Source organism: Apteryx mantelli, chromosome 5 (genome assembly GCF_036417845.1).
Source record: "Apteryx mantelli isolate bAptMan1 chromosome 5, bAptMan1.hap1, whole genome shotgun sequence".
Lineage (NCBI taxonomy): Eukaryota > Metazoa > Chordata > Aves > Apterygiformes > Apterygidae > Apteryx > Apteryx mantelli.
Window position 1 is genome coordinate 60,490,377 of NC_089982.1, and position 144,179 is coordinate 60,634,555.

The 144,179-nt window shown below is 39.0% G+C and overlaps 3 protein-coding genes across 8 annotated transcripts; 1 reads left to right on the forward strand and 2 right to left on the reverse strand.

Annotated features, from left to right (window-relative positions):
- The first annotated feature begins 33,764 nt into the window (after window positions 1-33,764).
- On the forward strand, window positions 33,765-65,125 carry BEND4 (BEN domain containing 4). The gene is made up of 5 exons (XM_067297165.1): window positions 33,765-34,218; window positions 42,894-43,460; window positions 56,996-57,087; window positions 61,214-61,454; window positions 64,673-65,125. Exons 1-5 carry the CDS (start codon window positions 33,819-33,821, stop codon window positions 64,888-64,890), a joined length of 1,518 nt encoding a protein of 505 aa, XP_067153266.1. The 5' UTR covers window positions 33,765-33,818; the 3' UTR covers window positions 64,891-65,125.
- An 11,620-nt stretch (window positions 65,126-76,745) lies between these two features.
- SLC30A9 (solute carrier family 30 member 9) lies at window positions 76,746-119,453 on the reverse strand. 3 transcript variants are annotated; one of them, XM_067298097.1, is made up of 18 exons: window positions 119,313-119,453; window positions 117,103-117,279; window positions 113,433-113,495; window positions 110,515-110,614; window positions 109,366-109,458; window positions 108,888-108,970; window positions 107,252-107,310; window positions 106,375-106,442; window positions 101,656-101,758; window positions 98,755-98,810; window positions 97,350-97,485; window positions 96,887-96,926; window positions 96,366-96,437; window positions 95,785-95,892; window positions 93,858-94,023; window positions 88,015-88,144; window positions 85,428-85,541; window positions 76,746-83,257 (listed from the first exon to the last, which is right to left on the reverse strand). In XM_067298097.1, the coding sequence occupies exons 1-18, from the start codon at window positions 119,407-119,409 to the stop codon at window positions 83,213-83,215; spliced, it is 1,710 nt and encodes a 569-aa protein (XP_067154198.1). In that variant the 5' UTR covers window positions 119,410-119,453; the 3' UTR covers window positions 76,746-83,212. The 3 variants fall into 3 exon arrangements, with proteins under 3 accessions (XP_067154198.1, XP_067154200.1, XP_067154199.1); XM_067298099.1 differs by lacking the exon at window positions 117,103-117,279; XM_067298098.1 differs by lacking the exons at window positions 98,755-98,810; window positions 101,656-101,758.
- Window positions 119,454-126,730: 7,277 nt separating this feature from the next.
- On the reverse strand, window positions 126,731-140,577 carry TMEM33 (transmembrane protein 33). Of its 4 annotated transcripts, none has more exons than XM_067298103.1 (8): window positions 140,560-140,577; window positions 138,816-138,892; window positions 137,594-137,688; window positions 136,982-137,169; window positions 135,929-135,996; window positions 135,296-135,429; window positions 133,152-133,235; window positions 126,731-131,938 (listed from the first exon to the last, which is right to left on the reverse strand). In XM_067298103.1, the coding sequence occupies exons 2-8, from the start codon at window positions 138,867-138,869 to the stop codon at window positions 131,809-131,811; spliced, it is 753 nt and encodes a 250-aa protein (XP_067154204.1). In that variant the 5' UTR covers window positions 138,870-138,892; window positions 140,560-140,577; the 3' UTR covers window positions 126,731-131,808. The 4 variants fall into 4 exon arrangements, with proteins under 4 accessions (XP_067154204.1, XP_067154201.1, XP_067154202.1 ...); XM_067298100.1 differs by lacking the exon at window positions 140,560-140,577 and adding an exon at window positions 139,014-139,057; XM_067298101.1 differs by lacking the exon at window positions 140,560-140,577 and adding an exon at window positions 138,973-138,990.
- Between the last annotated feature and the right edge of the window lie 3,602 nt (window positions 140,578-144,179).

The following is a 144,179-nucleotide window of genomic DNA, read 5'->3' on the forward strand; positions in this document are numbered from 1 at the left end:
TCTAGACTGCTGGGATTCTGACCCAGCAGTCATCCAGAAGGCACTGAAAAATAAATATTTGATAATAGAAGGAAGTTCCTTTAGAGACCTGTGTAGAAATAAGCAAACACTTTATGCAGTTTCTGACAGACACTGCTGTCTGTGCCCAAACCACAAAATCTTTAAAACAGTTCCCAGTAACTGGTACTGCGTCATCACTGTAAGGTAGAAGCATAGGATCTGGATGCAGAAATGACAGACTAATCTCTTTCAAAGAGAGAAATTATGGCAGCTATCAAAACCTCAAAAGCCACAAACCCTTAGCATTTCTTTGTTCAGTTTAACGCTTGCCTTGAAGCACTGACACTCAGAAGGAGAATACTTTGCAGTCTTGGTCTTCCCAAGCCATGCCAAATTTATTATGACCGAATATGTTTATCATTAGCAAAAGCCTGCCTACACCCGAAGGAACACCACTCAGGGCCCAGACAGTCTAGTGAGGAGCACCTCTCCTTGGGCAGCTCTAATAAAGCCTCCAGCTCTGCCTCTGCACAGCACCATCAACGTCTGTCCCGGGCAGAACCTCTTCTGCAAGCACAACCAAAATCCAGAAACTGGTCGCTGTTCTGCCTACATCCCAAAGGTATCCTGTTCACTAGACTCTGGGAATACCTAAAACACAACATCAGGATGAGGCCCTCAGAATAGCTGAGGACACCGGTTTTTAAACCATGGGCAGAGGAGTTTGTATACACTAGCCTTACATTTAGATCAATCTTTTGCTAGACTGGAGCTGTGGATTTAAACTGAATAGGCTTCAGGTCCCAGACCTCCTACTCTTTATGCAATCACTCCAACCACAGACCATTGCTGAAGAGCAGGCAGACCCCCCTCCCTCCCAAACCTTCAGTTGTATTTGCAAGAAAGATTCACTGCATTCAGTTGTTGAACAGTTAGTATCTGAATTTCAAACTTCTGCAACAGTATTACCCAAACTAGTAAATGCTTACAGGAATTTTCCAAAGCCCTGAAATCCTTGCCCCTCAGTCAGGTGTAGCTGTTCCATTACTTTAACAATCTACACAGGGCCCTTGGGATCCTCAAATTATATTTCTGCCTTGGGAATGTGGAGGTATTTGGAATGTTTCTTGTCACCAAACCACTCTTCTCTTTCAAAAGACAGATGCATGAAAGCAGGAAACTTTCTTCCATGGGTAAAAGCAAATGTTCCAAATTGTCTATGAATAGTAAAACTTTCCCAGGAGTTTTCAGCTAGCTGTACCAAAAGCTCCATGTGGGAGGTTAGACCACAAGGAACCTGCGGACACCTCTCCCTTGGGCTTCACATGGACATGGGCTGCAAGTAACACAACTCTGCTGGTCCTCAAGGGCTCAGCGAGAGGCAGGTGGAAGAGCTGCCCTAGCTGAGCCACACTGCAACCTTCAGCATTGACTAATTCAGCTTTTCTCTCTGGTGCTCTTTGAGAAGGTTTTTTTACAGCATTCTCAGCATAAATTAATGAAAGCACTGTAATATATGAGTATTGTATAAAACAAGGCTGGTAGCTTACAAAAGCAATCACTCTTTCAGTGTGAAACAGTAGGAGCATACAGGCCATTTTAAAAATACTTCCTTAATTTACACTGTCCATTATTAGTGAATGATCTCATTACCAAAAAGAGTTTCTTTTGTTTTTATTATTCTTTATTTATTTTTGAAATTATAAAATGCATTAAAAACACTAAAAGCACATGCAAAATTGAAATACATAGAGTGCTTAAAACTTTCTGTCAGAAAATTTTTCCATTAGAAAAATTCCATAAGTTGATATTGAAATGTCTTGCAGGAAAATTTTCAACAAAATTTTGTTTCCATTAATTAAAGCAAATAAAGCATTTTGGAAAAAACTTAAAACATCTGTTGAAACATATTTGGTCTAGAATAATTTGGTTTTAACCTTATTTAGTTTAGAAATTTTATATTAAAAATAAAATTGTAAATGTTCTGTAAATTTAAATCTTGCCAAACAAAACATGAAAACCTTGTTCCATAGGAAACATTGAGATTACGGGTTTTCCACAAAATGGAAATGTTACAGGAATTTCCCACAGAAACAGAAGTTTGTGTACAGCTCTCACTAGAGACAGCAGTCTTAGAGTCCGTTCTGTAGGAATTTGTTGACCTTGACTCCCTAGCTTCACCTCTCTTCTCCCTTCAGTGGCAGTATTAATGATGAAACTTTGTGCCTTCTTGCCTCAAAGGTCAACAGATTGGGACTTAAAGGACCATTTTGTCAAAAGATTGTTTGATGATGGGGAACCAGGTTTCAGACCTTCAGGATGTGATCAGCCCCAAGTTCGACTGGCTCCTGCACTCCAGACAGAGATACTTTAAGGAAGACGTCTTTGGACACCAGCTTAGCTGAGGGTCAGCAGCCTGGCCAAGTGTGACATGTAGACAGATGTAGCAGGGCTGCTAAAGACTCAGCTCCAGCTGAGGCAGAGGCAATATAGATGGACATGAGGAAGCAGTTAAGCCCCAGGAAGCCTGTTACAGTGGCATGCCCAGGCGGGTGCTTTGCCTCTCCTTTGGATCAAAAGCCATGAGTCCTTTCCCACAACAGGATACCTTAAATAAGTCGCTTTCATGAAAAGCAAATGAGCTGTGGACCCACTTGCCTCCTGCCCTCTTCTGACAGTCCCACTGCACAAACCATCTGTCAAACAAGCAGAGGGAAAGACAGACAATGTTATCTGGGTTGGGGCTTTTTTTAAAGGAAAGGGGGCAGAAGTGCATAGCTTAGAGGTAGCTATATCTATATGAAGTCTTACATGTTAAGACACTGGACTGGCAAGTGGGAGGTGTGGGTTTTATTATGGGTCTGCCCGGCCTTGCAGAAATCATTTAGAGTCTGTGCCTCAGTCTCACCATTGTACAACAGATGCCCCAATTTGTCTCTACAGGCATGCTGTGAGGTAAAATCCATCCTGAAGTGCTCAAACTATAAAGATGGGCTCCTCGGCATTATCAGAGTGAGAGCTCCCAGCCTGGGCTTCTCCCCAAGTGCCTGTCACCAAGCGGAAAATCTCAGTCTGGGAGACTAATGTCACTCTGTGCTGTACAGCTCAAGGAAGTTAGTAAACTTGAGACAACAACAGGTTGCTTAGCCCATAAAATGATGTTAAAGATCAAGCAAGCTGGGAAGAGAAGCTGGCTGAGCTCTGAGCAGGAAGGAAACCTGGTGGCTTTTGCTCAGGGGGGACTGGCAGAAATGCTGCCCTCCTGCAAGGAAGCACTGATACTCTTTGTGCACCAGCTTGCTGTAAGGATCACTGGTTTTGGTCACAAGTTTCAGCTCTGAGCTACCTTGACACATCCAGAGCCTCACAGCTTGCCTGCAAATGTCATAGCTTTAAGCTGTTGGTTTCAAATCTACCTATTTCTATGTTAATGCATTAACTGAAAGCTGACATAGGTCACTCTTCAATAACAAAGTCCTATATTTCTTTCCTGGGAATGTAGAAACAGTTGTATACGGGGATACAACAGTTGTAATGAGAATGTGTAAGAAACAGTTAACAAGGAATTGAGAACAAGGAAGAAAATATTATGCCACTGTACAAACTGTACAAATCAATAGTGCTTTGAATATTGTGCAGTTCAAGTCTTAGTAAGGAGATGAATGGAGAGGAAATATGTTAAATGGCTTCATTTATAAACATTCATTGTACATAGTTATCTGTGTGAAGACCCTCAACTTCATTGCTAATGTAAATCTCACAATTAATCATAGTTCTGGCATGTTCTCATGTGATCAGACAATTATTCTCTCTATTTCTTGTAAAACCACAAATCTAGCAAGGACTGGGAAATTACTGCTATCCTGTTTTGTCAGTCCCAACTTTCAATTACTCAGGCCTTCAGTATTGTCTGCACCCACATTTTAGAGTTTAGCCTCACACACCAGATCTGTACGATCAGCTTCATGACTTCCCTTCTCCATTTTAAAAGCCTCATTAATTGGCAGGTACATTCATTTACAATTAAGTAGGTCCAGATTTACACAACAATCAAAGGAAGTACTTTTTCTCACAGTGCATAATTAAATTGTAGCATTTATTACCAGAGGATGTTACAAAGGCCAGAAGCCTAAATGAGCCCAGAAGAGATTAGACAGATTCGTGGAGGATGGGCCCATCAGTGGCTATTAAATACAGGGTTCAGAGGCAACCTCTAGCTTAGAAAGTCCTTTAGTCTCTGAAGGGAAGTATCATGCTGTATGTGCTTTCTACAGGCATCCACTTCTGGGCACTTTCAGATACCAAATACTGGGCTAAATGAAAGTGTGTTTTTCCCAGTATAGAGTCTCTGATATTACTACTTTCTGTGTGGGAGAATAGACACACTGCTCCTCTCCTTGTTTATTAGCAAGCAGACAAAAAAGGTGTAGTTTCCAACCTGTGAACAAACTGGAGACTTGGTTCAAACTTGGAACAGAGCTGCCTTAACAGCACTTCAGGAATCTACAGCACCTGATATCGAAGCCCAGCAAGGTTGCACAAGGCTCTAGTAGGCAACACATCTATTTATTTCTCTGCTCAGAGCAGGTGGAGCACGCAATAGGAGAGGAGGGCTGCAAAATCCAGATAAATGGAAGAAAATCCAGCCAAGCTACCCCCACACACATCCATGGTTTTCATGCCACTAGTCACCAATCCAAACTAGATCCCTAACTGACAATTAGGGAATTAGTCCACACGGATTAGACCCCTGTGCCCATGTAGCACATAACTGCTTTTGAAGAAACCAGAGGACTCAGCTCCACAGAAAAAATTGCAGGATCAGGGCCTGGGGTGGCACCTGCCTCTGGACCTGACCCCGACATCCACATTTCAGCCCAATGCCCTGTATTCCTGTAAGACTTTATCTCACTGCTTGGGAACATACCTAATGCACAACCCAGCCTCTCCCACAGAGTCTCCTGTGAGAGCCAGCCTAGCCTCTCCTTTTCCAGCCATCCATTTGCATTTTGACAGCATTCATCATTCTTCTATGAGAACGTCCCTTCTTGTCAGAAACACGTCACTGTATCACCCTTTCACCTTCAACTTTTTCCACGTTGGGGAAAGCTATGGGCATCAGGCTTAAAATCTTGGTATTTCATCTTAGCAGCTCTGCATGTTTGATCTCAAGCCTTTTATCCCTGGTTGGAGCCCTAAATCCTACTTATAGCAATAAACAATAATAATCAATATATACCATATGCTTTCTTTCATACTGTTGTGTATAAATTGTCCAAGTCCCTTAAGAACTGGTATGGGAAAATATATTCTGTAGTGTTCTTCATAACAAAACAGTTACAGCCTATTCTACATACTAGGAATTCAGTGAGACACAGCAAAAAATCAATAAAAACACAAATTGCTCCATCAATACCTACATTCATTTATACTCTTCAAGGTTATCTTTGCTATGCCAGCACAGAGACACATTTTCTCCATATATAGCCATGCATATTAAACTCAGCAAGAGAGAAAGAAATGGAAACAAAAGCTATCAGTACAAATCTAATCTAGCGAGCATGCACATTCAGAGACTTCAGAGTTGGTTTTCCCCTCTGTTCAGTAAGCAGTCTGAAATCTGGGCACACCAGCTGATCACTGGCTCTACTCCATTCCCTGTAAAATTATCTGCTCTCAAGGCAGAGCCTTGTTTAGTCATATAAAACATCTCCAAATTCATCTCATGTATATATCATTCTGCCCATCAGTATGATATCTATGAACAGGACTCCTTTTGCATCAGTGACAGATGAACTGAGGCAAATGGATTAAATTCTGGTCAGTGGTTATCCACGGCAAAGGAAGCCCAATAACACCTACACAGGTGGTTTTTAGGCACTCCATGTATACAGACTTTCGTTGAAACCCACTGAGTCAAGAAAACTCACAAAGCTTGTGACCTTACTGATATTCAGGTTCATAGATTATGAAGGTGATATTCTCAAAGCAGAACGGGGCTTGTTATGCACAAAACCAGATTCTGCAAATATTGAGCTTTAGGGGTACACAGCTAGCTAGCAGCACAAGATCTCTTTTTTGCTGTCGTAGTCAGTCTTTGCAGAGAAACAGCATTTCAAGAGACTGCACTTGTGAGCACATGCACACACATCCCTGGCCTGAGACATTATTAATATTATGCACAATATGCTATTTAGTTATGGAATTCTTCTTGCATGGTTTATTGCTAAGGAACTTTGTATAGTTTAATCAAAGCTTGACTTGCTAGTCCTGTGTCACTCATAATTTTCCATTCTGTCCAGTCCTGATGCAGTCTCTTGTCTCTTATTTCTATTGCATTTACTATTAAATGAGTATTTTGTGCAAGATCAAGGTGAACATGCACCTTCCATTAGGAGCTGAACACTGTACTGTTTAGGCAGATATTCATTCTTTTGGTAGGTTGTTCTTCATGGGGTGCTCAAGGAGAGAAAATGAGCCTTGAAAAAGTGTGGAAAGAGCTGCTTCCTAGGTGCCGCTTTCCTGATGCTGACTCTACACGTATTATGTATTCTCTTTGCTCTCATTTATCACTAGTGAGAGCCTCAAGGAATAGATGTGAATTTACTTGATATATTCTGGACATCTCAAATCTTAGTGTAGGATCAGCCATGTGTTACTAGAGAGTATGTCTTGTGGACTAGTTCCCCTTTTGTTTCTGTTCAGATCTCCCTGGAAAATTGTAGACATTTTTACATGCAAAAATAAAATTAGTAAAGAATGTCATCTTCTGATGGGCGCTAATGTTCACTTTAGACACTGAAAACTAAAATTCAGATTCTTGGTACTTTACATAGACGCACAGACACAAACACACACATACACTCCTGTTCCTAGAGACACATGAGATTTAGTTAATAAAAACTCCTTTCTGATGCTGGGCATGTGCAGAACTGCCTCAACTCAACAATGTCGAGCAGATTTGTGCCCGTCTCAACCATCAGACCTGGCTGGATTCACCAGCTGGTCCAGCTGGTTTTCTCAGAACTTGCTTATGTTTTAATTCATGTGAATTCAAATCTTCTATGTTTTCCCCAGCAAGTAGAATAAGGTCTTGAGCTTGAGTCTTCCATTTCTCAGATGAAAACCTCATGTATGGCTTCACAGAGGCTGTGTGAGAGAGTTAGATGGAAGTCCATGTTCTTAGAAAGCATCTCACCTCTCTGGAGACACCTAAATACACCTTTTTGGCCATGCAACACTGAGTTCAAATCTGTTTCTTAATCTGGCTCTCCTCTGGCATGTGAGGTGTGTTTTCACAACTACTTGTTTTAAATACATTTATAGGGAAATGCCTTTCCAAACTTTCTGTGCTGAAATCTCAGCAAATCTTGCAGGCAGTAGCAGAAGTCAGTACCCCAGAACTCAGACAGACCGATACCAGAGGAGATGCAGAGTAGCACACTCCCTGAAAACTGTGAAAACTTTGTGTGCTGGAAAAGCTAAGCAGAACAGTAAGCAAACTTGTTTGTTTCCCTCTTCTGAGGCTGAAAGCAAACTTTACAAGTGTTTTCCCCTACATGGGGTATCTCAGCAATGCATGTGTTGTTATGATTTTTGCCCGGTCCATGTTCAATATGGAAATGAGAGTCTTGCAATTTTTGTAATCATCTCACAATCTATCCCTTTGGATTTCAGCATTTAAGCAGACAGAGGTACTGTAATGCCCCATGATTAGCTCTGACTGTGAAACTCCTTCCATAACAAAATGATAAAAGTGATCAATCACCTTAACAATAGTTAATAGCTCTTATCTCAAGCCATAATAATCCCACTCTGCAGTTTGACTGTAGCAAGCTATTACCCTATCAGCTCAGCCTTGTGTCTGAAACAGCACTCTTGTCTAGCTGCCTGAAAGGGTGTGTTATCCCATGGTGCCACTGGCTTCTTTCCACCTTCTTCCACCCCCTGCATAGTAATTCCTGCTCCTTTCTGACTTCCAACCACCACCCTAAAATCTCGCTTACCTCACCTGTGAGATTCTCGTAGAAAGTCCCTTTCTAGTCCTTAGAGTCATCTCTTACTGCCTGAGTGTTGTCTTTACCTCACTGTATGTTGGATCAGTACAGAACTCTTCCTTTTCACACCCATCCTTTTTCCTAGTGGAATGGGAAAACAATGACTCTTGTACACTATCTTTTGGCACTGGCATACCCATAAAGAGCAGGAAAGTTAGCTTTCAGATCTAGTCCCTCCATGCCAGCATATCATAACAAGCATAACTGCAGTCCCCTCTCCAGACCTGAAGGCAGTGGGGCAGACATGGTCTCATCCAGCAAATCTCCTGCAGGTGAAGGGATGCAACAACTCCACTTTTTCCAGCCCAGCTATTGCCCCTCTCAAGGACCAAGCGATAGAGATAATGCTACAGCTTTGGGAAGATGGAAGGTCATTCCACTAAATTGTCTTTGCCTCAAACCCATTTTTGCTCGTTTCTAGTTAAGCCCAATGGAGTACAATGAACATTAAAGGACTTTTCTGTTAGTTAGGGAGTGAGATAAAACTTTCTGAGAAAGTAGAGACAATGTTTGTGGGGTTGGTGGCTAATGAAGAGACCACACATTTCAATCCAGAAGTGAAACTAGATTGGCATGAACACAGGCAGGATGGGTCATTGTCCTTTATGCACTGCAGAAGACTTGCCATCCTTCTGGTGGGTTTAGAGGGCAGCAGGATCTTTAGCATCCTGTGACTGTGCTGATTACTGAAATCTGTCCATGTGCTAAGATTTACTCCTACTTTGACACAGAACTGTAATTTCATTAGTAAATCCAGGGCACTTGAGATGCTGATTTGAGGACAGAAGGACTTTTCAGTTAACTATATTCCTCAATCACTCCTCCGCAATTTTACCACTGTGAGCTAGTCCAGCCTACTAGCCACCTGCAGGGATGAAGTCAGGAAAGAAAATAAAGGTGTTACTTGCTGAAATAAGGCTTCTTCTCTAACTATATCACCTTTGGAGATCCACACAGACCTCTGTCCTGAGCCAAGGAAAAAGCAAAAGGCACCACAGAACGGGACATTTCTGTAACCTAAATGAATTAGGAGCATGCACAGTCTCCCAGGTCTTGAAAAGTAGTAGATCTTCAAAGTATACTCTCATTAAGTGTCTTTTCATTAAGTAATTCATTAAATAATGGCCAGAAAGAGAAGGTAATCAACTCATTGGTACTGAAACATGGGTATAGGACAAAAGACCATGAAAGTGGAGGCCAGTTTCTCACCTGAGACAATGGAAAAGCCAGGTGTGGGAGGCTGGGTGCGTTGCTGAATTCTCCCCAAGAACAGAATTTTGTTCTCTGGCCATATAAGATTTTAGTGCAGCCTGCAGCTCATCGGCTGCTCCTAGAGAGGACACTGTGTGGAGTAAGCAAACACTCACTAAGAGATCTTGTTAGACCGCACTGACACATCACATGCAGAGTATCTTTGGCATGTCCATGTTTCCAGAGATGTCATTCTTTGAGAAGCAAACTTTACCTTTCAAGTCCTTTTTTAACGTATTCATAAGTAAGCACCAGTTCTCTTTTCTCCTACAATGTCCAGCAATTGTATCCACTCTGGAGGCATGCTTTCCTTACTCTGTGATTCAACAGCAAAGATTTAACTAGTTGTTCTTTTGTCTTTTGGTATAGGATGGAGGGAAATTCTGTCTTGGAGGCATTAGATGTGGCATCAGTAAGCTTATCCTTATTTATTCTGGGCTTCTTTGCTCCCTTCCCTCACCTCTAGAAGATATCTTCAAATTCTTACCAAATAGGCTTGGCCTCATTTCACTTTAATAACTGTACTTTTTTATTACATGTTTTTAATCCCAAAATAGATTTTTTCCCCCTTTGGCACATATGTTAATCTTTCTTTTCTTAATTTGTTATTTGCTCATACATTTAGTTCATGCACTCCCTTGGTAGAGATAAGCTTCCCACTATAAGCCCCAACATTTCCAGCTCATTTCCTACTGCCTGTGGCTTTTATCTCCATAATATCTGTGTTTCTGGCCCCACACCAGCTTGTCTACCTGTGTCCAACTTAAAATTCATAAATGTTCCATTTGATTTCAGGCTAATATTCCACTCATCTTCTGCAGCAGCGTCCATTGTTCAAAGAAGGAATTGCTCTGAGCTAGTGATTTTGTTGTCATCTTCTTTGTCCATGCTGTGCACACTCTGCTGGCGTATGCACTCTTGCACAGTAACATAATCCATTGCGGTTTTGCATATCTTCCCAAATGTCAAGCATTATCTTTGCTTGCATTGGTTTTTAGTGCAGCTTTGTATGCTATTTTTGTCAGCCGTGACTTTCTGCCACTCTCTTTTCATTTAATATTTGGGATTGCCCTTACTGGCCACAGTATGAGCTCGTGTAGCCTCCATAAGAAATAGTACGGCTGCAGTGACCACCTTTTAGAAATGTTATTTCCTTTGCAACAGATTAATTCTGGCTTTTCAAGCAATCTCTTCTTTGAGCATTTTGCCCCACATTCCTGTCATGATCTTGTCTCTTGCTAGCAACTCCAGACCCCAGAACTGGCTTGTTGGCCTTAAATGAATTACAGCCAGTTTCTTTTTTTTTTTGATTCTTGGGTTTTTATACGTGTGTGCATGTGTGTGTATACATATATATGTATATTTATGTATGTATATATATGTATGCATGTATATGTGTGTGTATATATACATATGTATTTATACATATGAAATATTAACAATGTGTTTTCCTTCTGGGCAGCACAGTACACCTCACATTTCTGTATACGATTTCCCAGTGACCCCTCCAAGAGGGAGCTAAGTGAAAACCATTAAGCACATGAGCTGTCTCAGATCAAGCTGTTGCCAGAAACAAAATTGCCTTCTGATTATCTTCCTGTTTGCTGGCTTCCATATCTTGTGGATGGTGAAGGGAGATTTAAACTATCTCCAGTTGTCTGGCATATTTTCAGAGAGTTTCAATATTTAACATTCAACATCCAATCTTTTTCTCAGGGTATTTTCTTGGCTGGTTCTCCTCCTACTGCCTTGTGTCATTCAGTAATCACAGAGAGCCAAAAAGCATGACAAATATCTGCTTCATCCAGTGCCTGAGTTTACCTGATCAGCAACAGCCACCACGGGTGCGCAGTGGCTGGTTTGCGGTGGCTCGTGCGGGAGCCACTGTAAGGTACAGTTCCCTGCAATTTGAATGCCCAGTGTTTCTCACTTAAACAAAACAACTGTGATGCTGAAGTGAGAGCTCACGAGGCAGCACTGACTTTCTAAATTGCGGAGCCAGTTGCCATGCGGCATTGCCAGCCACCCTTCTTCGAGGCCAGAGCACCCTGTCCTGGGCTGGTGAATACCCAGTAACCTGGGAGCTCCCACCAGGCCCTTGAGCGCTCACTGTTTCAGGCAATCAGGATATGACACACTGTATAATCCTTTCAGTTCCTCCAGATCAGGTGAACTTATAGCCATTTCTGCCAGAGACACGTGCAGACACAGCAACTTTGGGCCTGGGCTAGTAAAACCAGGGATTAACCCCCCAAACTACCCTCCTGCTTTGTTGCCTGCAGTGAATCAGGTGCATGTCAAGGCAACACCTGGAAGACGGTGGGGTTGCAGCAAGGATGACTGGCCCAGGACTGCTGTGGCCAAGGACTTTTACCTGGAGAAGGGGCTCTGACTCATATAAATCAACAAACAGTTCCTCATTGCTTTTCTTCGGCATCAGACCAGGAACACCACCATTACAGAAGTGCTGATTAACAACCTCAACAGTAGTAGTCAACCTTTAAACCAAGAGCTTTTTTACAATATCTCCCTCACTTCAAGGTCATCTTGCTTTTGTCTGGGCTGGCTTTGGCTGCTGGCTGACTAGCATAGCTAAAAAGTTGAGTTCTGCCATAGATTGTGAAGCCCTGTTCATGTTTGTCATGTCATTGCTGTCAACTTTAATAAAATGAATACTGCATAATAGAATAATCGCTCTAGCTTAGTCTAATGTTTTTAAAACCAAATCATTCAGGAAAATACTAGCAATTCAATTAGATTATAAACAAAGCCAAGAACATTAGAGAAGTCAAGAACTCAATATTTCCAAGCCTATGCAGAAAAGACAATGGAAATATTTGGCCTCTTCAACAAGACTGCAGCTGAAAGAGTCCCTCCAGTGAAAGTTTATGAGATGTAAGAACATATTGAGCATAAAGACAGTGGCCAAGAAAGGGCTGTTGAAGGGAATCTTATACAGACCCTAATCTGAGTCTCATAGTTGGTGAAAGATTCAGAATTACTTGAATACTAGTCTTTGGACTACAGAAATCTCTGAGATCTCATCTTGAACAATCCTGACCATAAATCCACTCTGGCAAGAGCTGCTCTAATATTTAATGTCTCTCCAAAAAATGTTCCATAAGAACAGCTATAAAATTTCATTGTCTCCAGAGGAATTCCCTTTATTGTAGTGGTCCTCCCACTTTTCTTTAAATCCGCCTGTTTATCCTTCCATAAGAAAGACTCAAGACACTGGGCCTTGGATGATTGTGCTGGGACTAATCCTTTTTTTTCATTATTATTAAAAAATATCTGAGATGGTGCATTTTTCAGTCTTCTCTGGACAGATCTTAATCAAACTTTTTAACAATGTCATTCTTAATAATGACAGTCCAGTGGGAACTTGCTGTGTCCTGAATTAAATCCAGTAGTATATAAATATAAATAAGTTATTCTCAAAGTAAATACAACTGACCAGTTTTAAAATGGCAACTGGCTTTCATTTTCTAATTGGGGTGACATTTTGCAAGGCCATTCCTTAGTGAGTTTCACATTCTTCTGTTCTGTTCTGCTTTTCGTATTTGTATAGTGTTACCAAGGTATATATGAAATATGTTTCAAAGTACAGATATCAGCTCATTTACAGCTAATTATAACAGGCAAGTGGTGCAGTAAATGGAACACCCGATTTTCTCCCTTCTTTTTTTTCTTTTGGTTGAAGCTTTTGTGATGTTCTCCAGGTGACTCCCATGCATAATGTAACACTAGCAATGCTGTTTGCATAATAAGCTATTTTCTACCACAGAAGCAGAAACATTTTATCACTATAGAGAAGGCTTGGATTATGAATACATTTTCATATAAGTTGATTTATGTGAAAATTACCAATAAATGCATTCTAGCCATAAGTAAAATGTTTGTTCCTAGTTTAAGGAGTAGTATTATTTGAAACTTAGGGGGAGGGGAAATACATATCCCACTAAAGGAATTTTTTTTATTAATATGATTCAAATGTCAGAGTTTACTCCTGTAGCCACCTTCCAAGGTGCTGAGCCCCCTCAGTTTTCTCCAGTGAAGTCAATGAGAGTGGAAAATGCTCAGCACTAGATAGAAGTACTCTGCATCTTGCCACATCAAACCCCGATTCTATAGTGCTCCACATGGCCCTACACCCATTTTGAAATCAGCGCAGGATCACAGCTCACCTGTGTGGTCACAGATGAAATGTGACCTAGATGCATATAAAGCACTAGCACTAGCCTTGAAAATAGCTCTGTGGAGACTAAGTTGGTGCCCTTTGAAGCTGGCAAAATAGAGGGCTTTGGATCTGGCCATTTGCATTGGAGGGTGTCCCAGAACCAATTACTTGCCATTTCAAGTGTGTTTCTGATGGAATGGGGTAAAGAGACATTCCTCGGGAAATGCTGGGGTTGCTTCCTGCTAGCAATTGGTGAGGAGCAGATCATGCACATGACAGAGGCGAGCAGCACCCGGCTCTCCCGAACCTGCCAGAAAGGAGCTCGGCAGAGCTGCCTGGCATGGCAAGGGTACATCTGCCTGGAGCAGACCACACCGTACCTTTGAAACAGTGAATATATGTGCGCCTCACTTTTTCCAAGCAATACATGGTCCAGATCTCCTGCTACTGTAAATCCAGGTGGGTTTATTGACACTGGAGGAGTTCTGTTGATTAACCTGAGCTGAATGTCTGCTCCAATGCTTATGATCAAGATTATTTCTACTTAATGGAGATGCCTCACAGAAGAAAACTTTGCATACAATATGTGAATGGCCCTCAACTCTACAAAGTTAAAAGGCTGGTGATCTAGTTTGGGGTGTGGGGAGGATTAACTAGTGCAAATGAACAACACTCATAACGTTTTGCTTCAAATATCATTCTACAGTTTTAAACATTTCTTAATGTTATAATTTTCCTGCAGATTTTGTAAACTTCTGCAGAAATACTTTTGGTAGAAACCCACTGATTTCATCTCCATTATACCACACAGGATGGTATCCAGAACAATTTTCATGTGGATTTTTTTCCAAATATATATATTTTTCTAAATGCCTTGCCAGTTTTACCAATTAACTTCCTTCTCTTTTCCCTACAGACTGGCCAGGGTTAGGAAGAGCACTATTTGGCAGACAGCCTTGAGCATTACACAGTGTTCTTTAGTTCAGCCGTTGGGAACATGCCGCGAATCATTAGCAGGTTTCACCAGATTTCAGTGGGGAACCTGGGCCCTCTGCAGCAGGCTCAGCGGTGCGCGGGCCCGTGCTGCTCATTGACAGCAGGATAGACGGTGTGCTCTCTTTGTGTGAGATCTGACAAAATTGCTGCCCTGGGTTGCCTTCAGGCAAAATACACTGTCATTCATTCCCACTCGCTGCTGCCAGGTAGTGTCTTTCCCTGACTCTACTTCTCATTTACATTTGCTATTAGGGTCATCCTATAGAGCCCGACTCACTGCATTTCTCGCCAGAGTGCAGGGTGCTTTGCATGAAAAGATATATTAAACCCTTCTCCAAAGGGAGATATTCCCTGGGCACACCTGCATCTCAGCTTCCCAGCGCGATTGGGGCTGCACTGCTGTGCCCCGACGTCTGCTGCTTCAGTGGGACCTGTGGTCGGGGAGCGAGCCAGCTCCATCCACATCATCAGCCCAGCAGCATGGGTCTACCCAGCTTCTGCTACATGCGGCGTGTGCTGTGTGTCCATTGGGAACACTGCTGTTTTGGCTAAGGGTCCCTTTTTGTGGGCACCACCAGGCCTCCTGGGCCACTGCTGTGTGGTGTCCCCTCCTGCTAGCGCTCCTCCAGTGCTCCCTGCAAGTGGCATCTGCTCTCTCGTCTGCCTGCCAGCTCTTCATGGCCATGAGACTGGCTGGTACCTTTAAAGATGCTTTGGCAAAACTTTTCCCCCTTGAGACTTTAGTCTGCTCCTTGTGTTTTGAAAAGCCTGGTGTTGTTAATGGTCATGTGGCAGACCCTGTGGCCCCTCTTGTTGGTCACTGAGCCAAAAGCTCTGACCCGAAGAAGTAGCAGATGCAGTTACCCAGCCGTAGGCATGCCAGGCATTCCCAGCAGCAGATACCACCAAGAAACCCAGCATGAGCCTGGGGATCCCGGTGTTAGGAGACTGTTTTGATGCCCTGGTCTTACTGCCCTGAATAACACTACTGATGCTAATTCACAAAGTAACATTTGCCCCTAGGTCTTTATATTTTCAATTTTAAAACATTAAAAACTATATTTATTTTACTGCCATTAAATAAATTCTTGTCTCTAAGATTGTAACTAGTACTGGTGTTGGAGAATGGATTCAGAAATTAAAATAATTCATATTCAGATGAGATAGTGTGGAGATTAAAGGTGGGCAGCAAGCTACAGAATAGGAGTGTTAGATCATCCATTCTTAGTTACACATTTACTATATCTATAACAGCTCACTTTTCTATTTTAAACCTTACTAAGTGGAGACTATTTAAATGTACTGCTGTAGTAATAAAGAAAAGGTCAACTCAATGTCTGTCTTGGCCATTAATCAATCTTTCCCGTACTTTCTAATTATCTTGATTGCCTGATTGAATGAAGCATGGGACACAGATCATCTATATGTTCGTTCGTTATCTCTGCTCTTGGCACCTTTTTTGGAGACAAGGATAATTTCATATGGCAACTTTTTTTCAAAGAAGGCCCCCCCCAACTCCTCCCTCTGATAACCAACTTCTTTTCTGCCTCGTCTTTCACCATTTTTAGTAGTAACTTTGCAGACTGTTCCCTATAAAATTTTGAAGTGTCTTTAATCATCTCAGACAGCAATTTTGTGTTGTTTTTTCCTCTCCTTTTCAGTAATCTGGAATTTCCAGCATTATTCTCTCTCTCTGATTATGAATTGTAGCTCTTTATTTTTAGAGGGAGCTTAATGCAATGCAATAACACACAAACACAGGAACAAATTATAGACATGGAAAGATCAGATTTTTTATTGTGATAGTTGTATTTTCCTCTTGGATGTCATGTATCCATAAGGGACCCCAGAACTTCAGCAAGAGCAGCCAGATTATTTGTTACCAAGTCACCCCGGGGCTGCACAGCAAGTCTCCATCCCCAGGCAGGACGGGCCTGGGGGAAAGAGGGTGGCAGGGGACAGGCGGCAGGTTACATGCAGACTGCTTAGATCCAGCCCAGGGACGAGAAACACATGTGATGGATGCAGTACAGAAGGGGGGGACTGCACAGCTCCCATGTGAGCTCTGGGAAGTGGTTATGCCCTAGTTCTGCTGCATGCAAAGCAACCAGGAGACAGGGGACCTACAAGGATGGAAACTTCATCTTAATGCATCTGTACTGAGTTCACTGGGAGATGTTTGAAGAATTCAGAACTGGATCCTTTCTCAGCCCCTTTGATTATTTCTACAGCGTGATTGAATGAGTCATGCAATCCAGTTTATTCAGATATCCATTAATGCCAGACAAACAAAGCCTATTCAGCCAATCACAATTGTTTTTATTTTCCGCTGTTCATAAATAGCTTGTGAACAAGTGTATTCATTGTTTGAAATCTCTGGCCAGTAATTTTTGCAACTTATACAGAGTCTACGACTTTCTCAAGCAACTTATGGTGAACACTGTCTTCCTCCAGCACCACGTAACTGGGCAGGCAGCCCCTGCAGCCTTTTGGGGGCTCTGCAACACTGGCCAACCTAATCCCTAGATAGAAATACCATGCACCAGCAGTGCGAGGCTCAGGCACTCCAGCCACATCCAAAAAGCCTGGATCAGACCGGGTTTCTGTGACATGATATGAAAATGGGACTAGAATATTGCTGGCAACAGGGGCTCTTATTTTTCCTGGTACAAATTCTTTTTTACCAGAGAGATATCCCAAAGTGTTCAGATCTCCATTCTTTACATATGGACACCCTCAAAGTTAGGGCAATTTCCATAGCAATGCTGAAGCTGAGAGAATCGAAGCCCACCACACTCCCAAGTGTGACACACGGATCCCTGAGCTAGCGCTGAGCAAGCTGGGACCTTTCCAAGGCTCAGCATGGGCAGATGTCACCTCAGGTCCTGACAGTGGTCAGCTGAGGTTGCTGCAGTGTCACACATAACTTGGGCTCAGGCACAGCACTGCAGGGTTGATGCAGTTATACTGGTTCCCTTTCCAGAGCCAGCAGAGCCATCGGTAGCTGTGTCCTGATCCATTGCTTAATGTAAACATCCCTAAGACTTCATGTTTAGAAATCTAAACTGTCTGGACAAGACCTGCAGAAACATCAGAGCTAACTGAAGATGGATTTAGGGAGACTGTAAAAGCAATCCAGAAAGTCCCTTAGACAACTAATCATCTTGCACCTACATTTTGGTGCTGAGCTTTCTGATTTGCCTAAATTTAGGTGTGTGCTGTTGTGCAGGAGCTGTGACATAAGAGGCTCTCTGGCTGTCACCAAGATGTGCCTGGCTATCACCTTGCCTCTAAACCTGAAACCAAATTTCCCTGAAAAGCCTATACCAGTGGCCAAGCTCAGCCCAGGCCTCCCACACCAGCAGCCCCAAGCTAAGCCAACTGCACAGCAGTTGCAGCTGGACAAGGAGCTCAGTCCTGTTCTCCAACAGGGATGAAGAGCTAGAAAATAGAAGGTTTTCCATTAAGTGGTTGTTGGATGCAAAACAAGAACAAAACCAAATCAGCCTCTCTAAAGAGACCAAGAAGGGTGACTAGCCTCTATTCAAGCAAAAGGCCTCACCACGAGGCCAGAGAAGGATGTTCACTTTTGTCCACATCAGTAGCTATACAGTTTAATTCCCCTTCACTCCTTTAAGAGATTTTTTTTTTCTTCTCCACTTTTCTGCACCTTAATGGCAGAAACAATTTGCAAAGATGTTTGGATACATCCCCCCTGCTCAGCATACTCTACCAGGTAATTCTTGGCACCTCCCAACTCTGTTTATTAACTGCCCATCAAATATATAGCATCGCATTGAATAACAGGAGAGCCTAGGAATCTGATTTTTTTTTTTTTTGATTGCTTTGCTGGGGCCAGCTATTGATTTTATACATTGGAGAGCCCATGCTGGCAGCACTTGTGGTACCTTGTTGGATCTCAACCCTAGCAAATGCTATATGCTACTAGAAATAAACAATATAGTCAGGTTAACAAGGGTTAAGGGAGATTATTGTTATACGACTTTCTGTCACATTTCCTATTCTTCCAAAGACAATTACATAATGATAAATGAAACGGTACCTCTAATGGAGAATTACTAGGTGCAAAATTATAAACTTTAGTTTCGGTAATAGCATACTCAGGCAATATTTACATGACAAATAAGAAAAACCTCTGACAGAAGAATCCTTCATGTACTTGTCTGGTTTTATCACTCTACTCACAGTTTTATCTTGCATTTAATCATATTGCCCTTCATCTGCCATCCAGTAGCCAAAGTACTAAAATAGCCTTAATCTCTCTGTATCTCATTACAATGTGAGACTGTGGTTTTGCAAAACTTTCTGTTAAGTATGATATATTTCAGCTGCATAAAATATATGCCCAAAATGCATACAGTACATGGAATAGTACTATAAATTCTGGGGCCATCTTAAATGTGAAAGCACTGGGTAAAATGATGCAGAAAATACAGACTGATGGATAAGTAAAGTGTTATTAATAGATCATAAGGACAAATGAAAAATATCAAATGCAATCTCATTTAATGAAGAACACAGAAATACACATCAGTGGGTCTGGTGGCATAAGACTTACTTTGGAGACTGTATTCTTGCTTCCTCAGAGCTTACACCATAAAGGGCTCCATGGCATCTGTTTAGGGCAAACACAACTATGGAGAAAACACTTCATTTTGTTTTTAATCTCTAAATCTGCAGGCAGTATGATACAACATATTTTTAGGCCAGCACAGCATGATACAATAAGTCAACAATATTTATAAAGATCACTATTTACTTGGTTAATTCCTCATCAGCTTGAGGCCATAGGTTTTCAGGACCACGCAGCACTAGATCCTTAATTGGATGTGACTGTTGTCACACTTTTGTGTTAAATTTACTCTTTACCTGCCTGGGATTTACAAGTGGAAAACCCTTTAAGCAAATGTATGTGCGATTAACTAGTTATTCATATTGCTGTTATGTCAGCCTCAACTTGGTGGAGATTTGCACTCTGAAGGGTAGGAAGTGGGCATTGTGGAACTCTCTCGAATGACTGAATTTTGGCTCTAATGTTATAGTGCACATAGTTGGCAATTTATTAGTTACACATTCCATTTGATGGTGCTGGTTTCTGTATATTTTAAGATCTCTGCTTTTAAGCATCTTTAAGACCCCTGTTGTTTCAATTACTTGTCACTGTGGCCTAAGGTATCATTACCATGCTGAGGATAATAAACAACAACTTCAGTTTCTGTTGCTAGTGCTGAAGCCAACTTAGCATGATCAAGAGGCAGCATAGGATGGAAAAATGAGTGCCATAAGATTGGTGGCTGATCCTAAATCACACTCTGCTCTGTCGACTTTGCTGTGTAGTCTTGGGCAAATCTCTTAAACCTTGCTTTTCAGAAGAACCGAGTGCTACATAAGCCTACAACATATACTGACAATGCAAGACTGCACAAGTGTTTTTGAAATTACATCTCCTCTGTAGCTTCTTTGTAGCAATAAGAGCGAGGCATGATGCTAGGAATAACAGAGGTCTATTTAATACAGCAAATTTAAAATCTAGCACAGAAGGAGTAAGTAATAGAGCCACTTCATTTGTATTACAGTCTGTGGCTGGATGTCAGTGCACATTCTGATGGGGACAGCTTTAATACTTAGGGTTTGGGATGTTCATCTCCTCACACAGAGTCTTAATGCTTTCAGGCAGCAGTTTTGATAGCTGTCCCACTACCCTGCAGTTGCCATCAAAGTGTGGGTACAGCTACATCAAGTTCTTTCTGTGAATGTCTTATTAATGCTCTCTCCACAGCTTCCACTTATTTTCTCACAACCAGTACTAACATTTGACCCATTTAACATAGAATATGGGCTATATAACTTCCAGTAATTTATTATAATCAGGTTCATCCTGTTGTTTAAAAAAGTCTTAATCTACAAAAAGCTTGCCAGCCCTGAAGAATGCAGTGGTTCAGAGTTATGTCTCATCTGTGTCAGTTCATCATCTAACTTAAGTTGCTTTTAAGGGCAAGAGTTATGCCATCTTTTATTTACTTCAAGTATACATTTATGATGCCGCAGAAGTTATACATTAAGTGTTCTTTCCTTTACGGAGAAGCAGAAAAAAAAACCTCTGTAAATTGGAAGCTCATGCAGAATCCTGCTGTTATCATTCTTGCAGTCATATCTTTCAGCTAATTTGTTCCCATTAGGTGTAATGTTACAGAGAAAAACTGCTTTGCAAACATTTAATGGCTTCTATCAGTCTGAAAAAAATGAATCCATACATTCCTGCCTCTTTAAATATTAGTTCTGGTTTTGATATTCAAAATAAGCAGTCTCTAGTTATCCTTACCTGCAGGCGCAAGATTTTACAGTCTCAGGCATTTCAATACTACTTTTTTTTCTGCTGTTTTGTAGACAGAGCAACCAGCAGGCTCAGGCTGTGAACTATTCAGCCACATTGCAGACCATATTCCTTCTTTGCTGTGCCTGTAGAAGGCACAATAACTCTGGTGGTGGGGCCAGGCAGAGCGCTGAGATCATGTGAGTCTTAAAATGGTCTGTGGGATTTATTAAAAGACACTAGTTGGTGTCCAAAATCTTTGACCTTGCCTTCCTCCATGAACTTTGCAATTCCAGATTGTTTGCTGGGAGGGGTGAAGGGAGAGACCACCAATAAGTGAAATATCACAAATATAGGGGAAAAGCAGGAAATGTAAGAAGGCAGAGGAGGGAAATGGAAATATCTGTAGGTTCAGCTTGTTTTTCATTCTGGAATAAGGATTGGTCTAGGCTATGTAAGGAATTTAGCTAGTACTAAGTTAGGATTTGTAACACAGTAACTAACTCCACACAAACTGCACAAACAGTGCTAGTGGATGTCAAGCACAAAGCAGGATTACACTTTCAAAGAGCAGCAAGCTGCCTTGGACAGAGCCAGCCGCCTGTGTGAAACACATCACGCTGGGCATCAGTGCCAAACAGCCAGTTAGCAATAAATCCCTACTGTAGCACACCACGATTAACATGCACAATCCTCCCACCATAGACAATACCATGGTACGTGGTACTCTTTCTAACACTAGGCTGAAGAGGTAGGTAGTGTTTTCTGAGAGCCCCCCATCCAATTCAGTAGAGAGGATTTTTAGTGAACAATAGCATGCATAGGAACGCAAGTGAGAGGGGACATTAGAATAATACCTGGCACCAAGTGGGGTTTCAAATGCAATTTAAAATGTTCAAAGCTTCAGCCTTGTTTGCTGGCCAGGAACCTTGATTCAGCATTTCACCCACACGCTAACTAGGGGAATGCATTCTGGAGTCTGTGCACACACCCGTATTTCTGGTGAATTAAGCAGAACTCATGATACCAGGTTTATGCTGGCTGAGATAGGACATATGACATGTGATTAGGCATAAGCTCTATGAGAACAAAACTTTCTTCTTCAGTGTGTTTTAGTACATTACTTAGCAGAGTAGCCGTACTGGCTCAGTGCTTTTCAATGCATGCTGTGAAATTTTTGATTCTGGTCTAGCTGACCTAAAACTGGATTTCCCATCCTGATATGCTGCAACTTCAATAGGAAGAAGGTTCAAAACTCTGCCTCAGTGCTCCACCCATGGATATCACCAGTGCAGCAACTATTCCAGCACAAATGTCTTAGTGCTTTGTTCCAGTGAGGTTGTCACCTGCAATATGGGTGCCGAAGACAGCACTCAGGCATATCTGTAATGCCACTGAGTAGGAGACAGGTGCTGGAGCCACATCATCTTGAGAGAGAGAGAGAGCTGCTTCCAGCTATGTCCACCCTGCAGGGCAGGTGTGCTTCGCAGCCCTGGCCCTGGAGGAAATAGCAGCCACCAGAGCTGGGTTGAGCAAGACTGGAGTCCTTCTTTTAGAAGGAAATTCAGATATACAAGATGGAAAGATGGAAAGAGTCCACAGAGGACTCACACAGGTCCCCTGGGTGGATGGTGAGGATACCAAGGCTGCTGTGCCCTCCAGGGACAGCTCTTGGCCCTGCTATATTGCCTGAGCCAGCAAGCTGGTAGCTGGGTCTCTTACAGAGAGACTGGCAGCCTCGTCTAGCTTTTATGGGAATGCTTAGGCTCTAATTTGGGAGAAAAAAGGAAATATTGTTGATAAATCAAACAGACAGACAAAAGGGATGTTTGTGATCTCCACATTAAAGACAAGCAATGGGACGCAGAGACAGATTCCCCAGTGCTAAGTGTTGTGCAGTGATTTACTCCAGTGCAAAGTGTTTCTAAGGGGCGTATACTTTACACCCTACCTAAGTGGCAGAACAGAAGGGAATCAACCCCAAATTATTAATAGCCTCATTTGTACCACACAGGAAAGCAATGGGAGAGCTGCTTGCAGTCAGAACTTCGAGTCTGTGTCCTCACCACAAGATTGTCCTTCCTTTCACATTTACTTTCCCCCTCCCTGCTTGAAAACCCTATTGAGCCAGTGTAGCATAGCGGATGTAAGCATCAAGCTCATTCTTCCCCATGTACAGAAAATTAACTCCTCCCCTGATAAAGATAGACTGGCTTTTATTTGATACCTCACCCAGATGTAATCCTGAGATGTTACAGATAGATCAGCATTACAGATGGTTACAGACATTTTACAGAATACAAAATTCAGAATTCAGGCTTTTTAAAATGAAAATTGACACTTTTTATATTCCTCTATCTGCAAAGGCACAAAGCATCACAGACTTCTGAGGAAGATAAAAATTATCATTAATGTATTTTACCAAATATCCTTATTTCCCCAAATAACCTTTGTATATACATAATCTTTTAATTATAGATTGTTTGGTGGTAATTATACATAATACCTTGCTATCTGTCAAGACTTTTCACAAAAACTAATGCCCCTGAATTAATAGTTCGTGATCTTTTACTATATAAAATACTGACCTTAGATCCAATGAAGAGCGAAATAACAGACCTTAAAACTGCCAGTGGAACAACACTGTCATTTTAGGCCTGTCAGTGAATGAAGGAAGGACTATTCTGCATTTTGGAAAAAGAAAGGACCATTTCTCTACCAACTCAGATTTTAGCAGCAATTGTTTAAAGAACTTCATTAGCATGAGAAAAAGACTCTTGGTAGAAATGAATTAATAGTCACACTGCAGGTGAAGCTGGCATATAATATATGCGAGGCAAATGGAAGTTATCGTAAATATGGTCTACCACATGGCTGCCATCTCCACATGCTTTTCTTCTGACATACACTCCCATGTTATATGAAAATGGCCCCACTTAAGCTTCCAGCCTTTCCCCATGCCTGAGGCAGTGCTATGACATGTAAACTGCCTGTTGGCACATGTTCACATGGGCACACAGCGGGCATCTGGGCAGTGTGTCATCTCCTACTTATTATTATTATTAGTCACTATTTTTATTATTGTTTTGTATGGAAATATTGATAACTACTACCCTTTATTCAAACAGTGGTCAGCAATGACCAAATTCTTCAAATTCATTTGGAAACAGAAGAGAAGAAATAAGAAATGAGCCTTTTCCAGGTAGATCCTCCCAGCTCTTGGCCATCCAAAGTTTAGTGACTTCTTGCCATGGACTTTGTAGCCACACCTCACACTTAATAGTCATCAATGGCTCTGTCCTCTGTAAATTTTTCTAATGTCTTTTGGATACATTATACTTTTGACCTCCTCAATAGTCTAAGGCAGTGAGTTCTACAAAGTTTGTTTTAAAATGGCTAGTTGACTAAATGTCCCCTAGCTTTTCCAATGGAAGGAATAGTGAATAATCATTCTTTATTCATCCTCTCCATACCACTCATGGTTTTATAACCCCCTGTCAGATCCCTCTCATTTATCCTTTTTCCGAGCTGAGGAGTCCATGTTTATTTAGAATCTTCATATGGAGATTTATAGATAGCTAGCTGAGCCCTGCCTAATTCACTTTGCACTTTGCAAGATGAAAAAATGTAGACATTATACTGAATAATCTGAGAAATAATATTTGATCATGTAATTAGACTGTATCATAGGAAATGCACTAGGGAACAGAGTTAATGTTGCGTGTACAACCTTAATTTTATTTCCTGACTTTTAAATGCCAAATTAGGCAACTTTAACATTTTCTTAAAGTAATTTTTGTATGGAATATTATATAGCCCATTACATATGCATGCATATTGAAATATGGAATACATTAGGCTGTAGCACACAGATTGTGGCACACAGGTCTGAGCACTGGATGTTGGCATTAGTCTTGGCTGGCAATGGCACAAAGTTACACAGGTCATTACAGAGTTGTGCTGTCAGTGCTTTTGTGTGTTATTCCCTGTTGTCTTTAGAGCAGTTTTACAGAGAATTTGCTTGAAAAAATTTTTTTTATAAATTTGTGCTGCTTTTTACAACCTCCTTCCTAAATAGCTAGCCTTATTCAAGTATTTAGGCTTGAGTAACTTAAGAGAAAAAGTACATCCTCAAAAGCTTTTAAAATTATGCAAATGTTAAATAATACTATAAAGATATAAAATCATTTTGCAAACATAACGATATCATGGCTTAACATCCTGATCTCCTAAGACCTCCCTGGGTACGAAGACAGTACAATAGAAAGCTAGGAATCTCCCTTTTCAAGCGGTAAGTGTAAGAAGTCCTTTTCCAGCTACAAAGGGCTACAAGATGATTGACTTCAAGGCTGACTTGTAAAGGATTAAACACTGTCCTTTCTGCATCTTGTTCTGCACTGTAATGTCAGGGTTTCTCTCTGAAGCTACACAACAATTTTAGGGGTTAGAAGAAACCCTTTGCAGAGGTGTATTACTGAACAATGTGCAGGAAAGACACATCAACCAGAATGTAGGATTGATTGATGTAGCTAATCAAAATATTAGATTATCTGATATTCAGTCATCAAATAAAAAATAGAGTACATCATACACATGTTGTCACGAATGTGTGACACACAAGGGTGCTGTTGGACATGGGGTTTTATTTCCTTGGTCAAAGAAATCTAATATGTATCATGTTTACAAAAGGTTAATATTATATGACAGGAGCAAGAAATCTACTGTCTTCAGACGTTACTCCAGAAGAATGTCACCATGGACTGGATGGGAAACGCCACTAATAAATCACAGCAGTGTTCTTCCAATAAACTAAATGATTTTTGAAAAGGGCAAAAAATATCAAATAGCATATTCTGCTAATAGGATTTGATCAGCGGATCATCTAGTGAATATTAAAAAAAAGCTGATCTGATGAATAAATTATTCAATGAAAACAGGAAAAAATAACAAATTATGTATTTGCTGAACAACAGCTAAACCATTCAGCATATATGTAATTTAAATTTTATTCATACATATTTATATAGTCCTTACACATTTTTTTGTTTCATCAAGGTAAATAAAATGTCCCAACTCTTCTTTCTGTCTTCCGAGGAAAGTGGAAATAGCCTGTCTTCAGAAAGCTCGATCTCAGGTCAGCATCTCACAGCAACCAGCCTCATTTACATTTTTAATCAGATGCTGATGTTAGTGAACCTGCAAAATCTTAACATTGCAAGTTTCAGATTTTATTATTTAGTTTTCCGATTTCCTTGATGCTTGTGTGTCTGCAAGATAGTGTAAAGAAAGAAAACATATGTCTGTGTTCATACTTTGGCCAGATGTATCTGTGAAATGTATTTTATTTCAAATCTGGACAGCTATCTTCCTTGGTAGCTGTGTTTTCCAGGAGCCACAATCTCTTGCTTTCGTACATATGTATGGTCTGAAATCAACAATTAGTTAAGGTACATGTCCATCATTGGATTTCACATTTTGCATGATTTCCTCCATTGTTAAAAGAGCTGATCAGGAAGGATTTTTATCTCACCAAAATAAAATGACCAAAAAAAACAGCACTGAAAAGTCTAAGGGGTTGGAGAATGGCACAGAGCCAAAAAAAAATAAAAAAAATCAACCCTTCTTTTTCTTAACAAGCTAAATCCTGTATAAGTGAAAAGAATCTTTATGGAGGGAGAGCAAGAAATACCGTCTTCCTTGAAGAGCCACTTTCTTACCAGCTGTAAGGAAGTTTTTCATAAATCTTTGAATGCTGGTCCAGATTAAAATAATGTAAAAGACCTAAATTCTGATCTCCTTTACTTTTACTAAAAGTGGCAGAATCTGCACCAAAAACAGCAGATATTTCCAGAGATGGTAGACAATGTAAGATTTCCTGAATTAAAACTTAAGTTATTCTGGGTCTGCGCATTAGCTAATATTAACTGTCACCTCTCTGTTGAACAAGTATCTCTCCTGTTTTAAGACTTAAACCAGTTGTCACACAGCAAAGAAATGAATATTACAGAATAAGTAGGATGCTGAATAATGGCCAAGACATAAAGAGATTCTAATGATAGAGCAATCACAAAAGTGAAGCTGATGTATGCTTGGGATATTATCATTATATTATCTGGGACAACCACAGGCTCATACTATCACTTTTATGTTATGTTCTTCGCATTTAAACAAGTAAAAGCACACATTTTTATTGCATGCCATTTATTCATCGTGCTGCTCTGAGATCATCTTTGTACACCTTTTGGGTGAAATTCATCTGTGTGCAGAGGGCCAGATGTGAGTGATGCACCAGGTGAAGTTCAGCCTCTGCAAACACAACGTCTATATGTTTACCATCAAGCAAACAGGATTTTGCCTTTTTTTTCTAAGCAGATGCAGCCTGTGATGAACACGTTCCCAGGCACACAAGCACTTGCAGGGTGACAGAATTTCTTCTCACTTGAAACTACAGCAGTCTCCTGGTCCTGCTCCCACACAGTTTTGCATTTTTGTCCTGTTAGTCTTTTTTTCCCCCTTTTCTTTTAATATAGCATTTGGTTCCATTTGTGTTCTAAAGATTTTAGCACCTCTCCCGACTGAGTCATTTTGTGCTGCGCTACTCTGCGCGCAATCAAGGTCTTGGGAGATTTAAATTTTTGTCCATTGCTCTTCTCCTTTCTGGAGCAATGCGCAGGCAATTATTTTGCCCCTGAGGATAGCTTTTTGGGGTTTCCCACAGGATTACCAGTGTTACTTCTACAGGATTATTAATGTAGAGGAAGTCCTTTATTTCAGCTCTGTGAAATGTTTGAACTGTGCATTTAAGAATGAGCTGTTAAGTTGTCATGATTTAATGTAAGGTTTAGGGGCTGCTTGAGAATGGAAGAGTGATGAAGGCAAAGGCAGGGAAGATTTTACACCCTTGAATTCCTAATATGCCCTGTTTAAAGCTGGGAAAGGCACCCATTCTCAGGTGAAGTGTATCTTCAGCAAAGAACCAGGTGTCCTCCTCGCACTTCCAGCACCAGTGGTATCTTCAGGCATCTGTCAAGCCTATGTTTTTCACTAAATTAAGCCTAGTTGACTCTCTCCTTTGTAAGCTCTGCATGGCTGATCATGTATATTCTGTAATGTTTGAACCACAGTCAAATTCACCAGCTAGATGAGTTTAAGTAAGCTTCTGCTTCCAGCTGCTTTCCCCAAGCCGTCCCATCTGTGTTTTAACTACTACTGGTATGCACAACCTGCTTGACAAAATCTGACGGTATTTCTGTACAGCCATTCTGCCTAAGTGCCAGGCCCTAATGTAACTCTTCAGTACGAAATATCAGTAACACCTCTACTTGGGGAAACCAACATTTGTTTTCTCCGCTGAGTTTCAGTTCTACGTGACCTCTCCTGTTCTACACGGACCACCCTTCCGTAATCCTGAATAACAGACGTTGAAAAGACCATGAAGGGCAGGGAAGAGCAGAGCCGGCTGGAGCCACGTGGACCAACGGAGCAGCCGGATCGGATCGCACCCTGCAACGCGGCAGCTCTCCCCGCCGGCACGCGGCAAGCACCCCGCTCCGGGCGCCGCTCTCTGAATGCCAAACGGCACGAGAGGAGGCCTGAATGTTGCAAAGAGAAGGCCCTTCACACAGAGCTGGCCAGTGTGAGAGCACCAAACCAGCAACCCACGCAAGAGCTCATGTTGCAGGAGGGTGAAGCTATTCAAAACCACCTCAACACCAACCATGAAGCATTTTTAGAGCAATCTGAAGTTCTGAGTATGTTATGTCAACTGCTTTATCCATGATATATTTCTAAAAAATTCTCCACAACAAGTACACTATACTACTGCTCCCTTCTTCAAACTGCTTTATGTAAGCTATCTTTAATTAAAATGAGCTTTTCCGTGTGTCCACAATTGATTCCTTAAAATATTAATTTTTCCTACATCGGGTATCTAAGCCATTACTTTTTCCTGTGTGTCCTTTAAATATATTTAAATAATTCATTTATCCATTCTCAGGGAGACCAGTTCTTCTCTTTTACACAATATGATCCCATTTAAAACATAGGATATTTCCTCTTCCTAAACATATAGGTTGTTTTCTTTCTTACCATTATTTACTCAGCACAAGAATTCAGTTAGCTACCATTTTATTAAGATACAGATGTAGCATGGAAATATATATCTGCCTGTGTATAAATGCCCTTTCCACTGCTCATCAATCTTGAACTAAATAGAAAGACAAAAACATTTTAAATTCAATTAATGTCATTGAGAAATATTCCAGTTATTCTCAAAATACAGTGCAACTGTGATAGATATATTTCAATTATTTCCTAGCATTTCCACAAAGAACTGAATAAGCATAAATGAAACCCAGGAACTAAAAGCCCATCATTTGGCTGATGGATCTCTGACATAGGATGTGGATTAAGGTTTAAGTGAGACCAGCAGTTCATGCTCTCCCTCAGAAAGCTCCTGAGTCACCTGATTAGAGTGCAACCTTGACAAATATGCACAGCGTTGTCTCTCACAGTTGGAATCACCAAAGAGGCTAAAAACAGAACCATGCACTGCATAATCTCTAACCTCAGGGGACAACAAAAACAGAGAATTGCTGTGTCAATCTCATTTCCTTGTTAGGCTCATTATCATAAATTCAGGCCTTTGGTTTTGAATGCCACACTTCAATAACATTTACCTATCAACAGCTGCTGAAATATTGAATTCCACAGTCATCTTTTCCTTCTGATGCTCTCTCTTTTGTTTCTTTATCCATAAACATGAGCAACTGAGCAAAGCTTAAACTAACTAGCTGGGGTTAAATGTTTAGGGCAGCAAATTATGGCTAGCCTGCTTGCAGAGTGGTTTAGATTACAGGGGAGAGTTGCCAATCTTAGCTCTCATCATACACTCCAAATGTGCAGAGCGATATTGGCAGTTCATGGCCGAATCCTGCTTGCTTTAGTTATTAGAGTAGCACTGCTCCCATGAATAAGTGGAACAAGATTTAGCCCCTGCTCCGAAGATGGAGATGAATCACGCTTTTGTTCTTTGAGTATCTCACGGTACCTTCAGCACAGGCATGTTCAATGATTGATAGCCTGTGTCTAGATTGGGTATTTTTCTATATACTGACAAATATTGTCTTTGCAGTGATATCTAGGAGCAGGAGAATATGTATTGTAGCAATGTTGGGTTTCTTCTTTTTTGATGTGCTCTTTGTTTTGATTCTTTTTTATTTTTCTGTGGGTCAGTTACTTCCCTGTGGTCCATCCTTTTCCCACTCAGAGTACTCTGAAATCATCCTGTTACAGATCCCAAGTCCATGATGTCAGTAGCACAGCACAAACTTGCATCAGTAAGCTGGTAGTAAAAGACACAACCTTCACTTCAGGGTCAAACCCCAAGTGGTGGCACAGACTAGGAGAAATGAAGGGGTTTGACTTACTTGAAATGAGGTGCAGGTGTCAGCTAGGGCTCTTCTTTTTTAGACTATAAAATGATCAAGGCAAAAACCATGTGTTACTTGTTTTAATCCAGTGCGTAACCAAAATGGGACTGTAATCAGAAGTAAATATTTGATCAATAGTAATCATTTAAGGACTACATGCTGTTGCTCATGAGACCACTCAGGCGCAGCAAGATGTGGTGCAGGGAGAGGCCCTCGTGCAGAGCAAGGGGGCAGCCCACGACTGCTCTGAGCCAGGACCGAAGCACCACCCCTACTTCAGTACCATCATTTGTCCCCAGCCTGCTTCTTTTGCCAGTTCAGGTCCTTCGTCCTGAGTTTCAAAGCCAGCTTAGTCCACCTGTAAGAGTGACTGCGTACCTGTAGGTAGTTTATGAGTAAAATGGTGTTCTCCTAGAATGGGCAGCCTGCAAAGGTGTCACCGCCGGAGTTAAATGCTTCTGTTGCAAGAGCTTCAGCTGCGGGAGGGCTTCCCGAGGCTCCCCATCTGGACGCCACATGCAGCCTTTGGGTCACGGTGCCAGACTCCCTTCTTTATGGCTCGGGTAAAGAGCCATGACAGAAAAAAAAAGGATGAAAAAAAAGAAAAACCCCACAGTTGATAGGTCTACATACCCATAGGAATCACAGAGAACAGAGCAGAGGAAAAGCAAAGACTTCATAAGGACTGTGAAGGCAAACACCATGAGTGTCTGCATTACTGGAGTGAAACTCCAGTCCTTTTGAGAGTCCAGTGGTGGGCACTTGTCAAAAAACTCAACAGAAAGAAATTCAGTGCATAAAGTATGTATTCCCTTTTCATCCTGGCTGAGCTCCCTGCCTCATTTAAGTGGTTTTAGACCCCGTTACTCAAAAATCTGCTTTTCTCCTCGTGCCCACACAGTCCCAGCATCTGCCAGGAGTCAGCTGGCTTGCAAGGACTCTGGGTAGATAGAAGAAGACAGCAAACAGCTTTGAGGATGTGACATGTCAACCTGTATTTTCTCTCTTGGTTCATAAGAGTCTTGTGGTAAGGGCGGGTCCTTTCCTTCATCAGGAATGGAGCAGGAGGTGTTAAAGCAGAAGAATAATGAGGTCCTAGGAATATAGTTGACACCTAAGCAGCTAATTTTGGGCCATTCATTTGAATTCATTTGTATCCAGCTATTAAGAACTTAATATTAACTTTATACAATTTCATTACCATACTGACCTCATATAGCTGCAGATCAATATTAATTTGTAAAATTAACTAAGTAGATTAAACTGAAACATAACTAGCACTAATTGACACCTCTGTTTATCATTATCAGGGGAGAGCAGTTTGAATGGGCATGGAAAGGGAATGGCTCAGAAAACCCTCAGCCAGGGAGAAAAGCAGAGCTGACGCCGATCCGAGGATGCTGACACAGGTCTCTGGTGCTGTATCTTCTTCTGGGTTAGAGTAAATATGAACATTGTCTCCCAAAGTTCCCAGGCCAGCACTGTTCAAAAGCACACTAAATTAACACACAGAACTGGCCAAGTTGCTATCAGGGTGGGAAAAAAAAAAAAAAAACTGAGCTGCTAACCAAGCACGATGCCCCAGGAAGGCAAGAAACAGTGCAATAAAGGAGATCCTGCGAGAGAGTCAGCAGGGCCGTACTGCTGCGTGGCACCTAAGCGTGTTGCTGAGGGCAACTCATTCAGCTGCAGGGAGAAGGGAGCGAGAGGGAATGCGGGAACGCGTCCCGCAGACGGCTGACGGAAACACTGGCTCCATGGTGGAAGCTGGATCCCTGGAAAGTCTGTGTATGAAAGAAGAGGGAAGCTGCCCACGAGGAGGTAACTGCCTTCGCCTCTCCGCTGACTCACCAAGGGCCCGAGTGGCTCCCATGAACCCAGGGACGCGGCTGTGCTGGCCCCCAGGAGGTGGAGCGGGGCCCTCCGGTGACGGGGCGCTCCTTCGGTTGCCGCTGCGGCAGAGGAGCCAAAGGAGGACGACGTGGACCGGGCCAGCTCTTTGACCACATTTGTGCCTGTTTTCAGCAGCTTGCCAACACTAAAATACTGAAGCTTGTCATCAAAGCGCCTCACTTCTAAATGGAAGCACAGTTTCTATCACACTAATTTCCATTCTCTCTTTTGCATTACACCAGTATTTTTTAAAGCACAGGGGATCAAAGAGTCAGTCAGAAAACAAAGACGATTGATTTTGCTTAAGTAAAATAGTGATTTCTACTACAGTAGCCTTTATTTAGAAGCTTTTGGCCACTACAAAGAATTGATTTATTCTACTTTTCAAAAAATCAAAATCAGAAACAGCCCTGCTCCTAGTACACCCTGCATGAAATAAATGTCCAGCTTGCAGAAGTTATCTGCATTTTGCAGGAGAAGGGCTGAAGACTGTAGGAGTTAATTACATCAGTGGAGAAGGGTCGCTTTTCCTTTCTAGTGAGCCCAAGTCCAACTAAATAAATAAAACTGAAAAGGGAGAGCAATGACCACAATAAGTAGCCAAAACTCCACGTGATGACAGAGAAATGATTTCCCACCGCCACCGCTTAAATATAACTAAGGTGTTCTGTAATTTTACTTCCAAAAGCCAGAGGGCTTATTGTAATCCTGATAAATTATAGCAGCAAAAGCAGGAGAGAAGTGGGACAGAAGAAGGGAAATGTTAATGCAAAATATAAAATTGCCTCACAGAAAAGAATGGGGAGAGTGAGCGGTTTGTTATCGTTTATTTTTCTTCAACATATCATTCAGTTTCAGCTGTCGCCCATCTCACCCAGATCTCCACCATTTCTCAGAAACGTCTCTCGATGGCATCTCATTCTCTTCCTGTCTTTCACCAGCATTTCATTATTTCTTAACTGTCCCTGTAAGGGTCTGGGCTGGCGGCGCAGGGAGGGGGACAGCGGCGGCCCACATGTCCAGCTCATTTAAGCAGTTTGCAAAAAGTGGACGGAGGGCGGAGTGGGGGGGACGTTGCAAATAATGTTAAATGTGATTAATTTCCCACATTCCTGGAAATCTGACATGCATGAGCTACAGTGAAACCTCTTTTATTTCGCCATGAAATGCTTTTGCATAAGGAGAAAGAAAATGTCCTCTGTGCCCTAACCAACTCTGACAGGTCCTGGACTCCCAAATACTTTTATTTATGGCATTACTTACTGCATCCCTAGTAAACGGGGCAGAGTGGGGGGGGGGGCACCCACCGCGGGGGCTCCGCGCCCGGCGGAGGGCGGCGGCGGGCGCCAAAGTTTGGCGGCGGCTCCGCGGCCGGCGCGGGGCGGCTCCCGCGGGCCGGGCCGGGCAGGGGCGATGGTGCCGGGCCGGGGCGCCCCGCGCTCACCTGCCGGCGGCGGGGGGGCCGGGGCGCCGGCAGCGCCCGCCTCCCCGCGCCGCTCCCATTAGCAGAGATCACCCCCAGCGCTCGGCGGCTGCCGCCCGGCTCCCTCCAGGCATTGGCGCGGCCGCCTGTCAATCAGGCCGGCGCCCCGCCGCGCCGGGGCTCCGCGGAGCCACGGAGACGAGCCGCGGCGGCGGCGGCGGCAGACACAGCCCCGGAGCGGGGCCGGGGGAGGATGATGATGATGATGGAGGAGGAGATGCAGGCGGCAGAGGAGGGGCCCAGCATCCCCAAAATCTACAAGCAGCGGAGCCCCTACAGCGTCCTCAAGACCTTCCCGGGGAAGCGGGCGGCGCTGGCCAAGCGCTACGAGAGACCCACCATGGTGGAGGCTCCCCGCGGGCGCGGAGCGGGGCAGCCCTTCGCGCACGCCGCCGCCGAGCAGCTCCCCTACGCGCCGCACGGCCCCTTCCCCGGCGGGGCCGCCCGCGCCGCCGCCCCCGGCGCTGCCCAGGGGCCCCCCCGGCCGCCGCCGCCGCCGCCGGCCCCCAGCTCCGCGGGCCGCTACGGCCCCTGCCCGCCGGCGGCGGGGGGCGGCGGCACCAGCAGCGGGAGCGGCGCGGAGCTGAGCGCAGGTACCCGCAACTCCTCTCCCTCTCCGCCGCCGCGCAACTTCGCGGGGCACTTTGCAGGAGGCGCCGCGGGATGGGGGCTGCGGGGCCCCCGCGCGCCCCGCCGGCGGGGGAGGCCCGGGGCGCCCGGCTCGGCCTCCCGCGGGGCGCCGCGCACCCCCGCCGCGCCCCGGCCCGGCCGCGGGGCTGTGCGCGGGGAGGGCGCGGCGAGCGGGGCGCCCGCCCATCGGTCGGTCGGTGCTCGTCTCGGGCGCGATAACTAAAGTTCCCGCGGGCGCCCCGGGCGGCACGGCGGGGGCGGGCAGCCCCGCCGTCGGGGCCGCGGCCGGGCGGCGCGGAGGCAGGGCGGGGCCGGGCCGCCCCCCCGGGCCGCTCCCGCGGGGCGCGCTGCCCTGCGCCGCCGACCCGCGCCGCCGCGGCCAGCGCCGGGGCCGCCTCGCCCCGTCGGGGCTGCGCTGGAAGCGCCCGCCGGGCGTCTGACCCCACCGAAATGCCGCCGCCGTGCGGGGGGGCGCCGGGAGCCCCGGGCCCGCCGTGGCGAGCCGCGCCGCGCCGCCGGGGAAGGCGGCTCGGCTCGGGCCGGCTGCAGCAGAAAGCTGCTGGTAATGGAGAGGCTGCTGTTCAAGAGGTGGTGATTTTAACAGAAAGAAAATAGATCGTCTGCTTCCTTGCACTGTTTTCATAAAATGCAGTGAGGAACGAGAGATCAAAATATATCTTCTTTTTCTTCTTTAAAGGTGTAAGATACTGAGATGCTGAACACATATCTTTCTTCTGGTGATGGCTTGGAGTTAAAACCCACGTAGATCTTGATATGCAACCTAAATTTGGCATCAGGAAATGGGAAATTGCATCTTTAAGCAGAGTACAATCAAAAATGAATTACAATAAATCCTATATAATTGCATAGGTCATTCTCTTTAATGAGATTTTATTAACCTGACTGTCAAGCTTTTGAGTCAGGCAGATATTTTATCTTCTTCAACTGATAAAAGTGTCAGCTATAAACCACCATATAAATATTCATAAATCTACACATCTGTGGCAGCCTATCAGCATCATTCTTTTGGACATTAAAAGCATTCTAATTACTTTCTGTCTAGCAGAGCTGAAATGCTGCCTGTTATAGTATGTGCTTGGCAGGCATGATTGCTTTTGTTTGCCATCACAAATAGCAGCATCCTATTTTATATACTGATGGTCCAGAATATATTCAGGGTTTGACTGAACAGGATGAATATTATGAAGCACCATCTGGTTTTGATAACATCGGGTATATTAACTCATCTGTTAATTTTTGACACATCATTGATTTATTTATTTAGAAAAATTGGATCCTGTTTTGGTATGTTGCTGTTTGCCTTTGTAACAAATGTGATGACACTTCTTTACTAAGCAGGGAGATATGCTAGTTAATAGGATATATGGCTATGTTTTAATGCATGTTTTCCCTCAGAAGCAGCCATATACTGAATGAATTTATCATGTCTTGTTACAAATAATTCACGTACTTTACCAAAAAAGTTTAATTCTTGAATAGATCAGTCTGAAAATTCACTGCTCTGATAGATAGCTCCATGACCATGGCAGTAGATCATATTTTCTTTTTCTTGAAACTACTTTTAAATGCCTAAATGGTGTTACCTCAGGATTTTGCAGCCCGCAATCAAAACACTACTGATAAATGTGACACCTGCATTTCTTCACAGAAGTGGATTATGCCATGGAAGACATTCAGCTGCCTGTAGATGATGTACAAGGCCCTGTTCACAGCAAAGCCCTCTGTGCTTTGATGAGCAAAAGTTTGGACTTCCTCCTACTAACTAGTAGCTAGAGCAGGCTTCAAAGTTTGTCATTGATTTCAGTTGTTTGCTAAAAAAGATAGTGAAGGAGCTACTACTTGTGCACTGAAGTACACAAGCCAAGTTCCTGCCCCGTCTGCTGCATATCCATGCTGTCCTTTACTTTACATTTACTTTAGGTTCCTAAGTGGGTTCCAACATACCCTTCTGTCAGCTAGTGCTTAGCTACCAAGCAAAACAAACAAAACAGAAGACAACAAACCAAAAACCAGCTACAGTGTACTTATGCAGAAGTGGAATTTTGTTCAAGTCATAAGCAGAGCCTGATAAAGTAATAGGCAAGGTCTAGACCTTCCTGGTTACTGTAACCTCTGAAGTGTAGCTGCCTTACCTGACTAGGAAGTTAAAATAGTCTAAGCTAGCCTTCCTGCCCAGTGACAGGGAAACCTCAGCTGCCTTGTCCTGGGGTGAGCCAGAATGCCAGTATGCTGAGTAGGGAGCTGTCCAGGGCTAGCTGGTGGGGAAGGCAAGGCTGCATGTGAAGTACTTCCATCCAGCGCCCTGAAGTCCTGTTGCCGAGGTATAAGCCAACTTAATGATTCAGACTGGCGAAGCAGAAGTGGGGTCTTGTTGCTGGGGAGTAGCAACATTTGTGCGTGCGCCATCCGTGGGTAAAGCGCAGAGCGCTCGCAGTGTGCCCAACTGGCTCCTGTATTCCTGCGTTGTGGCCCCACACCAGCAAGAGGCACGGGTTGTGCCCCTTGCAGAGTGCCTCCTTGCCAGAGGATTGTCTCCCAAGTTGTGGGTGTTGTAGGAAGGGAAGGATCCTTTTCTTGTCAGAAATTCAGGGCCGGGTCCACTGAGCTGTTCTGCAAAAGGCAGGTATGGTCACTATCTATAACTTAAGCAGTGGTCCCACCTGGCTCACCCCTAGCACTTGGTAGGTGCTTACTTGAAGGAAGGAGTGGAGGGCTGTAGATCCCAATTTTATAGGGGTACCTGTTTCACACTTTCAGTTTCAGAGGCTCCCCTCTTTTTGATGATACCTCTTTGCTTGTGTAGGCGACTATTAGCTCAGCAAGCTGGCTGGTACAAACACCATTCTGGGATGCCTAACTCTGTATTAGTAACTTAAATGCTTAATGCAGGTTTGATCCTTAATCTTTAGGCATGGCAGTGTTAAGCCTGACAGCAGAAGTCCATTTAGGGTCAGACTCCTGAAGCAGGGCTATGTGGGGCATTTATGACCCCTTGGCATTCAGAGCACTGAGTTTGCTTTTGAGAGTGGGCACCTAAAACACAGCCACGAGGGAGGGAATAAGGATGCTTCCATATTTTGAACAGTTTTCTAACAATTAGAGCTCTTGCCAGGAATGAATGGTTTCTTCCTCAGTCGCACTCCAGGAGAATGCTCTGACCACCACAATCCCGGATGACTGCAGGAAGAGGGGCTGTGGGAAGGAAGAAGAGTAGGTGTTTTCCACCCTACCTTTGAAGCTATAATAGAACAAGAACCAACAAGAGGAAGCCTGGCCACAGCATAGCATAGTGGAGGTCAGATTATTTACCTCTTCTGGCTACCTGAATTTTAAGGTGCAAACTGTCCGGAGAGCAAAGGCCAGCATCCCCAGTCTGTTCTCACCGTTGGAGTGTGGAACGAGGCTTTCTCCTGCCTGCTCGCTGTCTGACTTCATGCCTTTTTCATTCCTGGCCTGCTTCCACCCCCAAAGCTGTAACTTGGACCATTTGAATCAGTGTGGCTGGAAGTCTCTAAGACATTTCTCCTTGACTAGGCTTCCCTTACCAGCTTTCAACATTCCTGCTGCATGTGTCTCAGCTATATTCCAAAGGAGTTGTTACTAGCTGCACCAGGGTAAGAAAGAGAGGGAAAGAAGCCTGTAGCCTTTCTCTAGTCTGAGAAATTTCATCCTACAAGGAGGAGGTATCATACAACACTATGAAGTATTAGAAATTGGGAGCTGCACTAGAAACAACCTTCCCCTCTTCATTAGTGAATAGAGTTACTGTGCCCACTCTTGCTGCAGAGTAATGGATACATACCCAGAATCAGAAGATACTTGTTTTCTCATTGAGAGTATTAATCCTTTATTAGTCTATTGAGATTATTTTCCTGGTATGAAAACAATGCATATTGTTTTCTTTGGTTGTGTGTACATTAAACAGTATCATAGTCCACAAAAGGAGCTCCTTCCGCTTCTGGCAAGCATGATTGATTATGTAGGCCTTACAGTGTGCTTTGAAATTTAAGAAGGGCTCTCTTGGAAAGCAGAGAAAGAAGAGCAGAGCTGTCTTAGAGGAGGCTGCACTGTTCTTATTGTAATGCTAAGAACCTGACATGTCTAACAAGACTAGTCAAGCAAGTTATATCATTTCCAGACAGAAAAAAAGTTTTTAAGTAGTCAGAGATAGGGAAGAATCATCATTTTGGCCTTAATCAAGAATCTGGAAGCCCCCATGTGGAAGCAGACACACAAGACCAGTACTGAAATAGCCAAATGTTTGGAATCTTCATCTGCTGGAGTATCTGGTCTTCATGCAAAATGCCCAAGAAAACATCCCTTAAAACAAGATGTCAAATGCTCTCAATTTTGTGACTCAGGCATAGATTAGTTGCAGCATTGTCCTAAAAGTTTGTATACATGAACATAGCCATTTGGGGGGTATAGAGCTACCTCAGGATCTAAAGTAGTGGTAATAATAAGAAGATAATAACAATCTAACAAATCAAGAAATAAAAATCATCTTACAGTTTGTCTGTGAGAGGACTGAAACACTGCAATGTGAAGAGTGAGGTTACTGAAATTGCCAAGGAATGCAGACCTTCAATTCTTGCTGAAAATTAAATACAAATGAATACATTCCCCTCAGGAGAGAATGTATGGTATTCAGACCCTCTCAATAGTTTTCAAGATTTTTTTTATACCATCTGCCCAAGTTCACAAAGGAAACTACAGAAGAGCCAAGACCTGAATCCAGATCCATTGAGACCCAACAGAGTGCTTTATTAATAAAACTGTCTAGTCTTGGTATTGAAAAGAAATCCCAGGTGTAGAAAAAGTTAATGTTATACCTAACAACCCTTTCAGTTTTCTGATGTATCAGCATAACTTGTCTAGTTGAGTTTTAGACATTTGCTCTTAATGAAACCCTGTTTTCAGTCTGGCAGTCAAATAGCTGAGAAACCACATAGTTCAGCATCAGCGAGAAAAAGTTGTAAAGATGAATGCTACATCCAGCAATCGGTATGTGATTTGCCACATGATATTCTCCTTCTGGTTGCTTGCATTCTCAAGAGAAATAATCTAGTTAGTAATACTCATACTTTTAGTAATTTAGTCATGATCTGTTAGCACTTTATGGGCCTAATCTGGCAAGTCCACCTTCAGGCAAAAGTCTAGTTAAAGTCAATAGAAGTCTTGTAAGACTAAAGACTGCAGGGTCTGACACATTAGAATTACATGGTTGGTGATCATTGTAATAGGGAGAAGGGGTATCACAAAAAGATTTTGATAAACTGTTTACACTATTTTAGTCCATCACAGTCATTTCAATAAAATCTTCCATTCTTAGAAAATATATACATTACATTAAATCAATTAAGAATCATAGATCAGTGATTATTCAGTAGTGTTCACATAAAAACAACTTTTCCCCATCTCTTAGTGATTAGACATTGCACAGTGCTTGCATTTCTAATTACAGTCAGTTGGTAAAAGCTGAAATCCTGATTACCACAATATGTGCTAAATGGGCAACATTTGTTTTTATTTTTTTTCCATCACAAGAAATAACTGCAGTTATCATTCTCATTTAGGGTAGTTCAGACTGTGGGTATGTATACTGCTACCGGTGTACAAGTCACTTCAAAGCAGTACGTGCTTCAGCACAGAGCTAGATGTTTCCAGAGCCAGTGTTGAGAGCATCCCCCACTGTTGCTGCCCAGCAGTACCCACGAAAAAGCATTCGTGAATCTTTGTGCTAGCATTTCAAAAGAAACCCTGCTCTGTCATGAGTTTCATTTCTTTATCTTTGAGTGTGGGTTAAAATTAAGAAAAAAATCAATAATCGCTGTTACTGTGTCTTTGTAGTAGATCTGATACAGAACTGAAGATTAAATCAATACTGTCATTTCTGTGTAAAATTTCAGTTATATTTTAAGCTGTTATCACAGTGAATGTGCCTAATGCATTCAATTGTATAACAAAACTAATCCTTAATTTTATCTTTACTGATGGAATGTGTCTTATAATATTCTTCAGAACTGGTGTTTGAAACATCTGGTTACTTTTTGCCATATTTTAGGAGAAACCATAGTATTGGTATAATATCTCTTATACTAATCTAATCCCATTTCAGCTTTTCCATTCATATTTTGTCCCTTTGCAACAAGGATATGCAAAGAATGAGTAACTGTTTTGTCAACAGGGACCATAATGATTAAAATGCAAACAGTAAATACGACTTCAGGTCTAGAATCGGATTATAGGATTAAAATGAATGAAAAACTGCTCTGTAGTAGGATTGCAAAGTTCCAATCAATATCAACCTTTCATATTTTTTAAAAGGAAAATGTGGGAAGTAAAGAAATAAGGCAAAGGAAGTGCAACTTGAGGTTGTTAGAGATGCTTTAGTTTCTTGATTTCATTTTGTTTTATCCGTAGGTCCCATTCAGAAAGCTGCAGTGTCACCAGGGTTCCATGCTTTTAGTTTACATTACAGCTGTTGTGCCGCACTATATTATTTTGCACTTGCATTTTAAGGGTTAAGAACAGCTGTCCTTAGGTTAATACAGTAAAAGGGAAGAAGTAACAACAGGTAGGAGGATACCGAACAGCTGCGCGTGAGTGAGTGTCGGGCTGCCATGGAGCCCAGCCCTTCACTGCAGGGTGCCTTTACCCACTTGAGAAGGAGGGCGGCTGTGCCTGTTGCATTTCTGTGCTTTTGATTTTCTGATGTGGATGGAGTGCATCATTTACCTTTTTTGATCAAAGAAGGATGTGTTGGAGAAGTCTTTCCTGGTTAGTCTGACTACAAAGGCAAGATCAGGAGTATGACTCATGGACGCAGGAGGAATGGGTAGTGAAGCTGCTTTAACTGGTCTTAGTGCTCTCCCAGTACTTCACTGCTGGTGGGCTCTTCCTGCTGCCCTTGGCCTGTTCCTTCCTCCTCTCCCCACTGCTGCTGCCAGTACAGCTCCCATGCCCAGGTTTATGTTTGAGTCCTCAGACGATCACATCTTCAGGGGCATGCGAGGGGCCTTCTCCCCCAGCTGTGTTCAAGACTTAAGTATTTATATGCTGCTTCAGCCTTTTCCCCCATTGTAGATGGCTGGAGGATGGTAAAAAACTGAGTCAGTGTTATTTCAAATATTGTTCAGGACAGCTGTACTTCTTACTTCAGTAAGAAGTAGATTTTCCAGCAGAAGGCATATCTCCTGGATCCATGAGAAGTGCCACCTCATAAGGAACTGGATTCTGAAAGCCTCTGTTCTTTACATATTATCTGTGTGATGAGGCCATGTTTTCATCTTGAACAATCAAGCTAAGATAAGTGAAGGTTTGGGATGCATCTGTAGTTGTTTGCCTTTTCAGGAATAAAGGTGCTTGTCACTTTCTAAAAGTCAAGCCTGCCTGAGAAGATCTCTCCAAAATTGGCAGCACTTTAACCAGTCTGTTTGTTGTTGTTTTTTTTAATCTTACACAAAATGTTCGTTACATCTTTTTAGACACCTAGAGGAATTCAGCTATAAATAGGTTGTAAGTAAGTTTTTTGAAGAAGTTATTGTTATCAGGAAGTCTAATGTGTCTTAGCATAAATCAGAAGTGTTTTGGTCATTTTACGTGCTGGGTCGACTGTTATGGCAGTTTGACTCTACATACATAGACACTGCGAAAATAAACAGTCCTGCTATTTACATTTAGATTGTAGTTACAGTTGCTGTTGTTCCCTGATATTTGGCACCTCCTATCCTTAAAGGCAAGTCTGACTGGGTGCTGCGTCACATGCTTATAGTGCTTCCAGAACTGAGCAGCTACTTCCAGAAGCTGCTGTGTAGCACCATGTATAGTTCCTGATTATCTTACAGTAGCTTGAAGAACTTTGCACTGCACTCCACTCTGTGGTATTGGCCTGTCCACAAATTCACAGGAAGTCAACAGCACGGATAAAATTGCTTCTCTCACCAGAAAAGCTTCATGCTGTACATTTGATGCCTTTCCTTGGTTTAAGAAGAGGGTCCTGCAGTCATTCTTCTTGAATCAGTGAAACCTAGGCATATTCAGAAGCTAGAGCAAATGGAAGAGAGGTAAAGTCCACAAAATTGGGTTCATGTGGAGTGGCCCAGGCACAATATCAAGCACAGGGCAAAGATGAAAGGCAAGAAAACCAAAGCTTGGGAGCTTTGTTGGAGAGAAGTAGGAAATAGGGCATAGGAAGACAATAAAGCATAAAGTCCTGCAAACATGCACAGGCAATGCCCGCAAGCAGCTTGAAACTGGCTTCAAAAGCAATACTTATTTGAACTTTCACTTGCAGCAAATTGAAGGGAATTTGTATTTTCTTCCCCATTTTCCTGTCTTAATCCCACTGAAAGAACATGGCACTAAGCAGTGACTATCATCACAATGCATTTCTGATTAACAGCAAGGGCACAAGGGCACTCTCAAAATAGAAGCAAAGTCAGAATTGTTTTAAATCACAGTGTTGCAGAAGTATTAAAGCAGAAGCCATAATTTTAATGTGTTCAAAAATAAAATACATGCTACTGTAAATGGTTGTGTACATTCATCTAGCTGCTACTGCCTGCCATGACCTTTTGCATTAGGTTTCTGTGATTCATCTTTTCTTTTGTTTCAGAGAGTCGTATGATTCTGGATGCCTTTGCCCAACAGTGCAGCCGGGTTCTAAGTCTTTTAAATTGTGGTGGAAAACTACTGGACAACAATCACTCTCAGTCCATGATTTCTTGTATAAAGCAGGAAAATCCAAATTATAGCGAAAGACAAGAGCAATGTCAGCTTGGGAAAATGGTCCATAGTCAGACGTCAGACATTTTAGACATAGAGATGCAGTATATGCAAAAGAAACAACAAACCTCAGCCTTTCTGAGAGTTTTTACTGATTCCCTTCAGAACTATTTGCTTTCTGGGAGCTTCCCTTCTCAGAACACCTCCTCAGTAAATGATTTTAGCCATTTGGCAGATGTGGATCCTCTTTCAACCTCTCCAGTACACACTTTAGGTGGATGGACATCTCCAGCAACTTCTGAATCTCATGGTCACCCGTCATCTTCTACACTTCCAGAGGAGGAAGAGGAGGAAGAGGAAGAAGGTTACTGCCCTCGATGTCAAGAGCTAGAGCAGGAGGTAATTTCATTGCAACAAGAAAATGAGGAACTTCGTAGAAAATTGGAGAGCATTCCAGGTAAATAATCCCCTGTCATATAATATTTTCAGTCAGTGATAAACATAATTTGGGTAATAGATTGTTGTAAGTTCTAGTCATTTGATTAAAGGTTGCAGTCATGGTTATCAAACACTGGAATTTGTCTTCAACCAAAATTCCTATAACTGTGCCCACCAGAAAATTACCTGCTGTTACTCATCCATATGAATTGTGGGTCCTAGGCTAATGAGCTGTGTTCAGGACGTATGTGTACTTGCAATCCCAAATCCCAAACTATCAGTCGGTTTATCATGGTAATCTGAAACTTAAACTTTTCTACTTAACTATCTGTATTGTAGTTTAAGTGTTGTTGCAGCTTATAAGCCTAATTCCTTTTTGGAGGTCCTTTTTGGTTTCTTAAAGAAACTATTCAAAGTTATGTCCATACTTCTAACAAAATGCATTCAGTTTTTATCTTGAACAGTGTTTCTTAAACCTCTCTTAGCTCAGTGAAAACCATAAATCTCCTCCCATTCATCTTCAAATAAAATCTGAAAAAGGCTCCACAACAACTTCTCCAGTTCAACAGTATCTACCAGTCACTTTAAGGGGGAGAAAGAAGCAGAATACCATATCCAGTAGAAAACCCCTCTATAAAAAATCCTTCCATGCCCCTTTAAACACAGGACTTCTGCTGTTAAGAGGCACCAAGATATTCAAAGAGCGGTATCAGATGAGAACAGTGTCTTGACCCCACATCCTCTTGATTTTAAGCACAAGCAAAAATGCACTTCAAATAATAATACTAAAAGCAATTGGAAATTAGTAAAGATAAAATAAACAAGTATAAAACGCACTTCTTTTCTGACACATCTATACACAATAGGGAGTTGCAACATTGCTAGCTAAAATTTGAAATGCTTAGGTCAACACTATGCAAAGTTCATTGAACTAATCCCTAGATGAGAGGAAAGCATAGATAACTTAGCTGGACTGCAAGTGAGAGAAAATATTCCAAAGCTGCTAGCTATGTGGAGAGGAAAAAGACAGCAACAAACTGCTGTCAGAAAATGCAGGTGCAGTTTCAAAATCCGAGCAAAAAGGAATCAGGAGAGGGAGAGTAGTTTTCACCATTCTTCTCCCCAGCTATTGATGTTCTATTATTACTTATTTGTATTACATGGGGTTGTTCTTTTGTGTACTGGTCCATAGCTGCTACCAGCAAATCTTGTAACCGACATTGTCCAGGGCAGAGAAAACCCCAAATTTTGAATACTGCCTCCAAAAATCTCGAGTCCCCATAACTTGTACACAGTGGACACTTATTGGATTCAGTGATTCATGCACCACATGGAAGCACTATGTGACAAAGGGAATCCTTTGGACTTCATCTCCTGTTGAGGCATAGTTTCAGAAATATAAGACCAAAAATGATCATTAGGGTCTATAATCTGACCTACAGCTTTCATCCAGTGATCTATATAGAGTCCAATAACTTCTCTCTGACATTGTCTAAAGCATAACTTACATTCAACTAAAATAATATCCCAGATAGTCTCCAGTCCTGAGCTGAAGACTCCGAGAAGCAGTGGATCTATGGTTTTCCCTGACAGTTGATTCCAGTGGTTAATCACATTGTTAAAAATGTGTGCCTAATTCCCTGCCTGAATATCTGACATCAGCTTTTATCCATTGATTTTTATGCAGTGCTCCACTAAATGGAGGGCTATTTAGTACCAGGTACTCTTTTCAGATAAAGGTACTTTCATACTGAAAGCTGACTTAATTTCCATCTTTAGATAAACTAAGCAAACGGAGCTGTTTAAACCTCCCAAAATGAGATGAATTCTTCTTTATTAGTCTTTTCTCCTCTCTGCTCATTTCTTTAAAATTTGGACATTGGCAGTACATGTAATATGTTCATGTCTGCCTGAGTGAAAGTGAATAGTCTCTTTGTTCCTACTCGCTGTTGCCCTGTTTATTTGGCCCTAGGTTGTGTGACTGAGCACAACAAGCGCCCAAACAGCTCCCAGAAGACAGCTTCTCATTCTGTGTGCATTTTTTCCTGGACAAGTAACTTTGTATTTGTCTGTATTAAGTTACTAACTGATCCAGATTGCTTTGACTGCCCTGTTTTCCCCTTATTTGCTGGTTCACCAATTTTTGAATCATCCAGAATTTTTTTGATTGTTTTTACATTAATTTCCAGGTCCTGGTTAGAAATGTTGAATGGTTTTGAGGCTGCTATCAGTCCTCGTAGACTCCTGCTAGAAACTCTTCTGCTCATGATGATCCCCCATTGACAAATACTTGAGATGTCAGTAGCAAGTTCTTAATCAATGGATGTTATAGTCTACTGAGGTTGTATATTGCTGCTTTTACAATCAGAATGACACAGTCATAGTAAATTAAATGCCTTTTAGGAGTCTAGGTATGTTACATCTATTCAACTAAACTTTATCAGTCAAACCTGTAATCTCATCAAAGAGTGACCTGTAATCTCATCAGGTTAGTTTGACAAGATCAGCTTTCCATAAAACCATTTTGACTGGCATTAATTATATTCATATTCTTTAGTTCTTATTCAGCTGAATCCCATGTGTGATTTCCTGTATTTTGCCAGGATTAATGCCAGGCTAAGCAGACAGTATTTACCTGGGTCATTACAATTAAACTTCATCTCACTTTAAAAGAGGGTAAAGTCACATAAATATAGTCCTTTTTCACTATCCAGGAATAATGAAACACCTTGTCAGTGGCATATCAATGGAAACAGAAAAATCTAAAATAAATATGCAAGGATATATGACTTCATTAGCTATCATAACATTATCGTGAAATGCATCCATTGCTGTCTGGGTGATATATATATACGTATAGGACTAGAATGAACCAAGTGTTTGAGGAAACATTAAGGACCACAGAAGCTACCATTCTGGTATTGCTACATGCTAGCACATGGTCTGAGCTCCCCAGTTAGTCCCCACAGCCACCACTGAGCAAGTTTAATCAAAAATCAGGTAAAGGAGTAAAATGTATGATTTTTTTTGTCTCAAAAGCTGATTGTACTCTGGTGAGGTTCCGCTACCAGAGAAGCTGCCACAAATTTCCTTATGACTTGAAACACCCAACTCTGTATGTGAAGAGGGGCAATGCTGATTCTTTGCCCAGAGCACTTTTGCTGATCAAGGCAACTTTTGCAGGCCTCATGAGGGACACAAAAAGGCCTCCTCAGAGGATTTCGGTATTGTTTGTCCCCATCAGTCACGTAAGAGTAGTCTCAGTGAATGCACAAACTACCTTCCCTGCTTGCTCATACGTCTCAGGCTGGGTGAGATTAATGCAGAGGAAAAGTGACTTTAAAGGCCACCAGATTAGCATGGAGGCTGTTATACTGTCCTTTCAAGTTGCTGAAGGAGGGGTTTGTTGACTTAGTGTTTTTTGCCTTTCACCTTGAGAGAGCAGGTCTGTTAGGCTTGTCAGGGAGAGCCCAGTGGGGACCTGGTAGGAAATGCACACAGTGCCCTCGACCCAAGAGCCGGAGGCTGCCAGCAGCAACTCCATAAACATGATAAAAGCATCAGCCCATCCCTTCTGTTCTATAACTGTCTCTGAATCATTTTTTCTTTTCTTCCTGAAATACTTAGCATTTTTTCACTTTCCATATGCAAAGGCCCATTTAAAATCCATGAGAGTTTGCATTCTAAAAATAGCTGCCACAGTACTGCTCTAACTGTAGCCTTGCAAAACACCATTTGCATTGCTCACAAAAAGAATGCCAGGAAGAAGTGTTTTCTGACAAAATGTAAAGGCAATGACATTTTTTGTAACAAATATTACAGAGGAAAAATAGATACTCCTACATCTTTTGGACATGGAAAATAAGATTTTTCTGTCATCAGCACTCTTCCCTGTGGCCCTCAATGCGGTTATAGAAGCCCTCCAGTGTTGTAATATCTTTTTGGCTATAGCCTACCACTCTCTGGCAGATCACCACTGGAGATTGTGGGTGAAATACTGCATATGTTTTGTTTCTTGTTTTATTTTTCTCAAAAAATACCCATTTGATTTGATGGAAACGATGAATAAATTTGTGTGAAATCACAATTGTTTCAGATATGGAATAAATGAAGAAAAAATCATATTGCAGTGCTTTTGTTTTGGAGCAAAGTAACACTTTGGAATTTGTGCAGTTTTCCCAGTTATTTTTTTAGGTAAATACATTAACTAAACATTTTCAGTTTCCATTTCAACTGAAAAAAGAGAAACATTTTCGTTCAGTGTGTTATTTTCTTTTGTTTTGATACATAAAATCAGATAATTCCTGGAAGGAGTTTGGCTCTTTAAAGTTTTGAGACCTTAAAGAACAGAGTAAAGTAATCCCATCTATAGGAGGAGAAAAATGTGACCTAATCTCTTTCCTCTGTACAAAAATTATTAGGGCTCTGGGACATTCCCAATAGTAAAATTAAAGAGTTATTTGTGAAACTGCATGTAAGACTTGGATCTAGACCAGACAATATGTAAGAACCTTGTGCAGTGCTCCTCTGATTCTGCCACTATGATTTTCTCACAGGTTTAGGCCTAAAAGGGAGAAAATATTTCCAAGTGGTTAAAGTAAAGGCCTGGAGTCATGAGTGAGGGTTCACCTCCTGGTGCTCTATGCTTTGCTGCCTGATTTCAGGCAAACCAGCCTGAGAATACCAAACAGGTGCAAAAAAGTAAGAGACGGCAATGGGTGGTTAACACAGTAATTGTAGTGGCCTTATGGGCCCAGCAGCAAAAAATATCCCAGCAAGAGAAAAGATGGCAGTGAAGAAAAAAATGAAATCTAGAGAGGTGATAACATAAAGAGAAGAAGTGCATGGTGGCTAGAAGTAGCTAAAGCAAAGCAGGATTTGCAGGTAGAGTTAATATCAATGTAATTGAAAAAGTCAAAGTTTTCCAGAAGGGCTTGTGTGCCCAAGGCTTGACTCTTTTTTTTCCTGACTATGTCAGACAAGCTAATAAAAGATATTACTTTCCCCTACAAATCCTGTCCTTTATATTTTTGGAGCATCTCATTTCCAAAGATTCTGCTCCAGCAACAGCGTAGATAAAGCAGCCATCAAGGGTTACGACAAAGATTTTTTTCCTGTCTTTTTTTTTTCCTTTTTCTTGATGTTCACATTTAACTGGTTCTTTGGTTTCCCTTGATGTTCTGGATGTTTTGGTCTGATCTCTGGCCTTGTTCTGCTGTTCAGCTTCAAAGTGTGAAGTTACGGTAGTAAGCGAGCCTGTGCAGTCACCAAGCGCTTTACAACAACTGTTCTGCAAGACAACCCCTCTGAATTTGAGTGTTGTAGCACAGCTTTGCTTTCAGCTTCAGCGTGCCAGTTTAGTTTCCTAAAGCACTCTCTTCTGAGTACAAAAACACTTACTGAAACACATAACTGCAGCAGAACATGACTTTATTAATCTGTTTTCTCTGTTCTTTAGTATTAGATTTGGCCTTGTAAAAATCTGCAAGAATTTGTGTGGGAAAGTTTTGGTTAAATACCTTGGGGAACAAAAGCTATTGGGAATTTTGTGGAAAATTCTGATTCACCCTAGCTAGACTGAAGAAGCCCTGGAGAAATCTGTCTCAAGTTCAGTTTGTGTTTTACAGGTCAGCAGTTATCGTTTTAGTGACACAAACTACTGCCCCTACTCATCATAGGCTCCTTCGTTTCATTATTATTTATTCGGAATATAAATGTACGTAGAGTTTTGTAGGCGAGGTCCCTGTCCTGAAGGCTTTACAATGAAAGTGAGGCTTAAAGGACAAGAAGAGGCAGCTTCCACTAAGCAGGAGGAATGTGACGAAACATGGACAGAAACAAAAGCCACAGAAGCATGTGGCAGCATACCTTAAATGACAGAAATGCACAGCTGCCTTCTTTTGTCTTTTTTTTCTTCTATTATTGTTTAGGCAGGGGTTTATATCCCGGGGCATACAGAAGGGGCACATTCTTCTTCCTGGAAGAAAAGCTTTACACAAGGAAATTAAGGGAAAAGAAAGAAAAGGGTTTTCAGGTACAGATTTACAAAAGTAAAAAGGTTTTGCATTCCACCTGGAAAGCACAACTGAGACAGACATTTTAAAAATAAAGGGATATTTTGCTATTTTTTTCCCCCTCCCTGCTTTTGGCAGCCATGGTAGGTCATTTTAGCCAATTTTTAACGCACTTTTGCATGTAGTGTTGATTCCTCTGCTCTCAGCTTTCTGCTGGCTGCTCTCCCTAAAAATGTGTGCTGTTTTTGTTTTACCATCAAATTACAAAAATCCAGATTTGTCAGGTCTTGAACACTCAGATCAGTTATTCTTTACTAACCCTCATCTCTCCTTGCTCCTCTCTTTTTTCCACCTCACCACACCCCAACAACTTCCCTTCACAGGCTGTCCATGAAGCTTTAGCTAGCTTTCAACTCACTATTGAAATAAATGAGTGCATGAGCTCAAATGATACAAGCTGTGCTATTCTGCACACTTGTCCAAATCTCAGGCGGAGCAGGGTCTCAGTTTATATCGTAAGAAATTCTCACTACCATCTCGTTCATCAGCAGGTTCTGTATTATTTGTTACATCTTTTTGACAGTCAAGCATCAGTTTAGAATGGCCCTAAAATGAACTTGAGTGAAGAATTGCTCAAGGTCAAGCAAAGGAGGACACAGAGCAGTGCTGGGCAAGTCTTAACTAACAGCTGTCAGTCTGGGTGGGATGGGTATATATGCACACACTTTCCACTTCTCCTCCTCGCTAACCATTCAGAAGTAAATGGTCTTGAATGCTGAGAGATTCACGCTCAGACAGGTGAAACACGAGAAGGAATACTAGTTATTCTCAGTTATGAGCACAAAATCTCATTCGTGAACAGGATAACCAGCTTCCTCACTGGCTAGTTCTCGGGGGGCTGTGGTGGGAGGCCGCCCTGCAGGGACACCAGCCAGGCCGCGAGCGAGCGAGCCCATCTCACGAGGGCTGCCCAGTGCCCGAGGAGCACTGCCGAGGGTTAATGCAGTTTCATGGAGCAGCCGGGTACCTTCTTTAGAGCAAGCTCAAGTATCTCTTTGTAGCACTCTGTTACGCCAGCATAAACAGACCTTGAGTGTACTACACTGAAGGCCTTATTTTGGGGGGGATAAGTAAGAGTCCTCATTTTGACAGATATCAGTACAAGTGATCATGACTCTGTTACATTTATAATGAGCAAAAAGAGTTCAGCCCAACCAGTAATACAAATATTCTTGGTACTTTATAAAAAGTTGGTTTCATAAAATCAAAAACAATTATCAGAGCTGAAAGTAATAAAGAAAATAAGAGTGGATGATAATTGAGAAACATTCAAAAACATTTTATTGAAGGCCCAAAAAGGATGTCTAGGAGAAAAGGAACCATGCTGATTATAAAAACAATGAGCTTAGAGGGAAAGTGAAGAGCAATTACAAATATACCGAGTGGAGGAAAGGGGAAGTTGGTAGAATCAATAAAAAGCAGAAGTTAGGAGCAGTAAAAAATTAATATGGAAGCAAAAAAACATCTGGAGCATTCTGTGGGCAGCAGCGTTAGGATTGATTGGGGGCATTCTTTCCCAGGCAAATTAAAGAAAATAAAAGGAGTCCTAATAATGGTATTGGTTCATTACCAGGTGGAAATGGTAGGTTTTGTCCGTAATATGGAATTGTTCAGTAAATACTTCTTTTCTCATACCTAAGAAGAGTCAAATGATGCAGTTGTGCCACCATATGACGATGATGGTAATCAGGAAGAAATATTTCAACTTCCACAGTAACTCTGGGTGTTAGCACACGCTGAATAGCAGCTTCAGCCGGGACTGCAACCCCAGCTGTCTGCTGCAACCTCCGCCCCGACAATCCAATGCAGAGGGACAGCTAAAGAGCTTGTGAGTCAGCACCAAAATTGCCGCCGTTTTTAGAAATGGTGAACAGATGCTGATTTCAGTTCAGGCCAGGACAGTTCAGGTTGTAAGACAAAACGGTTGAAGAGCCACTTCATGGGCAGTCGCTCTTGCAGAGGCTGCCGGCTCCCAGAGAGCTGCAGGGCAGGCCGCGGGGCGTAGGCACTGCGTAGGCACACCGGCTCTGCATTGCTGAGTGCGCAGCAACATCTTACCAACAACACTGGGCAACTGCTACCAACGCTTGGTGTTTTATAGATCACGAGATTTGGACAACTCACTTCAGGAGCTAAAACAAAAATGGAAGTAGAGGGAGAGGGACCTAACTATGATATTCATTAAGTTTTGGAATATTTGGGATGATCCAGAAGCCTGAAAGATGCAAATACTGTATCAGTTTTTTTAAAAGCATACATGAGATGGCCGAGACAATTGTAGGCCTGTTGACATAATACTGATCCCAGAAAAATAACTGCACGGCTTATCCAGGATTCAATAATAGAGTATTAAAAGAAAATAATGGAGTTAGTACCAGTCAACATCTTGCCAAATTATGGTTTTGATGAGATGAAAAGTTTGGTTGATGAAAGTATTGTGGAGGTATTCAAGGTATTGTATAACATTATGAACAGGAACAGAGATTGATAAAAATGAAAAAACAATTGTAAATAGGGAATTGTCATGAGGCAGCTGAATTTCTAGAGGGATCTTTTGTGGAGCTGTTTGTAGCCTATGTTTTTAATATTTTCATCTGCGTCCTGGAAGAAAATATAAAATCATTACTAAGAGTTTAGAGATGCTAGAGCTAGCAGTGAGTGAGGAAGATGACAGGTTATAGACTCAAACACTGTGCACTTAATACAACCCAGTGTAATACCATATATTTAGGCACAAAGACCGTAGGCTTTACTTCGTTTCAGCCACTAGGAAGCAGAGAAAGATTTGGAAGATGTGGTGGATGTCTGGCTGAATATTGCTGCACAATGTGGCCAAAAGGGCTGGTATGACATTTGGATCTACAAACCCATCAGTGGGTATAGGGACTCTGCTTTTAGCACTGACAGGCCTGTTACTGGATACAGATGCCCATGCATGAGCCCAGCAACTCAGGAGGGTTAATGTTCAACTTGGAAATGTTCAGCCGAGAGCCACAGAAAGTGTCAATGGACTGGGAAACTTGCCTAGAAAGAGAGAGGAATTAAATTGTTTGGCATAACAAAGAGAAGTCTAAGATGATTTGACCACTGGCTATAAGTATGTAACAGGCCTTTTTGTATTTGTCATCCAGGAAGATACACATGCAAAGTGCAAATGAGGCTTACATTTTTAAGGGAGGAATAGTACACACTAAAACAACTAGCTAAGGGTAGAGCCTGTGTCACTGGAAAATGATGACTTGAGTTTTACTGGTTGAGAGTCTGGTGCAAGGAGGATTTAATCTGGGGGGTTTCGGTGCTGTACAATGCAGGAGGACAGTCTAGCAGATCACACCCTGGCTTTATTAATCAGCACAGTTTGTAGGCAACGCACCGTTCAACTATTTATTAGAAATTATGATATTCCACAGAGAAAACTATGACAAGCTATGCCAAAGAAACACTTGTTACAGCATATGGTAACAAAGTTTACTGCCTAGAAAAACAGTGAAGTCTTATAACTCTGATCAATAAGCGATGAAGACCTACCACCTCTTATGCATGTCCTGTTTATTCACTGCTTAGCATCTGTGCATGACCAGCTTTCCCCCAGCATACAAAATGTTCTGTATCGCTTTGTCCTCTCCACTTAGCTTACTCAAAGATCCCTTTTTTTTCCACTTCTCACGGGCCAGATGACTTTGCCACTTTCAGTGCCTTCTCCAAGTCACTGACATTTACAGTTTCAATTAGAAAATAAAGACCATGAAAACTTCTTCATAATGGGCAGGAAAATTACTACCTGCCCTCAGGGTTTCTGTTAAATCATAGCAAGCAACTGTTATTTCTACATTAGCATCTTTTCCATTGGTTACAGCAAGCAGGGATCCTTGTTCTTAGTGTCACTGATAGTGGATAGATGCATAAGCATGCAGAGAATCAACTCTCTAGGTTATGATCTTCTTAACTCTCTAGCGATCACATCAAAGCAAAATAAATAAGCAAGTAGGTTTAAATTATTATTCCCACTCCCATTTGGGAGCCATAGGCTCTTAAAAAGTTGTATCTGCTACAGGCTTTGGAGGAAACAGTTCCTCTTATGTCTCAGTGAAGAGAACATTTGCAGAACCATAAGACAGACACAGATGCAAAACTAAAGCTTTGGCTCTCAGGCCTTGGGCTGCCTTTTTGGTGATTTCCTTTAGGGTTCTGTTGATATGGCAATCCAAGAAGCCTAACTTTGCAAATCGCATCTGTTCTTTGAAAGGCTGAGGTTATTTGTACCCAATAGCTTGTATGATGTGTGCGGGTTTTTTGGGTTAAGAGTCCTTAAAATGTGCTCCAAAGATTAGAATGCTATCAAAATCATACATTTTTGTGCCTGAAACATTATTGCTTTTGTAAAGAGGAAGTGTTAATAAGCTTCAGCTCCCTTTTAGTACCTTCATCTTTCTGGCTAGTAATGAGAAAGCACCAGCTTTTTATCATCTGGATACAGTTAAAGTAGAGCTGTGCTTCTTCATGTGCTGGGGACACAAGAGGCTAAGTAGTTTCTTGTTGTCTTCTTGCTTGTGCCTCTTCCCTTTGGAAGAACATAGGTAAATAGACTTTTGAAAAGTCCATGGTGAAATTACCTATAGGGGGTAAAAGAACACCCTGCTGTAAGATCAGATCCTAAAATTGGAAATTTGTGACACATTATATTCTGTGCTCTTTCAGGGCCTCACATTGCTCCACATAATTACAGGTAATGGTACCAAAGATGGCTGACAGCTATCAGATCATCAGCAGGTACTTTTGTAATAGAGATAACTAGAAAAGCAAATGCAAACTTCACAAACTGTTTTGAACCCAGGTTCATGAGGACCAAAGAACTCCCAGGCTTCCAGATGTTGCTGATGCTTCAGCAACTACATGCTCAATAAACCTGCTAAATAAAAGTGACACATTTAGACAGGGCAGTGATTTCCAACAGCAGGAAAGGGATGCTTGAGAAGCACTCAACTATCCTCCATGTGCAAGTATCAGGCATCTTTTCTTTCAGGCAATAGTATGGTCACCTGTCATGGCCCCTTCCATCATTACTTTCACCTCCGAGAAGGTACCAGGAGATCTGGGTTGCCTGCACTAACTTCCACCTGACCAGGAGTTTATCCAAACCTCAGCACAGGGACTCTGAAGTTGCCCAGGACAGTGAGCCTTGGTCATCCATGAGCCTCTTCCCTGGCAAGCAGATTAATAGCAGAGTAACCTGTGCATGGACGTTCCCAGTTTAAGCTTATGTTGGCCATGGCAGACAGCAAACGCATACAAAATTGGTATATTTTGTGTAGGGCACAATTTCCACTTGCGCTCACATAACTTCTACTGGGACACTGCACCTCCGACTTGATGCTAATCAGCAGGGTCATTGAACAGAGCTTTTCCCTGCTGCCCAGTCTATGCCCTCAGTCAGCATTTTATTTTCAGTAGGGGCTTGGATAGCACTGGTTTAGTTCATCCCTATCATCATCATTATGATGAGCACCATGTGCTGAAGAAAATCAGCCTTTGTCAGCTGAATCCCTGACCTTCTCAGACGAGGTTCTCCAGGCAAGTTCATCCAATCCCCTGTGACAGTCACAGTGCAGGATAATGACCACAGAGATTTGGTTGTGCTGAACAAAGTGTAAGAAAAAGTTCCCAAAATATGATCTCATCCTTCAGATCATCCACCTGGAAAAAAATTTTTTTCTTCTTCCCCCATGACCTTTCCTGTATATAAAATTGGAAAAAAGGCCATATCCTTTCATGACACACACGTCCTCCAAATGTCCAGTGCACTAAAACATTTTCTGAGATTATCACATTTTTCTCCTTTATTCCACCTAGGAACTTGTTGTATTGATTGAATGTTCTGATTTCTGCTATATGTAAATACACAGTTCTTATTACAAGAAGGTTATAGGATATGTTGGCGAGATTATTAAGCTTGACTGCCCTTCTGACTTTTTCAGAATTGAAACATTTTCTAAAACCATCTGATAACACTTAAAAGTGCTCTTTTTCTGCAAAAAAATCATCCACACTCCCCTGCTCATGTACTTCAGCAATGTCACTGTGTAGCAAATACTGAGGCGCTGCGCTGGCCTAGCAATAAGCAGTGAAGTCATTGGAGAAATTAAGCGGGTACCAGTTACTTGAAATGCTAACTTTTAACTAACTCACAACCTTATAACCTCATATGGCAAAGTATATATCAAATGAAGCAGGAGCAAATACACTGATGGTCTTTACAGAAAAGTCAGCATGTGGAGAAATGACATATGAATTTCTCCATATCAGGCCCTTTGCACTGTCTTCCCTATCTGGACTACTAAACATAACATCACTTAGTCCACATGCAAAACAGAGTAAAGTGCTTGGACAGGGTCATGGTTACTGCACAGTATGAATGCCCAGGAAACAGTGCAAATATCTGGGGAAGAGCACTGCAAATTAATATCCTACCTTAATACATTTTCAGTGATTTGAGTGCTTCCTTTTTGATTGCCAGCTTAAGACAAAAACAGCCCAAAAATACTAAATTTTTACAGCTGTAAAGGCTGAATACCAAAAAGTAAAAAAGAAGGAACACTGAAATATTTTTTCTGGACTTTAGCTGAAGCTTGGAAGATCTCTAATGTTTTACAAAAACAACCCATAGAAACTGAGACTGACAAGGTACCTTAAAAATTATGCTTATTTAGTCAAATGTCAGTCTTAATGTTGGGTTAATATCTGTTTAATTCTCCTGCTATGTCTCAGGCTCAGGAGAAAAGTACTATATCTCAGAAATACTCTGGAGTTAATCAGGGATGTGGCAGCATCTGCTTAAGAGAGACCCATAATTGAATCAGACCTAATTAACCTATCACCTCAGCAGAAGGGAATAGGATGTTGGTGCCACTACTGAAAAGGAGGAGAGGGATGGGAATGGAAGAGGGGAGGAAAAAAACAAGAGAAATAAAACAATTTGCCTAACACCTAGTTTTGTAACAAATTTGGGAGGAGGGAGGGAAAAGATATTAAAGTATATGAATCATTAAATCTATTCAGTGTAGTTAATCAGTCTATAGTTTCAAAAACATTTGAGCTTATTTACATGTTAATCAGTGCATGATTTAGGTCTAAGAAATGTTTTCTCCTGTGTATGGTTTGGGCTGTTTACAGTATTTACAGATTTTTTTAATTATCATTACTGCTGACCTAATTTATATTTGTAATCATTATAATTTCAAACTAGAAAAACCTTTGAAAACTAGTGGGCAGAAAATAAAAGCCTCAACATAGGAACTACAACATCTGTTGTACGTTTATTGTATGAAATGGCTGCACAAAACAAAATGAGGAATATTTCCTATTTGAAATAAATCTCAGAGAAGTACCAGACAGATTCTGAAGAACACTGCTTGATTTAATATTGTTGTTCTATTTTGTGCTAGATAGCTAATATACAGTAATTGCAATTTGTTTCATGCAGTGCCCTGCCAGACTGTTTTAGATTATTTGAAGACTGTGCTTCAGCATCACAACCAACTTATGATACCACAGCCAACAGACCATCCGACTGAGGTAGTATACAGTGAAGACAAGCTACATATCTTTATGTTTAAAAAGTCATTGAAAACATGTAGGCAAATAAATCAGTAGGTGCTGGAAGAATATATTTAGTAAAATGACGTAAAATCTATATGAAACTGTCATTTTTAGGTACAGTAACGCTCCAAATGGAAGAGAATCATCACTAACTTAATCTAAGATGACTTTATTGAGCAATGCATAATGCCCTCCAACTGTACCAACTGCAGTCGTGTTGCTCTGTATAATTTTTCACTCCTCTTTCCTCAGAAACATCACTTTTACAGGTGGCCTTTAGACTAGGGCTGGTCTGGTGAAAACCCTGCGTGGGGCTGGGAGATGAGCTCGCCTGTGGGCGCTGCTGAGCGCCCTCCCGGTCCCCGCTGCCCGGTTAGCTCGGTCGCGGTAGCTGCATGCTGGCCGGCCGGCTGCGAGCGGGGCAGGAATGGCCAGGGGCCGAGGGCTGCGAATGCGGGGCACGAAGGAGAGAGGGAGCACGGCGTTAAGGGTCAGGCTGGGGCAGCACAGCGACAAGGGACAGTCGCCTGGGAGAGGAAAAAGCAGGGCCTGCCTCTAACTCTGCGTGGAGCCTCATATTGTCTAATTCAGGCTCATATCGCCTACTGCAGTGGTTTGAACTGGAATACACATTGCCTTCATTTTATGGGCAGACCCATAATACAGACTTCTGATAGTATTTGGAAGGGTGTTGACAGTTATATGCTTGATAAAGAATTTGGGGGTTTTGCAATTATGTTACTTTTGAAAGTGCTGCAGTGAAAAAGCTGGAAATTTAAGTCCTCCTCTTGTCTAGAAGATAGATATATAGATTTAGATAGCAGCTGTAGTGCAACTCATGTTAATTTTGCTCCAGTGTGTTTCTATCCAGGCCTGTAAAAATGCCCCAAATGAAGTGGCTTTCAGCATTGAGACTTTTCTTGCTTAGACTGTCCGTATTTGAGGCACTTACCATGCATGTTTTCAGATGTTTAGTGTGTACATGTCACTGGCCATTATTCACGCAAACAAAATCATAAGAGGGAAGACATAGGTCTAGTCTAACCTTGCATCACTCTTCACCTAAATTGTAGGTAGTACAAGTCTCACACAGCCCAGCTTACTAGAGCTTCACTGAAGACACTTTGCAGCAGTTTAGGATTTGCATCACTTTGCTTCTCCATTCAGTTTTATCCTGTGCAGATTAATATATATATAAATATAACATATATATATCATTAGCTGTTATCACTCAAATGTATTCCAAGCTTTCATTTTCCTTTTTTATGCTCTTTTGCTTAACTAAAATTTTCAAGCACTACAGAAATGAGGCTGTTCTGTAAGGTCCCACATGGAATAGCTTGTCATGATGTGACAACATTTTTTATTCAATTAAACACATACTAAGATGCTAATCTTTTATTCATAAGCTTAATCATATACAAATATAAGCATGAACACATTTGTACTTCAGTTCTTCCTTCAGGATCATCTTATTTCCTTTCCGGAAGGTTTTTTTGTTTGTTTTAGTTTAATGACTGCTGGACGCACCAAACGGCATCAGATATTTGCTAAGAATCTTTTGCCCAGAAGTGCTTTACTTTCACAGGGAGCAATGAAAGCATATCTGCAGCAGAAACGCAGTAATTGTTTAACAGAGCATAATAAAACTATATCATGCCTTTGGAGAAGAACAAGGGAAAATATCCTAAATTTCGATGGGAGTAAGAGAGAAGTATAATAAAGTTTGGGCTGAGGAAATTACACAAAATTTATTATTCTCTTCCCAATTAATAGTAATGAGAGCCCTCATGAATTTGCATGTGGGGCCTTCTACACTAGATTTAAAAGACCGTATCTCCCTTAATACAATACACTTAAACACAAGGGCAGCTTTTTAGGATAGCTTGCTACTTAGCAAAGCCATATATGAACACCCATCCCTAACACACATAAACAAGCCTGGAGCCTTACACTGTGCAATTACAAACTAGCGTTGCATTGCACAAGAGAAGTCCAGTCCCGCCTAGCAGGGCTCAAGAGCAGGATGAGGAGTCTCAAGAGTTAACCAGAGTTTGTACCTTGCATTGGTGTCCATAAAAAAGGTTCTTGCTTTGCTCGTTTTTTTTTTTTTAATAGAGGAAAAGAAGTAGGCTTCAGAAATCTATAGTGGGAAAATTATTAGCTTTAGGTAGAAGTGATGCTGAGCAAGCTGCTGAAAAAAATAAATGACAACATGGGGATCATGTGTATTACCACTTTGATGGAGCAAGTCAAGGAAATATTGCTTCAGCATAAGAGCGTAATACTACCAAAGAGCTTTCTATAGCACCCCTTTCCCCACATTCACAGAGGAAAAAGAGTTGAGCTGGATGAAGGAGAATGTCCTTTCCACAGCAGAGCTCCTCAGCTGCATTATTGGCTTCCCAGTACTTACCTGGCATAAATTAAAGCAGCTTGTTGTGTTGTGATTGCAAAGGGAGGAACTGACCCTGTCCCTTAGACAGCAGTGAGAGCTGACAAATGAAGTGCAAAGACGAACTCTTAAATCATAACAGGGTTCAGGTGTAGGTAAAGGGTCTTTCCCTTAGAGATTACAATGCTTGGACTTAAAAGCAACAGGGGGAATGAAGGGTTGAGAGACTTTGAGTGGAGGAGAGGAGCCCATCAGATGAACACAGCCCATCTCATCCTTTATATTTTGGCTACCTTGGCAGAGTTTGGGCTTTGTTTACAGCTGCCTTTGCCAGCAATTTAAACCAAGCCAGCTAGCTTTGCACTGAGGCAAAAAAGAAGCACATGATCACGGTGATGCTAATGCCCTAAGGGAGAGGTGGTGACATCTTAAGTCATATGAGCTGATTCTCTAACAGCCCCCTCATCACATCCTTGGCTAAATTCAGCCTTCCATGTATTTATTAAACTTGCAAAAAATTAAAAGCAAATACCTGAGGAAAAACTTCATCAATGATGCTCCTAAGCTGTCTCCCAGAATGCTTTTATAAACGTATGAAAAGAGGCAAGGGTATTCCTTAAAACAGTTTTCAGATATTGAAGGTCTGAAAACAAAGAGGGTAACTGGAGCAGCTGACCACAAGCACAGCGTGCAGCTGCCTGCCTCGCCTGGACATCAGGCGATGTTCGCTCCACCTGCTCGTGGTGAACTCCTCTCTGAGCTGTTCACTGTATGAAGCTTTTACTAATCGGGCCTCCAGATTCATGTTTCGATAAACATGTAGCTGTAAAAGTAAATGAGTCTCTAGGAGGGTGTGGGCTTTTTTTTTGGTATTCTTTAATTACTTGAGAATAAGAATATTAACACTACCATCTTAGGTTAATTGACTTATCCTGAGCTGCAGTATTTTATCAGCAGCAAGAAATAAAGTAATACTGTTTAGGTACAGTTGACTAAGGAGGGCTTATAAATGTGTGTGGGTTACAGGAATCCCCATAATTAGTCCCACAGCACTCATTTAATGTTGGAATATTGAAGCACACAAATTATGAAGGTTAAAAGTAAAATTTGTTTCCAGCTGACATAGTGGCATTTGTGTAAAGCTATAACTTGAGTTAATATGGCATTCATTAATAGTAATGAAGCTTTTAGTTTTCATAGTTGCTTTATTTATTTTCTTTATATTTTTCACAGTAACATAACTGCTGTCAAGTTTCAGGTGTATTCTACAGAAGTAATAAATTTATAATAAAACTAGAGCAAAAAAGTCACCTCTGAAGTAAACCATCAGCTGCCATGAAATGATCTGTTTGATCACTCTCTTCAAAGACCTCTTTTATACATTTTAATACATTAAGAAGAAAGGTTATATTTAAACAGTATCTCTAGCCACTAGTTCTTAACACTTTTTAACCTACCTGTTAAAGTGCAAAGTATAAATAACCACTCTCTCAAAATGCCTTCCTTGTACCTCACCAAATTCTGGTATAGAAAATGGAAATGTAATTTAAAAAGTACTCATTCTCCATAAGAGCAATTGCTTATTTGCTACAGTGTGTGTTTCAATGTCAGTATCTCAGCTAGTTAAAAAGCATACTTTTTATTACAACTGACATCTTTTCTTATTTGCCTTGTAAAATATGCAATGGAAATATTTCACTTTTTCAGGGGAGCAAGCAGTTGCTGAACAACTATCCTGTCTACATCACTAGTAAACAGTGGGATGAGGCTGTAAATTCTTCAAAGAAAGATGGAAGACGGCTACTTCGCTATCTCATCAGATTTGTTTTCACAACCGATGAGCTTAAGTACTCATGCGGCCTTGGAAAAAGGAAAAGGTCAGTGCAGTCAGGAGAGACAGGTCCTGAAAGACGTCCTCTGGATCCAGTAAAAGTAACATGTCTCAGAGGTACTGCATCTTTTCGCTCAGTGTCCACCATATGTGATCTCATTTCACCACATTGGCTCTGGCTCAGTAGAGGCGTTTGGCTGACAGTTACAGAACTAGGAGGGGTTTCAGAGGCAAATGGCAAGCAGCCAGAAACCTTCCACACACACACATATATATGTGTGTGTGTGTGTGTGTGTGTATGTGTGTGTATACATATGTATATATTTATATAAGGACAGGAAAAAAACACGGCTGCTTATTTAAGAGAGGGGACAAATACAGGAGCACATGATACTAGTAGACATGAAACACCCAGAAGGTAAATCAGGATCTTGATTACTCTTTTTTTATAAGAAAACAACAGGGTAACATTCTTTGATACTGATATGCAACAAAATGAACCCAAGAAATATTTTTAGCCTAAAGTATAGTTAGTATATGACATCAAGGCCATGATGTATCATTGGAGCCAAAAGCATACCAAGTTTCAAAATAGGTTTGAACATTTATTATGGCCAAGAACATCTACAGGTTAATTAGATAGAAAGTGTATACAAGTACATTGACAAGGATGTAACTTCTTTTCTGGAGCACTGATGCAACATTAAATGAGAAAAATAGTGAACAACTTCCCTGCATGTTTATCAACAAAAGGAGGGGGAGTTTGCAAGCAGTTCACAGTGACAAAGAATGAGGATGCTGGACAAAAGAGAGAAAGGGTCTTGTCTATTATGGCAGTTCACACTTTGGCTTCCTAAAATTCTTAGAAAGGCTTATTATTGGCCTTTATAATGGGACATACAAAATATTACTTTTCAAAGCCCAGCTAAAAACGTGCTCTTTGTATCAGTGTCTGCATTTCATAAATGCATATGGTTAGCATTTCTTTAATTAACTCAAAACTCATAGTATTTTTATAAGCATAATGCAGTTTAGGTTAAACTGACTTCAAGTTTGTTTTTACTAAGCAAAGTAATGAAAAACCTAAATTTTGGTCAGTTGGTGATAAAAGCATTTGTATTCATCTAACTGAAGTCCAAAAGGGTTACACATAAGGCTGAGCCTCTGCCCATTTGGATTAGAAGTATTCAGCAAAGCCATGTAGCTTAGACTTTTAGTTGTGGTATATTGATGCAATCAGGCAATGACTCAGTTTTTACATACAGACAAATTAAGGCAAGATTTTTTTGTTTTGTTTTGTTTTTTGTTTTACTACACAGGAACCTCAACAGCTGTTAACCTGTTATATGATACTCTATCAGAGCTTAATAGAAGGGAAGGTACATTGCACACAACATACTGCACAGAGGTCTGGAGCAAGATTCAGGGTCTCAGAGGTTCTCCTGGAAACTGAAGGCTAATACAAGTGTATTAACCATTTACTAAATGGCTTTACATTTCTTCTAATAATTTATGCACAAGCACAGAGTTAATACTCTTTCCTTCCCCTTTCTTCCCCCTGCCTCCCACCAAGATTAACAGTAAAGCCACCTGTAGATGATCTTTTGCTTACTGCTGCTCTCCTTTTTGAGGTACTAAACGTAATGAATGTGTGGAGCACTCTGTGGGGAGAAAGGGAAAGGCCAATTTCCTTAATTTTTGGAAGCTCAAACAGGAAGCCAAAATGTTCAGTGTCTATGGACCAGTTAAGAGAGCAAAATAGGTAGCTATCCCTTTGGGCTTTTGTGTCTGGGTGGGAACACTACACTTTCTGCAATGCCAAGAGTCTGACACCAGCTCCTACCCATTTGCAAGCAAAGGTAACTAGCATCTGACTAATTCCCAGCACATCCAATTATGCCTTCACACCATAGCAGGAAGCACAAACTGCTCCTCTCTGCACGCTCAGAGTAGATTAAACTTCTATAAACATTTTAAATTTATTCCTGCAACTGACTGATGTCTGGAACTGCTTTAAAACAGCCTGGTACGCCTAAATTACAGCAATGCTCCTTTACACAGTAACCTCATGTGAACATACAAGCTAGGAATTACCACTGCCTGTGCAGATTTACAGGGAAATGAATCTGAAACCAAGATAGCTATCACTTTTGCAGATACACTGCTAGAGGAGCTATGCAGCAGATGAGATACCTTGCAGGCATGGTAACTCATGTTAAAGCACAGTATTCCCTGGTCTCAAGATGTTGTGACAGCAGTGAAGTTACCTTACACTACTTATTGTGCTGTTGGCTTGTCAACAGTAGAAAATAGAATTCAAAGATATCCTGGGAGACCCAATACCACGTGAGGGAATAAATAATGTTGTAGAATAAATAAGAAGCTCAGGTTCCATATAAGATACAGTGTATCCGATATATTTAATAAGATGCCCTCTCATTTAAAATCGTATTTGGAAATTTCAAAGTCCAAATATGCCTATTTTTGAGATATGACTAGCATTTATATCTCCAGAATTGGTAAGGCGCCTTCTGCAAGTTTAGCATATTGCATGTCAAAAATCTGAAAAGAAATTATAAAAAATGTAATCATCTCATACAAATAGCTATACATGCAAGCAGTAGCTACTTAAATAGCCAAATTAAATGTAGTACAATTCATTTTCTTATGCATTGAAAACTACTGCTTGGCTCCAAAAGGACAAATTAGCCCTCTCATCTCATTTAGCTATTTCTAAGGCCAATTTAGTCTTTGAAAAATAGGTGTCATATTCAGAAAGATGAAAAGAGTAGGGCTTAAAATGAAAGATATTCCAAATAGAAAAGAGCACCAAACTGAAATAATGGTAGTGACATTTTCAGGCACATTGTAAGGCTACTGCAGTCTGCAGATGTTCAAGTAACCAGCAGAGGGAGACTGTAAAGATCCAGGAAAGTAATCACAATAAGGTACAAACACACTGCAGGTTTCAAATGAAATACATCCCCTGTTTCATATTAACTTCCCCATGTATTGCACACCCTGAATTGTAGCTATCACCTAGAATTATTTCTTTTTATTTCCACAAGAAGGGATTTTATCTCCTGGTCCTGTGCATCACATAATTAGCTCAGTTACAGCAAAATTGCATGTGGAGAAATACACTTGCACAGAAATAAAATAGATCCAACTAGCATTATCATGGCATTTCCCATAAGGCTTTACTTCTGCTTAAGTAGAACAATAATGGCCCGTTTTTTATTTCCCATAAACTTTTGATATCCGGGTAACAACAGGTGCTGCAAAGACAAGCTGTTGTGTTTTTTTTTTTTTTATCCTTGCATGTTTTCCTGCAGAGTTCATTAGGATGCACTGTACTTCCAACCCTGACTGGTGGATGCCGTCCGAAGAACAAATAAACAAGGTATTCAGTGATGCAGTAGGACACGCTCGTCAAGGGCGTGCAGTGGGGACTTTCCTTCACAATGGGAACTCATATTACGAAGGGACTGACCATCCGGGATCGCAGGACGAAGTCTTCAATAGAGGTATGCAAGACGGATCTGGTGATTGATGGCAGTGAGAGGAAACTCATACAACAGTAGCAACCAGTTAATTTAGACTATTTGTTGAACGTACCCTGAAGTCATTTAAGAGTCCAAAGCATGTCTGAACACACACAGCACACATTCCAGCTTCTCCATCCTATCATGTCCCAGTTAACAGAAAGAAACCCATTTCAAGACCTACCCTATGAGACTTCTTAGTGCCTATTATTTGCAAATCCTTCATAATCACCTTAACGGGAAACTGCAATTTCACTTCATACAGTTCTAGAGGAAAGGTGATTTTAAAAAAATTACAAAAATTTCTAAAGAAGCAACAGCCACCCTTATGTCTGCCTACTGATAACAAGCCCAGATCTGGACTCTTGGACAGAAAAAACAGATGCTATTTGCTTTCCCCGAGTACAGGATATAAGAACAAGTCTGCATGCTTGTGACAAAAAAGAAATGGTCTCCCATTTCATGACAGAAAGTAGCATAATTATAAATGTTACCTTAAAATACCACACAAGATGGAAAATTCAGGGAATTCCTTTAGCCAACTATGCCAGGAAATTAAGCTTCCTGCCTAAAACAGCAGTGCTCATCAACAGCAAAATCCTTCAAAGACTCAGAACAATAACAGGCCCTTCTAACAGAAAAAAATTGCTTTGTATATCGGATAGACACTATATTTATCTAGTTTTCTAGAAGATTAGAGTTGATCATGACAGTTTTCATTAAAAAAAGATTGCTAAAAACAAATTGCTATTTCAGAATACAGGTTCTGCTTTGTCTGTTCCTATTCTGCAGCTATACTACTTCGCTTTAGAGGTTTTAAATTGCCTTTTCTTGTTCTTGCTTTCATTTGTGTTTTGTACCCATTCCTTGAAATAAGAGATCATGCAATGTGCTGGTCCTAATAGTCAGATGCTCCATGCTGCACTCAGGGAGGGGTTGTGTAAGAAGAGCCTAATTTAGCCTTTTGGTTGTAGGGCAGGGGAACATAGGATACAGACTGACCGAGAGCTGTAAAAAACAGAAAAAAATTCTGTGCTAGAACTGAAGCCAATTCTCAACAGAATAGAGTATTGGAAGCAGATACCAACTTTAAAAAAAAATCAGTCCACATAAAATTTTTAACTTCAAAGGCTTAAGAGCCCATCGTCATTCTAAAAGTTTGAAAAAATTGATACACTCTAGAAACACGCAAAGCCAAAGAAACAATACCCTTTCTTTTCAGTGTCAGGATGTTTCAATATTTTTACCTTCATCAGGTCACTCAGGCCAGTGCTGGCATACTTCAAAGCCTGAATCAGCTCTTTTTGAGGCAGCATTTTCTGACTGACAAATACAGGGAACTGGTTTTGAGAAAGAAAATTCACTCTACGTTTGATCATCTTTAGTGCTACCTCATCAATGTTGATTCTCCTGACTGTGTATCTCATATGCCCCAGCTCTCCTGACCACCTTGTGCCAACCATTAGGAAAGCTACTAATTACTCCTTTTTACCATTCTCCTCTCCTTCCCGACCTTCTCCCCTCGTGCTGGGCAGGGAAAGGTACACCCAACCCTTTCCTTAAAGATCAGGAGGGCCCTTCTGGCCTGAAGTGCTGCTGTAACTCCTGCCTGACCCTGGGGGAAGGACTGAGGCAGTCTCTCAAATGCCGGCTCACCCACACGATACTTTCTTCCTGCCATCTGTCTCCTCTTTGCCTGCTGTTGTGGATGGTCTCTCGCTGCCAGTGGGCGCGGGGCACAGCCTCCAGCGGGCTTCGGCATGCTGCCCCTGCAGAGCCGGGCCGGGCCGGGCCGTCCCTCCCGCATCCGCCAGCCAGGACCTGCAGGGAGCTTCAGGACACGGGCTCCAGCAGGCACCACCGCAGCTGTGATCTAACCAAGCCAATATGTGCTTTAGGCCCTTAAATGCCCAATACCTCTTAATTCAGTGGGTGTTTTTTTTATTTTATTTTTTAAAAGAGTTTTGAAAGGCTCTCATTTACTTCCTAAAAATGAATACGCAATTTAGTCACATTGGACCTTACCAGGCCAACAGGTTTTGAACAGAGCCCCTCACTGCACTCAGGAGGCGATTTCATCTAAAAGGTCAATGGCATGTAGTGGCCTACTGGGAAGAAACTCAGTGTATAAAAATGTCACAGTACAGATATCCTATAGTAGCTTTTCAGTGTTGAACTTACACTTTTTTAAAAGAACTATAATAGAAGATGTTACATTGCTCAGATGGTTTAAGTCTTACTGGTGTATGTTTAATGTGGTGACACTTGCCAGAACTACTTGGTAAAACATGTCAGAATGTGTGAGTCAACATTATACTGTAAATTTGTCCACAACCGTATGTATCATGCTGTATTTTTGTAAACATTGTGATGGTTTCTTTCAAATATTTAATCATATGAGATTAAAAATAAAAACACTTCATTTTAAATAGTCACAGAGCAGAATTACTGGACCTCTCTCAATAATCTAAAGATTTTGCTGAAATAACTAGTAAGTCTAGCTTTATTTTTAGTGTAAAAAGGTGTAGCCAGCCTTCTGGTACCACTCACAATTCTGTGCTCTCATATTGTGCAAAATAACCAAATGTATATTTTGATCCTGAAAGCCACTTTAGCACTAAAAATGGCTTCGCAGGTTTGGACCTTTCTTTATAAACAAAATTTTGCCCTCAGCTACTTGTGTGCAATCGCCAGTGACATGAATAGCAGTCACAGACAGGCATTAGAAGACAGGAACTCATCTTTTTTGTTCATGTTTGCTTAGAGTGCAACAACATTTCTTGTTTTGTTTTGAACTGCCACCATGGCCTCTTGACCTAAGCCATTTTGTTTATAACACTTTTCACAACTGCTTTTTCTGATTAGTTTGCACATGAGGCATCGTAAAACCATACACATTGAAGTGTTGGTATGTCCACAAGAGGTTAGGTATAATACAATGGGACCTGAAGTAGTAGATAGCTTGTAAGCCCTTGCACAGCGAGATACCTGGATTTAAGCACGGCGCTTTGTAAATCACCATGTGCATTCATGCTGCTGTATGTGCATGGCAGGCCTGGAACAGAAGGAAGCTGCTATCTATCATGTCACTCCAGAAGGTCCCGGGAGGATAGATTCTTGTCTTATCCTTCCATACTCTTTAATCTTACTGTCATTTATGTATCTGCCTTCTCTCAAACTTTGTGTAGCAGTACCACATGCCCATCTGTGCCAACATGCCTTCGCTATATTTTCTATGACAAATATTTGTGGAGAAACTGTGATTAAAAAACCATTAATCCTGATATTTTTATTGTTATGGTGTAGTTAATTCTATGAATACTTTCTAATGATGATTGTACTGTGTAGAGTAAATACAGGTTAGGGATAGACCTATACCAGATATTGTACAAAAAAAGTGCATAGTGTAATATAGACTAGTAAGGTTTTTGTGACAATTTCTATAGGATGTGTGAATTGTTTTCTATGTGGCAACACACATTTCTTTTAAAAATATAAAATCTTAGAGAATTTTTTAAACAGTCAATATTTTTTAATTAAAGACATTTGTTACCAACAGTTTACTATTTCAGGTGTTAATTCTAATTTGAATATTGGTTTTATTACTGCATACCTCCAATTCCATTTGTTCTGTTGCATAACAATGCACAATAAAAGTTAGTCTCTGGTTAAAGCTGTGTCTCTTCTTCTCTATACACATCATTGTGCCAGTATGATAATGATCACAATTTGCAGTAAATATAAATGTATTTAGACTTAGATTCATATAAAAGGCTGGAGCATTGTCTTTTTCATTAAATGCTTTTTTGCTATGAATTACTGGCAAGTACAGTGAAAGATTATGAGAATTCAAGTGTAAATATAATATATATCATTTTTACCTCAACATATAACAACATTTGTGTATTTGTACACTTGTTAGATAGAAAGAACACTCAGAAAAAGTACCCATCTGCAATCTTAAGACCTGGATTTTCAGGTGGTGAAATTTAAATCCCATTTTAATTCAAAATTCAGTGATAACAATGTCTCCCATTCCCTTAAATGCTTTAGAAAATCCTGACTCCAAATAGTTTGTAAAGGAATTATGGCCTCTACAGTGACAAATGTTCACTGCTGTAAACCACTCCTCCTGAGCTGGGAAGCAAGACAGGCCTGACTGCATGCTAATACCATCCATTATAAAAGGTTGCCAAATACTTCCTGGTTGCCTGCGACATTGTGAAACTATAACTGGTTGAGCTGAGATTTGCTAGATCAGGGCTTTCAGCCCCCCCCCCCCTTTTTTTTTTTTTTTTTTTTGAGTGAAAGCATCACCCAAATAATTTCAGCAGATTTGGAGAGGCTGAGGTTAAAAAAAAAAAATTAATCCCTTTAAAAATATATAATGAACTTTTCTTTGAAAAGCTCTGATTTCCCATACTTTTGGGCAATAACTTAAAAATTCAGAAAGGGGTGGATTCAGAGACAGGAGCAAGCCTTTTTTACCCAGGTGAAAAACTTTCTTTACTCAACCAGAGTAAACACCTTTGGAGAAAGAAGAAAAAATAATAACTCACAGTCATTTTGTAGTGACTGCAGTTTTAGCATCTCTACTTTGGCCTCATTAATATCTTTCTGTCTCTAACAGCCTCTGCATGCTATCCCCCAGGACAGAGAGAGAGGAGGGAGCTTAGGTGTAGAAGGAACTAGAAGCAGGAATTGGTTTTGTGAAGCCTGGAAAGGTTCAGTGATCCCCAGAGAGATTAGGTCTAATGGCTGAGTCTGCTGAGAGGCTGGATCACTAGCTGTGAGCTCTTAACCTCCTAGCCACTTCACCAGGGGCCCCACAGACAGATCTTCAGACACGGCGAGCACTTCACTAACCAAAGTCAATGGAAAAAGGAGCTTCAGACTAGGACATGCTTTAACCATGCCAAGGAAACTGAAATGTCAGAGTCCCAAAAAAGTGGTACTCAATGTCACATTTTAATCTTCAGCTCCCTGTGCCCAAGTTCTTCACCTGTGCGACAGGGATAATTCCACTTCTTTCCTCGAAGGGGTTTTGTGAAGATTAATGCTGGTGCATAACTCAGTGCTATAGTGATAAGCACAAGAGAAAAGCCCATGAAAAGGATAACAATCCTGGCTGCAGAGTAGTTTGAGTACTGTGCAGCATGCAAAGCCAGACCACGTGTTGAACGATGAGGATAAAACATCTAATGACTGCTCAGCAAGGAGCACCATCCCCTGCAGGAGGCTGGGCATCAGGCAGCAACAGCACGGGATAGGAGAAGGGGGGATCTCAGGCACGAGGAGACCGAGGTACGTTCACAGAGCAGCCCCTGCTTGCTCTCTGCTCCCTGAGGAGTCCTTACTTTCCTGCCTCTTTTCATAGCTTTGCAGTTCCTGTATCGCATGGCATGCACAGTGACACAAAATCACCACTGACCTGGGAGGTTTCACAGGCAAACCACCACATTTCTGCTTGACAGTGGTGATACTGTGCTGCTGCTGTCAAAGCCAAGGCTCAGCTCCTTAAAAAAGAGAGAAAAAAATGCTTCCATTTAAACTTGCGGATTCTCTCCTGGAAAGGAACATAAATATGGGCTGAACCGGGACTGGGCCTCCCCGGCCCTGCCCAGGCCCAGGCGCCCATCTCGGCCCAGCCTGGGGCCCTCAGTGCTGCCCCACCACACCGCAGCGGTGCCGGCTGCAGCCCCGCCACGGCCCGGCCCCACCGACCCAGCCCCGAACCGCGGGCGACTGCCCCGCCTGGCCTCAGCCCGGTGGCCCTGCCCAGCCATCACTGGGCGCGATCCTGACCTGCAGACCAGCTTCCCGGCATGCGCACAGACCTGCCTTATCCCAACGATCCAGACCCTGCTGAACCTGCCCAGCTCCCTTGGGGGCGGTGGGACAGAACCTGGCTGGTGAGGCCCTGCCGGGAGGCGTTATCCCAGTGTTATCCCTGTTCCTCAGGGAGCAGCCAGTCCTCGCTGCTCCAGCACGCCTCACCCCAGGCAGGCAAGCACACCAGAAACAGCATTCTTGCTCAGAGAGGCATAACATTTGAGGTAAAACAAAAATGGGTTGCTTACCTGCTTAAGCTACCACATCTGTGTGCACTCGTGCTGCGGGTGTTACCTATGCATCGTTAGGGCTCTTCTCTACTCTCAGAGGATTCACAGGTGCCCCAAACCCCTCTTGCTCTAGAGCCTTGGGTGGCCATGAAAGGGGGAGGCAAGCCTGTCCTTGCAAAATGGCAAATGCCAAGTGATGGGGCTCGGCAGAAAACATGCAGGAAGAAGATTTGTGAACGTAACACGTGGATGATATCTCTAAAAGGAACACGGAAAGAACTCATCATTCCTTGCCTGGTGCTTACTTTATGTTCATTTACACTGTGGGTGACTGTAAACAGTCCCCAAGTGCTTCAGCAGGAGGAAAGTGTGAACACAGATCCAGAAGACAATCTTATAAATCTCAGTTATTGATACAGCAAAGCAACACCAGTGATGGTGCTTGACTGCTCCTAGAGCAGAGCCTAGTTAAATCAAAGGCTCTGTCTTGGTTATTTCCTAGTAAGTTCATATATGAACAGCTCTCCAGGGAGAAATTCTGTTTGTTGCAGCATGAAGTCCCTTGGAAAACTGCAGGTCTTTCTATATAACCTTGCTCTGTGAACACAAAAACCCTCCTCCAAGGATGCTTCAACATGTGAAGTGTATAAAAGCAGCTTCTGGTGCAGATGTAGGAAGTTGAGGGGAAAAAAACCAAACACGCACACACACACCAGCAGATTAATTACCTGACACAAGAGAAAAATCTGACATGAACTTACATCACAATGTTGGGGAAGTCCTAAAAAACCCTTTGCCCTTAAAAACTCTCCCACTCATCTAGCAGATATAATTGCCACTCCAGGCACAAGGCAGTCTGTAGAAAAATGAAAAAGGGAAACAGGTTTCCTAGTGTTTCAAAGGGTTTTCCTATTAGAAAAGTTAATACTAAATTTAGTTCCCATTTAGGAACAGGGTCAATGATACAGCAGAAAAACTGTTAAAAACCTTGCAGTAATGTGAATGAAAAACTAAAGTCTTCTTGCAAAGGATGTAAAACCAAAGTAGCTAACTACTGAAATATTTATTGAACTTATGGAAAGAGGGATTTTTTTCTAAAGGATAATCCAAAATTAGAAGCAGAGAAGCAAGCAATTTTAATATACTCTCCTGACAGAAGAAAACTGAAGAAAACACACAGGATAGCTTTCCAATCCATAGCATCAGGAAGATGGTTCCTGGGAGAGACTAGCTTCCTGACCTTCAAGAAAAAAGGATTAATCTTAACACGTTCCAAAACCCACCAAATGCTAGCCAGAACATCACTGGTGCTCCAGAAAGGACTGCCAAGTCTACAGAACTCTTGGAAGCTGCTGTACTTTTGGAATGAATTTCCATCTACCCCAAACCCACTGTATTGAACCAATTGGAGACCGAAGTTATATACTGGTTAATACCAAGGAAATCAGTCCCAGGAACTGAGGGAAGGAACAGAACGGGTGGTGTGTCAAAGTGCGCAAGCACCGAGCAGGCCTAACCAGAAGAAGCAGTGAGGCCCTTTGCTAAGCACCCTGTGGGCAGTATATTGCTCTGATCAAACCAAGCCTAAGACTAACTGAAAGGGAAGGTTAAGCACCACCTCTTCCATTAACCCTTTACACGCAGACAGAGCAGGAGCAGTTTAGGACACAACTATAATGCTAAGCTCAAACAACCCCCCCCCCCCAAAAAAGGGGGGGTTCTAACACTAGGTACACATCAGTCATGACTCTTGGTTTGCTGAGCCATTATCTTGAAATATAGTGAAGGAGGTATTTGCACATCCTGAATGTTAGCACTTATACAGAGGGCCTAATCAGAGGAGACACAAGAGTCCAAGTACCACAACAAGAGTTCAAGTACCTAATTTGTACTGCCTTACAGACGGCTCCCTCTTTAAAATGTAAATTAAAGATTTCTCTCATTTCCTTTTTCTTTGTCCTTACAACATGTGAAAAGTTAGACTTGGTTTATATCTTCAAAAGTGATATAGCAGTTTGTAATAACATTTGTTTCATTCAAGCATTGCTTAATATTTACTACCAAAGGGAAAGGGAACATCTGCAAGGCAGCATAGGAAAAGACAGCAAACAAAAGGGTATTTTCTTGCAATGTGATGTTTTATCCTAGGACAGCCTTTCAGTAGTAATCCTTCCTCTTAAGACAGAGGAATTCTGATCCCTCATTCCTTTTTGCAGGTACTAAATTTGCATTTCATGAATTTCATGCAGAATCAAAAAGTGAAATTTTGGTTCCAAGTTAATGCAGATACTGATCCTTTCAAAGGCTTCATCCCATTCTCTATCTCATATTTCAAGAGTCTTACCTCAAATTTCCAAGGCAACATTTAACCATCTTCAAAACTGATGGAAGCATGCTGTTGCATATGAGCACCATATCCTTTTCTTTAGCTTTGTTAACACAGCTAGGCAAGGCTACGGAAGCTAGACAACACCTCCCTGAAAACTGATGTTTGATCCTCCCATTCCCTTAGTACAAGCAACCTCTTATCTTTGTGAATCAAGATGATACGAGTATTCACCTATCTTCTATGATCAAAATCAAAGCTCCTTTTCTCTCACTCCTCTTACATTTTTCTCTCCTGCATTTAATAGTTTCTTTCAACAGGTATTGGTCTAAAGGCTGCAAGAGGAATTCTCCCCTGAGGAGCCCTTCCTCAGGGCTGGCCTGGTGTGCTGTGCCCATGCCTGGGCTTCAACTTAGGACTAGGGTTGAGAGACTGAGAAAGACACATGAGATGGAGGGATATGATTTTCACTGTTCTCTGCTCACTTTTACTCTCCTAGGGTTACATAATTTTGACCTCTCTTGCAGCAGAGTAGGGCTGGAAAAGGGCTGCCAGGGGAAACTGAGGGCTGCCAAAAGAATTTTTCCCCTGAAGAATGCTTCTTCTGAACTAGGCTCGGGACTTCTTGCCTAAGCATCAGCTTTTGATAAGGATTAGTGTTGACACACCTCAGATTTATCCTGAGCATACAGAGGTCAAAATTATGTACCTCAAGCAGATGAAAGGTGGGTAGAGAACAATGCAAAAAAAAAAAAAAAAAAAAAAACACATATATCCCCATCTCTACCCAAGTCACTTAAAAACTTTCTTTTATGTACATTGGAGATAGAGGAATTGCTTTAGTATCCTCAATCTTATAAAACTATTCAAGCTTCTCCCTGTTGTGAACTGCACATCTTCCATTTCTGTTAGCTTCTTTAAACTGTGCTGTAATGCACTCTGTGGCTCATATAACCACTTGCAGGGCTCTGCTCTTCTTTAATAATATACTCATGAGGGTTAGAGGTTTTTTGCTCAGTTTTCCTTTCTTTCCTCTAGTGTCAGTCAGTCAAAATAGCTAAAAAAATAAGAGCCATAGAGGGTTCAGCCAAGGTCTGGTCAACCTTTCTCTGTGCTGCCTCTGACTGCAGCCAGCAGAAAATGTAGGGCAGAACGACACAGACTTGGTCTTCTCAAATGCACAGACTACTGAAACTACTCCCTTTCATTAACATTTCCTTCTTTATGTCCATGTTCATTAGAATCTTCTCCCACAGTATTTAGATTTTTATTTTTGCTAAGCTATCAGTTCTCTCATGCAAAACGCAATCAGTGAAGAGGTGGAAATCCACACCCAAAGATATCTAAGCATAATTAGAACATACAGAGACACAAGTTCACATATGAATATATTTGTATGTGGTGCATCAAATTCAAGATAAATTTTCTTTATTACTGTAGCTTGTTTTGGAAAAACATTTTGATCCTAAATGCTTTGTATATTCAGAGTGGCCTGATTTATTCCAATAGCAAACTGCTGTAAAATCAGTATTTTTGAAGAATAATTTTTTAAAGCACTAAAGATCATCCTACATTAACCAAATTTTTTGAAAACATAGAACTCTGAATAACATTTTCCTAGGAATCAGGTGGTTTAAAAGCACCTAGATAAGATCCTAAGTATTGAAAGCTACTAAGCCTCAGTGCAGCAAAACTGAGATAAATAAATAAATAGAAACTATCCCAACACTTAACAAAGTTAATACGAATAACTTCTTAGAGGCCAAGTAGTCATGTAGTCATGACTTCTGTGAAGGCAGAAATCATGACCCTCTCCTCTGGTTTTCAAAAAATTTAACTGAAATTGATAGAAAGGAAAGCTTACTTTTCTGAATCTTTTGCTTAAGACAAAAATTTATTCTTCAACTTGAAATCTGTTATGGTTTTCTCCAACCAACCCGCTGTGAGGTCCAGATTTAACCTGTCACCAAACATTTTATGAATGTCTCTTCAATGAATGCCACAAACAGATCAAAATAAACAAGAATTTTAAGATATTCCAGTTTACATCACAAGAGAAGACAGAGCACTAATGCGCCCTCTCTTGCATTGCTTCGCATGGGAGATGAGTTTGTGACATGCAGTCTTTATCAGTCTGAACACCACACCTTAATGTATAGTCTCACTGCAAGAAAATCCTTTGAGAGAAGGCTTTCCTAAAAGTGAAATTCCTGCAAAAAAAAGCATCTTTAGCACTCAAGATAGATGTTGTGTGCTCTCCAAGACCTGGTTATTGATTTCTTCATCTTTCAGAGAACATACCTGAAGTGGGCGCATATGTACACGTGCTGTGATTTAAATGCAGGCTACATTACAAGCCAGGATAGCCAAATGCCTGACCCACTGTTGCAATGAGGATATCTAACAATCCTCACAACCAAAAGGCCTCTGCAGAAGATATGATTGTGCAGTAAGCACTCAGGAACACTCCCAATAATGATCTATGCCAGAGTGACAAAGTCATATCCCCATTTACCTTTGGATCCAAAAACCTGGTATCCAAAGCATCATCTCCATGTGTTGAAGAATCTGAACTTCTTGTGACAATCAACTTGATTATCAAGGTTCATATGAAGGCCAACGTTCTTACCTCTCCTGAAATACATTGCTTGTCTACCTTATTTTTGAAATCAGATATCACAGGGAGAAAAATTCCACCTTTTTTTCCTGTTCCTCCACTTTATTGCCAAGACTTCTTGCATTTGTATATGTTTCCTCTTTATGACCACATCCAGATTTCTTTAGCCCAATTTGAAATAGTTCTTTCCCTAACTGGATAAATCTACCAAACAGCTTTCATCAGTATTAGAGGCACTTTAATGAATCAGTATGTTAAATCCTTTCTAAGCAGACTCCTAGTTTTTTCTTAAGAAGCTGGGACAGCTCTGCTGGGATTGTCAAATTAGTTATTCTGTAAGTATACTATATAAACTCCACCTCTCCAAGAAATTCTCCACATACTTGACTATAAAAAGACATGCAAGCCATCTCTTTTACTGCCTGTCCTTCACCTCATCCTGAGATCTAAATCAGGACTAGTAGTCCAAACTGAAGACAATACCAGTGAGCATCTGACCCAGGCAGAAAGATCTGTTTAGTCTGTATTGGGGAAGAAATTTCACTATTTGGGGTTAGGGGAGAATAGGATTAAAAGCACAGTTGCCAATAAAGTACACTACTGTGTACAAGTATTTATAAGTACAGCTTGGCTATCCTAGATGCTCAAGTATCTAGTGCATGCTATTTAATATACTGATATCGCAAAGGCACTAGTAACCAGTACAAATGGATGGATGCAACCTTTGTCATGCATCCGTAATATATTGTAATATACACTTTGAATTCAGAACTGTAACAAATCTTCATCAACTGTGTAAATTCAGTGCTATTGTTTACCTTTAAAATATAAAAATGCTGAAATTAACAGACCACAACCTTTACCAGCTATGTAACATTTTACTGAATAATTACAACTTCCAAAGGTCTTTACAGGATGTACCACTGTCAATTACAATTACAAAAGAAAACATATGCAAACAAATACTTAAATGTCTACACTTCACAAATTAAAATGATTTCTTCACACTAATATGTAATAACCTAGACATAGAATGAAAAAGCAATACACAAAAGCATGAGAATGGGGGGAGAATACATTTGATTAAAAGGCTGCATGGGAAAGCATATTTCAATTTTGAGATTACTCACTGAAAATTCTACTACCAGTGAAAATCCTCACTGTTGGCTTTCAGATTTAATACAATTTTGGTAACAGCCTAAATGCTTGTCAAATGCTTTAGACATTTTTTCAGACAGTTTTCATATCCCTCTTCAGTGTCTTTACTTTGACGAGAAACTTACCAAAAAAACTTAAATTATGTCATTTCTGCAACACTGTACATTTTTCTTCTGTCTTCAGATCTGAAGCAGCTGATCACAACTTCCAGGTGCTTTTACATGAAATAATTCTCTTAATAAATGCAGTCTAAATTTAGGTTACAAAAATCAAACTTATCTTAGGCTAAAGAGTGTGGAGCTATATTCCACTATTTTAGGAAAGACACCTTCCCATAACAGTACTACGAATGCTGGAAATACAAAAATTTGTCCAGGCTTATTGTTAGTGTAAGACTTGTAAGAAGTAACTAAGATTTTATATTTTAATTGGTGGTTCTGATTTACACACAAAAAAGAAATTGTCTTTGAGAGCCTACTGTAATATAGGTTAGGAGAAAAGTTGTTTTTCTATCTACCACGATCTATTTTTTATTTTCTGTGGGTTTTGTTTTTAAGTACATCCTTTTTACATTATGCTTTGAATGTTCTCTTTAACTTTTTTGCAGAACATGATGATTTAACTAGAAAACTTGCTTATCCACAGACATTTAAGCAACCCAAAAATATGGACTAACATATTCAACAACGCTTGCAAGTCCACTGCAACAATTCTGCAGTCCTTAGAATGCTGCACTTTTTTTCCAGAACACCTTCTGAATGGTGCTTCAGTTGTTGTTTTTTTGCTGAAAGAAGCAATTCATTATTTCTCTTTAATTCACTCCAACTCCCTTTTCCAGAATTAAAATCACTCAGCCTCCACCCACCAAATACACAATTCATAAACAAATCTCCAGACTGAGATTATACCATCACTCTTGGATAGGACTAAGTTTTCTGAGGGAAAACAGGTTTAAATCTGTAAGACTGAACACCATATTAGGAAACAGTTAAACTGAGGCATTGATCTTAATTTGATTAGAGAGAGAAAAAAAAAATCAGCTTGGGGGGGGGAATCTCGCAGCTATCTTAACATTGCTAAAAGACAGAGATTTATACTACATTGTTTGATGCATCCTAATCAAATGCCATTTCTTATTGTTAACATTTTCCTCTTTAATCATCCTCTCATTTCTGGCCACATTTTCTAGATTGTGTTGATCTTTTCCTATTCCCAGATGTTCAACATCCTGTTTTTTCTTCCTTGTATTCTTTCTTTTTTCTTTTTGCTTCAGCAAAGCATGATTGACTGCAGCTTCTACAATTCACTTAACTATTCAGAGCTCCTGGCACATTTTATTTTCCTCAAAGAGCACACATTTCAGAAATCGGTCTATTTTGCATGGATTCTTATTTCTTTTTACCTGTAATAAAGCTATAGTCTACTTTTGATATTAATTATTTCTGTGTTTCACAAATAAGAAAGGAAAAATTACTTCTTTAAGCTACCCAACCCCTCTACAAAATAATCTTTTTGGTACATCTCAACTTCTCATTTACATTAAGCAGGTGAACTGCAAAAGAGATGTTAGTTGTACTCTCTATTCAGGACTAACAATAAGAACAGAAGCAGCACAATACTTGGGGGGGGGGGGGAAGCATTTTCATTTTATATTAACTCCTGCAATGTAAGCCTTTAGGCAAGCACAGAACTTCAATTTTAGTACAGGAGTCAATACTAATCAATCATTCTACTCTGCCAAGCCAGAATGCCTTAAGAACATATGACCACAAAATGAATACTTTTCTTTCAAGTCTTAGACAATATGCTTCTGTGGATTCTTTTGTAAGACAGACATCTAAATCAACTTTAGAAAAAGGATTGAGAATTTTAAAAAATCACAGCATTTCTTGCAAAACATAAGAGCCTAAAAGCTCTTTGCATGTAACCTGTAAGTATTTAATGCACTCATCATTAATAGAGGTACTTCCATAATGGGTAATTTTTCTTTGTTAAGGAAAAAACAGAAGTCAGCTAAAATGGTAACAAATAAGGAGAACAGAGCTGCAATCAGCGTATTACCTAGACAAACCATACCCAAAATTCTTTCATGTCCCCCAACCGCCCCTCAGGATGGACCATGATGGAGAGTAAAAATCTCCGTAAAAGAAATTAATTTTTTGTGATATAGCTTAAACAACCTGCACCTAGCAGAAGCATAAAAAACTGGTAATTTTGGCCAACATGATTTGGAGCTTTCAAAACAGCAATCATGCTGTAATAAATAATCAATAAACAAGCAGTTAGTATAAAATCCAGGATCCAAGAGCAGTATATAGCCCTGCTATTAAAATATAAGGTGCCCACGATGGCTTCCTCCTCTCAAAGTAAGGATATTACTCTTACTCAAGTAAGAGTAAGAGTTATTAAAAGAAATCTGCATGGGAATTCAAGAAAGGAGAAAAGCAGAGCCTAAAAATACCTTCAGCTTGAGCATGAGCCACAGAGGATAAAGGATGCAACTTGTCATTAAAAATGTTTTCCTGTTCCCTCAGTACCTGCTGCTATTAGACCAGGACACACAGCAAACAGTGCCTCTGCAATACAGTAGTTCGCTAAAGGATTTACTAGTACACCATGCTTAATAAATCCTTAGGTAATTGTGGAGAATGTTTTACATAGTTGTTTGCAATTGCAGTCTGTAATACATACACCCACACATATATTTATGTTTAGTAAAATTACTTTAGAAAGGGGAAAAGCAGCACATGTTGAATGTTGAATTTCACAGTGTATAAAGGAGACAATTTAGACCTGAAATTGATTCATGGGGGCAAAGAATTCAGAATTTTATCTTTTATAGAAAATCATCATATAGGAAAATATGTATTATTAGCATCCAGCAAAAATATATTAAGATCACTCAGTATATTGAAATACTAAGACTCTTTTTTTTTCTTTTCTTTTTTAAACAGCAAAAGTTTTATGGAATTATGAGACATTATGCAACAAATAAGCAATCTTTCACAAAGCAGAGGACAATAGTACTTTGAACACAATTTGAAAAAATAAACTTAAGGTCAAAACAGTCTACAAAAATAAATTTTAAAATACTAAAGCTTTACTGAAAAATAGCCTAGAATATAAATGTTAGCTGTCACTCCCTTTCCTTAATCAATCCTTCAAATGAATTTAAAAGGAAAATTAAGTAATTGTATTTGTGATAAAGAAAAACTCTACTCCTTCACACTTTGCAAGTTTTCTTTAATTCAGTGGATTCTGTCATGTAAATGGACTATCTACAAATCTTCCTCCAAAAAACTAAAAGAAAAGTAAATTAAGTACTGGATCCACACCACCTCAAGTTTTAGACCATAAAGACCACTGTGGTTAAAAAAAAAAAAAAAAAAAGTCAAATCTGTTAAAAGGCAATCTGCAAATTATAATATATATTAAACTCTAGCGATTTGAAATTACCTTTCCTTTCCAAACAAACTGACAGGCTCAATGAATCAATATTTTCACCCAAGTGCAAGATATGCAAACCCATAAGGGACTGCCAAAACCAGTCAGCCTGCCTCTTTTTCTAACACACCACCATCCAGGTCAGTTTTAAGAACGAAAGGAGGTTCTGAAACTATGCAATTGCAACATTACCGAAAACATTCAAGCTGTAGGTTCTTAAACTTAACCTATTGTGATGATATAATCAATAATGAAAATGGGAGAGAAAGAACTGAATTTTATCTGAGAATACTAACAAAAAGTGTGTGGATGGGTATGCTTCTGACTCAGATAAGTAAATTAAGATCAGAATTCATACAAATTACATCTCTGATGAATAAGAAAATATCATTTTTAAGGCTTTGGAGTAGACATCCTGCAAGAACATATGCTCATGTCTCTTCTTAAATAAGATATGGGAACATTTCAGCATTTAGAGTGAAACTTCTGCCCTGCAAAGTGCAGACTAACTCTACTCATTCATCACTAATGCCAGCATACAAACCATTTACATCAAATTTCCTCTCTCCACTAATCCCCCACAGTAAGAACGTTTGCCCATTTTCACCCCTTTTATTCGTGCTTTTAACATTTCTGGAATAACGATTTTTAAGTGTCTATTCAAATTCAAAATCCATTTAAATATTCAAGGGAGAAGGAAAAAGGATATGCATTATCAGATTTCAGTGCTCTTCATGAATGAGACTATAGCAGAGTGCATACCAAGATGAGCTGAAGCTCACACGGGGTGAGGGGAAGAGGGGAGCAGGTAAATGATTTATAGCATGCTAAAATATCTCTTACTTATTTGAGACAGTACATTTGCAAATTACCTTTAAACTCTTTCACTAAGCGCATTTCAGATCATCAGGCTTAAGTATACTAACTAGTTCTACAACAGGAGAAAATCAGACAAATGCAGCTTTCTTTTGGATTAACCATAATAAGTTAATATGCTACAAAGAAGTCACTAGTGAAAAGGAATTATGGACAAGGGTACTAAAGAGACCTTTCGCCCACAATTACAGTATGTGAAGTCTCATTTTTAAAAAAACAAAAGACTGGAATGTTATTCTACTTAAAATGACCAGCATGCAAAGTGCTTTGCAATTGTCAAAAGGCATGCTATTTTAAATTCTCATAATTCACTGGTGACATTTTATATGAAAAATATTACAAAGCTTTTAATCAAATCCTGACATATTGGTCTCCACAATTACTATTTGCTGCAATGTTTATAATTTAAGATTAACAAATTGATTTTTGAAAACTTGTATTTCATATCAATATTTCTTCTCTCAGCAAGTCAGTCATTAAATTACTCAGCAACTGAGTCACTAGGAGGCTCTAATTGCCACCTCTCACCCATAAGCAATTTTCATTTTACTGAAATATTTCAAAGTGCATAAAGAATTTTCCTCATTTATCTGTACTTATTTCATTTATATTCCAATTAACAGATTTGCATGATCTGTACTCATAGACTTTATTAAAAGACTGATTTTCAAAGAATCTGCTATGACTTGGGTGCCTATTGCAGAAAGCCTTATTCTAGAAGCCTATTTTATAGTGCTAGAATTGCACATTTCAAACTTATAAACTCTAGGCACTTCATCTCAGGATTGTTGAGAACTACTGGTTTCACTCTCCCAGACAAGCAAGGTTGATTCTTAAAAAAACACAAAGCAAGCAGTTCAGAATTCAGACTACAGATAATGCCTATAGGTAAATAAATTAAAAATACAATGTATTCATTTCTGTTTAATTATAAATATTTCTGATACATTTTTTACTATTATAACTTCCAAATACGTCTCTAGCAAAGACCATTTTTGGCAATACAGCCTATTAAAAGTCTAAAAAGCCAAAAATGCCAGGTAAATTTTAATAAGCACTGTCATAAATATCTCCCAGATTACATCTGAAGATATTTACAAATAAGAGAAAAAGTATACAATTAGGGGAAAAAGAACAAAATCTAAACAGAGGAAGTCACAAAAATCTCTACACAGTAATTTCTTCACAGTAACTCAACATACTCTGGCTAACCACACAAAGTTGACTCCATTGAGGGGAAAAAAACCTGATTTTCTGAAGTGCTGTTGTGAACTGCAACAGTGGCAAAAAGCAGATTTCCAGGTTGTGGTACTTGAGAGAAGACCAGTGCCTGTTAGAAAGAACTCATCTCATAGAAAAGAAAAACTGTGAAACAATTACACAGTTGGAAAATAACAACTAGTTTATGGTTGGCAGGTTCCACTGGAACAAAGTCTTCTTAGCTAATCTTAATATCTCCCAAGAACCTTGAATGATATCTTGAAAGAAACTAACGAAGTGCAAACTGATTGCAAAGGGACACAACAGAAAACTAAGCATGTTTTATATTTTCAGGCAGTAATATTTGCCTAACTGAACATCACCTCTAGTTCTGAATTGCAGCAAATTCACTCAGACAGATTCTCTTGTGGAAATCAAGTAAAGTAGCTTTTTGAAATTGATTTTGCCATAGAAATTCTTGCCTGCAAGTCTAATGTTCTTCCAGAAACAGCGCTAACAGTCCAGGAAGCCTACAGCAAAAGTAAGTGAGGTATGGTACTGAGGTCACTGCAGTTTCAGAAGCTTTTCATTCCTTTATACAACTTTTTTCCAAAATGGTAGCAACCTAAAGACTTCTTCTGTCAAGTCTATAATATTTCCAAATCCACATGACGAACATCAGGATTTCGTTGCTGGGGAAAAAAAGCAAAACAAAAAATATTTTTATTAAAAATATTCAAACACGTATTTGCGCATGGATACAAATGATGGATTTCTGGTATGATGTTATCACCTGGATAACAAATCCCTATTTCTGGCAACATAGGGACTATTTTAAAATGAAGAATAACTTCAATAAATATATCCTATACTATAAGCAATTTTGAAGATTAAGTCTCTTTTTATTTGACAAATATTTTTCAACTTCACAGCTAAATTAGTTCTTATGCATTAAAAAGTATGAAGCAGCTCTTTTGATTTAAAAAGGCAATTAGTTTTTATATAAAACTGTCCACATAAAACTTTCTTAAAATGACACACACGTTTAACAGGCACTTTCCTGAATACCAGATAATTACTGAAATAATTTGTTCCATGCCACTGAAGCTATTTACAAAGATTCAAAATACCGTTTCTGTTAAGAAATATGCATCTTCTGATACTGTAGAAATGTTATGGTCATTACATGGGTTGTACAATCTATGTGAGGTTTAAAATCACTGACTTCAAAGTCATCCGGCATGTAAATCTGACTAGCATATTTAGTAAAGCATACTCAATAGCAACACAACCACTGAAATCCCTGTATACACCAAAAAATAGTATTCATGTTTAAAATAGCCTGCTGCTCAAAAACCATGAAGAACTAGATCTCCTGATGCAATTATACTCAAAAATAATAATTTTAAACAGCATCACTCTGGGGAGATGAAACTAAAAGCAGAATATTTCTCAAAAATTCTACACTACAGCCAAGGTCACACTCTTGAGCGGTGTCTCCTGATGAAGGCAAAAGGCAGTCATGGAAGGGCTGTATTTGTCTAGCAATCAGTATACTTATAGTTCTATATTCACTCTAGAAAATACTCCAGAACTGACCTCAACCTGTGAAAACATTTGTCAGGCCACATGCCTTGCAACTCCAGGCAAGGAAAATGCTTAACCATAAAAGAACAAGGAAGTGAACTCTGCATTTTGTAAAGAAATATAAAATTGGAATGCCTACTATGGAAATGTATAGAATAGGTACTATACAAAAGTTCTCACCAACAACTTTTTGTGAGATATACCATCCTTAGATGATTCAGTATTATTCCCTCTGCTGGTCAAACACAAGAGGGCATGAACATGCAAAATATCCATCTTTTCCACCTACACAGGACACACACACCTGTTTGTTCAGGCCCAAACTTTATTCCAGGTTTGGTTTGGCATTTGTTTGGGGATCTAAAAATGCTTTAAAAATTACACTCAGAAGTAGAGAATACTAAAAATCTCATACTTCTCCAATTCTGTTCAGAGCTAGTAGTCAGGTACCAGCACAGGCCTAGAGTCACATACAACCACAGATAGGTCTCCATCCATAGCAGTGATGTAACACAAGACTTTCCAAGGACTGAGACAAATAATGTGTTAAATATGATAAAAAAAAATATGAACTTTTGTCATAAGACTACTCAGAACAAAACTGCTTCTATTTACAGTGTACAAAGAACATACAAAGAGAAAATGAAAGTAAGCAAGCCATTCTAATTACCCACAGCTAGTTCTTGGGTTAAGATTTTAATGGCCATATAATAATTAGAAATTAAAAATGGTAACAATCCTCTGTTGATCAGCCAAAGGATTTTTAAAACTCAGAATGAAAAAAGGATTATGAATTTTTATGTAATGATTAAAAAGTTATGACAGATCTATAAAGCAATAAACATTGTACTGCTTTACCAAAGACAGAAAAGGAAACGTAATTAGAGCCCTCATCACACAGTGATATCAGTTCTGATACAGTGCTAACTGGTAGATTAAAAATCATTTGAAATTTGCTTCTTTATAACTAAAACAGAATTCAAAAGCCTGTAAATAACCTGACATTCTGAGACTACCCTAGCACTGATAAAAACACAATCAGGTATCATTTCATGAAAAATGTGTTCCACAATGGTATAAAACTCTGACCAAAATATATAGCAAACAGATCAAAGGCAAAGTAAGGGCTTGCTGCTGGCCAGAATATAGTTAATAAAACCATAGCAAAAAGTTTGGCGTTAGGATTATCAACCAAAGACAATCCTCAAAAGTAGAAGCAGTGATATTGTTTAAAATGTATTACAGAATAAACATTCCCTAACAGCTAAATCTTACCTTTAGGTCCTTCTCAAGTCTGTCTACTTCAGCTCCCAGTGTGTCAATGATATTCTCACCATGCTTAAGCATGAAGGCTTCTAGTTCTTCAAGAGTCTTCACTTGTTGAATTTCCTAGCAAGACAGAAAATTTAAAAGGTTGAGATGGAGAAGAAAGGAAAAAACGCTAGAAAGGATCCTGACATGTTTCCTGGGCCTGCAAACACCAAAAAAAAAAAAAAAAAAAAAAGTTATCAGCCTTTGCCATTTTCTTTCATAACAACATCTAGTCTGATGTTTCAAAGACATAGAAAAATGGTATTTATCTGGTGAAAATGACTGCCCTATCATTACACTTGCATCTGATATAAAACATCCCTTTATTTTTAATGGATTTCCTCCTTTATTTGTAGACTAAGTTTATAGAATTTTATTCATTTTCTAGAAGTATCCAGGGTATCACTTGCTCACAGCAAGGTAAAGCAGCTTACCCCTTGGTATTCCTTCCTCATTTCCATATCTTGTTGCTATTCCATTGTACTGCTTACTGTGGGCATCACACTACCAACTTAACTCAAAATCCACAGGGAATACTGTGAAGCCTGCTGTAAATACTACCGCACTGTGATATCCAAAAACCAGAAGACTGCTGATGTGAACTCAGCCTTGGAGACCAAGAGCATACCAAACTGCAGGAATCAGGTTAAGGAAGACAGGATGCTACACTCCCTCTAATATTAGGCAGATTTCCACTACAGGTGAGAATTCCTCTCTCTAGAAAACAGATATTAGAAACACCAAAGAAAGTATGACAACAGTATTACTAGTTTCTCTTAGAGGTCCCACACTCAAGAACCAAGTTGGCCAGAAGCCGTTTACACTACAGTATCTCGGCCATAGGGTTAGGTGGTAAGGTTGCAGTATGTTTGAGACAAATAGGTTACTGCTGACAGACAGAGCAAGTATTAAATAATCAGTTCTTCTTGCATATACAACTACAAAACAACATAAAGTTCATTTTTCCCATTACTCTAACAGTGAAAAGAAGAAGAGTATAATTGAGTGAGCTTAAAAAATACTCCAACCACACTAAGTTGTAACTATGATCAGGCAAGTCTAACAAGCAAAAGAAACAAGATGAATCTGAATGAGAGCATTCCAACAAACATTTCACAACTTTGGAAAGAGCAATGTTGATATCGCTACAGGATGATCTATTTAAAAATATATATAGTCCAAAAGGCAAGTATTAGGTCTGTTTTGACTACAGATGGATGCATCCTGATGACTATCCTTCAGAAATGGTCTCATAGCAGACAGATGCTTAGCAGATGGAACTATGTAACTTGTATAAAAAACAGTTGCCAACCTAGAAACATTAAGGAAGAACTTTCCCAACAATACCAGTTGGAAGAACCCATGAAGGTTGCATGTAAAACACCAAAAGGAATAGCAGGTAAGGAACAAAAGTTAATAAAGCCTTTCTAAAGAAAAGCAGTATACTGAACAGCTGCAACAGCAAAGCAAAACAACTGAGACTTGGCGATATAAAACCAAGAAAATCTGCTGTATCTCTGTTGTACAAAGTTGATAGCACTCTTCCTTCTAAGAAAAAAAATGTATTAAATTAAAATCCAGTTAAAAAAAAAGATCATTTACTGCACTTTTTTTAAGACAATGCACCCTCTTGATATTAAGGGGTGGTACTTATTAAAAACGGGACATCAGCTAATGGCTTAAATTTAAGTTAACTTATATGTAAACTCAGATACCTGGTAAGTCACATTTAACAGATAAACATAAAATTAAGATACCATCTGACATCTACTTTTCATTTTGAAGGAGTATATAAGGCATAACAAAATAAAAAAAACTTGTAGCTACAAAAGAAAATGTATATAAGCCATAGTTATTGGTGAAATTGCATGACTATAGTTGCTTATCTAAAATACAAGGAGATTTTAAAGTAAATTATTCTTTACTTTATACTCCATGTTTTGTAGCTTTGCCAGGTAAAATTCATCCAAGAGTGGTTTTGCATTTCTTTATTGAAGCATGGGATTAAAAAAAAGCTGAATTACTTAAAATCAGAGTCAGACACTCACTTAAGGATGGTTAATTGTTAACTGTTGCTAAGTTACATGACACAAGCAATCCATATTCAAGCTTAGTTTGAATGGCAGGATCTGTAAACCATAACACTGCATCTTCAACATGCAAGGAGATTGCCTCTGCCAAAACAGAGGTGACAGGCTTCTAATTTTGACTAGAGAGCATATAAATTAATAAATATTTCTTGGAAAAATTATGTTCCTATCAAAATGATTTCAGACAAACCTGTATTTTCTAAGAAAAAGTTGAATTAAAACCTGCCCTCCTCCCTACCCAGGCCTTACTCAACCCAGAAATGGCTCTATTTCAGCAGCAAATAATATGATTCTGTGTAGAGATATTTAACACGCTGACAGAAAGTAAAAACATCTGCAATCTTTCAAAATGAAGAAGTGGAATATATCCCATCTGTTTGAAAAACTTGCTTTGAACATACTTGAAATTGGGAAAGTAAAATCAAATGCTGGAAATTACAAAAACACTTTTTAAAACATACTTGTAGCAGCTGTTCAATGTCTTGTTTTTCCAGGTAAGAACGAGTAACAACCCGTCCATCAAAGTCTACTTCTGCCTTGAATCTCACTTTGCTCATTCCCATGTCTGTGGCTTTAACATCATGAATTGCTCTGAAACACACAATTTTTAAAGAAAATGTAGAACAACATACAGCAAACAACTAGCTAGTTTGACTTTTGGTGTTCATAACATTGTCACAGTAAAACAATCGTGTAATTTTAGAAGTCCATGGCCTTTGACTAACAAATCCTCATTACGTCACCACACTCTCCTATTAAATACTGACTTGTATTTAACTAGTTATATCTTTTCCACAGGTAACTTGCTCAGCCAACACAAGCATCCCACCCACATCTATATATAGCTGAATTTAGTAAGAAAACAAACTACAAAGAGCATGGTAGATTTTGAACTAGACTAATAGTAAAAAACAACAAAAACAAACAAAAACAAAAACACACACACAAATACATCCCACAATAAAAAGTGAAAACTTCCCTAAATCTGAGTCAAACTCAAAATTCAACTTATTTGCTATTGCACACAAGTTTTTATGCTTTCTCCTACTCTAGGACATAATGATAATTTCTTCTGGAATAAGAAATATACATATGCAATTATTTTAAAATCTAATAATGACACCGATTTCGAGGAAAGGAAGAACGATCTGTTGCCAAATACTGAAAGGACACGCTACAATTATAGAGACTTCCTTTCCAAAATAAGTACAATTTGTAAAGGTATGACTTTCTTGAGAATTTTCTATTCCAAGTTACATTTGATATGAGAGAAAGTTGGAGATAATGTGTTTGGAACTCACTTTGATTGCACTGAATTATTAAATCATTCTTAGTCACAATATAGCTGTTTGTAACTGGTGAAAATGTTTCACTTATGGATTCCTAATACATTACAGAATGTGAACATTGCAATATGTTTACATTTTTGACCTTTGAAGATTTCTGTTTTTCTATTCATACAGTTTTGCTCCTGTTTGTGAATAAGCTCCAAGATTTCTGAATATAGGCAATAACAAAAAGCCCTCCATTTTTCAGGGGTAATAAGGTATGAAGTAAACTTACATATTAGAGGATCTAGACATATTGTAATGCATTTCAAAAATGTAAAACTTTGTAAAATTTATTTTTTTCTAATTAGATGAACACAAACTTCACTTATCTTTAAAAACCGAGTAGAATTTTAAATTGCCATTGCAGAATAGGTTTCCACATTTTTTCCATCAAAACCAGGAAGACTAAAATATGGGGCATAAATCACAGAGAAGTTTTGAAATGCTTTATTTTGACATTCCCAAAGCAAAACAAATATCTGAGGTCAACTAAAAACCCCAAAGTATTTCAAAGATTTTGGTTTTATTGACAGAAAAATCCAATCCTGACAAATTTAAAATTCCAGCATAAAATCTAGATTCAACAATAAAGTTCACCTGATGGAAAGTACAAATTTTTTTTCACTAATTTTACTAAGTTGTGCAATTTCATAGCACCTTTAAAATTAGGATGCACTGTTCCTTAACCACTTCATTTGCTCTGCCCAGCTAGAAATGTTCCTTCACATCTGAACGCTCATAAATTAGAAGAAATTTCACAGGGGGTAGTGGGTGGAAGTGGAAGGCATATTTCTGAAGTAGCCTGCTAAAATGAACAGCCTGCAGAGAACAGGAGGAATTTATTGTAATGCTCAGTGGAAGAGAGTAGCGTTAAGCACATTAAAAAAAGAAATAGAACAAACTAAATATCGAGACACCAAAAATACATCTTAGTAAACATGTAGGCAGATTAGAAGAACTAGCAGCTTACTAGTAGCTATAAAGAATTTCCAGCTCCAGTCAAGTTTACATAGTAAACTTGTGGGAAGCTACCAAATCAAAACAATATTGACTCGAGTAGCCAAAATGGCATCAAACTATCTCCTCACACAGAAGGGTATTTAAGATATCAGATGTGGTTCAGTGAAGATTATTGACGAGATTTTGAATTCATGTGCATGATTCAAAAATGTAGAACTATCAAGTGCCGATATACCAGAGAGAGGAGAGAGGATAATAAAAGAAATTTGAGATGTTTCATTAGGCAGTAATTTGATATCAGAACTCATTGGGATGATTCATTTATTGTATATATAAAGAAAAAAAAAAAAAAACTTACTGTTTATAACCTGTCCAGAAAAGATAAGACAGCAAATCAGGAGGAGAAAGTCACTAGTAATTCAGAAGCACAAATATGCATGCTAAAACTTATGTTACAAAGCTTGTGCATGGAAGCTTCTGAGCTGCTAGTGCAGACCACCAATTCAAACTAACGAACAGAGTAAGTTTGACATTAAAGCAAAATTTGTCATAGAGGACTTTAAGTTATGAATTGTGAGTCATCAGTAGATTTTTATTTTATTTTTTTTTTAAACTAGAATGATATATTTTCCAACACAACAGTAGTACGATTACCAAATATCTGTTATAAGTAAAAAATAAAGATGAAACAGTCACTAAAAATTAGTGGGTACCTGAGCACCAGTCATAACATTCCACAGGAACAAGATCAGAACAGTCTGTACCAAATAAAATATTTCATTTCAGTTTCAAAAGCTTATTTTCCTAAGTTTGAATTAAGCTGAATACAAGAAAAACTTAGGGAGCAAAATGTGTGAATGAGAGTTAAGAATGGAATGTTTATATGGCAAAACACAGAATCAAATAATTTTCCAACTGAGAGAACAACTTCGACTGAAAACCCCTTCTAGTTCATTGATAAAATAAGGGCTAAAACTAGAAATTACACAGCAAAATATAAAGAAAGAGTAAGTAAATAGCCATCAGTATAAAAAGAAATTGTGAAGTCCAGGAAACTGATAGAAATGAAATAAAGGCATTACTAGAAGTGTGAAGTGGGGTTTTGTTTTTTTGTTTGTTTGTTTTAAGTATAGTTAGAAACAAAGCATAACCTAGAAACAAACCTGCTACTAGATGGAAATGGTAAAATTTTTTACTAATGATACAGAATAGGTAGAAACATGCAACAAATATTGTATTCTTGATCTGATAAAAGCAAAACAATGCGCTAGCACAACAAAGCAGTCTATTAGTAACAAAAAGGTATATTGCATAGTTAAAAGAAATAAAATATTTCTAATTCAGCAGGCTCCATAACCTGCATTCAAGAGCCCAAAAAACTGAGAGTAACTGTGAAGGCCAATCAATTTTTCATCTTGCAGTACCGATGAAACTGAAAAAAGTATTAACGACACTGTGCCAAAATTTCAAAATGGCAAATAAGACAATCCAGTTAACTAAAAAGCACTTCACCTGTAAACCTAAGGCAAAATTGTGGAAAAGCTGAAAAAATTATATACGAAGCGGATTAATTCCAGTCAACAAAGTTTTAGGGAATGTAGGCATTGTCAAACAAATCCCACCAAAAAAAAATAAATTAAAAAAAAAAAAATCAAGATTTAGTTGATAAAAAGACTAGTAACACAGAGATCATTTATTTTAGTAGTATATCAGTTAGTATTGTCCAATAACGCAAATACTTTGCAATTATCACTAGATAACTCAAATACTTTATAATTATCACTAGAACATGATGTTCAGGTGACCTACTGAGAGAGCAATAAATTGCGGGGAAGAGGGGAAATCAGAGCCTCTGGGTTCTTTAGTCAAATTGAACCCAAAACACATTCTGATGAATGTCAAATTATTCTCAGATATACCCCCTTCATATTTCACTGAACACATCTGAAAATAAAGATCACAAACCCTCCCTGAAAGAAAAAGATTCTATTCTAGGATGCAAACTACTACAGAAAGATTGCATTGGGAACTTGTTTACAGTTTGATAGCTAAAGACCCTGAAAGGCTGAAAAAGAAAGTGTCAATACTAGTCACAGCTGTATAAGCAGCCCAGTACTCAGGAGCTGTTTTTTCTTTGCATATGGTGTCAGTAGGACAAATGCTAAAATAGTATATACAGTTGCCGTGTCCATATTTTAAAAAAAATGAGAGAGCCGGTAGGTTTGAGAAAATGCCTGAAGTCTTACAAGTCCAAAGCTAAGTTGATCAAAATGTACAAGTAGTCTTCGGGAGAAACACTTGATGCTAAAAGGATTTCCTCATTTCATAAGTTAAACAAACAAACAAACAAACAAACAACCCACCCACAACAGAAACAAAAAAAACCCACCCACAGCCCGAGGTTGGAGTAAGGAGGAAAAAAAAAAAAAAATAGAAGGAATTTTTTTCCCCTGAAGTATTCCTAATCACAAGCAAAGGTAATATACAGCTGTACACCATAAAGAATTCTGAGATCAAGACCAAATGTCTTATTAGAAGATGTAATTTAACCAAGCACAAGGTATTAGGGTTACTACAAGAGGAGCTGGGAGAAGCACAAGTTGTGCAATTCAAAGGAATCAAGCCAAATAATGTGATGGATCATACATAGAGACCACTCGAGACAGAGTGAATACAGAAAGCAGACAGAGTTACGGAAAGTACCTGAACAGGCTTCAGCTTCTAGCGTTAAGAGAAATATGCATCTAAGCAGTGTACCACCACAAGAAATTTTATCTTCATGCTTTTTTAAAATTAAATTACATTTCATTTTAAAAAATGTTTTTGGCCAGAAGGAGATGAGATAGATCTACTCTGTTGAGAAATTATGGCTGTCGACAGAGTGGAATATAACACTAAATGTTTTGGGGGGATAGAAGAAATTAAATTGTAGGATTCTAGGATTCCAATACTTTGGACAAAACAGCTACCAAAGTCACATGTAAATAACCCTGTGAACTCCATTACTTTAAAACAACACTGTTAGCATATGTTCCACCATTCAAACTAATGCATGGCCAGCACAGTACTTTAACAGAGCTTAGTTACTGACAAGTGAAAATTTTAACACAGCTCTATTCCAAAACAGGAATCTTGTTTATAACAACACGCCTAGCTTCTAGAACGAAGGGCATGTCATTCATCTGTTGTTTGCAGTTGAGATGATGCAGCACTTACTTAACAAAGGAACACGTGAAACCAAAACTAATGGGCTCGTTCTTTTGTCCGCAGCTCAGCAATGACCACAAATAAAAAAGCCCTAACATACTCCAGCCGATTGACACCAAAATAAAGGTTAAGAAGAAAACAAAAAGGGTTTTGCTTTTAAATCAAGGTTAATAGGGCTAAAGTTAGCTAAAATAGCTCCTTAAAAAGCATTTTAAACAAGATTTCAGAAATACAATGGCCTATAAGTTTCTTATTTCGCTGCAAATTGTAAATTTCCAAAGAAATCGGGGAAACTAGCACTGATTTCATTCTGTAAGCATCTAATATGCAGAATCCGTTACATCATAACACTACTGCAGCACTTCACTGGCAAGTGTTACAGAATTCCAGAGACTGAATATTAACAATAAAATAGAATTTAAACATTTAAGTATTAATAAACTATAAAAGCAACATTACAGTATCATTTCTGTGCTTGCACTTCAGGCATTTAGACATACTTTTAAAGTTGCGATGGCATTCTCATTAAGTCATATGTCAATTCCTGTAATTAATAACTGTGAGAATGTATTTGAAATTTTATTTCAGCTGTGGAAGAACTGACAGACAGAAGTATTCACTTATTAAATTTCTAGCATGTAATAACTAAACTAAGTTTCTAAAATCTTAATCCAGAAGATTCCCTCTTCAAAAAGAAAAAAGAAAAAATATTTCTTTCATTTAAAGTTCTTGAACTATTCTTTTCAAATGTTATTTTCTTGCTTTTTGTTGGGCTATTAGAGATTTTGAGTTGCCCAGATTCTCACCTTACAACAGGATCACTCTCCAGTAACTCGGTAAGTCCCTGCAGTTGTTCAGGTTGAATGGATCTTCCCAGCAGGGCTTCTGTGTTAGTGTAGATTAGAAATGCTGACACAGTTCCTAACAAAGTTCCAACACCTAGAGACCCCAAACTGTCATAATAGGGGTTTCCTAAAAACAAACACACACACACAATCAAATTAGTTTCACAGAGTATCTCTAAAACATAGCAGATAATTCAAATTTCACACTGAAAGAAGTACATAGGGTTCTTCTTTTTAATTCATGTGTTGGCAGTTCTGTACTTTACTATTGATGAACAAGATGAAGTTGGAAGAAAACAAATCCTTAAAATAAAGTCTCATATCCCTCTCTCCCTCTCTTAAAAATATCACACTCTCCTGTTTCCTCTAGAACTAATAAATTAGTTAATTCTTCTGTCAGCTACTTGGGTTCTGGGATATAATTTAATTTTATGAATATAAAATGATATACACCTAAAAATAGGTAGTAGCATGATCAAAAGTCTGTTCTTTCATCAGTAAGGCAACATTGTCTTATAAAGACAATTATATATATACATCATTTTGATCAATGTATAGGAAGAATCATATAAGACTGTCCTATCAACTTAAAACCTTGCAAGTATTAACCACTTCTGGAACGCAGAACTTGCATAATGGATGTGCTAACCATGTATTCACTCATATTCAAATTTGTTAGGAAACTAGAGATGGAATAAAAAAATTTTAATTTGACGTCTATATAAAGAATGAAACTTGCAAGTAACTCATTAAAAACCTACAGAGAAACAAAAATTACCACATTTATTTTTCTAAACAACTAAAAAACTAAAGCCAATACCTACAAAGGTACAAATAAATACTCTTCTCCCTTTAGAAAACTTAACTGTGCAGCTAAAGGCAGACTTTTGCAGCTCTGAATCATTTGCCATATAGATCATCATATTTGCATGAGTTAGGTTTGCCACATTACCTTCAGATTAAAATAACTGCTCCTGAACAACACTAACACCATTCTGTATCTGAAGGGAGAATAGAACTGCTTCCTTAAACCCTCCCCACATGCACATGGAGATGCATAGAGCTGAATAAGGAAGCTCAAATTATGTAATCACATTAAGACAGGAAGTGATTTACATAATTGATGATAATAAACATACTTTTAATAAAAGAATACCTTAGCCTGCCTAACAAAACAGGTCAAAAGGAAGTTAGACCCATTGGCATGCAAATACTCTTTCAAGCTTAATCCCACCAATAACAGACACATCAAAAAAACACATCAACTTTATTTTCTAATTTTAAATATCTTCAACTCAATCTATTGGAAATCAGAGTAGAAAACAGTATAAAACCTCCAGAAGCTAACACAGTAGGAGAAACAGAAAAGAGCAGAGATATATTTTCATCAAAATTTACTTTTAGAAATTCACTAAATTCATCAGCTCTGAATGGCAGATTGTAACACAAGGGTGGGGGTTTTTTTAAACACAATAAGCTGTAATTGAATGCCACCAGACACAGTGTTACTGCATGAAGCAACTAAACAGCAAAAGCATGTACAGTCTTAGTGGAAGAATTCTGCACAAACTGAAGCCTGTGTAAGTAGTAAATTATCCACTGGCTGTAAATCATACAGCAATACACTTTATAAAAAGTGTGCAACAAACAAATGGTCTACTTAAAAACTGAAGAATAGCTGTTGTCAATCTTCAATCATTTTGCTAACAAAACTGACATTCTGGGCAGGGTGAGGTGGAAATAAAGTCATACTATGACAATAAGCCTAAAGAAGAATAGCCATATATTTAAATCGACTGGTATAAGCCAAATAAAACATGTTTTGTGTTCATATCATGCACAGGAGAAAATTCACATCCAGCCTGTCTCATTTTGAGGTAGAATTTACCTGTTAAAGAAGTGAGACCCATACAGGTAGCAGCTACGGCCACACTCAGAACTGCAGCAGCATCCTCCAGTAACACCACATTTGTACTAGGATCACGACTCTGCACAACTGTATTCAACAAAAATTGCACTGCTGTAGAAATCTTAGTCTTACTATATTATGCATAGTACTTTATAAACCACATCCACATCAGCAAGTTAAGAGGAAAAATTTCTATAAGCATATAATTGTAAAGTGTGAATTTTTACATATGTGCACACTTTAAAGCATTCATAAATATATAGAGCAAGCCTTGCACCGCTTATGGAAGTGTCTCCAAAATATCTGAAAATCTAACGGGCAGTTTATCCTGAAGAATGCAAAACTACTTTAGTACAAGTATCTAAGCAGTGCTACTTAAAATCAACAGGTTTTTATCTATTGAGTAAAATGTGTTTGTTACTAGAATAGAAAACACATCGATTAAGCAGGTCGGGGGGGGGGGAAGGGAAGAGAGACAAAGCTTTCTATAATTATGCAAATACAGGTAAATAGATTCTGTTTTAAATAATCACATACCTTATTACTATAACGACACATACCATATTGATAAAATGAGAGACCCTTGGCTCGAGCACTCCTCCGAATTTCATTTATAGCAACAAGAAGGGTAGCTGAAACAACAGCAGAGTAGTTGCTGAAAATGGTTAGAGGCAAAATAATTTATGTTTCAATTTTGAAAAGAGAAAACCTTTCCTTAGCAATAGGTCATCTAGAAAGCTCTGGCTATCAATTCTTTGAATACTTTGATTAATGGCAAAGCACAAAGCTATATACTTTTATCTACATGCATACCTCCCCACACAAATCAAAATAGTTTATTCATCGATAGTTTAATATAAAAAAACGACATTCTACATATGCTCTCAAATTATGTGTTCAACTTTTTATTACATAGGCATATGAGGAAAGGAAAAAAGTTTTCCCAAATACAACACAACTATCAGCAGAGCTCAAAACTTTTCTGTGGTGTAAGCAAAGATCAATTATTATTATAATTACTCAGATTGTACTGTCAGAGATTAAGAATACACAAATAGAAATATTTCTTAATACTGCATACCTCCTTCAGATACCAATGATCCTGCTAAAATGCAGTATGCCTATATGAAAACAAAAAAAATTATGTCTCTTAATTATCACATTATATACATACTTGTACAGATTCCTTGCAGCATTCAAGAACCTCACTCTGAATTCCCCACTCTGCCATGCAGGTATCCATAACTACAAGAAAATGACCTGACAACCAAAACATCCAAACTGTACAATATATATTGCAAAATGGGAAAGGATCTTGGGAGGTGAGAAGGGAAATTTCAGGTTTTAAAGGACAACCTCATTTTGCTGCAAGATCAACTACAGTTCAACATGATTTTTTCTTGAAACATTCTCAGTAAAGCTGATTGGAATTAATTCTTTTGGGATTCAAACTGACTCAAGAAGTGTATTTCATAGTATGCTATTACTTTTTATTAAGCCACCAGTACTACCTACAGGTACAATACCAAACAAGATTTGCTTACCCAGAGAAGAGATTCTATAGGATGAGGATGGAGTAAACCCATGATCCCATGATACCAAGAAAGTCCTGCACCCATCATGAAAATTCCCACCCCGCTAATCAGGGAGGCAATATAGCGCATGTTTGTGAAACCATACCTAGATAAAAACAAAGAAAGTGATTTAAGAAAATAAGATTCTAGCTCTTAGTAAATATATCTACAAGTTTTTCCATGAAGTTTTTCCATGTCTTGAAAACTAGCACCACATGACTGGGCATTTACTTAAAATACAGCTGCTAAATCCAACCTAATCAAAAAAAAAAAAAAAAAAAAAGGCCATCTGAAAAAGGATATTTAGTATACACAAAGATATTTTTCTAATTCCTTTTTAAACAGCTATTTAAATAGCTGTACTAGCTCTTGTGCAGAGACTGAGGTATTTATTAATGTAAAAAAATCATTCTAGTGTTTAATGAGTATGTTGCATTTACATTTTATTGAAATGTTATTTCTAAATGAAAACTCTGGCCATTATAGGCAGCTAGTCTACATACTTTACTCCCTTTAAATTAACATTATAAAACACGTGACATCTTTAGGCAGCGCAGCTAACTGCAAACTTTCAACACATGCAGTTTTATGAGCAGGGAGAAAGGCTAAAGCAATATTAAAATGTGCATTTATTCATTTTTTTGTATTAACTGCTACCAACAACCATATATTTCTTTAGGGACATTTAAAAAGCAACAGTACAGAAGACTATTAAGGAAGAAGGAAAAAAAGTGAGAGAGGAAGGAGATGCAAAGCATGTTTAGACAAATTTAAGATTAAAACATTTTTTGTAATACCTGATGCTCTTAATGAAGAAAAGCTTATCTAATTCTGTAAATCAGACATGCTTTAACCTATTGCTTATAGTCTGAATGACTTGTCCAACCGAGAATTTGAAGGGTAAAGCACATTATCTCCAAGAAAATATCACAAAGACAATAGCTTCAACTTTCCATGAAACTGCAAGAACATATCATTAAAAATCTCTATTACTCAGACAAAAAAAAAAAGAGTCGTTTCTGTCAAATACATCTCCTTACTTGTATTAAACGATACAAGTGGTTTCCTTGCAGAAAAGGGAAAGAGGACAGTAATCTTTTATTTAGAATAACTTTAAGGAATAATGCCAATGCACACTAAAAAGCATAACAGAACAAAATCACAAAATATAACACGCATCAAGACACTGAAGCTAAAACTCCTGCAGTTTGGTAGATATCCCTTTTCTTATTATTTCTATTGTAAAAATAGAAAAAAATACACTTTAGAAATTATACAAAACAGCAAATTAAAAAGAACAGGGGGATGCACAAGAAAGAACTGATCTTACTCCTATATATAATTACTGAAACCATTATTTACTCCAAAAGCTTACGGATGACTAGGGTCAGGTGTCCTTGCAGACTGACTGATGCCCAAAGCTAGTAATGCCTATTTAGGACAAAAGGAAAAACCATCAGTTGAAAAATATAAAAAACTGACTGAGCTTGAAAGATAAATAAAATCAGATGCAATTTGCTTATCTGCACGTGCCTTGTTTCTGATGTTATATTACAACTGGAATATTGTCCTCAATATCTGTCTTCCAATACCTACCTGCCATAAAATTATTAATTGTAACTGTAAGACATTTGTAAACCACAATTTAAAGAGAATGTTAAGTGTGATTGCAAGTTTTGCCTCACTAATATAAAGGGATGTAGTTCTTCAGGAAACAAAGCTGGTTTATCTTCAAGAAGTGTTTATTAAAATATTCTCAGACTATGGTGACAGCATTCTCAATTTAGTGTAATTATTTTACATTGCAGCTTCCTTCATTAGTAAACTTAACAATTTCCCAAACTGAATGAAAAAAATATTTTTTTATAGGTGGTAGCTAATATCACTATCAAACTTGATTCACCTGTAAATTGACATCCTCTGACAAGTTCCTCTCACATACCTTAACTTTAAGGCTGCCTCCCCACAAATCCCCCACAAATCTCTAAGTATTATCAGCTGAATTAGTAGCATCCCTCTCTCCACTATATAGCTGGAACCGCAAAAAAATGTATAAGATCACTACAAAAAAACGGAAACAAAGCAAAACACTAGCTCTCAACTCAGTCTTTCAGACAGACAAGCATACCAGGTAAAACCAAAATAAAAAGGGTGGCAAAAATAATGTTAAAATACTTAAAATCTGCTCTGAGGGTCAGAACATTCCTCAAAGTTAAAGAAGCATAAGACTGTTCTTTTTTTATAGCAGCCTCATATCACAGTGTATCCATAGACTCTTTCTGGTTTGCCAGTGGGTTCCAGTCACTCACTTTTATTATTTCCCAAGTCTTGCTACATCAAAAACTGCAGAAAAAGAAGGATTTTTTTCTACACTGGAAAAACGGAGCTTGCCAGGTCTCCCAATGTATGGCTCAGGCACCCCAGGGAAATAGTGGAAAAGTCAACACTAATTTGGTCCTTTCACTCTAATAATAACACGCCCAACCCTGAGTCTGTCATGCCACCCATCAAAGTGAACATGCCATATGTGTGGCTAGTTGTGCTACAGCTGGCCACCAGACAATCTAGAAGTAGAAAAAGAAACCATGATGCTCACATTCTCAATGTTCTTCTACCAAGAGATGATTAAACAACAAAGTCTGTCATTCTTTGCCTGACAGGGAAGGTGTTTCAAGTTAACATTTAACCAAAATAATAAAGATATATACTTTGCAGATCTTAGTTTCATGTCCCATTGATGATCCATCAAATAGCTCAGTATGGTTCTACTTACTACAACTGCTGCCTTTTGATTTAATTCTAAAAAGCCTTAAAAATCTACATTCTGACTTGTCTCATTCTGACATTAACATGAATTTAAAAAAAAAAAAACACCACAGAATTTTAATTTTAGAAGCGTCAGGACACACACTCAATAATACTTCCAGATGAGCTATACCTCATTCTTGTCTGTTAGGGCAGTGAGTGAGGCTGACTACTATGAGCAGAGAGCGCGTAGCTTGACTAACATGGATTTGGCACTGCCACTGCTCTTCTAAGGATAAAATTGGTAACATTGCATGTATGCATTGTGACAAACAAAATTAAGCCTGTCCTGGAAATTATTTCCTAATGATTGTATATTTGACTAATATTTTAACCCTTTTAAACCTTTTTTGGATGCAGTTTCATCTTATTCATTTAATGAAAGGGAAAAATAAGTCACAGCTGAAGTATGGAATGCTCTATTATATGAAACACCAGGAGTTTAGAAAGGAATAGAGAAATAATTGAGGTGAGGTTGAAATAATGTAGATGTTTTACAAATAGTATTACATGAGCAGAAATACTAGTCCAAACATTATTAAAATAGACTTTACTTATGATTATGGGTGAATCTTTCTAGACTCTATATGTAATGCTTCTAGACTAGATCAATAATTCTGCTGTTAGTTTATGAATTCTCCACCAAAATACTGACATCAATTTAAAAGGCAAATAAAAGAGCAGCTGGATAACCTAATACCTGTAAAAAACACTAGTTTTAGAAAGTAAATGTGCAACAGAATAACAGCAGCTTTGTACTCACAAAAGAGAACAAAGCTCTTTCTTAGCAATGTTTCTGTAAGTAGTGTGAATTCCTAATAAAACATGTCTTCATCTGTCCGCAGTTTGATAAAAAATGTAAATAACAATAACATTACTTTGTAACTGAAACTCACTTTTGTCCCCAGGAAAATAAATATATACATACATATTACATGTACACAGAAAAGAGTACATTTCCTACTGCAAGCACACACAGCTTGTCACACTGTAGGCAAGCTTTGTAATTTGAGTGACTAAACCCAGAAATTATTCAATAACTAAATTTAAAAAAAAAACACTCTCCCAGATGTAATGGTTTAGTTAAAAAAAAAAAGTTTTGCTTTGACATTATTTAAATGGCCATTAGATTAAGTACTAGCCTTTTCTTTCTAAAGTATATTACTAATAAGCATGTAGACCATACAAGCTAGTGCAAAAATGAACACACGAGTACTAAACAGGAAGACCACTGTAAATACACATCACAGCATAACCTGAAAGTCATTTTTAATAGAAGTTGCTGCTGACAAACTTGGAATTTCTAGGCTTTTCTCTTCAACACCAATATCCTTTACAAAGTATGCTCATAAATGACAACAAAGAATTCTGTCATGCACCCGAGACTCACTAAATAAAACACAAAAATGCTGAATTATTGCTTTCAACTGTAACACAATTACTGTAAGTATCTATCTTTAAAAACACTCACCTGGTTGCAAGTGTCTGCTAAAGAATGTATGGCTTCTGAAAACATACTTGCAGAACCCGTGTAAACCCAAGCAAGTAGTTTAAAGAAAAAATTCAACCCATTTCTGAAAATAAAGAAAAGAAATAAGCTAAACAACAGAATATGTGGCCTTTAATATTTTCAGCAAAACCAGAAGCATTGTATAATCATGCATTACCTGCCAGCAAGTGATGAAACCAAATATCAGTTCATTAGAGACCTGTACAGGCAGATAAGGCATACATATTTTCTGCATGTTTACTATGTTAAAAAAAAACCTTCAGCTAAACTTGATATGTAAAATATGCATTTTATTTTCCTGAAACAGTTAACTTGTAAGCAATGCCAGACAGATTACACTTCCTGAAAACTACCATCACATTCAGAACTCAGCACAACTAATTGCCTATCTATATACTCATCAAGCTTTTCCCATCAGTGGAGGAATACAGGCCTTAATTAACCTCTTTTGTCTTACTTCAATTCTTCTGCCTCCTATAGATCCCCTCATAATAAGGTTCCCCACTCCAATCTCAGCTAGGGCAATTCCTAATCGGATACGAATGTAAAATGACAGACATGAAGACAAGACAGGGAATAACCAATAGATTATGCTGTAAAAATTTTCTAAGGTAATTTCCATCAAGATGTCCAGTGTGACTTGTCAAGTCCCTTTTAGATTACAAGATCACAAGAGCAAGCATTGTGTTATGTTGTATGGAGCAGAGTAACTATTAGTACTAAAATTAGAGTCTCTACTCTCACAAATATGACATGTTCCACTTCAACCATTTGTTATCGTAATCAGTAGGTTAATTGTTACAATTGTACTACAAAAGAAATCAGACTAAAGGATTACATAACTCACCTCTATCTTTTTAAAGATATTTAAGTTTATCACATTGGCAATTTTGAAGAGTATTCAAATGACATTTAGTTTTGTAAACAAGCATTAACAACATGTTGTAGTTGCACTTTTAAACAACCACATGACAAGACAGTACATATAAGCTGAGGAAGCACAAATTCAGCCCGTTGCCACACACAGAATTATACAGTGTACTGAACAGTGTTCATTTTAAGGCCAGCCTTAAAGAATTTCTAACAGAATATATCAACTTCTTGATGCAGGAGGTAGCAATTCCTTCTATACTGCTTTCCACCCAACGACCTGAATGTTATTTAAAATTTTTTATTCAGTCTCTATCTCCCAAGATGGAAAGCATTATCATAATTTATAGGTGGGGAGAAAAAAAAAAATCATAAGTTAATGAATAACCCAGGCAGAAAGGAAGTCTGTTATAACACTAACCCACAATTGAATCTTCCTGTTTTAATAACAATTTCTTCCAACTCACAGCATAGTACAGCTTTAGCACAGAAAGAAAATGAAATAAATTACAGTGAGATTCATGAATACATTCTTGACTTTTGTATTCTTCTTCTCAATGTTGTATTAATGGAGTTGACAGCTTATTTGAAGGTGCAACGCACTTTTAGGGCCCCCACCTGTTCAGAGGACACAATAGGGACTCAGCTGATAAATTTTATTTCACCCATACAAATTACGTATTTGTGGGGGGATCTGACATCCCAGAACTCTAAAGAAGAAACCACACTAAGATTTTCAAGTTTCAGGTCCAGCAACATTATTAATTCATTAATGATGCCCAGTGGGTTGGAGGTAGAAAGATCAAGAGTACTATATAATAAATAATAATTAAAAAAAAAAAAAATAGCGAGGCTACAGAGCTGTCAAAAACTATTTGGTGTTTCCTGTCTAACTAGATGTTCACATCAATGTTAGACAATAGACAAAAGTCAGTTTTGGAAAAAAAAATCAGATTTTTACTGCAATTAAAATATATTTCACTTAAAAAACACGAAAAAACAAAACAAAAACAAATTCACCACTGCATTTGAAAATAATACACATCCTATGAAAGCCTAAATTCTGTTCAGGAAATATTACAAGGATTTTAAACAGCAGAGGAAAAAATAACCCAAACCCAGCAAACTCTGAGAAGTCATCCAAAATACTTTGAATCAGTTTGATATAACAAAGTCAGCTTTTAACACAACAATTGATGATACAGAGACTATTTTCTCTATTGTACTGAAATGAGCTAGACTGAATGAATTAATTACGTCATTTCAAAACTGCCTGGACCTGAAAGAGTAGGAAATCTTACTGAAACCTAAACCAAAACTAGGCAAAATCTGAAAAATACTTGTTCTAGTGTTTTGAAAATCATGTCAAAAACCAAAAAAGTTTGATTCATAAATTAGATTATAAATCTCTTGCTTATTAAATCAAACTTTTAATATATACAACATGTCCTAATAAGCCTCTCTTCTGCATTCAGAAAATAAGTAGTTTCATTCAACACAACCGTGCTTCTAACTGTATTCCAAAGTCCATAGAGGCCAACAAAATTAAAAAAAATAAAATTTTAAAAATTAAAATTTAAAAAATTTTAAAAAAATAAAATTTAAAAAATTGAAAGTTTCATTCTCGGACACAGAATTCTGTTAACACCGTGGATTCTACCAGTGCAGCTAATTATATCTTCACAGTGGATCCACAGGCAAGAACTCTACTTTTGTTTGAACTCCATTTCACCCGCACTGAGGAGAACTGAAGTTTGCAAACAGCCTACCAAATCATTGCAACTGGAGAAGTTTTAAGAAAGATTAGCCTCTCTTGACGCAAAACCAGTCTCCAAAAAAGCCCATACTGATGTCAATGAGATCAGGGCCATGAACAAACAAGTCTTGTACGTCTGCACTGATGGTGGCCCTTGAAAATCCATTTAAATCTCTGAAAAATCATCAGGTATTTCAGGGCCACAGTAGATCCCATAACTTCTAAAAAAATTTCACATAAGTAGTGACTGAGCAACACAACAGGCCCTACAACCTTCTGCTGGCCTGGCTGTCATATATTCATCTTTACAGGCCCTAATCATCTGAGAGGTATTTACGAAGGCAAGGCTGCAGCAGAGAAAGTGCAACATTTATAGCAATGTCCAATTTAAAAAACGGGAGGCAAGGCCTATATATGTAGATCACTGTAGAAGAAAATGAAGGAGGTAGAGGAAAAGGGAAGCTATCACCACACAATTTTTTTTAAACAATACAAACATCTATACTAGCAGTTCTCAGATGTTTTTAACACAGAAAGCTCTGAACAGTTACTAATAAAATAAAGAAATAAAGAAGAATAAAGAAAGAGGGAAGTTTTCAGTCAAACCAGCTTTGTGTTCTTTTCCCAAGCAAAAAGCATATAGTCTTGCAGGAAAATTCAGAGCTGTTTCCTTCTCAAAATGTTTCTTGTGCCAAAAAAGCATTTCTAGCCAAAAAAGCATTTTCCCCAACCTACATATTTGTTTTGCTCCCTTATGTTGATAGTGCCTTAGAAAATAAATACTTTATTTAAAAAAATATATACATATCAAATTGATTTTTAAAAAGTGCAGCTATTTTGACATGCAAATTTTAGACATAATTTCCTCAGAAATACTTAACACATTTATGTGTTTTTCATACCAGATAGACTCCATGTTTATTTGCTTTAAATTAGGATTATTATGGTTTCATTTTGCTTCATCCAAACTTGTAAGAAACATGAAAGACAAAAAGTTCCTAAAATATCCCATCAGTTGAAAAAGGGCTAAATAGCACTAAAAACAGAAAAGAGAATTATTTTCTGTTATTTATATGGAAGATTGCTTAAAATATATAAAAAGCTTCCTCTTGTAAAGGAGCAAGAGAAAGAGCAATTTTAAAAGCTGGCCTGCAAGCATCCTTCAAAATTTTTGTTATTTTAACTAACTGTTTAGCCTGACCATCTTTAAAAACTTGTTTTTCTCTGATCAGACATAAAATACATATCACACTGACCTCTAAATTTCGATGGATGCCTCTTTCTGCCAATACTGAATAAATAAATCTATTAACTTCAATTAAGACTTGAGTTTGCAGACTATATTCAAATATTCAGATATGCTCCTAATGTTTTTATTAGGGGATTAATATTTTTGCAGAAATGTGCTAATTCATACCAAGAAAGGAGTTGTTACAGATTACATGCAACAAAAAACACTATAAAAGAAAAATGAGCTCTGTAATGCAGGCATTTTGTGATGTGGTGTCCTTGATTTTTTTAATATTGCACAAAATATTAAGCATACTATAGCTTATTTATATCTGTTATGTAGTTTACATTGTGTATTTACACCTGCCAAGCATAAGTAAATTTTAGAAGCCCGAGTTGCAGTACTGTGGGGGATTTTTTTGTTTCTTTATTTTAATAAAGAGGAGTGATGCCTACATGTTAACAGTTTCTTCATTTTTTCTCGCTCATTTCATTGGTTTGTTTATTAAATTAGCAGAAATCATTTGAAAAGAGCTGTTTGGTTCTCAGAATTTTTCTGATCAGTCATTTATACAGAGGTTCAAGTATGGATTTAATGGTCCACTTTTAGGCAATCCAACTTTTTATATTACATACAAATAGTTTTAAGAGTCTCTGATCTTCTAGGAGTAGTTCTAGAACCTTCTTAGGCTTTTAGAAACTTCAGATTTGTAAGAAACACAGGTATCTTTAGCTTGAAAACACACACTGTTCCCATTTTTAGGATAATAAAAATGAATGTTTTTGTACTTGCACATATGAAATATTAACTTTTTTACACTTACATGCAAATAGCTACCATTACCACCTTTCCTGGTCCCTTGAGAAACATAGCTGCTGTACTGGAGCGTGGCTATATAAAGAAATAAGAGATTATGAAAACAGGTCACTAAGCTAAACCACCAAATCTTGACCTCATGATGAATCTACTGTACAAATTATTGTAATAAAAACTTTGCATTACACCCTATTGAAATGTGAAGTTACAGTCCAGTCTACTAATTTACTACTGAATGCTCTTCCCAGTCTGCAGTTGGATCTTATATGTTACTATGAATGGATGGCTATAAAAAAGGATAAACAACCAAAACAGCCTCCAGCAGGGGCCACTGCAACCACAAGGACAATAGCAAGCTGCGCAGCAGAAAGATGAAGAAATCAGTCTGCCATGACAAAACACTTGGATCCAAGGAATGGGTCTGCTTAAGGGAAGAGGAAGGGCCAATAATAATGTAGGGCATATAGAAAATTGTTAACACTTTGCTCTAAGAGAACTATTTTAGTTTTTCTTAATTAACAATATATTTATTATACTTTATGTTAAGGTATAATAACATTATAGTAAAGTATTTATTTACACCTTAATTATATATTATGGGCTATGGGTAGACTCACACATACAGCTGTAATTTTGCTAAAGGCGGCAGTTGACAAAAACTTACCAGTGGATTGCACTCCCACAGTTGAAACCCATTTAAACTGGGCTAATAACATTAACCACTGGTTTACAGAGATGGATCTAGTGTATTACAGTAACAATAAACTTTACAAGAATTTCCAGTTACTTATGCTTATGAAAACAGTTTCACTTCTTTCCTTCGAAAAGTATCACAGTGCATCTTGTGGTATTTTTCTAGCCAAAAACTTTAAAACAACTCTTACCTTAGTATTTCCAAAAAACTCCTTGTACTCCTTCAACAGCCTTTGGTTTCTAAATAGATCTGCAGTACAAAATTATTATCATGAATACTTACTAGCAATTGCAGTAGTTTAAGGAATTCAAGTTGATTTTCTTTATACAGCAGCTAACAATCTGCTTATGTTAAAGCTAGATGGTCCTATCAAATTAAAATCTCTTGAAAGGATCTCTGTCTGTGAAAAAAACCTCTCCTATTGTTAATCAGAAATATACATTTTTTGGTATTTTGTGTAAACACATAATACTCTCTGTTATGATCTTACACATCATCAGCATTTCTCCCAAAAAAGGATGACATACAGAGGAAAAAACTCAAAACACACCATTATGGCAATCCTTCAATGTCCATGCACCAACAAAACAAAACAAAACAAAACCACAACCTGTATAACCAAATCCTGAGATTCCCTCCCCCTGCCCCCCAGTCCCTTTGTGCCATAGTGTGGGGCGGAGGTAGGGAGGGGGCGAAGTTGTTTCAGTGCAAGTCTCTTATCTGCAATAGTTTTTCCATTCACTACTTATGCCCAGTAACTAGCATATATACATTGGTATACTACAGTATCTAGACACTGTAGTGCTAGATCCTCTTCTACAATGTTATACAAACATAACACCTGTGTTATACAAAACACAACATACACATAAATAGATTAAAACACATAATACATACACATAAATAGATTAAAAAAGACAGTGGAGTACAAGGATAAAGGCAATACTAGTCTGTATGAAGGGAAGTTACCACTTCAAATATACAACATTTCACTATGCCCTTACCATGAGCAGTAATTTTTTATTCTTGCTTTTTGGCTTGAGGTCTGAGAATTATTTTGTTAGTCACTAAAAACTTAAAAGCTACTGGCTGTGCAATCAGTACAAATATTTATAGGCACCCTCACAGGTGCCTGCAGCTCTAGCCTTCTTACTAATGGGGGGTTTTTTTTAGAGGCAGAATTGTCCCCACAAATGAAAAGACCTCTAATTTTAAGATGAATAATTGAAATAAGTACCTTGAAGCAATATTGCTTCTCCTGAAATTTTAACTGTCCCAGCTGACTAAAATCCATTATAAACTACTGATTTGATAGCTTTTATTGATAATGCCAGCACAAATGACAACAATAATTTTATTTTAAGCAAAAAGCTGATTCCCCCCCCCCGCCTTTCAAAGCACAAAAGTAAGCTGAACTCATTCAGAGGAAAAATAAATGCGTGAAGATACGGTATCAAGATTTGGGTTGGTTTTAAGTGTTTTGAAAATTCTCAGTAAAAAAAAAAAAAAAAAAATCCAAAAAGCAATGATGCTGTTTATTATCACCTAAACATTACAAGCCCAAAAATACAGAATATGACTGTGGAGCTCCACTGGATATATTTTCTGACTATATCACAAAGATAATAAATGTAAGATAGTAATAGACTGTATCTGCACAGATAGGAATGTATTATGCTAACCTTGTGCTATAAAATCTTATCAGTGATTGATAATTCCAAATTTGTGTGTTCTCAATGAAATACCACGTGCTCACCATCTCATGGATTTTTAACCATCATATTTTGTTGTTTACATTTGAAATTATTTGAAAACTCTATACTCACTTTCTCTGTACTCAATCTCTGCCTCTTTACGCCGTTTTCTTTCTCTAGCAAGAGCTTCTGGACTACCCCAAACTTCAAGAGACCTGCGCAGAGTAAAAATAACTTAACAATGGTTCTATTTATACAAGTTAAAACTGATAAAACAACACACCTGTAACTTCTTTTGAGTTTGACTACATAATCAAAAGCTTTCCTAAAAACAGAGCATAATTCTTTCCAATAAGAAACCTCGCAGACTATTTTGCAGAATAAAAAGCTTAGGGAGGAGAAGTGTTTCATCTTTAGACACATAAAACATACCCTTCAGTTTTGTATACACCATGTAATTATTATAATAATGGGGATAAAAAGTGTGTTCAGATAGAAAACTGAAAATACTATTACCCTTTTACATTGTAAACCTAACTTTTAAAAATTCTCTCTCTCATATAACCCATTTAGATGATGCAACTATTTTTCTTCATAAAAATGTTCTTACTTTGCCTCTACGTCCGATCTCAAGTACACAGTGAAAGTCTCAGTGTCATCATGGGGGCTTCGTCGTTTAATTTTCCTCAGCTGGTCTAAATCACTAAGGAAAGTGGACAGTTTAGTGAAAGAAAAAATTCACATTATAATAATCTTATTTTTGTGTCTGGGTGATCTTCCACAATTCTAGTATAATTGGCAGTACAGAAAATTGAAGTTGCCTACTTCAGCCAAACAGAATGGATATGCAACATGAAGTAAGTTATCTCTAGGATGCTCTTGAAGATCATTGTTTTCCTACACTCAAAAATCCAAATCATGTCTTCACACTATGAAATATTATATACAAAAGACAGAAAGTAATAAAGCATTTCCAGCGAACAATCTGCAGGTAACTGATGATATGCACCAGTGATAAACAACAGGGCCCATGGTTTACCATCGCTAAATGGAAATCAGAAGTCACATGGCACTAAAAGTTAACAAAGTTATCCTCAAAACCTATACATCCAGCTTCACCTACTCATTTCTGCAAAAGGTCAGAGATAACAAAACAAAAATGATTCACAGTAAGACCTGCTGGCAGGAATGGCACACAGTAAGAGACAGTAAGCATGAATCAGGTGACAGTATTCAGGCTACAATGAAACAGATTATATTTTTTTCAAAATTACAGCCCTCAGCCTAACGTACAATCCAGTAAAGGATGTAAGAGTTCAGTAAAACACAACATTCTAGAGAATTCAATTGTACCATGAAATTTCCAGTGCTCTTTCAGGGACGTTCTGCACATCAGACCATCAGGACCTCAGAACACTGCAACAGGAGTTATTTGCCATTCCCCTCCATAGCTACCTGCTCTAGAGGCAGACTCCCTCCCCTTCCCTGCTCCAGCCCCCAAGCTACACATGTGGTCATATTCATACAAATAAGTTGCTTTAAGAAGTCACTGAAGAGACATGCAGACTAAGTGCAATTTCCTAATCCACTGCAATACCAAGGAAGCAGAGCTAACTTTAACCACTTCTGACCATGTATACTGCAAAAGTGTTTAGAAGAGTTACTGTGTTAAACCACTCTACAATAGTTACTACTTTTAAAGCACATACAAGCAAATACAAGCATTCACAATTTAAATTTCACCTCAAACCCACCATACCTGGATTTAAGACAAAACTCATTTATTGCTCTGACTCCAGTGATGAAGTTATTCTGTGTATATTTTGGTCCATACTCTCTCTTTTTAAGGACTGCTTTCACTTAAAAATAGAAATAGATAAGCAGTTAAGTCATTCACGGAGACTACAGTAGAAACTTGAAAAGGTAATTCAATCTAATATCAAATCATGGCACCTCTAAGTGGAGACCTGGGATAGAAAATTTACAATGAAGAAAAAGGAATGTTCTTGATGGTGGAAATAAATAAGAGTAGAAGGACTCCACCTCCAGCTGTGCAAAGAATGCTATTTTGAATCTGAAAACGTTGCTTGCAAACAAAGTTTTAGTTCAAGGTCCTGAAACATCCCACACACCTACTGCTGCTGTCAGCTACATTTCCAGCCAAATGTCAGAGATGGTGTTTGGCTACTAAGATAGCATTCATGTACGGCAGTTTGGAAACGCTTGTTCTAGCAAGTACAATGGCATCTTAGAACTCTAGATTTTTTTTTTTCAGTACTTAACCAATTTCTGAATTCTTCTGCAGAACAGGCTTTTTGATTTGCAGACCATATGAAAAACTGAGATAGGCTGCATACATGGTTTTTCCTCAACTATTACTTTCAAAAAAGTCACATTTAATATTGAACATTCATAACAATTAAAATACACATTCTTTATTTATAATCCTATGTACATCTAGAAAACTTACTCTTATCACATCAGATTTTAATGTACAAGAAATAAAAGAATACCAGACCTATTTAGAAACTGGATAAGTGGAATTTCAAACTCATGCCATTGTTGCCTGCTTGTCTATACATACATAACTTGAATTCATTTTCAAATTTAACTCATCATAAACTTACTTCTGTTAAAAATGTTAGGGTAGATTGAAAAAAGATTTACGATTGCTGAAGAATATAATATTAAAGAACTGAAAATATCCGAAAATAGAAAGCTCAAATTCTGCAGACAAGACTTATGAACACAGACTTTAACTTCTTATCCCAGGAGCTCACACAACTCTTTCTGTATTTAGTTCAAAACTTCTCCTTGAGTCATAACATACTTACAGAAAAATTTTGCATTTAAAGATCTCAAGAACAATTTTTCAGAGTCCTGCATTTTCTTATTTCTGAGTTTTGAGAGCTTCAAGGCAAAATGCATTGCTTGACATTCAACACTTCACAAACACTACAAATAGCAATATTTACCAAGATAATTTGATTTCTGTCATTCAGTATGAACTTAAACAATTATTTTTGAAGTATTTGAGTAATCACATTCATCCTACAATACCCTTAAGCAAAAGTGTGAAAAAAAAACAGATATTTCATAAAAATAGTTCATCACTCGCTAAGATTAAAACTGTATGAGCATTTTTTAAATAGGAAGAACACTCCTATCCTTTTGTTACTTAAAATATGCATATATATCCAAAGTGTCTTAATCTTAACAAAAAAAACCTTGTTGATTTATCAAACACTTTCTAATCCATCTTTCAGAAATATAGGTAAATTTCACTGAATGAAAATACTATAACTATTTTAACATAGTAGCAGATCTCAACAATCCTACTCCAAAGTTCAAGTACCTGCATAAAATTGATGAAATAGATATATTTCCATCATATAGACAAACGCAAACATAAGATGATGTAAATACAACTCCTTAAATAGCACAGATTAATATTAGCGTTCCTTTAAAATTATTATTTTAGGAATATTTGGAGCAATAAGTGTCTAAGTCACAGTGGTCTGTGAAGACCAGAATCCCACTTTCTAGATACTATAAAATTTTTTAACACATGCTTGTATGTCTATAATCTAGAAAGAGACAAAAAGTCCTTTTCACTAGGAAGATGTATGTATTTTTACAATTACTTCACAGTCTTACTGTATCTAATTTCTCTTATCTGCCTTGTATGTTCCCCCAAGATGCATATACTTTAAGTGACAATAGACCCAAAGAAATTAACGTAAAGGATGCAGACAAAAATATATGAAAAAATAAAAACAGGGAGATATTGACATCAGCTTGTTAGTTACATGCATTATTATTTGATGTTTCTTTTAAATTGGGAAAAAGGCAGGAAAGAATTCTGACACAATTTATAGCCTGCTGAATTGTAAACAGAGACTCAATTTTGAAACCATTGCAGAGAATTTTTTTTAAAAGGGAATTTAATAGAAAATGATAACTTTTATTCTGGTGATTTTTTTTCCACACACATGATGCTAGGAGCAATCAAAGTGCAGGAGTTTCTAAAGGATTATTCTCACAATAAGATAATAGAAACTAAAAATATAGATGGAAGGAAACCAAGTCATAATAAATTGAGAAACACAAAGTTATCCTTTTATTTTATCCGTTTATGTTTTTAAATAATGTAGCTAAAGACAAAAGCCTGAATGGAAATATTACAGGACTCCGATTAGGCAGTTCATGCGGTCAGAATATATTTAGAAGCAACACTGATTAGATTAACTCAGCAATAAGAAGGAAGACAGAAAGACTTAGAACAAGGAGTAGCAGAAGATCAAGTATTCAGTTTAGCCATATTAGTCTGAGATGGTGAACGGACATGGCTAAAAAGGTGCAAGGAGGATGGGCTATGATAACAGATGAGAAAACAGATTAGTCTTTCCCTGATAAACTAATCAGCTTAATGAAGTAATTAAAAAATAAGCATTGTAAGGTGAACAATTAGGAGAACTAATGCTATACTTGATTTTTCAGGAGACATTTTCAAACAACTGGGCACCAAACAAAACTGACACACAAGTGTTTTTTAAAATGATATTCATGTAACTTTTTATTTAATCATAGTAACAGAATGCATAGTTACACTACCCCTATCTTACCTGACTAATAGCAGACAGCAGTAAAGTTATGATACAGGAAGTACTACTTTACCTTTCACTTGAATTGGCTCTTTCAGAAAAGATTGCTTTTGACCTACACTGTTGGCATCTTGCCCTGTAAAATAAAAATAAAATTTGTTGCATATATGCAAATACTTTCTTTTAGTAAAGAGTTTGGCTGACAAGACAAAAATCACAATATAACTTAATATAGCTTTCCATCATGACAATTAACAATTTTTTTACTAGATCTCCAACATTTAAAACACTCAAAATATGAGAGCTAGATAATAAGACACTAAACTTAGCATTGATTAGTAAATTCCTAACAGCTTGCAAAACAGTGCAAGCTTGCAACATATTACAGAAAGACCCAGAAATTAAATAAAACAACAACAGAACAAAACCGTGCATTTATAGTTTGGGGGAATATTTATGCAAAATTTTAGATGAATAAATATAATGAATTCTGTGCAGTTTATGACAGGTCATCACCACAATTTCATACAGCTTTCAATATGTAATTCAATTATAAGAGGCTGAAGTGTTTTCACACAGAAAAAAAACTAGTTTTTTTAAAATACAGAATGTTTAAATCAAAATCCACAACTCATATCACAAATTGGAATTATAATTAAACCAAAGTATTTTAACTGTTTCTTTAAATTTGAGGGCATGATGCAATAGAAAGTCATTAAAATATGTATATTAATATTTATCTTTTCTGTAAAATATAATTTACAATACCATGAATTGAATCTTAATATTTGGAAATTCTTAAATTCCAGCAATTTAACTGAGATTTCTTATCACAAACTAGAAATGCCACTGAAAAACTCAGACAAATATTGCATGCTGTTTTCATACATCTCACCATAGCTTTCGGGACAGAAACCTTACAATTCTAATACCTAGAACCAACATACCCCTTCTTTTGTGCTCCACCACTAACACTGGAGGTTTGCCAGGCATCTGCAGTCATTACAAAACTAACCTTGCTGAAAGCGATACTCAAAATTTGAAGATTCTTCAAGTACGTTTGTGTTGTTTAATGAGATACACTTAGCTTAACAGGTGACATGATTTACTCAACAGCCGGATAGTCTCGAAAGCTTTGGCTACATAACTGTATTTTTCATTAGGCAATTAGTTATGGCTTTAAAAGCAGCTGAGAAGTAAGAGTAATGATAATCCAAGTGTACATTCTTGGCAAAATAACAGTAACAAAAACACTTATAAATTTATGAAATGGATTTTACCACATAACAAAAAAGGCTGGACAACTTGTCTTCCTAAAACAGTCATCCTTATCAGTTATTGTTTGACTTAAACAACAATAAAAAAATTCCTTTTCTTTTCTATTCATTTCTTATCAGGCTTAAAATATTTGGCAGCCACTCTATCATTCTTCATGATAACAGACCTCATCCAAGATTGCTTAGAAAAAAAATGAGTGAAAATGTGACAAGACATTCTCTAGCATTTCAGAAACTCTTCATGCAAACTTTTATCTCACAAACATATCAGACCAACTCTATTTAACAAAAGGTTAAGTCATAAAGTTTCAGAGAAAAAAAAAAAATCACACATCAAATATCAAGATTTATATCTAAGCACTGAGATCACATTAAGTACCCTTTTAAATTTTACTTCCTCGGCCTAGAGGCTGGACAAAAAAAAAAAAAAAAAAAAAAAAGACAACCTCTCCCCCCCCCCCCCAAAAAAAAACCCCAAAAAACAGTGCATCAGTGAGAAAAAATATAGAATATTTCAGTTCAGGACTACTGTTCTTCAGACGAGCAAAGGTTGAAGATAACAGTACTTTCAAGATGAATACATTAATATTTTCAGTACTCCATGAACAGGAAAAGCATTCTCCAAGTTTACTGATAGAGGAATGGAGGCTCAAGAAAGATCTACAATATGCTAAAGATTAAAGTTACTGGAAAAAACATGGCAATTGTTACAAGAAGTACATAACCTTTTCAGAATCCTATCAAAATATCGTGCTTTTTAAAGATAAACAGCAGTAATATGTCTGTAACGGATACGAATGTTGTATCCACTAGCCCTCAGAAAACACCCCCTATATGAAGTGTGAACACAACAAAATTCATTCCAAAATAAACCTCAAAGCAACTGTTCATCAGTGCCTAATATCTCAGGGCTGCAGTTTCATGTACATTGGCAAATGCCACCCACTGTCAAGAAAATGCAAGTCTTATGGTGGCCGTATGGCGCAGTTCCACTGGTGGCCTAGTATGATCCAAAGCTGCACTGCCACAAAGGGCAGTGTCTCTCCTCCCACCATTTTAGAGACAGCAAGTAGAATCAGCTTGTTGATCCAACTGAACACTAACTCCGCAAAACAAGAAAAAAATTTCAGGCTCAACAAATCTAAACAATCATTAATGCCAGCACAGGGGAGTATAATCAGATAGGGATGGGAAAAGGCGGGAACACCCTTTTAATGACAGTTAACAATTACATAAGTTTAAGGAAATCATGAAAGCAATAGTGCTAAACTCTGTTTTCATATGTCCAGTTTTTAAGAGCACTGGCACCTGTACATTAAGAACCTAGGAAATATCAACAATTTCAAGTTACTCTGCAGTCTTTAGATGTATTTGGCAGACATCTCTGCAAGATTCTCCATCTAGCAACCATTGTCAACTCAAGACTTTCTAAGAAACATAAATGGTCTCAATGAATATGCTCTTCTAAAATCCAATTACATCCCAGATTCTAGAAACAATATCTTCTGGGACTACAACAACATTTAATATCTATCTTTGTACTTCCAAACATAAGAAAATTAATACTCTCAAATGATTACTTTTACTAGCTTTTAAAGACTGCTGGAAACCTCAGGAATTTACAAGTTACAAAAGCAAGAACTAATACCTGCTAACCTACCTAATAACAAAGAGAAGAAATTTTTCTTTAGTAAACCATTCAGTTTTAGAGAAAAGCACTCAAAAAGAGAACTCTTATTTTTAAAATCTTTACCATCTCTTAAGCACACTAGTCTTTCAAACACATATCTGTGCAGTGTTACATTTAATAAGCTGAAAAGATAGATAACACAGGGATTGAGCAAAGATGAGACAGCTCTGAATTTCTCAAGCCCCTAACTAGCACAAGATTGACAAGCAAATCAAGGAGCAAGGACAGTCAGGTTATCCTCATTTTATCAAGCATTTATTGTGAATGTTGCAGGTGTAACCACCACCACATTAGAGAGTTCTAGCAGACGAAACAGCTCAACCTTCTTCATCAGTCATCTCTAGACTAATCTGAAGTAGTCACAATGCTCAGTATTAATACTCATTTAATCTTTAGCACCAGTTCATTTCACATAACAAATCTGCAATACTACAAAAACAGTTCAGTTAAGCAAAGTGGTAAAAGACAAGTGATATATTCCATTTCTTATCTCTTGACTTATCTAATCCCTTCAGACATGCACATTTTATCATCGTCACCAAGTTCCATTAGCCTAAAATTAAATCCTTTATTTAAAGGAATGTCATTCCTCCCTGCTTATACATTTGAAATTTATATATGGCATGCCCAGAAGCCACAAATATTAAGAGTTCTGCAACTGCAAGTATAACAGTGAAAAATGCATCAATTGTTACTTACATTAGGTTTTTACACTTACATAAATAAATACTCTTTACTTTAGTCTTAGCACTATGAAAATAGAAACAAAGAAAGACCTGTTCCAACTTTGGGCACAGTTTCTTCAGGCATTGATACATTTGTATCCTGTGATCCAAGATCTTTTTTCTGACCATTAGAGGTATAAACTCTCACTTGACTCATCAGCTGCACAGGCAGACGATTGCAAGGTATAATATAAGAAAGACTCCCACTTTTCATTGAAGCCTGCCATCCTAAGAGAGAGGAAGGGAAAAAGATGTTTCAGACAAATCATTTTCAAAGGAAAAAGAGGGGAAAGCGAGTCCAAAAATATCAACATGGACGATGAAAAGTTAGCTTTTAATAATGAACTGTGCCTATTTTATCCATTCTTAGGATTTACAAAAATGGGAATATACAGCATGCTTTCACCGTGTCCATTCAAACATCCATTTTTAAAAGTCATTCTAACGTGCTGGGTTCTTCCACACAGTCTGGTATTCACTTTTTTCAAAGATATCTAGATGATCTTAAGGAAAAAAATAAAAAAATAAAAAGCAATTTGATAAGATTGGCTTATTGATACTTTAACTTGTGTTCTAGTCATACTACATCAAAACCCTAAAAAAAGCAAACTTTTGATTTAAAAGAACAAACACAAACTACTACAAAACTATCAGCCAGGGCTACCACTTCATTTCACTCTTCATATGCTCTGTACCAACCGTAACTCACCAATTAATTGTTTAATGTAGAGTGCAATTTAAGATCAACTTGCTAAAGCAGTAACCTATGAAAATACACTACATTTTATAAAATGCTTTATACAGAATAATCTCAAATCTTTATATCGTCTTTACAAGTTACAATATAAATATGTAAAAAGCCAATCCAGAAGTCAGCCTTGGTAGGCAGTCTCCAATCTTAAAAGACTAGCCAAGAAGAGAGTTGTATGCAGATCTGGCCAACCGGTGTTAACAAGCAGTTTCTTTCAGGCAGCACACACGTACACTTCTACAGACATGGCTTATAACTCCTCAAACCTGAAATGCAACAAGCAAACTGGCTGCTCTGAAAAGCACATATTAAAAGAATAAGTAAATTTTAAAAGTCAAACAATGCTGGTAAATCAAGTCATACAAAGTAGGTTTGATAAAACAGTGTATTCCATAAAAGTCCCAATAGCCTTCCTTTCATTTTAGTCCTCTAAAATAGAAGCAACCACATGGGTGTGAGCACACTGATTTGGACCTTATTAATGAATGATTTCACAAAAGGAACAGTCAGCTAAGCTCTTGTGGACTATTAGTTGCTGCTAATGTGACAAAAGCCCAGAAGATCAACCCAGCACAGCTCAGTGACCTTACAGATTATAACTCATGAAAGACAGCAATAAGTACATGACATAAAATGGTCAGTGGTGATTCCCGAGCTTTGGTGGTACTGGAGCAATTGAAAATGAAAACTTAATCAGCACATTCAGTTGAATTAGTTTTTCCTACTAATTCATGTATATATACACACACACACACACAAAAAGAAAAAAGTATTTACTGTAATTCAACCATAAGCAACTGTATGAAGAGGAACAAAAGTGGTCAAAATTTTAATTTCATGGGATCTGTGGCTTAAAGGAAAGACCAGTACTCACTTTCCAAACCAACACAAATCCTAGAAGCCTGCATTTTATTTTATAATTATTGCAAACTTCAACTCTAAAACATACATTATAAAACAATATTATGTAAGAGGACTGGAACTGATAGGGTTAGAGGCCTATGAAGTGCACGTTAAAAAAGCCTGCAATAAGCTGTTTCACTCTCCTTGTCTGCCAAGGCAGTTATTACTTGAGTATCCTCATTTTTTTAAAAAGTCAAAATACTCAAAATGCAGCCGCAAACCGGAACGCTGCTTGCAGCGTCTTAAAACACTGCAGGAGCGATGAGCAGCGTCACCCGCCGCCGCAGCACGACGCTGCTCCCGCGCGACGCTCAGCGACTGCCTAAGGCCGGTTGAAACCGCGAGCCGCCGCGCGCCGGCCGTTGCGGGGTCGCTCCTCCGCCCGCTCCCTCGCTGTCACGCGAGCGCGACGGCTCGGAGGTTTTGCGAGCAAGGGCGCAAAGCAAAACCTCTCCGGGGCAGCAAGTCAGACAAGTACAAAGCCCGCAGCTCAACTGCGGCTCTCCCAGCGCCCCCAGGCGCTGCCGAGGGCGCAGCGCGGCAGGCGGGGGCCTGCCTCCGCCCGCTCCCCGCGGGCCTCCAGCCCCGCCGGGCAGCAGGGACTCACCGTGGCAGGCGTGGCGGAGCGGCGCCGCCTGGCACCGCACGTACAGCCGGTAGAGGCTGCGGCAGCCCCGCCGCTGGGCGGCCAGGGCCGGCAGCATGGCGGCGACCTCGCGCAGAGCCCGGCCGCTGCCCGCCGCGCGCGCCTGGGGCCGGTTGGCGGGCGGGCGCCGAGTCTCATGGGAGAAGCCGGCGCCGGCGGCGCGGCTGCGGCGCGGCCCCCTGGCCCCAGGCGCGGCGGCGGCTGCAGGCGGGAGCCCGGCGGTGGGCGGCGCCGCAGCACCCGGATGTGGAGAGGGGCGCGCGCCGCCTAACGGCCGCCGCTGCTGACTCACGAGCCGCTGGCTGCGCCTGTGTAGAGCGCCGCACCGCCCCCGCGTGACGTCACGTCGCCGCAGAGCCGCCTCAGCGCCAGGCCCGGGGGGCGGCGGGGCGCGCTGGCTGCCGCGGGCACGTCCCACGCAGCAACCGACAGCCCTTCCCTCGCCCCGGCGTTACATCGAGGCGGCGACCGCGGCAGCGCCGCCCCCCTCGGGGCAGGAGCAGGCGCAGGGGACAGAGCTGACACTCGGCGCTAGTTTTACATTACTTCTTGCAATGAACCAGTGGTCGCATGCGCAGCTAAGTCAGTCCTTAACTAAAATATATACATATGCCTACCTCCAGAACATCATATGTGTGTGTATAGATATATAGGCTGATAATGGTAAAGAGATTGTGTATATATATATACATATATACACACACACACGCTAAATCTCAGAGCACAGATAGAAGTGTGTAACAACATCTGTTATATAGATTATAGCAAACATTAAAACCTGCATTCTAAATCCATTTGGCAGCTCTCATCTTTATGAGAAAGGAATCTTCCCCCTCTTCAGGTCCCTCCGAAAATATACTTCCCTCGGTCAGTGTTAATAAAACAAAAACAACAAAATCAAAAACTTATTTCTTTCTCCCGAGATAGGGCACCCCGAGCATAATCCTGTCAGCAAATGATTGTGATGTCTTCCCCTCTCCCTCCAGCTGTTGTGAAACCTCCTTCTGTTCCTCTCAGCTAGATTTTTGGCCCAGGACCTGTGGATGTGCTTAATGTAAGCATATAATTGGTCCCACTGGCATCAGATCACACACTTTAAAAAACAACAACAAAAAAAAAACATTTTGGCAATTTGGAGTTTTTCCAGGATATCTTAGATATTAATTTACATGACTCTGACAAACCATCTCCAGCTTCCTTGTCTTCATTTGCATGCAGTGATGAACATGCGAACTCACCAGAATTTAGCTTGGCAGGGAATTCGGGTAATTGATGCATCTGATAATTCCCTTAAGTGAATTAAGTGAATAATTCCCTTAAGCATTGTGGATTATTATGGTGCTCGTCCTTAACGTACCCAATTAGATTTTGAACAAGGTTTATTGGCACATAACTTCTTTAACAGTCAGCTAGTGATTAGTTTTACCAGTATAAGTTTTCTGTAAGCCTGATGGAGGCAGTTTGAAGTAAAATACTTGCACAAAATAATTAACACTTATCTTCCCAATAGTCCAATCACAGCTATACCAGGTGAACCGGTAGTATTGCAACAGATGCTGCATCATTAAGTACCAGATGTACAGCTATGGAGTTAAATACTAAATTAACTGCAAGTTGTAAAGTAGCAAAGGCAGAGTCAATTCACCCATTGGAGTGGAGGAGTGTAACATGCAACTGATGTATGTTTTGCTGACTGTTAGTTATTTTGGCAAGAGCCTAGCAATAAAGTGAGGTTAACAAAGTTTTTCTTTAAAGTTCCGTAAGTTTCTCTTCTGTATGTAAAGATATCTGAAACAATACCAATAGACAGAAAATCTTAAAACATTTGTAATTCGTGAAGAGTCCCTGCTATACTCTAGAAGAGATGCAAACTGTTGCATTATTTCTAAAATATTTTTCTTTGGGTCTATCATTTCCTACCCAAAACCAGATGGAATCACTGAATTATTTCATATTTATATACAAGTGAATTCCAATAAATATGGATAAGGAAGAAAATCAGTAAAGCTGGAATAATACAATCATTAACAGATATTACCAGCACGGAGGTCAACCAGGATTTACATCAAGGGCTCTGCATGAACCTTTCTGTTGATAAACACTGAAACCTGTGGAAGGAGACAAAGAAAAAGCAATAGGATCTCAAATGGCCTCTATTCAGCATGGGATAGGCAAGTACATGAAGCAATCAATAATGAATTGCCATGCTTTGTGGTGCGCATCTGCAGTTTCCTTTAAGACAGAAATCCCAAATCTTTATTTATCAGCATCGCAATCATTAGTTTAATCAATCACTAGCAGTGAACAGAGCAACCTTCCAAACGGTAGGGAACTTTCTATATAACAACACATACCAACTATACTAAACTTTTCTGCTTACAGCAGAGGAAACTATATAGCCATAGTGAAGGGGTGAACTCTTTTTTTCCTTGTTAATAATAATAAATCATTAAAAATAAAGCAACATTATAATTCAGTATATTCAGAATTGCATCCTAACATTTTATTGTAAATAACCATTATCCAAGTAGCCAAGTCTTTTTTTTTTTTTTTAAGATGTTTCATGAGATACAAACACACTTATTCACATTCAAGTTGTACACTCTCACCTGATAACAAATTATTAAAAAAAAAAAAAAAACTTCCACACACTACTGTAGAGGTCTTCTCTGTTAGAAGCAGGGAAAGCGGAAAGAAGACTGTTTCCCCTAACATACAGGATTTCCCATTCTTTGACTGATACTACAGAATAACTGCAATACGTTATATTAATAAAATCTGACCAAGGCTCCTGAGTAGTTTGACCACAACTCCCATGCCACAGTTGTATGCTATATGAAGAGCACCAGTGCTGTGCTTGTGCAAGGGCTTCTGCACAATCTGAACCCAGGCTGCATCACAGGACTGCCTGGAGCTACCTGCATAGACAGGCTGGGCAATCCCACCTAGCAGCACCATCAGTGAGGAGACTTACCCTTCCCTTTGCTGGCGTATCTATCATAGTTCTCAGTCACATGAAGATTTTAGTTTATTGCTCATAAGTGGGGTGTCCACCCCATCAGGCAGGAGTCATTGCCTCAGGCTTCCTTTTGCAAAAAAGGCTTGTAAAACCTTGCTGTTGTATGAAGGATAGTACCTTGTCAGTAAAAACTTAAAAGGTTATTAAGTTGCTTTATCTGTGTTGCAAAAATCTTCAGGAAGTACAGGGACTGTGCAACTATAACCTTTCAAGATTTGGAACCTGCTTTATGGAGAAGTTTGAAAAAATTATCAATGTATAAGCAGTTCTAAGTAAAAGCAGGTGTCTGAATTGAAAGACAAAATATAGACCTTCGGAAAGTCAATCTAATTTTTCTCATTCTTGTTCATTTTAAAGAAATGGGTAACTGACTGGATTACTCGAACTACAGCAGAACCCATGGTGACTTTTCCAAGGTTACTGCCCAGTATGAAATTTATGATGCATATGTAAAGAATAATATACAGCGAGACATTTTAGTGTGACTTATTTGAGAACTGATACAATGTAAAAATATTCAAATTGGCTTTAAATCTCAAAATGCATTAAAGATTTCAAGTTCATACAGTGGAGGAGACTTGCATGTCCTCACGACACCCACAAGAGTTGAGTTAATGACTTAAAATAGTTTTAAAAATTGCTGTTTGCAATTCCCAGAACATCCTGTGGTGCGCACCTTGCATTCAGCATGTCAACTTTTTTTTTTTAAGGGAGAGTCTATCCGGGTTTTGTGCCTTTTATGATCCTGTACATAGTGTTAACATCACATAAATACTTACCAATAGTTAAAAAACCACACAAATGCATAAGGTGTCCAATAATCCCAGACAACCTTTACATTTTGCAAGCAAAATATTTAAGTTAACAGAAGAAGAAAAATACTTTGTGAGGGAGTGCACATAAGCACAAAATTAAGTCTGCATAATCACGTACTACTTGAGGTCTGCAAGTATTTCACAGGCCACAGGGTCAAAGATCAAGATAAGCTAGAAATAAGAATCATGTTATCCTCAGGAAGACTGTGCTTTTCATTATTCACAAGGAGTTCATTCACATGAACACCAGCTGTTTTGTGCAGCATAGCCATCTCCAGCTTCTTGAACAGTGGGCAGCACTGATCAGTCCTTCTGAAGCCAGCTGCAGTCACGGGATTAGCAACATCCTGACGCTGCTGCCAGGTCACCCTGCTGCTGGAGATGCTTTCAGCTCTCTCACAGCACAGCTTGACAACAATGTCACTTCCTCAGGAACCCAGGTGACACCACATCAGATCTTCTGCAAGGCTAAAGTCGGCATTGCTATTGCAGGATCAGGTGAAAAGGGAGTACAGTAAAGGGGGGGGGGGGCTACAGAAGAGGCAAAGGGTTTAGTGACAGCAGACAGTATCAGAAAATCGACAGGTAAAGAAGGGAAAGAATGTCAAAATAGGAGAAAGATTGGATAGACTGAGGGCTGGAGATTGACAGGAAACATGGAAGCAGAGATATCATTTCGCCCTTTATTTAGTACCAGAAACACTTCAGGAACCACATGTGTCTCCATAGTTTGAGAGTCTGCACCCCTATTAGGGATTGAAGCACATTACGAGCATGCCTGGGGCACATCTTTCAGTTTGGTTTCATGGTAAATGAGAACGATCAAGGGATTCACTTGAAGAACACAGTATAGCCCTGATCAACACACCAGTGCAGGCGCTCCTGATAAGTACCTGATAGTTTGTTTTTCCTGAAGTGAGGCATTACAGTTTTAAGGAATTTGCTCTCTCAGTGGGGGATGGAAGGTCACCTACACATCTCTCAACAAAATTAATGGGATATCTCCTCAGACATATGCAGCTACAATCAACACATAGAAAAGGGAAAGATATATGCAGCTGTGCACCTCTAGTCATACCACAAGTATCCACAACTCTGCACTTCGGTTAGTGCTTAGGTAGGGAAAAGGGAAGGGAATGAAAAGGTTACAGCTCCCTTATTAAAAAAAAAAAAAAAAAAAAAAAAAAGAAAAAAAGAAAAATCCCACACCTCGACATCCAGGAAGGATTTCAAATGTAAAGTAGCAATATCCTAAGCAAAAAAGGGATGAGGATTCTGCTAACATAATTATAGTGCTTTATAATTGCAAGGACTTGACAATAAAGGTCTCAGGACCTTTATTACAGGATGCTCTCACAGATGATAGAATCTTTTAGTTTCCCCACTAAACAAAGATAGAAAGTATTTTGGCTTGTAGCTAATTATTTCTTTAAAGAAAACCTAACCATAAATCTGGTTTTCCTTTCATCTCCTTTTCTGTAAAGATCAATGCATAAACCAGATGCTTGTGAAGCCAAAGTACAATAAATCACAAAGAGGTGTTATTCTCTTGAAAAGGGTAAAAGAGAAGATGTTCTACTGTAGCTAACAGACATATGAGGTGCACATTACATTACTGAAGTGTCTTGTTTCATAGTTGCAAGCCAGCCACTAGAGGTCAGCGGTTTGGAATAAAATTAGAACACTGACCAAAAACTCCCCTTTATTTCAACTGATCAAGTTTCCACAATTTCCAACCTTTGGATAATGAAAAAATTCTTAGGGATAGTAGCACTTACCTCCATCCTCATGAAAAAAGAAGCTTACAATTCTTAAAACAATAAGTATATAATGCATATTCTATTGAAACAACTACTCTTTTACCTGAACACTAACGTGGAGAGATGTATATGAACTTGAGACTGGAGGAGGCTTCCTGTATCAAGTCTATTCTGCTGCTACTGCAGCTTTGTTATACAGTCTTTCATGAACAAATCAAACACCAGCTTAAAAGCAGCTTGATTCTTTTGCCTGCACTACTTTATAAGAATATGAAATAAGGTTCTCTCAAATCAGTTTCACTAGTACTTTTTAAGTGTAAAATGGCAAGAGATTAGAAAAACCTCTTACAGTGCAGGATTTTTTTTTTTTTTTTAAACTATTTCCTTCACAAATGTGTTCCATGTTCTGAGAAGTGAGAGGGCTGGCAGAGATAAGAAAGAGGCAAACAACAAAATATATGAAAGAAATATTCAAATGGAAAAAATAGGGCCCAACAAAATATTGTTTTATTAGTAATCATTTATCTGCTGCTCTAAGCATATACAGCATTGATCCTCAGCATGTATACATCAATGCAGCCACAGGGCTTGTCTCTGCCCCAAAGAGCGATGTTTAAAAATTCTTAAGCAATTACAAAAAAGTGAATAGGGCCACTGGATGCTGGTCTAGTTCTGCATCTTTATGATCATTTCTGATTTTAAAGTTAATTTTCCTGTTAAATATCTCAACTGACTGGTGCACCATACTCTTGTTCTTCACATTGGCAAAGGTGTTAACATTCATAAAAAACACACAGAGCAGAAAATGAAAATACTGTGATCTGCACTTGTTTGCAAGGAAAGCAGTGTGCAGGCTTCTGCTCGGGAGCAGACTGCTGCAACACCTTACTAAATCCACAAGGAAGATACCATGATCAGGCACATGAAAATCAGGATAAAGGGAGACAGTTAACCTCCAATTAACCATTCATTCTGTTAAGAGAAAGGTCTTTGATGGCTCCTCAGAATATAATCCACACTATTGCTTCTCCAAGACTAATCTAGGACCACAGATGTATGGTTGAAGTCAGAAGAAAGCCCACCTGATGGGAGCTGGGGTTGAACAGAAGTCAGTTATTTAAAGCAGCATCACAGATAAGTTAAGGTTCCCCCCCCAAAGAGAGTAACAGGGATCACACTATTAACAGCACTGGTTTATGGTTTTGTTTACTTATTACAAAACAAATTACACTGATGAATTCCAAGTAATCAAGTGCTGGTTATCAGAGCAGCAATTGGTCTTATTTAGCTAGTGTGATACAACCACAGTCACAGAGCCACCTACTAGAGGATTCACAGAACAGGATATTACTCCCACCAAAACACAGATGTACATATAACTTTGCTGCTATTAACACCTGCATTGAAAATATGGTAGTAAACTCAGCATCTACACTAGTTTTCACAGAACTTGGCCTGACGTCTACACTGGTATAAATCATAATCACTTCAATGACTTAAAGACAGATATCAGCTTTTTTTGGTTTTGATATGCAACTTAATCTTTCTTTTTCTCTAGGAAAGCAAGCAAGAAGTTATAGTAGTTTGCTATATCCTGAGCAATTCTGGGAGGGGAAAAAAAGAACAACCTAGAATATTTAACATGCAAAGCCTTTGGTCAGTAACTCAAACTCAGAAATCTGAACTTAAGCAACTGTTGTTTTGCAACATAACATCGGTAATATTTTAAATCCAGCAAAAACTACACAATCTGATTTCAAGAACATCAACAAAACCATAGCTGTATCAATACAGAAAGAAAATAATTTAATTTGTTTTGAAATAAATATTTGACATACAAAGCACATACAGTGAAAAAGGGTCACAATAAATTACAAGTGGAGATACTTTGCTCATTCACTGAGAAAAGCCCTTGGTAGCTGCAATTTTATACCATCAAATTTATCATTCTTGCTGATTTAAGCAGAACACTAAACAAATATGGATCCCAGTGCTTACTTTCACAGGTACTGGCATGGATAATTTACTGCAGTGATCCAATTTGAAAATCAGTAGGGACCAGTAAATCGCTGCATAAAAGAAAGAGCGAATGAGGTGCTTTTTTCCTTAGTGTCAGCAGCCTGTGATTATTATGTTTATTAAGTTTTCTTGAGAAGGCTTCACATTTTCTCAAATATGCAGGAGAACTGTATTTCCCCTCTGAGCCTTACATTAGCATTTTGTGCCTCAGCCCTTGAATACAAGAAAAAGATGAATTTTTCAATTCATTTTAGAAGTTTGTGCCTTCTGGATGGCACAGAACTAAGCAACTCCCTTACTCATACAGTATCTGCTATTATCATAGAGCTAGCTTTTGTAGAAAAGTTAATAAGGAATACTGACATGTTCTATGAAAAGGATATTTTTGAATCTATATTTAATCTTAAATTCAATTACATTATCCATACTGATAATGCATCTGTGAAATAAAGGATTGCTTAAGGTTCTGTCCTTGAAGGGTAGTTTAAAACAGCAAGGCCTGATTCTTCCTAAGTTTTTAAGAAGTTTCTAGCACATCAAAGTTCCAATACAAAGATACACCAATTAGTTTCAGTATCGTTAAATTATAACCACAAATACGTACACTACAGCAAGAAAAAGTATAAGCAATTTTAACAGATCAGCATAGCCTGCTAACATCTGTCTCGCACATAAGTACTCATGATCCCATTCCCCCGCACATTCCTCCTCACCAGGAAGAGGAGGATATCAGGGGCCATACCTAAGCAGGTTTCCCTTCCACAAGGGAAGCAGTTTCTGACAACACTTGGAGTGTACACTGTTCTAGCTCAATGGTCTTGGTCACCCTTAATCTGAGCACCATATGGTACAGTATTTTTTGCAATTGTTTAAGCAGCAGTATCATTTTGGAAACAGGACCAAGAAATCACATGTGGCATACAAAATAATCATGGTCCCTTGAACACTTATCCAACATTCTTTTTTCTATTTCCTGCTCTGCCAGAGCTCTCCTATTACTTTGGGCAAGTGATCTTTCCTTCCATGCTTCCATTCCTACCTGTAAAATGGGCAATAACTGTACTTCCTTAATTAGCAAGGGATGTCTACAGCAAATATTGTGATACAAGTGCCTAATGATAAACGGGGACCAACACAGGGTACAAAGCAACCAGCTATGTAATCTGTTCAAACAGCACACTCAAAACATATAGCTCAAACTGTATAAATTCAGCTCAGAAACTAATCTGTAGCTCAGAAACTAAGGCTCAGAAGCTGACAGCTCAGAAACTGCCACGACAAACACTGACTTGCAATTATAATAAAGTTTGTTAAACACAAAACTTAGTATACTAACAGACATTGCTCCCCTTCAATATCCATCATGGAACAGTTAACACTTCTGTTATCAGGAAACAGAATGTATAAAACTGACAGCACAAAAAAAAGATGATGGAAGTATAAAATTAAATAAAGGACAATAAAGTGAAGGATGGATGCATTAGTGGATTATTTGCTTATAAGAAATCCCAGCCGGCATTAGCAGTTCCCAACAGACCTAATTTGTCTGTTCTCACCTGTAGATAAATAAAGCATCAGGACCAAAGCCTTATGTCGGAACCTCACTTCTACAGCAAGCTTGTGCAACAGTGAGGGGTATAACCTACCCACAGAATTTATGCAGCAGCACTTAAACTTATGAAAGCTAAGACAACTAAAATATATATATATACACACACACACACACACATACATACACACACACACACATATACATATACACCAGCAGAAACAATTACCACATTAGGCTGGCAAACTTTCACTAGGACAAGGACGCTTCTCTTCACATTTGGGGTAGGCAAAAGTATTTCAAGATCAGTTACAAAATTTCTCTAGCTATCACCAACTCCTGCCACAGGCTCTGCATCATAGCTATCTGCCGGCGGCAAAAAAAACAACCCGTATATATCCAGGAATGTACAGTTCTTTTCACCAGAAAAATCTCAAACTGTCAGGTGACAACCATCCTTTGATGTGTTTAGCTGTTAGAACAGAAACAGTCACAAACCGTAGTTAGGAAGCAGGCAGGAGACAGAACTCAGCACTGAGAAATCCCAGTATTATCAATCAGGCAGTCTAAGGCTAGAGTAAATAAATCAAAGTTGATACAGATTGCAGGTCAGTAGCCTGATTCAATTTGCTTGAAAGTTATCCCATTGTCCCATGTTTTCTTGGCATACCTTGCAGGTAAGTTTTTCCAGGCCACAAGCAAAACCCGAGCCTCAGTTTTGTCAGTCTCAGCAAAGCATGCAAACAAATGCAAGATTAGCCAAATTGAATTCAATGTATAAGTCTTCCTCTCCCCAAACCACTTCTAACACTACTTAAAAGAGCTAGCAAGAAATTCCATATCCATATATAAACTCTATTTCACAAGTCTTCCAATCCTCCACCTACTGAAATCTTACTCATTTAATCCTTTTCATCTTCCTTGCCCATTCATAAGGGGTCTCAAAAAGTTGGGTCTCAAAACTCAGCATCCTTCTACTTTTGTAATATCTCAGACCCACTAAGATTAACATAATCCCAACCAATAACAGCATACAACCAAAGGAACAGTAAGCTGGTCCCATAATAAAAGCAGTCTTAGAGCACAAAAGCTGGCTCAGAAGTTAAGAGCAATGTTACTTTGTTTACACCAATTACCAAAGCCTTCATTTGCCTTCCACTCCCAGTATACTCTTAGGTGACCAGCCTTATTTTAAAATCACACTGGTGCAAAGTCTGATGTCACCACTTGAAAATATACCACATAACATTAGACAGGGTCTAGAACAGTGCTGAAATACAGAAATGGTCAGAAGTTGGTCTGGATTTCTGCTTCTATTAGATACCACTGTTGCAGTGCTTATTCTTGAGTTAAATTTTGAAGAAAAGAGTCACTTTATAAGGCAAAAATTCCCTATAAATTCACCTTTTAGAAACATACAAGACACTAATGATTTCCTGATTCAGAAGTGGCAGTGGGGACAAGAGAACATGCATGCAAGACTGCATTCTGCTCAACTTCCAGGTTCAAGCATCAATATGTTCTGTTAGAGAGAAAAATAAGCTTGAAGAGCCTAGTACATTACATTTAACACTCCTTTTATTGCAGTAGAAATTTTAGTTTTTCTAAAATTCTCAAATTACAGGATATACATATAGTGAATCTAGTCACAAGTCTTAGCAGCTGTAGAGCAGTACTGCATGCAGTTGCCTCTGCACTTTGCAAGAATTCCATAAATAGCTAATCATGTTCAGAGAGCAAGTTCAAGAGTCAAGGAATATCATATCAAGTTACCAAAAGCAGGTCTTCATCAGTACCAAGAGGTTGAGCAAAAAAATGAAATAAGTGTATAAATGCATGTCTCTGAACCAACATACTAATACTTAACACAACTGAAAAGTTGGAATTATAGCCACATCACAAACAAGGTAACAAGTTACAAGAAAATACTTTGTTTCAAGATTGCTTTCAAAAGCGTTTCACCTAAGATTTCTCTGACCAAGCAAGAATAAAGTACAATGCATTAGGAGTTTACAAAGGGCCGATGAATTCCATTAAGTTTTATGTAATTAAAATATTAACATTTACCATGGAAGATTAGGCAAACACTTTGCCTTAACTTTATGGAAACAGGTTGCATCCTGACAGATAACATTCTTTTTCCATGACCTACCTTTCAACTTCTGGGTGAATGCATAATAAGCACTCAATTTATTATTCATTTCTGTAGTCATGACACTGCCTTCAGATCAGTAAGATCAGATGGATTTATGCCAAAAAGAATCGTACAGCCATTTGTTTCAATAGATGCCTGAACAGGTGCAATCCTTTATGTAAACTTCCCATCACAATGGGAGCCTCAGAAACTGGAAGAACAATTTATATAGAGCTAGCTACAGATTAATTTTCTAAAAAGCAGACATGCTTGAGCTACCACAGTCTCACATTCGTGGAGACACAAGAACGCATTTGCAATGATTCTGAAAAAGTTACTACATTTACATTGATTAGTTCACTTAAGAGATGGTTAAAAGTTTAAGCATTGCATCTTTGTCTCAAAAGCTTAGAGGTCAGCAACTTGGCTTGGTAAAACATCTTGTTATGACAACATAACTGTACAGAATTTCCTGTGGTCAGAGTCTTGAGATTTCTCCCAACTACATAATGTAGGACCATATCACAAGGAAGAAACCTGGAAGAGTTTTTTTTCTTTTTTTTTTTTTTAATAAAAATAAGCTCTCCTTCAGAAAAAGCGTTAGCCATGTCAGCTTGATAGATTTTAATCTATTTTGTTAAATTCAAAAGTGGGCCATATTTTTATATTGAATATAGTAATTTAGACAAAATAAGTCTATGGACATGTTAGTAAGCAGAAGAATACTGTTCAAAGAGTAGTGCATCGCAATGTGTCCCAGATGCTGTCCACTGGAGACATTTTACAGTGGCCAGGGTTCCAACTGACAGACCTACTGAGCAAAGACTCCTTAAAACAAATAAACAAACAAAAAAAACATTTTAATCAACCTTAAACAGTCTATGATTTTTAAAAAACAATTCTATATGACTGGGCTTTATCCCTCTTAGCGTGTTTTGGATAAGATGAAGCTACTTTTCATCAATTAGCAATACAACACAGTAATTTTAAGTTTCTAAGACTTGCTTTTGAGATGATAAATTTCATATTATCTCCAAGAGAAGCATATACACATTTTTATACAGCCTGGAGTGAGATCAGTGTAAAACCAGGAATTTATAATCATCAGCAGACGTGCCAGCTGCTCATAATGTTCACATTACATAAATGCCTGAAAGTTGGCTATGCAACAGTTGGTGCCAATCTGCTAATAAAGGAAATGCTGCTGAGGCATAGTCTTCTTACAAAAACAGGGCATGAGGGCTTCATTATTAGATGTTCAACAACAATCCTCAGCTCGGTGAAGAGAGTCCTGAGAATCAGATTTAAACAAAGAGTATTAAGATTCTATAAGCATTAGCTAGAAGTACCTAGCACCTAGAAATCTTTTCATTCATTTTCTCAAAAAAGGAAAATTGCAGTTAACAAGTTTCTTTAAATCAACACCATGTTGCAGTATCTTGTAAAAGCTTGAGAATTCTTGTCCTTTAAACATTAATAAACTTTGAAAGCTACTTCCACACAAAGACTGAAAAGAGACAGCAGAAAAATTCCACCTTCAAACGGGGGGGGGAAGGAATAATGCTTTTTCAAAGGCTGTGTAAGGAGCTGAGGAGCAAAGGAAGTGGTACATTTGTGTTGCTTCTTGCCAGAATGGACAGAAGGCAAGAACCCTGCACTCTAGAAGCAACTCTTAGAAGACAGCCGTAAGAGATAAAATTCACAACATTAGTTTCACTTAAAAATACATAAATACCAGTAAAACATCTTGGAGTAGCTGTATTAAAAAGCAGTTTTAACATTGCACAGTTTAAATTATGTGTAGATACCAAAAAAAGTGCCTTCATTGATTTTTGTTGAAAAATACCTGTAATAGGATGGAACAATTGATTTCCTACAAAACAGTAGGGAATAGGAGGAGATTAAGTTTATGGTTCTTAAACCTGGCTTTGGCTGCCACGGCAGCCAAAGCCACTTCCTTGGTACTTTATCAAACTATTTTCTAATCAAGTAGTGATCAGACTGGAGAGCACGTTCACAAAATCTTACATTATGCAATGCTTGTCATGAGTAAGTTCTGAGAAAGATTTCAATTTAAGTAGGTAATGAACATGCTTAAGATCATCCACAAATTTTTTTCAGTTGATATTACACAAGTTTATAAATTTCTGTTCATGTACAGAAGTGGACTCAGATAGGTCTGCAATCTAAAAATAAGGCTACCTTTCTGGTAAACAATTACAAAACAGTTAAAAGACTTTCTTCTCCAAAGCTGAGTTTTAATCATGCAGGTATGTTCTGAAAGCTCCCATTCAAGGATAGTACATTTCAGAGAAGTTCAGTTATGTGAAGTAAGTATAACTTTGAATTCATTAATATATTTGTTAATATCCACAGTTATCCCATATTTCTAAAATTGCCATTCACAGGTTTAGAGTTATGTATTCATTTAAGAGTGAAAAATTTCTGAATGCTGAAATGCTAAGCTGTTAAGCATTACCTCCTGAAATCAATTTAGTGCTTACCGACAATACGGATTTCTCCGAGAGGAGTAGCGTAATGTAAGAAATCTATAGTAAATGAACGGCTGGAGCAGACTCCCCTGCCCACTGAAAGAGAAAAGAGAAGTGGAGCTTTATATTGACCCTCCTCATAAAAAAAAAAAAAAAAAATGCAGAACTTCCCCTAATAAAAGTAAGGAAGCTACCTAGGCTCAAAGATACCAAGCCAGACTGAGGGTCATATTTGTTCAAACAATCTAGACTTTGATGAAGGAAGGGGGCAGGGGGGAGATCACAAAATAACAAAAACACAACCTCGCACAAGAAAACTAACAGTACATTTACGAAGGCTGAAGCTTACATTATAGAATAAAACTGCTCAATAAACCAATTAAATGAGATATTGCTGTTCTCATATTGATTTTGTATTTAAAGAAGCGTTTTATGTCTAGATTCTGGTAGTTGGAAAAGAGTTATACAAGTGACAGCAGAGGCCCATTTAGTGTTAAGCAAAAGCCTTTTGGTCAAGCCTGGAAGCTGGCTGGCATAAATAGTTCAGCTCCAACACACATTTTCTGTCCTAAGCACAGCGCTTTGAAAAACTGGGCCTTACTCCTGGAATCTTTTGCAAAACTTCTTATAACACCTTGGAGACTATTATAGACATATTGAGATATTAAAATTATGCTGATATCAAACTATTCCACTTGCTCTGAAAGAAGGTTTTTTTTAAATACTTCACAAAGCTGCTGTTTCCTGTGATAGTGCTATAAAGCAGCAAAAGGGTAGCAAGTATATCTAAACCACAGAGTAAATCACAGAAATACCACAAGAGTTTAATTTCATTGACTGAAGTTTCCTTATAAAACACAATATTAAAAAGCCCTGTATCTTCAAATATGAACAGGATCTTTACCCAGAAGCATAATACAAAGTGAAAAGGAAAGCGAGCCATGGGGAGGGGGGAAGGAAGTCTTGCACCTGTGTAGTAATTACAAGCAATTTAATAAGCTAAAATAGCTTACAGAACAGACTTTCAAAAATTTGTATTTATACACAGTTATATACAATTGTGTATTTTCACAACAATTGTATTAAAGTTTTGCAAACTGTATTGACCTTCGTTATTTTAGATGTCAATATAGGATCTTTTAAAACTTTCAGTACCTATTAGATGACTTATCAAGTAGCTACACCTGAATTCTTTGTACAAAGAGAATGAACTACTACTAAACAGAATCTTAAGGCACTTGAATGCTTCAGATGTTGTATACCAAGAGTATGTGGTGGTTGGTAAGCAGCCCCAAAATGAAACAAAAATCCATCAAGGGTAAAGCATCAAAGCATTCAGCTAGCACATCAGGAGATAAAGACAAATTATACATTCTATTAACTTCCAAGAAAATAAAGCCTCCCTTCTGACCCCTCAGGACAAATGCTTCAATAAAGGGCATTTTCTCCCCTCCAAGTATTACAAGGCAATGCCTCCAACTTCAGAGATGTGCAGGCCGTTATGCCCATTTGACTTTAGTTGGATTCCAACACGCATAAGCTCAAGGTCTCTAAAATGAATTCAACAGGCAGCACACAGACCCAGCACTCAAAATCGGATGGAATAAGAATAAATAAATAAATAAATAAATAAATAAATTGAGAGAGAGAGAGAGAGAGAGACAGACAGACAGACACAGAGAGTTTCTGGTCAGAAGTAACACAGGAGGGAACATAACTTACTCCTGCTTGTACAATGAAATTTCCATGCCAATTATATTTCTGGGATCTAAGTACTCAAAAATGAGAGTAAGCAGACACTTTCAGTGAAGCTAAAGAACTCAATATTCTATTACACTGACCAAAATTATACCTACTGGACGGTTTAGATGAGTGAGTTGCAACACTGAAAAACTTTGATTTGAACCAACAACCTTACTTATGCTATAAAAGAGAGAGGTTTTTTTGGTGCCAAATTATATCAGAGTGAACGCTTTTTGATTTCATGATGTACCAACTTGAGAAGTCTAGGAATCAAATAAATTCAAGTTCAGGTTTTGATCAGACAGAACCATATAAACGGAGATCTCTGTGACCCACATTGAACTCATTGCAAAGAGTAATCTTGTACAGGAAGATCTGCTCTTAAATTTGAAAATACATATTACAATTCTTACCTGAAGAGCATAAAAACCGTAGCTGGCATCAGGAAAATTTCATTGCAAGCAATGAATTTTAGAATATTCTGTTGATTAGCATTCAGTTTCTCCAAAAGATTTCTCAGAAAGGGCAGACTATTTGAACTTCGTGCCTTTAAGGAAGAAAAAAAATTGCCAGAAAACATATAAGTTACACAAATCTTCTATAGCAGAAAAATCAAAATACTAACAAGTAGCAGTTATGACTCTTCTCAGCATTTTAAGACTAGCTCCCTAGGGATTAAAATTAGTATCCCAAACAACTCTATTGAAAGTGTCATTAACAATCTAAGGAACTATAATTGCATAAAATTAAATTAAAAACATGAAGTCTTGCAAATCCCTCATGTACATATTTTAGGTTCAACTGCATATGCGTCCAGCCTTATTCTGTCCAGCCTTATTCTGTCCAGCTGTGGTTGCAAGATATCCCAGTTCGGAATATCAGAGGTTAGAACTAAAGAGCTGCAGAAGACTCTGTGCCTGAGCAGCAGCTCCACCTGGCAAATATCTCCTCCACTGCAGCTAAAAGAATCCATAGGTGCAACTCTCAAACCTGTTATAAAACCCAAGCACACCATAGTATTAATCAGTATTTTATATCATACTTACATCAAGAACCTTCTTTGTATATGTGGCAGCATGAAGCAAAGAAAACAGTAGAACTGGGAAAATACTCACTGCAGCAAGTGATAAGGAAAATTATAAACTGCTGAAGTGCTTCACTTCCCCCCCCCCAACACACACACTGATGTTACAATAACACGCAGTTTGTTGGCTCTTTACAGGAGGTTGGCCAGAATCAGCTATACTGGATTAAGACATGCATATATATAATGATTCTGTAGCTGTTCCCTTTGCTTCTTGCATCTTTTCTTAGCTATATATTTTTATTCATTTTAAAGTGTGCACATGCATATGCAAAAGTACAAAATACAATCGTGTATAAGGTCAAATTGTATTTCTAGAGAAATACATTCTTTCTGCATGGAAGAAGTATACAAGCTTAGTAATTAAAATCTATCATACAGACTTAGTCATCATAATATTCTTATTAACAGATGTTACAGATTGCGTTTCTTCAAAGAACATGCAGTTGCCATCAATTCAGATTTTAGACAGCAAGATTCATGTGGTAGTCATTTTAAGAGTAGGACATTAAACTAAGCACAGATAAAGAGAAGTGAGTTCTTAAATACCATCTTTGACAAACCATGGGAATAAGCCCCTTTTTCAGACTTTATCTGTTTAAAAAACTGTTATCTGAAAAAAAAAAAAAGCTTACTACTGAATAGTTGTCTCTCTACATGACATACGTCCTACTTATAGTAAGGAGTTATATAAATACTGTAGTAAGGAATTAAAATTAACAACTGCTATTAAAGTATCACATATGATCACTAGTCATAAAACCCATTGCACTTAAATCCTGGAAAAAGAAAATACCAGGAGCCAGAGGCTGCAATGCGCTAGTTATAGAGATGATTAACCTGAATATGGCTCAATCAACATAAGCAGCTCCTATTTTACACAGAGTAGGCTCTATGAATAGTAAGTGTGTTTTAGTTTAAACTGCTTTTTCAAATTATGGCACAGATAATGAAAGGAATGAAGTTTTTAAGATATTTTTAAAATTTACCAGGACGACACTTTGGTAAAGGATACTTGTAACAGGGTAGGAATTAACAAAGATAAGAGAGTACAATAGGTAGTGGCAGCTGTCCTCCAACAAAGCCTGGGCCAGAAATGCCCTGCTAAGCTGAAAGTGCGGTAGCCTTTGGTGTAGTCGCAGGGCACTGGTTAGAGCATTTGCCAGCAAGGCACGCTGATAAAAACTTGCTGCTTCATGCAACCTGCAAATTACCAGAGGAGATGTTACCATAAAAACCAAGTCTCTGCTTAGGGGACATTCACTCTTGAGAATTGCATCACAATTGCACAACATCTGAGGCTTTTTCCACTATAATACTATTACCAAAATAACCTCAAAAACTACTAACACTGACTTACTGCATGATGCCAAAGGTAAAACGGTGTACTATTCCATAACCACACCAAAAAAAAAGCCACATAACTGCCTCCACAGTTGTTCAACGTGTTTTCCAAACATATCTAAAGGTGTTTTAAACCAATCTAAAAATCTGTAAACTGTTCTCACAGAAAGCATCGAGTAAACTGAATATCCATTCATTCTTACATAAAAAACAACTCCAAGAAAAAGAAGTGTAGTTGCTTTGCAAGTTTTTAAATGTTGTTTTACAATATTACAATACATACCCTAGAAGAGGCAGGACAAATAAAGCTGAGCAGTAAACAGTGAACAAGCGGGAAATCCACATTGCTGTATCCAACTTGTTAGCCATCAGAAATTGCTACATTTGAAGAGAGGGGGGGAAAAAAAAAAAGCCAACCTCCATCAGAAGTTAGTATCTTAATATTTGCCTACATTCAACCCTCCTCCCTTACTCAATTTCAACTCTCTCTCCAACTTTGAATATAATCAAATGATAGCTTGAAGCAAAGAGCATCTTTTGGTTTTGTGTGATACCCAGTTCATAAGATGTTACTATGAAAATCAAAAATAGCTAGGCTGTGTCAAAATCAAAAAGCTCCCTTGTACATTATGACCAAATATAGTGTTAGAACCTTTTATGGAGATATTTTTTCTATATAGATGCACCTCACTAGACAGCCATGCAACTTATGCAAGCTCTTTAGCCCTACTGACTTCTGTCTCTATTGCTGCGAGGCTCCTTTCAGAACACACTTCACATACATGAGGCTAAAGACTCCATACAGGACTTCTTACGGAAGAGGGAAAAAGAGGAGGTCAGTTAACATTCACATAACTATACCAGAAAAAAAGGCATAGTTTTGGCCTACATATTCTTAGTGGGAGGGGCTTTGAACAGTGATCTAGACTGCCTCCTGTTGTTGAACTCTGGTTAACCACAGTCCTTTTCACTCCTGATAAACCCACAGGTACCAAAAAGACTCTAAAAACGCACAGCACACAGCATGCTTTTAAGCTATTATGTCCCTAAGAGAGGCATCCAAACACAGCCTTTCAGCTGGAAAAAGTTCAAAAGCGTGGCTTGAATTTGAACCAGCTTTTGAAGACTGCTCTTCCCTCTATGCCCCTAGAGGCTTTTTAAGAGAGCCAGAAATTAACTGAATAATTAAACTGCAACGATCTTCCTATCATTACCCATTCACTTATTTGCGCAGTATAACCAGCGACGCACAACTACCGCCACCCTAGACTAGTTCCAGCTGAGACTGCGCCGCGCACACCGGCGAGCAGCGCGGGACCGCCCTCCCCGCCGACACCTCCGCCCCCAGCGGCGCCGGGCCCAGCCCCGCGCCCGCCGCAGCCCCGCGCCGCCACACCGGCCCGGCCGGGCCCGGCCGCCCAGCGCAGCCGGCCCCGCGGCCGGCCCCAGCGGCGGAAGGCGCTGCTGCCCGCTTCCGCCCGCCCCAGGGCCCCGCGGCTCCTCACCACCGCTCCGCCGCCGCCGCCCTGCACGGGCCCGTTCTGCGTGGAGTCCGCCATGGCCGCGCCGCGCCGCACCGCACCTGCGGGGAGAGAAGGCGCCTCAGACGGGGACGGGGCTGCCACCGGCGCTGGCGGCGAGGCCCCGCCGCGCGCGACCCACCGCGAGCGGCAGCCCCGCGCCAGCAACAAGCGCCCACGCACCGAGCTCCGCGGCCGCCTCTCTAGCCGCGCTCCTCAGATGCTGCGGCGCGTCACTTCCGGCGGGGCCGCGAGGCCTGCCGGGCAATGTAGGCCTGCGCCGCCCTCCTTTCGCGGGCGCCTGGTGACGTCACGGTGCCGACTTCACCTCATGACGTCACGGGCGCGGCGTTCCCTCGCGGGGAGGTGTTGTGGTGTGCAGGCGCTGGGCGATCCCTGTCGCCCTGCCCCCTCAGTGGGCGGTAGTGCCCCTCTAGCCTCATCCCACCTCAGCTCACCACAGGAGGGGAGGGTCACAGCTGGGCGATGCTGTGCAGCCACAGGCCAATGCGCATGATGGCACCAGCCAAATGGGAAGTGGCCAGGTGATGCTACAGAGCCACTGGCCAACGCATGTGGTGGCACCAGCCAAATAGGACATGGCCAGGTGATGCTGCGTAGCCGCAGGCCAGTGGCATATGGCAGTACCAGCCAAACACCACGTGGATGGGTGATGCTGCCACAGGCCAACAGTGTAGCCACAGGCCAACACTATGGTGGTGGCACCAGCCAAATGGGACATGGCCAGGTGATGCTACAAAGCCACTGGCCAGTGGCACGTGGCAGCACCAGCCAAAGAGGACATGGATGGGTGATGCTGCCACAGGCCAACAGTGTAGCCACAGGCCAACACCATGTGGTGTCATCAGCTAAACAGTATGTGGCCAGGTGACACTACAGAGCCACAGGCCAATGCCACATGGTGGCACCAGCCAAATGGGACGTGGCCAGGTGATGTTACAGAGCCGCAGGCCAGTGGCACATGGTGGCACCAGTCTAATCTGAGTGCTGGGCCCACGCAACACACTGTATATCATCTCATGGTATGGCTTCACAATATATATCATCATATATGGCTTCACCCAGCAGCTGTTAGTGACATTCTGCCTGCAAGTCTGTTCAGGAGCCCTGAGAAATACTTAGCTCAATTCATCTTCACATATCCCTCAAATATGCTCAGAGCTCTGGTGCGGCCTGTGCTTTGTGCTAGGTGAAGGAAGAGCCACAGCGCTGTGCAGCTCCTGCCCTTGCTCTGCATGGCTGGAGTTACATGATCTCATACCCAGCAGTGCAGTTGTACACAAAACTGTGCAGCTAGCACAGCAGCAGTTTGCCATATACCACTTTGGGGAATAGTAGCATTAACATGCTTAACATTAGCATTTTGTGATAATACAGTACTGAACTCCCAGGCCAGCGCAATGATGTCATCACATACATTGCATCAGCATAACAGTGATTCATAATCTCACACTAATGTGGGATGGGAACAGATCCAGGAATTATATGTCAGGGAATGACAAAAGGACAAGACAGTTAGGAAGATGAATCCTCCCTTCCTCCCTCCTTGCTCAGTAGCTCCTGTGCCACATGCTGCAGCTGTAGCAGGACCCTGCTGTGCAGATCAGGACAGGCATTAGCTTCTGAGCCCACACTGTATGAACTACATAGTGATAATGCTGCATAAACTTGTGATATGACAGTGAACAGCAGCAATAGAAATGCTCACCTGTTAGCCTGGGGAGTGTTTTACTGAGGGCTGAATAGGCTTTTCAAATCCATTTGGTGAGAGACAGACTAGCACACAGCTTACTGTTATCCAATAGTAATGTAAGCAGGAGTCACAAGGCTGCAGATCCCAGACATGACACCCTCCAGTTCTGCATTACCAATGTTATGTAGGAATGTCACCCAACAACAATGCAACGTACAACTTAATTAGCACATCATCGCAGGCTGTTTCCATGTGTTACTGTTTCCTATAACATGAAATGAGAAAAAGAAAGAAACCTTTCCAAAGCTGTATGTGCCCAAACAGTCATACTATAAACAGTATTAAATTCAAATGCAGCAGCTTTGAAATAAGTTTCTAAATCCTTTGGTTAAATAATCATTTACCCATTTTATCATCTAGAAAGTTAGCTCAAGATCTTCCAGATTCTGCACATTTAACAAAATTGCATAATGTGTCAAATCAAACTTCTAAAGTGACAGGATCTGCCTGGACCCTGCAATGCACTACTGAACAAGCTTCAGTATCAGACTATTTATGTCAACCACACCTCAGCCAAAGACTGAGACTCACACTGTACACATAACCTTAAAATTGTATTATATTACAGCACAGACCAGTAGGGTTTTTAACTGATGGTAAATCTCAATAATATTAAAGATTAAAACCTTAAAGCTAAAGAACTTAAACACAGTTTTAATCAAGTAAAGGTATATTAGCAATGCTGATGCAAGGATTGAGCTGGGTGGCACAATACAAAGGTCTCCTCCCCGCTTGGTAACATGTAGCATATGCCATTTGCAAGGTCTTGGAAAGTGCAGGGAACAGGTTAATCCTCCCCTTGTTAATCTGTCCCTGGTCTTAATATTGTTTTTTTAATTTGATCTTATGGTGGATAGTTACAGGAACATGATTCTGTTCTCAGTTAGGTCTCAATAAATCTAATATAGCTCCACTGAAGTCAGCATCTAGTAAAAGAAAACAAGATGAGGTCCTCAAGACTGACAGCTTTGCATTTTAACTTCCACAGCCTCATGCGATCTGAAGTCCTTTGGATTTCTCTCAAGGATGTGTAGCAGGTTCCACCTTCTGGTGACATGGATTCAAGAAAAGCAAGCCATCGGCTCCCATTCCTACTCATTCCAAGATGCTTACGCTTACTCTTTAGCAGCAAAAAAGCATACTTTTGTGACCAAGGAAGTTGGAATCAACATCGTCAATCAGCCTCATTTCTGCTTTATGGTCATTAAACTTGAAGATTGATTGGAACAGGCGCAGGAAAGCATCTGGAGAACGCATAATGAAATATGTCGACAAGGAAGGTGCAGAAGAACAGTCAGCTGACAGGGGTTCTACTGCCATAACAATCGCAAGGAAACTAAGGCTTTAGGCTAATTGACACATTTTAGATTGAAGTTGTATAACCTGATTTTTCACTTCTTTTCTTCATCGCTCATCTCTATAAAGTGGATGTAAAGTCAGCACAAGAACTACCTGCTATTTTGGGACTATTTTCTACAGGTGTAGGAGACTCTAAGGGTAAACAGCTGTAGTGAATTAGGTCTGTGAGTCTGTCTACCAGATGTTCTCAAATGTAATATGTAAATGTAATAAAAAGACTGACAAAGAGTTATGTTAAACTGAAATTAAGGCTTTGAATATAGCTCCAGTAATTTGAAGTTAAACCACTACAAGAATATCTTGTTTGTCACAACAGAAAATATTAACATATCCAGGAGATTTATTCAGATGAAATTGAAATGTGGAAATACACAGCGAAGACCACTAGACATTTAAATCTGCCAAACTGAAATGTCACAAGGGAAAACCACCCTCTGACCTGTCTCCAGGGTTATGTATTTCTTAGACTGACCTGGGGTGACAAATGCATATCTTTATCAGGAATGCTTGTTTATTTCTTAGCATTTGTAGTTTAGGAAAGACTGAATACACACACACACACACACACACATGCACACGAGCATTCATTTCTAGAGTCAGGTTTGCTGTCTGTCAGTCATACACACTAAATTTTACATTTTCTTTTTACAAAGGTTTTCTCTCACAGATTTGCCTTAATTTCATATAAATACAATGTTATTCCATTGTTTATTCTTAAAAGTTAGTGGCTTCAAAAATACCTTACTTTGGAAAACTTAGTAAGGAATATCATGCTTGGGCCTTGTTAGCCAAGCAGTTTCCTTTGTTTTCTGTCACTTTTTTGTTTTTCCTGACTTTACCTTTCACCTTTGTTCTTCTGTGCCTGGAGAACTTTTCCCATTGTTGCTTCTTGTTCAGTAAAGTCTCTCTTGCTGAGCAATTTGGGCCACAGTACTGTTCAGTTTAACTTGAGAAAAAAAATTAAGTTGTATCTTAAGAAACCAAGTTTCAGCTATTGGCTTCTCCCTTTCCCAATTCTTCTCTGCTCTAATACTGCTGATGGAGCAGAGAGAAGGAGCAGAAATTGATTCCTACGTTATTAATGATTTGGTTTCCAACAGTTATAAGGGGATTCTTTCATACCATCAAGCCACCGATTTGCTTGCTCCTACTTCCACTGGTGATTGATTGTTCAGATATTCAGAAAGGTCTCATTATAATTGCTGAGGACTTCTCTCTCTCGTTAGGAATACATTCCTATTTCTCCTCTATGGCAGTCAACACAGGCAGCACAGACATATCTGAAATCTTCACTAACACATCTCTCTCTGTGTTCCCTCAATATGTTAATAAGCCTATCAATTACTGACAGTTAAGGTACCTAGGATCAGCTTTCTCATAAATTATAAAATTATGGATACAAGGAGATACATTTTGACCTTCTGGGCTCAAACATACACGCCTATTTCTACTAACCCACTTTGAAGTCTCGGAAAAAAAATGAAACACCTTAGTATGTCTGTAAGTATCTCACACATTTAACAAAATATGAACACTCTGCATTTGTTTAGCTCAGGCTGCAGCTCTCCAGATACACTGCAAGTTCACTGATGCTCACAGCATCACTGTGAGTTAGGTGTTAACTGAAGACCTTGGGACAGAAAGGCTGGTAGTTTGCTGGAAACAGAACCCAGAGTTCCTGAGTCCCCACTGCCACTTTCATTCTTAGTCTCTGTTTTCTTCCAAATGAAAGCATCTGCAAAACTGCATATTTAATTTGAAGCCAGTTTGAAAATCCAAAGAAGAAGTAAGTTTTATGGTGTTTCAAGTTAATTACTGAGAATCTCATTAGAGACACTATAGGAATATTTATAAACAATAATTATTATTAAATAAAGTTAAACACCCAGAATAAAATATATCATAGGCCATTTTTTCACATTACAGGTTGTTTTGTATTTGGACATTTTATTGTGCTTTTAATAGCATGTCTTTCTCTTTAATTATGGCACTCAAACACATAGAATTATTATAAAGATTAACTCTTCAGAGGGATACTTGATCTTAAAATGTGAGATTTACTGTCAGTGGAGTAGTAATTGGAGTACACACATAAGCAAGTGCATGAATTTAGCAAGACCACAATCTTGAGGAGTCCTCAGTTTATTATTTTAATAGAAGCTGACATAGCATTGTTGAGGTGGTGATTTATCTTTTTCATGGTGCATGACTTGAAA

Bases quoted from the DNA above. Each gene is read 5' to 3' on its own strand.
- BEND4 (XM_067297165.1), top strand. From the start codon at position 33,819: ATGATGATGATGATGGAGGAGGAGATGCAGGCGGCAGAGGAGGGGCCC. The intron at 34,219-42,893 runs GTACCCGCAACT...CTTTTGTTTCAG, and splicing joins CGGCGCGGAGCTGAGCGCAG to AGAGTCGTATGATTCTGGAT. The intron at 57,088-61,213 runs GTAGTATACAGT...TCACTTTTTCAG, and splicing joins CAACAGACCATCCGACTGAG to GGGAGCAAGCAGTTGCTGAA.
- SLC30A9 (XM_067298097.1), bottom strand. From the start codon at position 119,409: ATGCTGCCGGCCCTGGCCGCCCAGCGGCGGGGCTGCCGCAGCCTCTAC. The intron at 94,024-95,784 runs GTAAATTCTACC...GTTTGTTTTTAG, and splicing joins GGGTCTCACTTCTTTAACAG to GAAACCCCTATTATGACAGT. The intron at 85,542-88,014 runs GTATGTTTTAAA...CTGTCTTGCTAG, and splicing joins ACATTGAACAGCTGCTACAA to GAAATTCAACAAGTGAAGAC.
- TMEM33 (XM_067298103.1), bottom strand. From the start codon at position 138,869: ATGGCGGACTCCACGCAGAACGGGCCCGTGCAGGGCGGCGGCGGCGGA. The intron at 137,689-138,815 runs GTGAGGAGCCGC...CTTCAAATGTAG, and splicing joins GCGGCGGCGGCGGAGCGGTG to CAATTTCTGATGGCTAACAA. The intron at 137,170-137,593 runs GTATGTATTGTA...GGTAATTTGCAG, and splicing joins TTTGTCCTGCCTCTTCTAGG to GTTGCATGAAGCAGCAAGTT.